Here is a 139,849-nt window from a genome sequence, read left to right as displayed (position 1 = left end):
TTGTACAGGTATGCTTTCAATAAAGCAAGTGGCTTGGCCATACCTGCCCTGCACAATATCAGTGCAGCCAGTGGTGGTGACAAAGATGTTGCCCTCTTTGCAGGCCTCCTCCATGGTTGTAACTTCATAACCTGAAAAGAGAAAATGTTACTTCTCTACACAACCACCAACATTTATTAACAAGTGGGACACAATACTAGAAGTAGAAAAGTACAGAGAAAGAATGAGTCAAATGTTTCTGCCAAAACCTGGCCTAGAAATGATGCAAGGTAGTGGGACACTGGTCTCGCTAAACAGCACCATGGCACAAAAACCACCCATCCCTCACCCTTTCCAAATCTGTGGATCTGTGCATTCAATCTGTGCAGTCTGGCACAGCACTCAAGACTGAATTCAGGGAGTCAAATTTGCAAAAGAAGTGTCCCCACAACACCTGCAGTTCATGGCAGGTATGAACAGAAATGGGATAAACTGGTACCAAAGGCACGGTTACATGAGGCAGCCAGCTCCAGAGCATGCCCTGGGCTCAGCTGGAAAGACAGAGAGCATGGCACTGCTCTTCAAAAAAATCTATAGAGGGTAAGGCCTGGTGTTTTTTAATGTTTTAATTCCAGTCAAGCCTTATCCCACACTGGAGATTAGAACTGCAAACCTCAGACAATCCCTCAGCCCATCACTACCACGGTCTCTGAATCCTTGATTCACAACACACCTTCAAGGCCTCAAGTAACAAACTCCTTCCCTAACTGCAAGGAGAGAATTCCTACAGTTAAATTGGATTCAACTGTACCTCAGCAGGGACAGGGCTGAAACCCACTGCATCTTTCTTGGCCAGCACTCATTTACTGCTCTCCACTGACACACAGACCCTGTCAGATGCCCCAGTTGCTGTTATGAGTAGAATTTTTTTAAAAGGTTGCAGAGTTCACAGGTTGGGCCAGTTGCTGCCACGGTGGAATTCTAACTGTTTGTTGTTGTAATCACCTGTTGTTAATAGTTTTTTGTTAACTACCTGTTGTTGATGGTTGGGAATTCCCCTTTTTGTAGAGTGGCACCCTGCTGCTTCCTGGAGAATGGTACCCGAGAAAGTGAAGAGGAGGGGACAACAAAATTGGCATGCAAATGAGGAAGCCCCTCACCAAACCTAGCAAAAACCCCTAAAAACAACGAGCCAACAGGGAATTGAGGGATCAAGGTGCAGGGAATTGAGGGATCAAGGTGCTGTCCAGACGTGAGGAACAGAATCCAGTGTCCGCTAAGACCCTTTTTACCCCTCACTCTAACCTGAAAGATGTTGGCTGGAAAGAGGAGCTCGAATGTCAGACTGAAAAACTGGGAATCTCCTGATGCTCAGGTGAGGACAGAACCCCCAGCTCTGCCTGCAGGCCAGTAGACAAAGCTGCATTTTTCCTCCCCCTCTGTGCCTTTCCTAGAAGCAGCGGTGCTGCAAGCGCGACCCGTTGGTTCTTCCTATCTGAGCTGATTTTTAATAAAGGCATTAAAAAGGAGAAAGGTCTCCTGCCCTGTTTATTTAAGTTGCTGCTCTGCTCAGCTCCCACCTTCCATGGCTGCCTGGAGCGCGTTGATGGGGTCGATTTCCGTGATGATGACTCTGGCTCCGAAGCTCCGCAGGGCCTGGGCGCAGCCCTTGCCCACGTCCCCATATCCTGCCACCACTGCCACCTTCCCAGCAATCATGACATCTGTGGCACGCTTGATGCCATCTATGAGGGACTCTCTGCAGCCATAAAGGTTGTCAAACTTGCTCTGAGGGAGAAAACAGAGCAGTTTCAGAACAGATGAATGCTACACAAGTGAAATTTCCTTAAAGAAAGAAAATGGACTTATGTGCAAGTACTAGGAGAGTAATTTAAATACTTTAACCACCACGAGGGACAGGAAGAAGACAACCTGGTTAGATGTTTTTATTCATCCAGTTTCAGTCTATGGAGTTATATCAAACACAAGCTTCAACATGGTGAGAAGCATTTCATAAATACCTTGTATCTACTGACCAGGGCTTGGACTTGCTAAAAACTTGTTAGAGGTAACCTGAGTGTCTTTCACACCAATGTAGGTCTAAGTTCCTAAACCAGATGTTCATCAGCTCCTTGCTGCTATTTATCAGACAATGAACTGAACCAAATGCCACAGGAAGGCAAAACACACCAGCAGCATATCATCTTATCTCTACAAGACACATCCAGCCTGCAGAGCAGCAAGCTGCCCACACCGACCAGGAGTAACTGGTTCTTGCAGCCCCAGAAGATACAAAATACATCTTTTCCCATGAAGAGTTACCCTAACACTGTCACTCACTATTGCTCAGATTTAGAAAGATTGAGCAAGCAGCCATTCACAATAATGGTCACTGCAACCAGGACCCTCTGGATTTCATCTCCTAATGCCCCATCACACAACATCCTCCTGCTGTAACACTGACATTGACAGCCAGACCCTCCAATCAAAAGTGCCCAGCTAAATCAGACATCAAATACTACCTCACCCCTTGAACACCTTCCTAAACTCAAACACACCTTGTTGTGCTAATCTTTGTAATGCTCCTTCTTCTTCTGAAGCCTTTTGTTCTGACCAGGAGGAGGGGCTGTACAAACAGATTTGATTCCTTGGGGAGTTACAGAGACCAAGAATTTTTAAAGAAGCTGGCTACTAATGTTGAGCTGTGCTTTACTATTGCAAGGAAGCAATACTAAAAAAATCCTGCATTCACAGCAAAATACTGGTCTCAAAGCCTGTCCTGGCTTTCTACAGCCTTAGGGCACCAACCCTTCTCGCTTTTACTTAACACAGCACTGTCTGCTACAGGCAATCCTAAGATTAAATTCCCAGAGGCAGCAACCTGGTCTAGTGGAAGGCACACCCACAACACCAGCAGTTCTTGTAAGTATGAACAGAAATGGGATAAACTGCTCATGGCCAAAATGTAACAAATTATACCTCAGATCCAGAAGTTCCTGACTCAGTGCCTACAATCATTACCAGAGGCATAGCTGCCATTAATGTATCAGAAAATTGTGTTACCAATTCTTCAAATTCTAGAGCTAGTACCAGTTGGTATCCCGCTTTCCTAGTCCTGCAGATTTTCCATGCAGCATAGAGGAAAAGAGCATGGTCAGTCAGATTTGATTCCTCATCACCAAATCCCCCAACTGCAGTCAAAGCCTTCCAGGTGTCTGTTCATTCCCATGCAGGGAATAGAGCAGAGTGTTGGATGCAGACATTTGCCCCACCCAAAACACATTTGAGTGGCAGAGGGGAAGAACAGAGCTGGCTGCTGTGCCTGCCTTCTCTCTCCAAATGTTAGCACAGGAACCTGGCACCAACTGGAAATAGCAAAGTGGGAGAGCAGTTTGTCATCTCAGTTGCACATTTTCCCAGAGATCTGTAATTGTGGCCAGTACAAATCTTATACTGTATAAATACCAAACAAGACTTGAAAACAAGCACTTGCTTGGCACTAGAATCCCAAATCCCTTTAAGAGGCTTTGTTAGAAACATCTGAATTTCCAAGTCTACTAAACAGTACTAATAATTATTATGCAAGTGGCACAAATCTGGCTGAAAAGGATGTGAAGAACTTCCTTCAAAATCAACTGGACTCCAGCCCACAACCTATGAAGTGTCAGGGGCATCTTAGTGAGCAGAAAGGAGACAGCAAACTGCAGAGAAGGCAGGCCAAACATGAGAACTGCCAACCCAATAGGATGATGTCTGTATGGAACTTGAAATAGAGTCAGTAACTAGATTTATAAAACATCAAGATGCATAAATCTTTAGTACACCTTTAATTGCCACTATAATTCATCTGCAGCCAAAAAGCACCATCACCCTTTAAAAACCATTCCACTTCATTCTCAATTCACCAGGCTTTATCTTGGAAGCAGTACTAAAGCTAAGCAAGGGATAAATATCTCCCTCCTGCCCTCTCTTCTGCATCTGCTGCTCACAGATCAGCCACAGGCTGAACAACCAACCAACCTTGACCAGCACAAGCTCAAGGAGGTCACACTCTCTTTTCCAGCTGGTATCTGACACTTGCCTGGGAGCCTTTAAGCTACTCAGAGTGAGGACAGGCTCCTTGCCACAAGTACTGACTGCCCAGGAGTCATGATCTCCAAAAGTGTGTTCACATTCTTAAACAGCAGAAGAATGGATGTCCTTACATACAAAAACCCCTTGATGTCCTGACAACAGGGCATTTACAATGACATCAAGGGCTCACTTTTAGGATATGCTGGAAATCTCTGCTCAGAACCAGATCAGGAGAAGCTCAGCAAGAGAAGGAATACTTTCATGGCAATGACAACATCCCAACATCAAGCTGGTCAGAGAGCAGAACACTGTAGAAGGGCTCTGTCTGTATTACCTTGGTGACAGAGTCATTCACATTGATAGCTGGCACTTTTAGGGTCCCATTGGCCTTCATCTTGTACAGGTTGTGAACCCCAGTGGTTGTCTCTTCTGAAATACCTCTAATTCCTGTGGGAAGAGTAAAAGTATTCACGATAGTTGGAGTCAATGCTGTGCAAATCAGGCCATCCAGGTGCTGGGAACATCCCACAGAGGCTTAAGTTCAACAGTCCCTTGGCAGAGAGCAGGGAAGAGATGAAAACCCTCAAACAACTGCAGGAACATCAGAGGACGTGTTTCAGAGCCATACACCTGCTCACCTGTGCTGTGCCTGCCCGGCTCCCGGGGCACGCAGGCGGGCGCAGGATCCGGGCCCGGGGAGGGAACGGGGACGGGCCCCGGGCCAGGATCGGCCTCAGCAACGGTCCCGGCCCGGCCGCGCTCCGCGGCGCCGCAGCGCCCTCTGCTGTCAGCCCGGGGCGCCGCTCAGCCCGGCCCGCAGGCAATGGCCTGGGCTGGGAGGGACCCCCAGGATCACCCATGGCTGCCCCAGCCCTGCCCAGACACCCCAACAGCCCCAGCCTGGGCATCCCTGGCAGCTCCTGGAGCTCTGGCAGCCTCGGGGCCGTGCCCATTCCCTGGGCAGCCTGGGCAGTGCCAGCACCCTCTGGGGAAGAGCCTTTCCCTGGTATCAGCCTGAGCCTCCCTGGCACAGCTCCAGCCATGCCCTGTGCCTGTCCCAGAGCAGAGATCAGAGCTGCCCTCGGGAGGAGCTGCAGCCCTGGTGGGATCTGACCTCAGGCTCCTCCAGCTGAACAGATCAAGTGCCCTCAGCTGCTCCTCATGGGCTTCTTCTCAAGGCCCTTCAGCCTCTTCCTGTCCCTCCTTTGGACACTCTCTAGCAGCTTTAGATCTTGTTTATATTGTGCTGCTCAAACCTGCCCCCAGGACTCGAGGTGGGGCCACCCCAGCGCAGAGCAGAGTGGACAGTCACCTCTCCCCCAGCCAGCCTGATGCACCCTGGAACACTCAGAAGCAAAGCAAGGATTGTGCTCCTCAAGGTCATGCCCAAGCTTTGATTTTCACCCTAAAGAGCATTTAAATCCTTGTTATTGTGCCTCCATTCTTTCCTCACTGTGTGTGTCACTGGGTTTCAGCATTTCCTCCTGCAGTGCCATTGTCAGGACTTTTTTTGCACTTCTTTCCCTCTCTGCTCATTTTCTTTTAAAATAATTTTTTCTGTGGACAAACCCATGCTCTCTTCTTCCATGCCTCCCCAAGACATTACCAACCCTCCCCAAACTGCAGTCCTGGTTAAGCTTGCAGAGTCTGCCTGGGGTCTGGGATGCAGCCAGGCTCATCCCTGGTCCCCCAGCTGCAGATGGGGAACCCTGGGCTGTCCTGTCCCAGCAGCTCCCCTGGGATGGACAAATGAACACAGGGCATCTGCAGATCCCCAATGATGGAAATTTGACCATGATGTCTCACCACTATTTTCCCAGCTCTGGGGCACCCTGGATGGATCCTGGGGCTGGTTCCTTGTCCAGGACCTACTGATGGCTCCTCTCTGCACCCTGAGGGACTGTAGCTTGCTAGTGAGAGCATGGTTGCACTGGGGCCACCCTTGGCTTCTGGCTTGTCCCCCTCCTGGGGGAGCCCCCTTCTTGCTGCTTTCTGATGCATCTTGTTGCAAAATCCTCATTTTGGAGTTCCAGTCAATTATTGCTGAATACCTCAGCCACTTCTCATATGGTTTCTCCTCAAGTTTTTTCACCATCCTTGTGTCCCTCCTTTGGACACTCACTCTCTAAGAGTTTGACATTTTTCTTACATTGTGGTGACCAAAACCACACAATGTTCAAGGGGAGGCTGCCCAAACCCAGAGCAGGGCAGGCCAACCCCCTCCCTTGACCAACTGGTGATGCTACCCATGACACAAATGGTCCTCCTGGCTCCAGGGCACTGCTCACTCAGAGATGCCAAGTCTGGTCCAAATCCATCCTTACTCCTCAAAAAATCCAGCTGTGAGCTGGTCCAAGCCCAGGCAGGAAACTCTGAGAGCAATTCAACATGGTTTTCACAACAAAATTGACAGATTCCCCAGTGGAGCCTGAGACTGAGCCATGAGACCCTCCCATTGCTCCCCACACCACTCTGTAGCACATGAAGGAAATGAGACCAACAGCACTAGAAGGGAAAAGGCTGATTAACTGGAGAAGGCTCCAGAGAGCTCACTGCAGCTTTTTAATACCTGAAGTGGGCTTACAAGATGTGGACACACTGTTTAGCATGGCCTGTTGCAAGAGGACAAGGGAGAATGGTTTTAAATTGAAAGAGGATGATTCAGACTAGATATAAGATACCATTTTTTTACAATGAGGGTGGAATAGGCTGCCCTGAGAAGTGCTCTAGGTCCCATCCCTTGGAATGTTCAAAGGGCTCTGAGCAACCTGAGTTGAAGATGTCCTGCCCATTGCAGGCAGGCTGGACTAGAGAGCCTTTAAAAGGTCCCTGCAACCCAAACCATTCTGTGGTTCTGTGATCAGGCTGACTGATCCCCTTCACTTTACCTCGCCACAGAGCCTTCGACAGCCCCACTGCCCTGATGGTCACCTGCTGAGGGAATGCATTCAGGCTTTGGCATATTTAGGGCTTGCTTGGAGGAGAAAGCAGAGTTTAAAGTTCAGTGCAGCCCTGTGCACAGTGAAATGGAGGATCTGTAGACATTCTCCCAAAAGCATCAGCTTCCAGAACAACTGCCTGGATCATGGACAATCACCCCCTTGAAGAAAAGCTTTTGGAGGTCACAGTAGGAACCTCCAGTTCAAACCTGCCCTCTCAGCTTTTGGAGGTCACAGCAGGAACCTCCAGTTCAAACCTGCCCTCTCTTCCTGTGTATCTGGCAAATAAGAGACACTCTCCTCATCCTTCATCTCTCTCCAGGTGAGAGTCCTGAGCTTAGCAGATTCTCTTTCCACAGCACTAAGCAGACCTCACAGCCCATATGCCAACAGCTTCCCCACCCTGGAGGCACCCCAGCACTGTCCCAGGTGCCATTCACAGCTGCTCTAAACCACTCTGCAGCTGCCCCAAGTGCTGCCTACACCACTCATGGTCAATGCCTGAGTGACTGGAGAGCAGAGAAGGGCCTGCAGCAAGAACAAGTTTGAATTAAATTGACACAACCTTGCTAAATGCTCAGACCTTTATTTGTCACCTGAGCAATGAGCAAGTCTGATCAATGACTCACAAATGAGCCAGTCTTCCCCACACAGGGCTTTTGCACAGATGACTTTCCCCACTGGCCAGTTCTCATTTCCCCCCCCTTTTCTTCCTTTATTTATCTTGGTATTAAGGGCATTTGGCTTAATGGAATAAGCCAACAGTACAAAGGCCATTCTGCCCTCTAACTGCAGGCACACTTCAGGAGAGAGGCAGCTTACTGAGCAGTTCCACATACACATTTAACTTGTCTCCTAGTTGAAGGAATACTACTTTCAACTGTTAGCTGCACACTAGGACCAAACTATTTAAATTAGAATGCAGCTGAAGCATGGAAGACAATTCCCTCTGAAATTAGCCCAGAAAACTTATCTGGCCTTTAAATGGCAAATGGCATTTTCAGCTGCCTCATGCCAAAATGCCTCCCATGTTCACAATCCACACACTGTGCATGCTCTGCCAAAGTCACTCTCATTCCACCTCCACAGTAGTCATATCTCCCCACAAGCCCTTAAGATATATTAGCCTGTTAGCTATAAGATACCAAAATTTGATGCTACACCTATTCATTTAAACAGACTTTGCAGCTAAAAGGCTAAACACAGATCTCAGGTTAAGGAGATCAAGACTCTACTCTGTGAGCCCCATTCTGGAAGTTTTTCTGTTTCCAAGGAACAATGGACTGGAAAGTAAAACAGATCAAGTTTGTCATCCTCTACAAAGGATGAGATCAGTCTTAATTTACTGAACTGCTGCAAGAAGCTTTTCAACTACAGCCAATGCAGACAGTCATACATTTTGGGAAGGGAAACACTGACAGATATTGCATCCTCCCTAGACTTTTTAAAACCCCAGAGGAAGAGTCATTTCTATGAATTTAGGAAGCAAACCCAGACAGGGATATTTTTTATCAGAGGCAGGCTACACATGTATGTCAAAACCTGAGACAGCTCAAGAGCCATTGTCCTTCTGCCCTGTATTATACTGGTGCCTTCTCCACCAGGAGCACAAGACTGGCAAGAGGATGAAAAGGGCTGGAGAGGAGAAAGAAGGACAACAGGAGGGCTGAAAGTGTGAAAGGAGCTCAGCTCAAGTACCTCTGGAAACAGACACCAACCAAAGTGTACATGGTAGGGAAACAACCCTGCAAAACAGAGAATGAACATGGGAAATACTTTCTTTGGCCTCTGACAACACCAGGAAGACAGAGAGGGATGACCAATTGTATTCCTGGGCATCAAACATGGGAAAAGCAAGAGGTCACGCACATCACAAAGAGGCAACCCAAGAAGCACCAGAGCTTTGATGGAAGAGAGGCTGAGCAGAGACCAATGAAAACTTTCCATCACAGTTTAAATAACACAAAGATGTTGAGTGTTGGTTTATAGGTGACATCAGGCTGAGGATGAAGGACAAAGTGAGGCTTGTCACAGAGAAAGTTTCCCTCTTTCTGGTGCCCCTACCTGCAGCAGCACATGGATGAGGAGCAAAGCCCCACACTCCCCACAAACAGCCCTATTCACAGCCTGCCACCTTCAGATTTTTTCCTATCTTATTACTAAAGCAGAGCATGAGTCAGAGGAGAGCTGATCCAGGCTTCTACAGCAACCTCCCCTCTACAAAAGCACCAACAGGCCCCACTGTATCACCACCACCCAATTTCCTTCACATCCCAGACCAAACGTGCCCCTTAACTACCCTGGGCACAAATCTTGCTGCAGCACAGCTGATGGACAGTGGCAGTGCTAAGGAGAGTCTGTCATACTCACCAGGCACAGATCAGCCTGCTCATGTCAAATTCCCTTCACAGAAACCTTTTACATAAGCACATGCTAGCAACATTACACTGATCAGTTTTACCAACTTGCACTGAAGGCAAATCAAAGCAAGAGTTCCTGACTTCATCAGCATCTTCACTGACAAACTGAATGAGCATTTAAGGTGGAACTGTTCATTTTCCACAGAAGGCTTCAGGTGGTCATGACTTCATTCAGAACTGCACTAAGACAATGGGTAAGAAATGCATTCATGTAAAACTGTTAATTGCAAACAGCTGTTCTAGAACACAGCCCTCTTCCAGGAAGCTTTTGGCATGACAGCAGAACTACCTAGAGGTCATTTTCAGGTAATGGGCTCAGTGAACTATGGCCAGGACAGGTCACTGCAGCTACAGAGCAGAAGTGGGAACAGATCCTGCAGGTAAGAGATTCTGGTCTTGAACTGTAAGGAATTTTCACAGCCTGTTTGTACACGCCTGTCCCTCTTCCCCCACCTCTTTTTACACACCCCCCACCCAAACAGCCTGCCAGGCAGAACTGTGCCTACCAAAACAAAACACAAGTCACCTTTCAACAGCTGTGGGTATTTGGTATGAACTAGGTTGGTAAGATCTCCACCATCATCCAGAATCATGTTGAGGGGCTGCCCATCCTTGAAGTACAGGGTCTGCTCGATGCACCACAAGTATTCCTCATCTGTCTCTCCTTTCCAGGCAAACACTGCATGGGAACAAGCACAAACCATTAGCCAGTTTCTTACTCAGCATGTAGTGAAGCAGCCAAAGGAAGATTTCATCAGCAGCTCCCAGTAGCAGCTGACAGACAGATGATTATCTGTGCCTGCAGGCCAGCAAGGACATTTGCACTGAAAAAACAGACCTCAGAATAATCACTGTTCCAAGGCCACAAACATGGTCAAAATTTTGAGACTTCATTGTTCTCCTTATTCCTCTTCCATGTTAAAAAGGAGAAGACAAAGCAAACTAAAGCAGACTCACATCCACAGCACCCCATTCATTAGAAATAACCACTGGACAGAATGATACAGATGAATGAATACATGACCACAGCATTTTCTAGCACAGCAGAAAAGAGGGACCAGATTTCAGCATGAGCTAAGCAGCAGAATATAAACTCTTCAACAGCTCTGAGTTTAAATTCTAGTCTCTCTAGCCCAGCACTAAAATCCATGCTGAGGTGCCTCATCTGCTCTAATCAGGGTGTACTTCTATGTCAGTACAGCCCTAGCAACAGGTTACCACCACTGGTATGCTGTATCCACTAGGATTTCTTTCTTTCCAGGCATCTGTACTGTCTTCCTGCTGTACTCAACCCTCAGAAGTACTCAGCCACTCAAACACGTATTGGGCGCATTATTTACACACCCCAACATTCAGCTAAATCATTGTGTTTTCACTGTTTACATAGAAAATTGCTTGAGCCATGAAGAGCTAATCATGCAATTGCCTATTCTGAATTAATGTGTGTCAGGATCTCATATTGAAGCCAAAGGACCAGCATTCCTTCAGGGTCTCACAAATTCAGTATGTGAGGCACAATATTAACAAAGAGAGCAGGTTCCAAAAATAAGGATACAAATGGCAATGGTCACACACTTTCACAAACACTCAACCTGTAAGTGGCTCTTCAGTTGAGTTTTGGGTGCTGAAAGCAGTGAGGAAGACAACCCAATATCTAAAGAATCCCATGTGGCCCTCTGACATCCCACACCAGAGGCAATGCCTGGAGCTGGTAGTGCCAAAGGAGCTGATGAAGGGATCACTTTGCTGCCCTAGAATGTGCCACAATTAGGGAAAGACCTGTGCCAATAATTATTTATAATAGAAATGAGAGACCACTCCCAAAGCAGACTGCCAGAAACCAAATTTAGCCTCTGCCAACAGCTGGGCTCAGTTCCCAGCACTGAGGATTACATTTCCTTCAGCTGACACCACAGACAGCTTCAGGTATTTTTACTGGTCCATGAGGAATTCCTCCTTATTGGAACCTGACAGTAACAAGACAGCAGCATCCTGATACAGCAACTAAGGGATATTAGGCAGGAACACAGCTGGGCTAATTCTAGCCTAAAAATATCTTGGGTATTGACCCTGCCACTGTGACAGGGTACATGCAGTTCCCTTACCTTTCCCAATGCCTATTTAGGACAGGGCTTGCTGGAAAGCACCAAACACATCCAGCTGCACACACCTACACACCACTCCATTTCATCACCCAGCCCATTCCATCATCTTAATGAGATCTATCAGAGCCCAACAGCAGCCTTTGCTGGGAGACCTGGGCACAGGCTGATGCAACACAGCCTGAATCAAATGTCCTGGTTTGTAAAAACCACTGCTTCTGATGGGCTGTTTCTATCCTCAAGCTTGCTCAGAAGATCTTGATGTGTACAGTTTGATTTAGCAAGAACAGGCAGTACAGCCCAACTCAGCCAAACCAGAACATGGAGAACTTACCAGGGATACCAGCTTTTGCAATAGCAGCTGCAGCATGGTCCTGAGTGGAGAAAATGTTGCAGCTTGACCATTGTACCTGGAAAACAACCAAGTTTTGTTTGCTGAACAAAGTTCTGAGATATCAGGGACTCTATCAAACACAGGACTTAAAAAGGGAGCAAGAGCAGAAGGAAATTAGTGCAGATTCCTGCCATTTTCAGTAGCTCTACAAAGATAAGGTGAGAACTGGGTGTCTGACTAAGTCAGGGAAAATGTCACATGGAGAGAATGTGAATGAGCTTTAGTTGTGCCATATTATATTCAGCCATCTCCTTGCTCACAAGCACTTCTTCCAGACAGCCAGAGCATACTCCAGATCTTCAGGGGGGCCCAACAGGCACAGGATGGGTTTGGGAAGTTTTGGTGAATAAAGGTCAGATTTTCAGAACAGCCCTACAGCAAGTCCACTGAGGGTATGGACATGCAGCAACACACCTGCTGGCACTCACAAGAGTCAGAAATGCAGTTGAAACATTACACTCAATCCAGGCATTCTCTAAGATTATGCTCACCCACCTCCCACTCTGTGCTCCAGTCATGGAAGCTTTTCCAGCTGAGCTAAGTGTTTTCCTCAGATTTCATAACTAGGCTCAGGCACCTAGAAAAGCAACAGCATGTTGCTGAGTTGCACTGAAAAGGATCTGCACACCTACTGCAGCTCACAGCACCACATCCCAGAGCCACATACCCTCTGCTCCCCACAGGACTGACTGGCAGCTATTCACATGTTCACTGGCTACAGAGCTTAAGTAGAGAGGGCAATAAGGCACAAACATCCAGCCTGTTTTCAGATACTCACCCCACCTGATCAAAAAGTGACATTTTGAAGTAAAGGGTGCAGTAGGAAGCCACCTATACTACCAACACTTGTCATGAAAACACACCTGGAAGGAGCACAGGAAAACAAAATCCATAACCTAAAGCTGCACCTCCTTACCTGGGTTTTTGCAAGTTCCCCCCATACCAGCAGGTGACACCATGGGGGCAACTTGCAAAAACCCAGGTGAGGAGGTGCAGCTTTAGGTTATGGGTGTCATGACATTCAAAAGTATACAGAATACCTATATACTGTTTACACTTCAGACTCAATATAGACTTGTGGTAGTGACATAGAGCCTAGAATAACTGGAACACCTGACAGGCTCAGACACTAGTAATTACAACACTGGGTATGGAAAGGATTATTTTTTGTTACAAATTATGAAGCACAGAATATTTATTCTATCTTTATTAACCCAGCCAAAAAATGGCCACCAAGGTTACTATGCTGCAGTGAGCTACATCCTCATTACATGGGCTATGATTTTATCAGTTTCATTCCTCCCTCCCTGGCACCAAAGTTCTGACAGAACAGGTGAACCAGGGCTGAATCCAAACTCAAATCAAAGCCTAAACTAATCCACAGGCATCAGGACAAGGAGTTCACACAGCAACACACACCTTTAAAGGTACAACCACATCTTAGAGAAACCAAGTCTCTGCAGGTACCTGCCTGAATGACTTGGATGAACCCCTTATATCACTGGTCTGGGGTTATGCTCAGCTTAAAGCAGCTTGGCAATGTTTAACTAAGCACACAGCTGCCTCCTAGGCCAGCCATACTGGGATGCAGCAACCAACAGGAGCAGCAAGGAGCTTTCCCAAATTTCAATGGCTACTGCTTCCTTTTAAATCCTGCAGAGGGACACGAGTTCCACATGGAGTGGCTGGAACAAAGCCAGTACTGTACCTCCACATCAAAGCTCTCCTTCAGCACTGCACCATTTGCAACCACAGGACAGCTCTGAACAGGCTGGGGAACACCTGCACGGCAGCATGTACCCTGCCCAGGCTGACCTGGCACAGTGTCCATACCTACCTCCTCCTCTTTTTGAGGAAACATCTTCACAGCTACGGAGGAAACTCCTCCTTCTCCCAGCACCTTTCAATCAGTACAACCCTGCTCAATTCTTAACTGTTTCCAGAGAAGGATGCCATATAGGGCACCTCTGGGCAGCCAAACTGCAGGAAGAAGGAACTTCAGATCATTTACATACTTAACAATCCATCGAAATTCCAGTCAGCTCCCTGCTCAGCACACAAGCAATGCAGATTGTGCTCAGATACCTGGCTCTCCTCATGCCCTGTACAGCAAACACTCAGCTGTGACGTCCAGACTTCATTCAGCAAGTCAGGCATGGGACACAAGGCAGTAAATGGCTTCTGAGTGGCTCAGGCTTTAATATGGATGAGAGTGACTGGTTCCTAGTTACACAAAAAATTCAGTGGAGATCCCAGCCCTTGGTCCCTGAAGCCACAGTGCACCTCTTTTCTTTTCCTGCACAGCTGAAGGGCCAGCACAAGCTCTCAGTAAACTTCATTAGATTTTGCTGACATTACCAGGGCAGAGTGGGGTTCTTAATACAGGCTAATCTGTGCTGGAGGCAGTCCCTAGAGCTGCAGCATGAGCAGCCACAGCACTGCAAGCCTGAGCACAGCATAGCTGCGTGGCAGCAGCTGTGGGCACTGCCCAGGGCACTGCACACAGGGCACAACAGGCATTCAAAGCTGCAACTTGACCACAGGAAACACACACACCCACACCCCAGAGGTGCTGAGGGCAAGCAACAAGCTTCTTGCTCGAGGAGAGAAGACAAGACAATCCAGCCACGTGGAGATTGCAGCCTCATCCAAAAAGCACAGATGTTTGCCAGGATTCCGTAAGGTGTTACATAAGCAGGAGCAGTGACCTGGCAGAGCGTTACCCAAGAGCTGAGGGAGAAACTCAGAGCCACATTACCTCAGCCCCCAGCACGATGAGGGTCTCTATGAGCACTGCTGTCTGCACAGTCATGTGGAGGCAGCCGGCGATGCGGGCGCCTTTCAGGGGCTTGGATGCAGAGTACATCTCCCTCATCTTCATCAGCCCTGGCATCTCATTCTCTGCAATCTCAATGGCCTTGCGACCCCAGTCTGCAAGGCTGATGTCAGCTGCAAGAGAAGCAGGACAGGTGTCAGAGTTTGAATAGCTGAGACCTTGGTATCTGTTCACACACTTGTGGGTAGGCACTGGTTGCAACAGCTGAACTGAACACCCAGCACCAGCTGGGAGACGGAGGTACAGAAAAACCAGACCCTATTCCAGTTACTTCCTGGTTCTTTGCTATGGTACACAAGTTTAGACCAAACCTAACAGCCCCTCATGCTACTGCAAGAGGGTATAAATCAACTGTGATCTAGTGCACATACATCCTGAGGCCCATGAATTCAGTAAGCCACAGCCTTAAGCACTTTTTACAGACATTCCCCAAAAGTCCCAAAACTTCCTACAGGGACTGACTTCCACAGTATTGACCTGCATGTGGGGACAGGTTGGCTGTAGGGCAGTGGCTTCCCTCGCTGAGAATGCTCCCTAAGAGTGCACCAGGAGCTGAACCCAGCTTAGCTCCCACTCCTCACAGCAAAGCTGCAGGTCCTTCCCCATTGGATCCACAAGAATTATTTTAAGTGACTGTAATTATCTTAGTTACCTGTCTACTTCTACTTTTGTAAAAAGTATCTACAGCAGAAAAGTCCAGCAAAAAATGAGCAAGACAGATTTCTGACAGGCTTACTGTATTCATCATGGATGCCCAACCCCAGCCTTAAAAACACAAGGGTCAAGCAGGTAATGCCCAGCTGCATCAACTCTGCAGCAGCAGCCAACACAGACTGTCCTTCTTAGTTGGTTTGAGATTCTTGGAGAGATTTCAGAAGTTCACCATTCCATTTAGACCATAGTCAGATGCTTTTTTGTCACCTACCTCGTGAACACAGATTGTTTAGAGCACTGGGGAACACCAGAACTCCGAGTCAGACTGCTGGGTTTAACACAGACACACTAATTGCATTCTGCTGCAGAACGAAGCCTGGGGCCACTGAAGCTATTGCACGTGCTAGAGCTGACTGGAGCACAGCCTGTACACCACTAGGACTGAAACCTGCCTGAAAACAGGCCAGGAAAGGACGATAGAAACAAACATATCAAGAGGAGGAGGTTTAATCTTACCCCTGTTAAGGGCTTGGTAGCTTAACCAGGGCTGCTTCAAAAATACCCTACAGTATTTTAGGTTCAGAGCCTCTAGGGTAAATTATTTATGAATCTGAGCCTTACATACCAATGTTCTTTGAATGAAGCCTCCAAGGAACACCCAACTCTTTATATAAACTGGGATTCTTTGTGAAGTTTCAGGTCTAGTGAAATACCCGCCAAAACCTTCATGGCACATGAATCAAAGGTCCCGGGATGGGAAATACTTTTACCTTCGGAGCTAAGCCTGTTCCCGCCAAGGGCTCTGAGCGGCGGGAGAGGGACTGGGCAGCCGGGCCGGGAGAGCGGCACAACCGCGAGTGGGAAGCCGGCAGTGCCGCTCCCCGAGCCCCCTTCCCCCGCGGTGGCTCCCCCAGCGCACAGGGGGCTCAGGCCCGGCTCCGCCGCGGGCAGGACCCGCCGTCCTCCCCCCCGCGGCCGCATCCAGCGCGGCGCCGCAGCCGCCGAGGCCGCGCTCCCCGCACCGCACCCGCCCCGGCCCGGGAAAGGTGCCGAGCACGGCGGAGTCGGCCCAGGGCTCACACTCACCCACTTTGTAGGGCAGCCGGTCCGACATGGTGGAGCTGCGTGGCCGGCGAGCAGGAGGAGGCAGGAGCAGCTCCGGGCGCGCTTTAAGTAGAGGCGGTGCCGCTTGCGTGAGGCGGGGCTGCGCTTGGGCGCTGGGCCGGCGCTTCCTCCGGGCCGGGCTGGCCGCGGGCCCGCCTCCTCTGCGAGCAGCAAGGGCGCGGGGTCCGTGGGCTGTTCCCAGAACCTGGCCGTCCCCAGAACCTGCTCCCCGCTCCCTAGAACCTGTTCCCTGGCTTCTGCCGCAGCTTCAGCCCCGTGCCCGAGCAGGCTCTGGCGGCCGCCGCACCCACCGCTACTGGTGCCAGCACGGGAGCCGGTGTATAAATATCTGCAGGGATGGCTCAGAGCACGGACCAGGTTCTGCTCCCTGGGACCCAGCGATGGGATAAGAGGCAATGGGCAGAAGCTGAAGAAAGTTCCACCAACATGAGAAAGATATTTATTTTGCACGTGACCACTCACTGGAACAGATTGCTAGAGAGGCTGTGGAGTCTCCTTCACTGTAGATATTCAAGGCCCGTGCTGTGGGATGGCTCTCTTTGACCTAGGATGTGGGACCTGAAGCCACACTGTGGTCCCTTCCAGCCTCACCCATTCTCGGATTCTGTACCATGAAGCCACAGCAGGTCCCAGGGCAGTGCCAGGAACAGCCCTGATTCCCGATGCCAGGCCTTACCACATGGACACTGAGCAGACAGCACTCCCTGTTTCACTTCCCAAAGAGGATCCCATGAGATGTTCAGTGTGAAGTGTTACCCTTGGGCACACAGACACTGCAGCAGGGCCTAAAGCAATGGGCAGGATACAACTGGTGAGATGCCAGGCAGAGCTGGGGCCAAGGTGTGAGCAGCTCTATCACCCTGGACCTTGGACTTGGCTGCAGGCAGTTCCCCTCCCCAGCCTGCAGCCCTCTGCCAGGTGCTGGGCAGGGCTGCCAGCCCCTAGGCACAGCCAATGCCTGCTGCGCACGCAAGAGGCACAGCCCCGCTTCGGCCTTGCCTGCAGGTCACACACACATCTGCTTCTGTTCTAACGTCTGAAATACGTTTTTCATAAGCCTCAGTCATGAACTGGGATGAACTTTCCAGCCACACTGTTATACATGTCTCCTTTAACCCGTGAAATACATAAGAGTGAGGATTTCCTTATAATTACACAGAAATTCTCATTGAATTCTTTTGAAAAGTTTGAAATAGATCTCAGTGCAGAGTTTATCCTGAGACCCCAGTTCCCACTCCACCCTGGAAAGGTAATTATGAGGGTAATTATTTTTTCAGGTGAGCAGCAACTGATCTTCAGTGACTGTCCTACAGTGAACAAACCACAGAAATCCCAGTGGAACACCTGGACAGAGACAAGCAGTACACGTGGAAATGGCAGGATTTCTGTAGAATACTCAGAGTGCTGCAGGTGCACTGGCACACCTGATACCATACAAAGGAGTTCTGTAAATCAAAAGTTCTGTAAATCAAAAGATTGATTTACAGAAATGTAAGCCTGAAGTACAGGCTTCATTCCTTTCATTTTATCCCTCAGCATCCAAGCGCGCTTAGTTCCTCTCTAGGGATAACACAAAATTCCCCACTGGGGCTACAGCTTCATGGGAAATTCCCCATGAAGCTGCAGCCCCTCCGGGGCTCAGCCCTGCCCCAGCTCTGGGTTCTGAGCATGGGAAGCACCTGGAGCTGTTGGAGGGAGTGCAGAGGAGGCCCCAGAGATGCTGCAGGGGCTGGAGCCCCTCTGCTCTGAGGAAAGGCTGAGAGAGTTGGGGTTGCTGAGCCAGGAGGAGAGAAGGCTTGGGGCAGTCCTCACTGCGGCCAAGCAGGACTTGGTGGGCCCTGGGGAAGGACGGGGACAGAGTGTTCAGCAGGGCCTGTGGTTAGAGGAGAAGGGAGCATGGATGGAAACTGGAGGAGCTCGATTTAGCTTTGATCTGAGGAAGATGTTTTTCTCCCACGAGGGTGGTGAGGCCCTGGAACAGGCTGTGCAGAGAGGCTGTGAAGCCCTATCCATGGGAATATTCAAGACCATGCTGGAAGGGGCCCTAAGCAACCTGGACTGGTGGGAGGTTGATCAGGTTGGAACAAGATGATCTTCAGAGACCCACCCAAGCCAAACCATTCAGGGATTCAATCATTTTACAACAAAAAGCACCCAATCTGAAGGGGCCCTGGAACTTCTGTCATGTCACATATTCATTGTGTCACAGCCAGTGTTCCAGGTGCAACTTCCAGCATCTCTTCATGAGCACAACACAACCATTGCCCTTGTAGTCAGCAGAGCCTTCAGTCTGCTTGGAGACCACCTTTCACTCTGGTTGCATCAGACTGTTCTGAGCTGCTCCTTGCTCTTGGCATCAGTCCTGAACTTTTCATGCTGCCTGGATCTCAGCACCAATCCCAGCATGATGTGCACTCCTCTCCCAGTGAAAGTACACTGCCATTCCAGGGAGGGGGTCACCCCCTGACTGCCCAGGCAGGCTGGAGCCCTGCATAGACATACAGGAATAACAGAGATGATGAACACGGTCAATTCTGTATTTAGATATCTAAATTGTTAAGTTCTTCTGTAAATATGTTTATTAGATTCCAGGTGTTCTTTAGGTCCCCTATACTGTAAACACATTTCTAAGGTTGTTGTTTTTATTGATGTCCTTTAGTCTGTTAATATGTTTGCTATGTTACTGTTTTAGACAGATCTTCTAAACTGTAAATATTTTTTATAGATTGCTGTTGTTATAAGAATTCTTATATTGTACATGTTCCATAGTTTTTTGTTGTTTCTGCTTTCTGTAAATACATTGTCCTTGTTTGCCACAGCCCAGGTCTCTTTGCATTTTCTTTGGGCACAAGCAGCATTCGCAGAGTTGTGGTTTCCACTTTCTCTGGGTTCCTGGGGCTGGAGGTCCCTGGGGGTACTGGCATGGACACCTGGGGCTGGGGGTCCCTGTGTACAGGGGGTCCCACTGATGCCACTCCTGCAACTGGGCACTGCTCATGTTCCTGGGCTGCTGCAGAGTGGTGTCCCCAAGAGCAAAGCTGTCACCAGCAGAGAGGGGCCTCTGACAGCAGCGGCACCTACAGCAATGCCACCAAAGCAGGGAGGAAACATTTGGCCACCCTTCCCCTTGGAGCCACGGGGACTTCTGGGCCGAGCCAGCATCAGGCCACAGGGATACAAAATCCACATTCACGCTCTAAAGGTCATCACAGCCTTGAGAATTGCTGGAGCCAGGATCTGGGGAGCAGCTTTTGCAGCTGCAGGGGCCAATGCTAAAGGCTTGGAGGAGCCCCCACACAGCACACTCGTTCCTTGCTGACCCGGAGCTTTCCTGAGGCGTTACTCCTGCAGGTGACCTCGTGGCCAGACCACAGGACTTGGTGACCTCTGGCCTTGCCGAGGCTTCTCTTCTGCAGGTGCCCTTGAGGGCAGACCATGGCATTCACTGAGCATGGTCCTTGACGAGGAGTCTCCTGTCCTTGTTGCTGGAGCCCTTGAGACCAGAGTGCAGGACTTGCTGTCCTGTAGCCTTGCCAAGACTTCACTCTTGCAGGTGCCTTCAAGGCACAACTGCAGCACTTGCTGACTCCAATCTTTTCCCAGACATCTTCTCCTGCAAGTAGCCATGAATCCAGGCAGTGACCTAGAGCAGAGACCTGCGAGCGTGCCCAAGCTGGTCTGGGTGAAGGAGGAGAAAGAAGGCCCTGGAACTGCTCCAGCACAGCAGCCTGAAGAGGTGGAGCAGTTCCAGCTACTGCAGAAGGGTGAGTGGCAGAGGCGGGCCACAGGGCTAGTGCCTGAAGCCAGCTTGGCCCCATCCCATCCCATCCCATCCCATCCCATCCCATCCCATCCCATCCCATCCCATCCCATCCCATCCCGTCCCGTCCCATCCCCTGGGGACATGCCCATGGACAGGACAGAGCAGGGGCTGGGGCAGACACCCCACAGCCGTGCTCCATGCCCTGGGGCATGGCAGGGCTGTCCCTGCCTGGGGAGCGCAGGGCTGGCCTTGTGTTCTCCGGCCTCTCCCGCAGCCCCTCAGCTCAGGCTGCGCTCGCTCTTTGCCAGGTGCAGCCGTGCAGCGTGCAGAAGGGCAGGAACGCACCCGTGGCCTCTTCCGCACAACAGCGCAGGTACCTGCAGCCATCCCCAGCTGCACTGGGCCTGTTGTCACTGTTCAGCCCAGCACCGTGCTCGGAGCACTGCATGCAACATCCCCGGCTTCTTGCCCTTCTGCTACAGATGGTTGGCAAATTCATGAAGAGGATGCAGGAGGAAGAGACCAGCGGCACGGGCACCGTGCTCAGAGCATACCCTCCCATCTTCAAAACCAAGACCAGCGCTGCCCTGCTGTATATGCTTGTGGAGGAGGGTCCTTCCAGTCCAAAGCAAGTAAGCAGCCTGTGGCCTGGTTTCCATCCTCCCAGCAATTGCTTGGCCTCCCAAGCCACGCCTGCTGCTCACAGGAAGCCTTGAGGCCATGGCAGTGGGGTGGCAAGGGAAGTACTTTTCTGGGGCAGCTGGGCACATTACTCCCTCTGGCAGCTTTCCAAGTCTCCCCTGCCTTCTCCAGGTGCCCGCCATGGTCAGGTACATCCAGCAGTGGCTCGCGGCCAATGAGTTTCCTGAGTACAACCTCTACAGGCCCATTCTGGATCTGACAGAGGCACTGCCCGCTGATGTGGTGATGGCTCTCCTGCGTGTGGCCCCATCATGTAACAGGTATGGGGCCCACGTGCCCACAAGGCTCAGGGCTCAGCAGCCCATCACCCTGTACAGCCTGTCCCAGGAGTCTGACACACAGAGAATTCCAGGGCCCTCTGGCTCCTCCCTTTGCCCACCCCGGCATGTCAGCCCCCAGCGTGCTGCCATGCTCTCTCCCTGCTCCTCAGGGGCCAGTGCCCACAGGGCTGGGCTGCCTGTGTGCTGAGGGACAGGGGGCAGAGGCAGGGCTGGCAGCCAGCTCAGCTCCCTGCTGCATCCCAGGCCGCAGTGCTGTGTCCCAAACCCACCTGAGACAGAGCTCTGACCCCACAGAGCTGCTACCACCATGTGGAAGACCATCATGTGCTCGTGCAGGACTGCAGAGCTGGCCATGCTCATACTCCTTGACGTGCTGGCCAACTGGCCAGAGCACAGCACATTCACCTCTGATGGGGACCACACGGCTGTCCTTGCCCTGGCTGTGAGTTTCTGCAACTGGCCTTTGCTCAGCCCAAGCTCACATCTCCATCAGCTCTCCATCCTCCCTCCCCCACAGTGTCTCCCTGCCTCAGGCACTGGGCGGAAACCTGGCCTAGGGGCAGCTTCAGAGCCACCAGGCCCGGTGCTCCCCCCCGCGTCTCTGCTGGCCTCTCCTTGCCACGCTCGGGCTCAGCCACACGGACACCTTGGGATGCTCTGTCCTTTGCAGGCAACTGTGGTGATGTGGAAGATCCTCCAGATGCCCTGTGTCCCACATGTAGTGACTGTGCATTTCCCCTGCCTCTTTATGCACCTGCTCTTCCAAGTGCTCTTCAGCACCTTGGATATGACAGAGGTGGCTGATACTTTCTGGAAGGGATGCCAGCAGCAACACGGCCTTGCCACCAACCCCAACAGGTGCTCCATGCAAGTCCTCGTGTCCCTGCCACGTGCCCAGGGCAGGTGCCAGTGCCCCCAGCGTGACCTGGGCTTTGTTCTGCACACAGCTTTGCAGAGCAGACCCTGAAGGCCCTGCTCTGCCAACTGCACTATGAGGATGTGGCGGTGGCAATGGAAGACCAGCGTGGCTGGGATACGCTGCTCTGTGCTGACACCCACCGCTGTGCTGTGGGCATGCTGGCGAGGTGAGACCCCTTGCTCCCCAACTGCCCCTGGCATTTGTGCCCTGTGCCCGGGGTGCCCCACACAGTGGGGCCCCGTGGTCGTGGGCCACAAGGCCTTGTCACCAAGGGACGGCCAAGGAGACTGCAAAAGGCTGGGAGAGGAGCGTGCCCAAGAGCAGCCACCTGCACAAGGGCCCGGCTCCCCCTTGCAGGGTGCTGGAGAAAGGCCTGACCTGTCACTCAGTCCTGGGAGAGGTTTACCCCTGCCACCTCAGGGTTTTGCTTCCGATTTCCTCCTATCAGAGAAATGCACCACGCATCCGAAGCCTTGTGTTCTGCGATTGCATTCCACCTGCTGGGGCTGCTCAGCAAAGACATGCCATCCCGGTATTTGGCTGCCATGGCGTTCCTTGTGGAGGTGAGCCTGAAGGCCAGCACTGCCTGGCTGAGCTGCCTCCCGGCTCTCTGCCCTCTCGTGGCCGCAGCTGCCTGGGATGGTGCCCGCGCCCTGTGCTGCTGCCTGGGCCCGGCCCTGTGGGGCTCCCCCGTCACCGGCCTTGTGCCTTTCAGATCCTGGACTGCCTGGACTTGAGTGAATGCCGTGACAGCGTCCTGGAGGTCATGTCCAAGAACCTGCAGAGCCAGTGCAGGGAGATGCGTGGCTTGGCCCTCAGAGGCCTCCTCGTGCTCAGCACCAGTCTCTCGGTGAGAAGAGGGCAGCAACTGAAGCCATGCTGCCAGCGTGGGGCTGGGGAAGGCAGTCGCTTGGCCTTGGCTGGCCTTTGGGCGCTGAGGCAGCTGCTCCCAGCTCTCCTGCCTCCCGCTCCAGCTGCCCCAGTGCTTTGGCACAGCCCTTTGGCCTCTGGCCCCTGTGGCAGCTCTGAAGCTGCCCGTAGGCCATAAGAAGGTGGAGCCGGCATGAAAGGCTGGTGGAGCTCCTGCAGGAAAATGACAGCGACATGCTTAGGATGACCATGGTTCTCCTCAGCAGTTTGTTCCTGTGCAATGGCGCCCCCATAGCCAGCCCCCTCGCCCTGCAGCTGGCTGGGGCGCTCCTGCCGCTCTTTGACAATGTAAGGCTCTGCGCCTCCAGCCACGGCCACCGGCTGCTGCCCACAAACTTTGTGCCCCATGCATTTTCAGGCCTGTGCCCAGGTGGGTGTCAAGCAGCCGATGCCGAGGTCTCTTTTCCTTTCTTTCATACAGGATGACAGCCAAGTGCAGTTGTGCTCCATGTTCATCTTCCGGGAGATGCTGAATTTTTTACCGGAAGGGGACAAAAAGGCCATGAAGTCATACATGCACCAGAGCCTGCTCCCACTCTTCTTCCACTGCCATGACAAGAACCAGCGCGTGGCAGAGGTGAGGACTCAGCGGCTCCCGCTGGCCCCTGGCAGGGGGCTCGGCTGCCTCCCGCTCTGGTGCCTCGTGGGCTGCAGCCTCCTCCTGGCCTTGGTACAGGCACCTGTGTGGGTCCCGTGCCCTGGGCTGTGGTGCCATTTTGGGGTCTCTGCTGCTCTCCAGGCCTCCCGGGAAACGCTGCATTGTTCAGCCACATTCCTGCACAGGAAGGATCTCCAACACATGCTGCGGCTGGATCAGACCTGGAGGTTTGGCGAGGGCCTGGTAAGGACGGCCTGCAAGCCCCAGCCTCGGGCTGCAGAAGCCCCCTGGCCGCGCTGCTCAGTGAGTGCGGCTGGCAGCTGCGCCCCTGCCCAGCGCTGCAGCCAGGGCCGCCAGCCTGCACCCCACACGCCGCTGCCTTCCCTGGGCCCCCCGGGCTCTGCTCCAGGCTCCTGTGGCCCCGAGGCGGGCGCCGATGGAGCCCCAGCCCAGTCTGCTGCTCCCTCCAGAGCCTGGCTCCAGGGCTGTGTGGCAAGGAGAGGCCAGTGCTGGCTGCATGGAGCGCCTGGCCAAGGGGCTGAGCCTGCACCCACTGCACCTGTGGAGACCTCTGGGTATGCCAGGTGACTTCCTGAAACTATGCCCTGGAAGAATGTCCTCTAGATTTTAACCCCTCCCATGGGCTTATGTGACATGCTGTCAATCAACCCTAGTGCCACTCCACCTGTTGGTCCATTGACTATTCAACCGCCTGTTAAACATATATGGTCAAGCTTGTAGCAGTTTCTTTGTACCCTCATTGGCCTGTACCCTTGTCTGTTTATCCTTGTGTTTCCCTTTTGGTCACTGTAATCCTTTTCCCGCTCACACTTTCAGGTGATTGCTTGTTGCTGTTGCCTCTGCCCTTTTGTACCAGTATATAATCCTGGCTCCTCTACCTCTCCCTGTCTTTGTCCCTGGACCCTTTCAGAGTGGAGCTATCTGGAGCCCCAAACCTGGACCCATTCTGCAGTGTCCCTAAAAAGCCTCTCCAAGAGGCCATGGCCCTGGGATTTTCACAGTCCTTTCAGTGCTCCTGATCCCCAAAGAAGATTTCCAATTTTCTGTGGACTTTTCGGAGGGGGTGACCGACATTCCTGTAAGTTCCTGAGGAAGCAGAAGACCGGTTCCTTCCTCAGGAGCCTCTAGGAGATTTTTTCCTTTGACCCACCAATGTGGTGAGTGTTGGTTTGGTTGGGGTCAATTTTTCTTTTTTCCTTTTAATATCTTAGGGGGCAGAGTGTGTGAGATGGGTTCCAGTCTTTCCTTCTTATAGCAGGGAGTTTATATACAAGTTAAAAAGACCATGATAGATAACAATGTTAAATTTTCAAAGGCAAATTTAAGGCCTTTTATTTGTTGAGTCTTCAAACATTTTAATGATGCAACACAGAATTCTGTTCTTTCACTTAGTTTGTGGAATATAAATAATGGGGAGGAAATTGTATCTCTTACAATCAGAGGGGAATTTTCAAGTTGGGAAGTTTTACCCTATTTTTCGTTTAATTTACAACACGATTGCAGGCTTGGGGAAAAGTTTGGGAGTTGTTAATAGTCCTACACGCCGGTTACAGCCCCAGTTGTTGTATCCCTCTCCCCATGTACCATCACCCTTGTCCCCTCAGGAGAGGCCAGGAGTTGGAACCCGCCCAAAGGCGCAGGAGTGCCACCAGTGCCACCAGTGCCACCTTCTGCCATCTCCTGCCCTCCTCTGTCCCCTTCTCAGGATGGGCCCGTACAACCCGTCCTGGGTTCTAACCTAAACCTCCTTCCTCTGCCCATTTACCCTTTCTCTCCATCGATTCTTATGTGTCAAAATGGATACCGGCCCGTGAGGGGACCCGCCCTTCTGACTGAATTCCACCAAATCCTGCTGCCCAAAAGGGCACTGATCTCATGAGGGGATCTGCCATTTGGAGCCCTTCTTCACCAACATTTCTCACCTTGTCACATCAAAATAGCGTACATGACCCTCCTCCTGTTCCTGCTCCCACTCTTCCGTTGGGCTCCTCCCTTTCCTATGCGGGCCCTGTCTCCCTTCCCTCCTCCAGCTCCACCCTTAGCAACAATGACACTTCTGGCTCCCATGTCCCTGGGACTGGAAGTAGATATGATGGTGAGTGGAAGGAAGCCATCTTTGTTACTGGCACCCCGTGGCATTGAGCCTTAGCGGTCAACTGCAGGCCCTGCACCCCTCTTATTCAAACACGCCCCTCTACAGAGGAGTCCAGTGATTCCTCAAGCTCTGATACCGAGCCTGTGGATAACTGGACAGAGGTGCGGAAGTTTGCTGCTTGGGATGGAAATTGGGAGATAGCTGGGAAATTAGCCGCACCAGTTATGTTCAAACAGGGAAGGAGCCCAAAATGGGAAGCAATGCCTTACAAGGAATTAAAAGAGCTTTGCAAGGCTTGCAAAGACTATGGATGGAGGTCAAAATTTACTTAATGTGACTTTCTCAGCCCATGCTCTTGTGCCGCATGACATCCAGCACATGATGTCTCTCCTCCTCTTGCCTACTGTACTCCTTTTGTGGGAGTCATTGTGGAAATAACAATTAAAGGTCCAAATGTAACAGTGATTTTGTTCAGCAGCACCCCTCCTCAAACTGTCCATCTGCATCTTGTTCAGATTGTAGAGAACATTATAAATACTGTCCCCACTTTCAAAGCCACCAACAGCTCTATCATCAGCCAGCTTACCAACCAAATCATCAACGGCGTCTGGGAAACTTTCAGCTGAGTGCTGGGTGGGCCTGTGCAACAATAGCAAATGCCAAGCCATTTCACGCCTCTCTCCTGACCACCTTAGAGAGCCAACATGCAGGGAAGTAATTTATGATGACACCTACTATAAAAAGGAATTCAAACTCCAGGAATCCTATCCAAAAGTTCAACCAGGGACCTGAAGCATACTGGTAAGCACATTTGCAATCCATTTCTCTAATGAAATCATTTACCACCTTCCAACTGGTAAATCCGGCCATTTCACAACACCAAGGGACGTTTTAGTTATTGGGGACTCTAGTTTCTGACTTGATTATTTACAAGTGTTTCTAGAGGTTCAAACTGTATGATGGAATGATGAAATTACAGTGACTGTTGCATGCACTAGTCCCCCTTGGTTTTTGCCTCAACATACACCTATTGCTCAGGCTTTTTTATTACCGGATTCTACAGATATTGTCCCTGAAAATCCTACTGCTTTCTGGGCAGAGACTGTGGGCCATGACAGACCCATCACAGAATGTGGCCTATTTAGCAAAGGGGATAAAGTCTTTCTCTTAGGAGTGGTGGACACTGGAGCAGATGCCACCATCATTGCCCGCTCTGTGTGACCAGAAGAATGGGAGCTTGTCCCCACAAATAGTGTCATCTCAGGAACTGGAGGAGCAGCCACTTCTATGAGAAGTAAAAGAACAGTCTTCAGGGAAGGAGCTGACGGCCAAATTGGTATGGTTAGACCGTTTCTAGTGAGGGCAACTGTCACGCTGTGGGGCAGAGACATACTATCACAATGGGGTACCAGGCTAGAAATCTCTTCTCCACCACAGGATTTCTAGCTGGGGACAGTGCAGAGCACACCACTCCTCTGCTCACATGGAAAACAGATGATCCAGTTTGGGTGGTTCAGTGGCCCCTCACTGAAACCAAGCTAAAGGTGCTCAAAACCAGTTACTAAAAAGGCATATTGTTCCATCAAATAGCACTTGGAATACTCCAGTCTTTGTTATCAAAAAACCTGGAAAAAATAAATGGCAGCTCCTACAGAACCTTCGTAAAGTCAATGCCATCATCGAGGACATGGGCCCCCTCCAGCCTGGCCTGCCCTCAGCCTCAGTGTTGCCCCGGGATTGGAAATTAGCCATTATTGACATCAAGGACTGTTTCTTTAATATTCCATTCCATCCCTGACATGTGCTAAGATTTGCTTTTTCAGGACCATCTTGAAATAGACAAGCTCCCCTCAAACATTCCCATTGGTTAGCTCTTCCATAAGGAATGAAGAATTCACCAGCCATTTGCCAAATGCATGTGGCCCACATCCTTTCACCTATTCAAAAAACATTTCCAGATGCAATAATTTTACATTATATGGATGATATCCTAATCTGTGCCGAGACTAACTCCTAACTCTTATGTTGAGCTTGTGCTCAAAAGGACTACTCAAACTACCGAAGAAGCAGGGATTCCTGAGCCAAGGGAAAAATCCAGCGTACCCGCCCATGGACCTACCTGTGACTTCAAATCGGCGAGCAGACCATGGCCCCCCAGCAACTCTCCATCAAGGACGACACAAGAACCCTAAGGGACCTACATCAACTGTGCAGAGCAGAAGTTTGGTTTGTCCACTGCTGGGAATCACAATGGAGGACCTTGCACCGCTCTTTAATATCCTGCGAGGTTGTGAGGACCCATCACGCCAGAGGCCTGGGAATCTATCCAAAAGGTATCTCATGCCCCATCCATGAGGCAGGCTCATTGGGTGGATCCTGCTTTACCATTTCAATTTGTAGTTCTGGGTACGTCACCCAGATTTCATGGATTGACTTTTCAATGGGATCCCACCCTAAAAGATCAACTCTTAATCCCTGATTGGATGTTGAGGTCCCATCAGCCAAACAAAAGTATAACAACAGCACAAGAAGTGATGGCTCAACCCATTATAAGAGCTAGAGCTCATCTCCGGACCCTAGCGGGATGTGACTTTACATGCATCTACATCCCATTGGCTACTTGTCTTGGTTTCGAAAGACAGGTGCCTGCTAAGGAAGGCAGGAGCCTCCCCTGAAATGGAGAATGGAAATCTTCTTCATCTCTCTGAATTGCTATGAATTTTAAATTAAGGGGCTCTCAGGCAAAAAATATGGGAGCAGGAAATGGCAGTTCTTTAATAGAGAAGAAAACATAAAAGGATAATATAAAACAATGCAATACACTAGAACAACACTGACAGAGTCAGAACTCGACACCCTGTTGGTCAGGGTGTTGGTAGCAGTCTAATTGGAAATGTGGCTGCAGACTTCTTGAAGTGTCAGGTGTGGTTCTGTTGGAGCAGGAGATCTTGTAGAAAAGGGTGTATGCTTTTTCTGAAGATCTAGTGGAAAAAGAGGCAGCTGCTGTTCTTCTGGGAAATTTAGTGGAGAAGCTGTGCTGGTGTTTCAGAACTTCTGGATTATATCTGTGTAGCAATGCTTGGCTCCTCCCTCTGGGTGGAGCATCTCACAATGGGATGCTATAGTTTTTATCAGTCATGCAGTGGCATTCAATAGCCTGTTATCAGCAGATGTCTCCTCCCAAGGGAGTAGTGGTTGTCATCACTCAGAGAGAGAGATAAGACAAACTGCCCACTTGACAAAAGACAACTCCCATACAGATAGTAATAGAATACATCTTGCCTTGCAACTTAGAATGCTACTTTAAGTAGTCTGGACACTTTGCTCCAGACCAACGAACACCTCCAGTTGCAATTTAAGCATATCACTACCAGGTGCTGTCAATTTGTTCATTAATACTTCAGAATCCATTGTATTTAGAAGCCCTAGTCCCGTTCCAAATAATCCAGTAAGGTCTTTCTTCTCTCTGGACATATAAAACATACGCTTCTGCAGCCACATAGTCCAGTCCATAAAATCAGTTCTTAAAAATGGAGCACACTCAGGCCAAATGGCAGAGGCATTTACTTGCATTGCCATCTCTACCTGATTTTAATCAGCAATTTTTGAATTCTGGCCTTCTTAACAGTATACGGTCCAGTTTTGGTCATTATGGGAACCATGGGATCTAGGGTGATTTGAGTAGTCATGGTTTCTCTCAGTGTTGGTACTGGTTGAGTAATTTTAACCCTATGCATTTGGGAAGCAGTACAAAACTGAGTTATAATATAATCAATCTTAAAATCCTTGATTGCACAACCTTCTATTTTGAGTCTAAATTTTGCGCAATTGGTTAAGCATTTGTCACAGCATCCAGGGCCAATCTGAATAAGTTTCATGGATTTTTGATGAAATTCATGGAACCCATCCTGGACAAACACATATTCCCATCCCCAAATATTTCTCCTTTCCCACACACTTGTATTTGTAACTTTTAGCATCTGATACAGAGACTTACAGGAGTCAGAGCCATAGGCTTTCACGTGGCACTTATTTATACCAGTCACGTTATATAAAAGTGATACTGCATTAGCTGTGGCTATAATGATAATCACATATGCCCCAACTCTCCAGGCTACACTCCCCTGATTATCCATTATAACTACAAACTTTTATTCTTAAACTATGCTTATCATATTACTCACACCTTATTTATTCTCCCGAGAAAGTTTTCATTTCAGTTTGCTGTCACCCGGTATAACTTTCCAGAGTCCCTCGGGAACCTTCTTCCCTTGGGAATGATGGATCCAGGCACTTTGTTCCTTATACTTGATTGCAGTAAAGATGGCGAGGAGCACTTGGAATAGTCCTTCCCACTGCACTTCCAGAGTCTTCTCTGCAAAAGACTTAACATATACATAATCCCCAGGCTGTACATCATGTACTGGTCCATCTAATTCTCTGCTTCGAGCCCCAGCCACATGTTTCTCAATTTCTCTAAGTTGTTTGTTTAGGGACACCACATATTTGTGTAGGGTTTCTTCCCCTGCTTGAGTGGGTGTTGTCCCTTCTTGAATTCCATATGGCCTTCCATATAGTATTTCAAAGGCACTCAGTTTCTCCTTTACTCTTGCTTTGGTCTGGATTCATAATAATGCTAATGGAATGTCAGAACCCAGGATATTCCTCTGACTCCCCTGAAGGACTCCAGACCCTGGCAGAGGGCTCAGAGACCTTGGCATGAAGTCAAAGACACCCATGCCTTCGATTTTAACCCATGGAAACAATTACCAACTTTGTGCAAAGATGTACAAGCCACAAGAGTTTGAATAGAATGATAGTGAATTTAGCACCAGGTAAAAATGTAGAATTTTGGGGTTTTTAGAATGGGGGTTCAAGAAGCAAGATGGAGGAATCTGGGCGTGTTCTGTCTTTCTCCTTCTTCTTCTTCTTAGCTTCCATCTTCTTCTGTGATGGTGGCACTTTTGCATTGGTTTATTAGAGTAGAGACAAACTGTCTAACATAGGTGACAGGTATTGGAAAATTATTGTAAATAAAGTACACCTAGTTTTTAGTATAAAAAGATAGCACCACCCTGAGGGCAGTCAGTGTGCCTGAACCCGACCCGCTAGACAGACCTCAGCGGGTCAGAGAAAGAGTGTTAGAGATAAGAAAAAATGAACAACCTTGAGAACGAGAGCCAAGGAATCCCTTCTTCTTCTTCGGTCTTGGGGCTGGGAAAAAGAGACATTCTAACACCTCGGGGTCATCTCGACCTCAGAGACCCCATCAATGGAAGAACCTGAGGCCAAGGTAACTGCACCTCTTGTCTCAGTATTATTATTTGCTGCTTTATCAAGTGATTCATTTTTTCCACTTGACCGCTTGACTGAGCATGATATGGAGTATGAAGTTCCCAGTCTATGCCTAAATGGTGGCTAGTTTGCTGCACAATTTTTGAAATACAATGTGGCCCTCTAGCTGAAGACATTGTGGCTGGGACTCCAAAATGTGGTATTATTTCTTGTAACAATGCTTTGGTTACCTCCCGCGCTTTGGCAGTTCTCGTAGGGAAACCTTCTGGCCACCCTAAGAAGGTATCTGTTAACACCAATGGGTATCGGTACCCCCCTTTCCTGGGCACTTCTGAAAAATCAATTTGCCATTGCTGCCCTCAGGTCCATAGCCTTTCCCAATTTGCCCAAGTTTTGGTTCAGGAATATTTCTGGGATTAGTTTGGAGGCAAAGGGTACATTGACGAGTCATCTGAATCAGTGTACTTTGCAAGTTTCTGGCTAGGATTCTGTCTTTCCAGTAATTATACAAGGCATCTATTCCCCAGTGTATTTTCTCATGTTCGTCTTTCGCTAATGACCAAAGCATGGAAGAGGGGATCACGAGCCTTCTTTTCCCTTCATCTGTAACAGCCCATCCCTCTTGATTATAACTTCCATTCTCTTTCTCAATCAGCCTTTTTTCTTTTTTACTCTACCTTGGCTTACCTTCAATAGAATTTTGTCCATCTATGATTAAGGCTGCCTCACGTGTCTCAACAACCTCATCTTTAGCTGCTTCTTTTGCCTCTCTGTTGGCCAGCTCATTTCCTTCCCTGATTCAGAGCTCACTTTTTGGTGTGCCTTGATGGGCATGATGGCTACCTTTTCAGGTAACTGGACTGTCTCTAACAGTTTTATTATCTCTTGTGCATGTTTAATGCTCTTTCCTTGTGAGTTCAAGTCCTCTTTCCTTCCAGATGGCTCCATGCGCATGGACTACCCCAAACGCATACCTCGAGTCTGTGTAAATATTGATTTTCTTTCCTTTTGCCACCTCTAAAGCCCAGGTTAAGGCAATTATTTCAGCCTTCTGTGCCACGGTGTTGGTTGGTAAGGATCCAGACTCTATTACCTCTTGGCTTGTGGTAACTGCATACCCAGCGTGCCTTTTTCCACTGACGACGTAGCTGCTTCCATCAGAAAACCAGGTCTCAGTGTCCTTGAGAGGGGTGTCCATCAGATCTGGGTGACTGGAGTTGGTAGCTTCCATAGCCTCCAGGCAATCATGGATCACTGGTTCTCCCATACTACCACTGAGGAAAGAAGCTGGGTATTATAATGTTAGATCCCACAGTTTCTACATCATCTTGTTCTACCATTATGGCTTGGTATTTCAAGAATCTCTGTGGCGAGACCCAATGTCCCCCGTTTACTTCCAGCATTGCAGACACTGTGTGGGACACTGTTACCATAAATTCCGTCCCCCATAACTAAAACGCAGACACACGCACAGTCACAGTGGGGAGGGGATTTTATTAAGGATCATGCACCCCACTCACTTTGTTTTTCCCCACCTGTTTCAGTCGCCCAAAAAGGGAACCGTGGGTCCAAACTTGCATCATGCTAACAGCACGTCTCAACAAATGCTCTCACAATCGTTCTCACTGTCAGGACACATTAGCAACAACAGAACCACTTTAGACCAGGATTTGCCCTTATGACTGGTAGCCCCAATTGCTACCCAACTGAGCCCTCTACGATGAAACAAATGGCAAAATCCCCTTCTTTCAGCAACAAAAGCCCAAGCTCAGTACAATGGTTCAACAACTCTTTCTGCTGACAACCAGATTTCAACTGCAACTTCAGCCTGCAAGCACACTACAGAGGCACAAGTTGCGCATGGAACATCTCCCACAGCTTACCAAATGGCCTTTCCTGACCACATGTACGCCTTACAGATCACTACTCAAAACTGTTTAAATTTTTAAACATACCATTTTGTCCAGAGTTTTAGTAGTCAGGGGTCCTTGTCTCCTGCTGGATGAACAGGCTGGGCAGCAGAGGCTGCTCTTCCAGGAATATCCCTGGGCTTACCCCGAGGACGTCCATGTCCTGAGCTGCTCTCACAGCCGAGCAGTGTCTCCTCCTGCCTTGGCTCGCCAATTGAATCGTTAAAAGGAAAAATCACAGACAAAGACTCTCTAACTCATCAAAGTTAGAAAGTGTTATGTTTATTACGCCGGTGGGCGGCATCGTGGGGATCATCCCTGAAATGTGTGACCGCGCTGCACAAGGATTTTTGCCTTCCATTTATTTCCCAAAATAATACATATGCATATCCCCAGCACCTCCAATCCCCGCTCTGTATTAAAATGAGTTTATTAGTCCTTCATGCCTGCACAATTCTTCCCTTGAATTGGGTGGGTGATCTCAAACTGGGTCAGTGGTCCCAGGGATTAAGTCAGGAAAGTCTTTGTCAGGTCTCTGGGACCGTCTGACATGATCCAAGCCCCCCTGCTTCATGATGGATTGACACAGAGTCCAAGTGATGGGCATTGTCCTCCTGGTTTCAATAATGGCTCCTATAATGGTTCACTTGCTCCACTTTCTTTTACAAATGAGCTCATAATATAACAATTAGCTTTAGCTTAAGCATCTAATAATCATTAACCTATCGCTGGTGTATCTAACTTCAATATGAATTGGCTCTAACCCTCAGCTGAAATCTTAACCATTTAAAATGATGATTCAATTGGTTGTTGCTGTTGGCTCTGCCCCTTTATAGCAGTATATAACACTGGACCTCTATATCTCACTGTCTTTGTTCCTGGACCCTTTCAGAGCCTTCCCTACCTTCAGGTAGGTGAAATAAACTACCACTGGAAACCTATACAATGACTCTTCCTGCCTCTGCCATCGTCGATATTAAGCTGCTGTGTGTGAGTGTGGTATTTGCTGTGTGCTTGGTGGTGCGCTCTCCTTGTAGGGACACTTTAGGAAGACTGCAGCAACCAACCATCAGCCCACACTGCAACATGCACCCTCCTGGAGCTCTCTCTCACCCTGGCAGAGGAGAGGAGCCGAAGGGCTGAGCACTTGCTCCAAGCCCTGCCATACTTGGACAGCCCACAGGAGATCGTGCGACAGGAAGGCATCAGGTTCATCAGGAAACCACAAGCCAAAGATCCCCTTCATGCTCCGCCCCACCCAGCCCTGCCCTCCTGTGCCCTGCCCCAAACTTCTTCCCCAACCCAACCCCATCTAAGCCTGCCCTATCCTGCCCTGCCCTGTTCTGCCCTGTCCTACTCCACGCAACCAAACCCCACCTTGCCCCTCCCCGCTCTGCCCTGCAATCCCTGCCCCGGTGCCGAGGGCTCTGCTCCCTGTGCGCAGCAGGGCTGCCGTGGCCACAGCACACACTTTGATTTCAGGCCCACGTGGAGCAATAGTGTCCGCTAGCTTCGGGCTCATCCCTTGCTCCCTGCTCCCTCCTGGCCATGGCCAGAGCCGGCTGGCATGGCCCTGCCTCGGGGGTCTCCTCGGCTCCCCAAAGATCCACGATCTGACTGTGCCTCTGTTCCTCTCTCTCACAGCCCTTGAAGACAAGGAAAAGGACATCAGCCCTGCCACCAGAAGCCTGGCTCTCGAAACAGCCTTTGTCCTCTGGGCTGTGGAGAGAGCTCCGGGCTCCATCTTGCAGAAGCTGCAAGATCAGTTTCACAGGGCCCACAAGAAACGGCCTTGTCCCTGGGGCCACAGCTGGCTGTGCTGCTGGAGCTCTGAGGAGAGCTGATTTGAGAGGCTCTCTGTCTGCTGGGGCCATCTGAGCCCCAGGGGGGATTTTTCTTTTCTTTTCTTTAAGATTGTTTTATCCCTTCTTTTTCGTTGTTCTTTAGGATATAAATATAGAATGTGTTCTAATACCCAGACTCCCAGGAGCTCTCTTTGGTGCCCAGGGTCCGCAGGGCATGGGGGAAGAGGGGAAAAGGGGTCCTTGTGCCAAGCGAGCAGCCCTGGTGTGTGGAGTGGGGAAGGAGAAATGGCCAGAAGCCCCTTGGCCTTGGGTGGTTCTGCTGAAGCCTTTGTGCTGGCGACAGAGCGGCCGGGCAGGGGCCGGAGCTGCAGGGATCCCTGCTGGACTGGTGCCTGGAGATGGCCACAAGCCCTCCTGCCCAGCCAGGAAGGGCCATGTGTGTCCTCCTGCCCGTGTCTTGCTGGCTGCATTGCTGAGGCCTCTGAGGTGCCTCTCGATGTGGCTCCTCTGGAGCTCCCTCGGGCCTGCGCCACTGCCGGGCAGCTTGGCCGGGCTGGGGGAGATCCTGAGGGGACGATGGGGCGGTGGGAGGCCGTGAAGGGATGAGGTGCTGCGGAGGCCCTGATGGGACAAGGAGCTGGGAAGGCACGAGGGCCCTGTGGGAGGGAGTGGCTGGCAGGAGGCTCCAAAGGGACAGGAGGCCCCTGAGGGGCCGGGCTGCTGGGAAGCCCTGAGGAATTGGGTGTCAGCCTTGTTCCTGACAGCCGGGCGCTTCCCCAGAGAGGCTCCCACGCCTGGGGCAGAAGCCCTGCTGGCTGGACCTCAGCAGGAGGGTGGGGACCCCCCGAGGTGCCCAGACTGGCCTGACTGGGGACAAGGAGGGCAAGGGGGCCCTGCCGGGGCACAGTCACTGCTTGCTGCCAGGGCAGTGGGCAGAGCAGGGCTGGCGGCCAGCCTGGACCCCCGCAGCTGCCCAGGCCATGGTACTGAGGATGAGGCCCTGCTGACACAGAGCTCTGGGCCCACAGAGCTTCTGCCTCTGTGGCCAGGGCGGCGATGTCTCCTCAAGCAGGGCTGCTGAGTCGCTGCTGCCAAAGCGGCTCTGGAGGCCACAGAAACAGCACCAGAGCGCGCACAGGAACATCAGCACCCCCAACGCCGGCACCTGCTCCAGGAGGCGTCTGCACCAGCCGCCATTCCAAAGGGGCCATACTCTGGGAACTATTGCGTGTGATTTAGCAAAAGGCTTCAGCGCACTCGGCCACAATGGCTTTCTCTTGGCTTGCCAGCCTCACGGCAATGCTTGGCAGCTGCCACTGCAGCCTGTGCCCCTGACTGACTACAGTGACTGTGCTTGAGGGCAGACTCGCCTTCCACTGGCAGGCGTCCCAAGGCAGCGGCATTGATGCCATCATGAGAGGCAGCACGAGCCCTGCGCTGCAGCTGCCGTCCCTCTCCTCTGTGCAGGAACCTTAAAAACACGTGCATGAGCTTCCAACCTAAATCCTGGATGGGCTTGGAACAAAGGAAGCAGTAGCAGGCTGAAGAAAGGCAGGCACTTGTGGCCAACATTCAGGGCTGGAGGGAAGCACTTTGGTGTCTGCTGAGGACATGGCTCGCTTCACAAGCTCAGGCTTTGCTGCTGGAAGATCCTGCTTTGCTCTTGCTGGAGCCCATTCCCTACCAATGCAGGGGCTTCCATTTTTTCCTGGATCAAGTCTGGTGGACCTGTGGGCAACAAGTCTGTCCCGTGTGCATCTGACAGCAGAAAAGAGCAGGACATGGCTGCTTCCAGCACTTGTCTTGGCCGTGCCTTCAGGGGGCTGGCAGCATCATCAGAGACACAGAACAGCTTCTCCTCCCAGAGTTATCCCTATCCTCTGCACTTCCCCAGGTGTCTGTCTTGATGTTCACCAGGGACCTCCCTGTTTGTGGCCGTCCTTTGCCATGCTCAGCAGGCAGCCAGTTGTGTTTGCACGTGAGCTGCCACAGGAAGACACACAGGAAGTGGAGCATTGAATAGCAGAGGCTGGGCCAATTCTTTCTCTTTCCGAGTGCAAGAAAGACAGAAGAGCACAAGGAAACATGACAGTGTTTTGGTGGAGTCTCTTTCTCCTGTAGCTACTGGTCTTTCTGTGCTACTGCTAATCCCTTCCTTGAAAAGATCATTCCAGGAAGCAGCAACATCATCTGACACATACCAAGTGTTGCCACCAGTTGCTCCAGGTGCTCCTACCAAGAGCCCCTGTAGGATGGAGCCCAGGCCCCAGTGCACAAAGTCGGCTTTGGCTGCCCTCTGGTAGAGAAGCCCTCTGGAGGCACAGGTCCCTGGGGCAGGAGATGGGCACCAGCGCTGCCAGGGGCTTGGGGGACTCTGCTTTGGCGGGGACTCTGCCAAACCTGCTGATATCAGGGCTCCCTGGGCCCCAGGGCTCAGAGCAGCATTTGTGCCCTGGAACACACGCTCCTTGTCTCTGTCACACGGTCACACTTAGCACCAGTGTCACTGAGTCCTGTTCAGACGATGTCTTTGCCTTTCAGAGTCACTTTGCATTGGCATGTGGGGCACTGATATGTAATACATTGTTTCCAAAATTTCTGCAGGACCCCTGTGGAACCAACCCCCACTCCTCTGTTCACCTATCAGGGGTGCAGATATGGGTGCTGTTGGGGAAAGTATTGTTATAAATACATATTACAATATTGGCTTTTTGCAAATATTAAGATGGATTCTATATGTATATTAGAGTAACTTTGCTATAAAAATATAGGGTTTTTTCTGTAGTTAACTAAACCTAGACAGAGTAGTTAAATAGCTGATATAGCATGTTTGTGTTAAACTGCCTGCTTGGTTGGGATAACATTCAATGAACATATGATGGAGACCCCTGCTGCTGACATGCCAATTATCAGCGCCCACCATCTCTAGAAAAAATGGACCAAAGCCCAAACAGGAGGTGATAACAAGGGCGAACTCAAATCACCGCCACGAAATGCACACGCTCTGAAAAGGTGGGCACAAGGAGGAGCCATGCTAAACAATTCTTAGAACATGTAAAGTAATTTGGGGAAAAGTTTAAATATTCATAATTGTTTATGACTATGCAGTAGGCTGATGCAATAGAAAGGGTATGTAAAGGACATCTCTGAAATAGCAGATGTGCTCTTGGCTGAATGCCAAGCACCTGGCCACAAAAACATTGCTTTATTCTCTTTGTCTCTTATTGTCCTTTATTCAACTTTTAAATTTTTACCGGAGAGTGAACCTTGTTTTTCACAATGAGGATGTGTAAAATGTGGCTTGGGGTGCTCAAATGCTTCAAGAAAGCACCAAAAACACCCAAGCACCACATTCCCCTCATGGCTGGGCTGGCGGTCCAGCAGCTCAATTAGAAGAGTCCTCCAGGAGCTCAGGGGAGCAGCAGCCCTCGTGCTGAGGCACAGCCTGTGGAGAAAGGGGTCAGTGGCCCAAATGTGTGCTCTGGAAATCAGAGCTGGGTTCCTAAATCCCGTTGCAAGTGTCTGTAATAGACCTGTGGTGGCTGAGGGATGTACGTGGGAAGGGTTTGGCAGCCTGAAGTGGACTTGTTGAGCTCTGAGCTCTGTTGTGTCTGGGAGCCTGTTCCTTTGCCCTTGCCCAAGGGCAGAGTGTTGATGAGGGCTGGAGTTGGAGGCTGTGTCTGCCCCGAGAGCCGGTACCGTGGGGCTGCAGGTGCTCCTGCCAGCGTGGGCTTGTCTGAGCCAGGCCTTGTGCCTCTTTCAGGTGTCCCTGCTGCAGTCACAGCTGGCCCGAGACCAACAGCAGCGGCAGAACTCCACTGAGAGCTGTGCAAGGACCAGGCAGGAGCTGTCAGACCTTCACCAGGAGCTGTGCTGCTCCTTTGCAGCTGTGCAAGGAGCCCAAAGATGCTCTTGTGGAAGCAGAGATTTGAAGCTGCATCACTCTCTTAACTTTAACTTGGCAGTGACATCCCTGGGCCGTCCCTCTCTGGAGAGAGAGGCCTTACAGAAGGCAGCTGCAGCTCTGCTCTTCCACACAGGATTTGTGCCCTGCTCAGAAGCCAATTCCTGTCAACGGGGGCACAAAAATCCTCCCTAGGACACAGATGAATGCAATCGAAAATGAGGGCAAAAATACCTGCCAAAGTTTCTGCAAGCAGACCCATTTGGTTCTTGAAGATCTGTTCCTAGTGAGGAATCTTTGATGGAAGCAGCAAGACTTTTCTTCTGCCTACAAGACCTAGTGATATATTGCCAAACAGAGAGCAGAGAAAAAAATGTACTCGTGGTTGTCTCATTTTATGAGCCTTAAAGACTGCAGCTCTTGGCATTTCTCTGTAGAAATTTGAAAAGCCCCTGAAACACCATTCTTCCTCCTCATATGGCTGTTCTAAAGGCAAAGCTTTATTTTCCATGAATATTTGTAGGCACCAAGAACCTTTTTAGGCTTTTTCTTTCATGTGGCCTTTGTCAGGGAAGACAGAAGAATTCCTGTGACTCAAGAATGAAGCGCATCCTTAAAGAGCCTGCAAGTCTTGAGAATGCTGAGCCTTAAAACTGACTTCTGAGCCAGGTCCCTGCCCAGCTGCCCAGGAGGGCTCTGGGGACCCAAGGGAAGCAGGGCCAGTGCCAGGACCAGCAGGGAGCAGGGATGGGGGGAGAGCCAGGGAGGGCCTCCCAACAGCCCCTGGAATGCTGGGCTTTGGGTCCTGGCAGCCATCACAAAGGCCGTGGAACGTTGGGGGTATGACCCTGGCAAGTGTCACAAAGGCCATGGAATGCTGGGGGTTGGATCCTGGCAACAATCAACAGCTCCTGGCTATTGGGGTTTGGACCCTGGAGCTGTCAACAGCTCGTGAATTTGGGGCTTGGACCTTGCAAAGGCCAACGGCACTTTGATTGTGTGCTATTGACCCTGCAAAGGCCAAGAACCTTTGAATATTGGTGTTTACACCCTGCAAAGGCCAAGGGCCTTTGGATATTGGTGTTTACACCCTGAAAAGGCCAAGGGCCTTTGGGTTTTTGGGGTTTAGACCCTGCAAAGGCCAAGGGCCTCTGGATATTTGGGGTTTAGACCCTGCAAAGACCAAGGGCCTTTGGGCACTGGGGTTTCGACCCTGCAAAGACCAAGGGCCTTTGGTCACTGGGGTTTCAACCCTGCAAAGACCAAGGGCCTTTGGTCACTGATATTATCTGTCTCTTCGTGCGAGGGGCGGATGGAGACCCGGAGGGTGAGTGACAAAGCCGCTGCTCTCCTTGTGCCAAGCCCAGCAGCGACCTGGGTAGGCCTGGGCTGTGCCTCGGGGAACAGTTCCCTTTGGGATCTGCAAGGGATTAACAGTTGGCTGTTCCAGAGCTGGCAGCAGCTGTGGTGCTTGCCCTGGGGACAGGCCTGGGAGGGAATGGGGGGCTCCTGGCTATCCCAGAGCACAGCCACATCTCCTCCACTGTCCTTGTCCCACTGGAGGCCATGGGCACAAACAAGGGAGCAGCTTTTCAATGCCTTCCCCTCACCCAAATTACAGTGCAGCCTCAGTGCTTCCCAGAGTCAAGAATGAGTTTCTCCCTGACATCTCCAAAATCATCCCCAGTGGCCCAGAGGAGGTCACAAGGATGATAGGAAGATGCTGCAAGGGCTGGAGCACCTGTACCAAGGGAAAAGGATGCAAGAGTTGGGGTTGTCCTGACTAGAGAAGGTTCCAGGGTGACCTTAGAGTCCCTTCCAATGCATGAAAGGGCTGCAAGAGAGCTGGAGAGGGACTTAAGCCAGGGGCCTGCAGGGACAGGACAAGGCTTCCCAGCCAGACATGGCAAGGATGGATGGGATATTGGGAGGGGATTCTGCCCTCTGAGGGTGCTGAGGCCCTGGCACAGGTTGCCCAGAGAAGCTGTGGCTGCCCCTGGATCCCTGGGAGTGTTCATGGCCAGGTTGGACTGGGCTCTGGGCAGCTCCCCTTCTGGTGTTCTTAGAAGTGATCAGACACCTTGCAGCATGTTGGTTTGTGCTGCTGTCAAACTCGTGCACTGAAAATATTGCCAAGGAAGGGAGGAGGAGCTCAGCTGGAAGTGCTGTGCTCTGGGACAGGCTGGGAAGCACTTAGAGGCAACTGCCTGAGGGGCAGCCATGCAGTCTGAGTGTGCTCTTCCCTGTGCACTTGCAGGGAGCTCGAGGGCTTTCTCACCAGGGACGTTCCTCCAGAGCCCCTCAGGTGAGTAAACTGTGCTGAGCTGGCTGGTCTTTTGAAACTGGTTCTCCATGAATGGACACTGGTTCTTGTGGGATCAGAAGAGGCATCTCAGTGCTACTTTGGAACAGGAACAGAATACCTCACTAACAGCTGGATGTGGCCTTTCAGGTGCTGGTAGACGGCGGTGACAGCATGGCCAATTCCATCATCTGCACCAACAATCCTGGGAACATCCTCTCAACTCTGACATCCACTGACGAACAGCATCCCTTTGAATTGGCTCGGGAAGCTACAGAGAATTGTGAGCGCATGTGGCAACAGTTTGATCAAGTAGAGGAGAGAACCCAGAGGATCAGAAGCCAATACCAGCTCATAGACTCTCTGCTAGAAGAAATCTGTAGGTGAGCATTTCCTCCTCCTCCTGCATTCCAGAGGCAATCTGCTTTCAGGTCTGGGAGGTCAGAGGTGTCCTGGATGAAGAAATCACCTGCCTACCATGTGTAGGCCTCAGTGTGGCTCTCGAGCATTGTCCTGTCTGGGTTTTGGATGCTCTACTGGGACTCCCAAGGCTGTCTGGGAGATGCAGAGCCACGTTGGAATAGAAGACTCCTTCTTCTTGCCATGCTGCTTCTGAATTCTGTTCCTTGCATGCCCCTGCCCAGCCACTGCTTGTCACTGAAGGAAGGCAAAATCCTGCCTTCCTTTCCCTTTGCCTCTGGAGGTTTCCTTGGGAGGGAAAGAGCAAGGTCTTCCTTAGCCCACTGCCCCCAGCTCCATCCTGGAGTGCTGAAAATGGCATTGCTGACTCTTCAGGCCTCTTGCTTCTTCTGACTGGGCCTTGTCTCCGCAGTGACTGTGCAAAGTTTGAGAAGTCCAAGGAAATGCTGCTGCAATGCACTGGAATCCCGGAGACAGCAGCCTTTTGTCTGCAGCAGCAGAACACCAAGCAGCAGAAGGAAGCGTCAGTCCAGGCAGAAGAGGCAGAGCAGCAGGACTGGATGGAGGTTGGTTTTGGAAATGAGACTGGTTTTCCCTTGAAAACTCGTCTTGCCCCTTCTTGTACAGTGGAGGACTTGGCTGCACTCGAGGGAGAAGGGCCATCCTTGCAGAGGCAGCTGGAAGTCAAGAGGCAGACTTTGGAGGAATTGCAGCTTCAGAGGGATGTGCTGGAGCAAGGGAGGGATGATGGTAGCAGGGCTCTGAACACCTTATTGCTAGGCAGGACCTGTGGCAGTGGGAGTTGTGACAGCCAGATCAGCCAGATGCTCTTTCTGGCACTAGAAGACAGGCACAGTGCTGTGCACACCTGGCTCAAGAGGGCACACGCATTTCTTAGCCAGGGATATGCATGTTCATCAGCAAAGTGTGGCATGCTTGTGCAAAATGTGTTGCTTTGGGCAGCCACAGAGCCTCTAAAAGAGGGAACGGAGCTGGGGAAGGGTCTGGAGCACAGGTGTGACTGGGAGTGCCTGAGGGAGCTGGGGGGGCTCAGCCTGGAGAAAAGGAGGCTCAGGGGGCACCTTCTTGCTCTCTCCAAGTCCCTGTGACAGGAAGCTGCAGCCAGGTGAGGGTCAGGCTCTGCTCCCAGGGCACAAGGGACAGGAGAAGAAGAAACAGCCCCAAGCTGTGTCAGGGGAGGTTTGGATTGGGTGTTACAGGATAGCTGCAAGAGAAGGCTGTGTTTCAGAGGGTCTCTGTCAGACACTCTCAGGTCTGGGCAATGTGGTAGGTTTGGCAAATGCACAGCAGAGGTTTTGCTTTGGCCATATCAGCCAGACATCCATCAGTCACTAAATATCTGCTTGGCACAAGAGCCGTTTCCCAGTCAAGCATCCTCTCCTTGCAGAGAATTGCTTGGAGTATGTGAGGAGGTGACACTGTGATGTGGATTTTGTTCTATTAGGGGGAAGTCCTGTATATTTTCCCTTGATTCAGCTGAATTTCCCTTGATTCACTGAAATAGATCCAAAGAGAAATTTTGTTAGCCCAGTGGCAGTTGTGGAAGGTGCAGTGGTTTTGGGTGACAACACAGAGTTTGGAGTAGGGATGTTTGTTGGGAAGGAGCTGTCTGGGCCCAGGCAAGGCAGCAGGGCCTGCCACAGCACTTCCAAGGGAACAGTGCCAGAGGCTTTTGGCAGGCCAGGCTATCAGAGCTGCATGGGGCAGATGCTGTGAATCTTTGAGACCAGAGCACAGGTGCTCCTTGTCCTCTGGCTGCCTGAGAGGTGGCACTGGCTGGCTCTGCACAGGGCTCCCGAGGAAGGGCTCCAGCTGTACCTTGTCCCACTTGCAGGTTTCCCAGGAGGAAGAGTCATCGAGCTGGTCTCTGGAGCTGCTGAGCCAGGAATCCTCTGACCAAGGACATGAAGTGGCCCAGGTGTGGCAAGAGGAGGAGCTGCTGGCCCAGAAGGCTGACCTTGAGGGCCGACTGGCAGCCACCGAGTGGCTCCGACAAGACCTTGCCAGGCAGCTGGAGGAGACCAGGTAAAGGCAGGGAGTTGAAACTTTTCAGATGGTTTTACATTACGTGGACACAATATGGAAGAGTCTCAAGGAAAAAATATAAATGCCACAATGTGAGCGTTATTTTTCTGTCATGTGAAGCCAGCAAAGCTCTCGTGAGCCTTGGGCTCCTGTTTGTGCCGCCGAGCACACTCCTGTGGGATGTCAAAAGCAATCCAGACAGCCCTGAACTGAGGAGTAGTTGAACCATGCAGATGCTGAGTGAAACCTCAAGTTTCTCCTGGGTTTGGTTCCTCGTTCTGGGCATTGAACATCCCTCGTTCCTTTCCGAGTCGCTTGACATGATCCTGATCTTCAGACCAGGAGGCTTCATCTTCAGCATTCCAGGCTCTTACCTTGGCACGTTGGGAGTAGCACGCTGCCATTCAGGGTGAAGCCAGAGGCTCCTGCTGACCATCTTGAGGCATTTCTGCTTCCAAGCACACTCTTGAGAAGTGTGGGACAGGATGTAGAGCTGGTTAGAGAGCAGCAGGGAAAGCTCCTTGGAATTCTCAACAGCCTCTGGGCATTCTTGCTGATTGTTGGTGGGCACCCAGCTGCCAAACCTGCCAAGGTGCCTTTGCATGGTCCCTCTCACTGTGTAAAGAAGGACAAGTCCCTTGGGCTACTGCCTGCTTGTTCAGCAACACTCAAATAAAGGCAGCAAGTCTACTCCTGGACCTTGCAAGAGTTGAAACTGCAGTCTCTGCATCGAGGTAGTTGTTGTTCAGACAAAAGGGTGATCTGATTTTTCACAGGTGCTGCCATGACCATGAGATTTTACTGTATCTGCAAAGTAGTTCTGAAGCCTCGTTAAATAGCGGGTGTCTGGAAGATGATGTACCTTTATGTCCATTATCAAGAGCATTAAAAAGTCAGGAGTCAGCCAGGACAAGTCTGTTCTGTCCCCCTGCAGAGCAGCTTGGAAGTGCTGATGAGAGAAGGGCTGTGAGCAGGGGCTGGGCTTTTGCTTGTTGCTCCAGCCTGTTTGGGCACAGCTACCCAGAGTCATAGGTCAGAAGCAGCAAGTGAAGGTTTGGCTGTTGAGGCCAAGTTGGGCTGGGCTGTCTGTGCTATGGCAGGCCATAAGGAAGGCCTGGGCAGTCCCTCAGAGGCCCTGCTCTGCTCTGGAAATGGCCCAGATGTGCCTTCTCTGGACGAGTTTCCAGCTGAGCCATTTTGCATCCTCAGGCGTGGGGATCTTGAGCCACGTCGTCCTGGAATAACCGGCTGTGGGTGTCTGGAGCAAGCAACTCATGTCTGTCCATATTTGCCACTTGTAGGTCAGCAAAGGAGAGGCTGCAATCCAGGCTTTTTGCTGCTCAGCAGCAGATATCACAGCTGGAGATGACCTGGAAGCGTGTGGAGGCAGAGCTGCAAGGGGAGCTGCAGGGAGCTCGCAGAGAAGCCCAGGCAGAGCAGAGGAGGCACGAGGAAGAGCTACAAGGCCTCAAAGATGAAAGGAATCTCCTCTGTGAGCAGAGGGAGGCTCTAGAAAAGCAGGTGAGTGAAAGAGCAGTGGCTCTGCAGTCATGCAGCGAGGGGTCTGTGGCCTTCTTGCTTTTCCATGGCAGAGCAGCAGCTGCTGGGGTGAGCCCTGGGGCTGTCTCGTGCTCTGGGGGCCCCATGGCAGCTGCTCTGAAGGCCACTCAGTGCTCTGCTGAATGTCAGCTGCTGCTCTGGACAGCTGGGCTAGTCCTCTGTGCTGCTGGCCAGCAAGCAGCAGCATGGATTCCTGCTGGCCTCTTCTTGCTAGCCTTGCTTTGGCAGGTGCTTTCTCAGGTGCCCTTGCTGGTGGGCCACTTAGAGACTCAAACAAGTTGTCCATGTCCTTTGTGCATCTGGTGCTCTCAGGACAGGGAGGAGTGGAAAGTTGTCCTTTACCTTTGCTCGCAGCCTGTGCTGTGGCTGAGTGTGAGCAGCTGTGGCTGTAGCCTCTGACTGCTTTGTTCTGTTTGACTGGAGGTGGCCGAGTTGACATCTCAGCTGGCAGCCTCCCGAGAGTGCCAGGAAAGGACTGCGCAGAGAGCCCAGCAAGATGTGAGAGAGGGCCAGGAAGAGTCCAGGCAGAAACTGTTGGAGCTTGAGGAGATCCAGAACATGCTGGAGGAGGCAGAACATCAGAACAAGGAGCTGCAAGTGCATCTGGAGTACTTGGAGAGGGAATGGATTCAATGGGAAGAAGTGGCACAGCAAAATTCAGAATTGCAGGCTTCTGTCAATGCCCTAGAGAAGGAAAAGGCCAGGTAAATGAAAGCCTGTGGGACTCTGCATTGTGGTGAATGGATTCCGTCTTTGCCATCTTTGCATCTGCCAGGGGCTCTGGCAGCATTTCCTACATGGCAAGTTCTGCACTCCCCATGCAGACACGTCTTATTATCTGAATGCTGAGTTTCATTTTCTTTTCTTTCAAGCCTTCAGATAGAGTTCTTCTGAAGACAAGGGCTTTTGGGGAAGCCCTTTCCCTCTAGGGGTTATTGTGTTGTTAGGTGGTTGTGTTGACACTGCCCAAGATGCACTGTAAGGAGCTGCATACATCCATCAGCTCCACCTTGGGGCCTGTAACTTGAAGCCTTTGGGGTCTGGATCAGCCTGGCATCTGATGCTTTTTCTGGGCAGAACCATCTTAAGGCCCTGATTGCTGCTCTAGGCCAGCTTGGCCTTGGAGGCAGCCCAGAAACCAGAATGCCTCTGTTGCATGGTTCCTCATCAAATGTCCCCCGCTGCCTGCAGGGGGTCAAGCAGGGTCCCTGCCACCCTGCACAGTCACAGGCATTTCTGACTGTGCAAAGAATGCAAGAAACAGGACCAAGCTATGGGGGGCTCATGTAGCTGATCAAATCCTGCCAGGTTTAAGTGCCACAGGATTCTTCCTCCAAGAAGAAGACAAAGCAAAGGCAGGGCACTCCTGCTTGCCTGGAGCCTTCTGCATCTTCCATGAGATTGTGTTCCAAGCCTCAGTTGCCACTTTGGCCTTTGTTTCTCCAGCTGAAAGTAGGATGGGTGCTGGTAAATCTTCGGGAACTTGCCAGAGATGCCCTGGCTCTAGGGTGCTGCTCCTCCTACCTGGATGTGTAAGATGGGGAAAGGAAATGTCTCTTCCATGCTGACCAAGCCTCCCTGCTTTGGAGCCTGGTTAGTCAGAAGAAAATTGTTCCTCTCCCCTAATGTCTTCATTGCAAGACTTTGTTAGGTTTGTATTCACATTCCCATCTCAGAAAGAACGTATGGCATGGAGGCAGGAGCTCACTGTTCTTTCAGGGACAAAGGCAGAGTAGGCACATGCTGGGCTGGGACTGCAGGGGGAACAAACAGCCAAGTTGTTGAGAGAAACCTCATCAGGCAGAGCAGTTTCCCCCTGAGGTGGTGCGAGTCCTAAGAGTTGATAAAATGTGATATCATTTAGTAATGAGTTGCTTGCTTTCCTTCTAGGCTGATTCTGTCTCTTGAAGAAAAGAATGTGTGCCTCATGACACTGGAAGAGCAGAACTCGGCACTGAACAATCAGGTGTCTCAGTGTCAATCTGCTCTTCAGGAGACAGAGCAGCTCTATTCTGAGCATAGAAGAGAACTGCTGGGGCTCAACACACAGGTAAGCTGTGCAGTGGCATCCTCTTCTCCAGGGACACACAACAGCACCTTTGCCTTGGAGGCCCCAGCCTCTTTCCCCTGCCAGCAGCATCCACAGCTGCCGTGTTCTGCCCAGGGCTGCTGCTGCACCCTGAGGCTGAGCCTGGATCTGGTGTCTGCTGCAGAAGTTTTCCCCCATTTTCTCCGGGGTCCCAGCAGGAAATGTGGGAGGAGAAGCAGCAGCAGACTCCTCTGGAGCTTCTCTGTCCCTCTGTTGGCACTGTTGTCCCAGACAGAGTCGGTGCCTGTGCCAGGCACTGAGCAATGTGGGGACACAGAGGTGGCTGTGGCAGGCTGGGCAGGGCACTTCCAGCACAGCCAATTCAGCCGCTGTTCAGAGCTGCAGCCCAAGGATGCCCATTGCCTCCCTTTCCCTGTTTTCTCTCCATTTGCCTCCATTGCAATCCCTGCTTCTCTCCCTTCTGCGTTTGGCTTGAAGTCATTTCTCCTTTGTTGCCCTCCCTGCGGCCCGCTGTGCTGCCTCAGGAGCAGCCCTGTCCCTGAGGCTCTGTGCATCCATCTTCCAGGCCTGGGCCCTGCTGGAGGCAGTGAAGGAGAAGGCAGCTTTCTTGGAAACTCGACAGAAGCAGCTGGAAACTGAGGAGTCTGAGCTGCGTGTGAGGCTCCAGAGCTCTGAGGAAATCTCAGTGGACATTGCCACACAGTGTAAGGCCATGGAGCTGGAGCTGAGGAAGAGACAGGCTCAGAGAGACAATCTCAGAGCTCGCAATAGGGAGCTGCTGAAACAGCTGGAGCAAAGTGAGAAAGGTACAGCTTCTCCTCTCCCATCCACTGCCCCATGCTGTCTGACCTGTGGGGACCTCACTGATGCCTCGCAGAGGAAAAGTGCCCAGAGATGGCAGAGGAGAAAAACAGCCAGCAGGAGATTTCTCCATCCACGTGCCAGTGAAAGCTCTGTCTTGAGAAAGATGCTGTGGCTGGCTGTGCCATCTGGCTGTGCTAGGGCTGATCCTGTGCACAGCTGGTGCCTCTCAGGCTCCGTGTCTGTGCTGAGGAGCTGTAGGTGGATGCCTCATTTCCATTCCCCCCAAACTCCAGGCCCTGCCAGAGCCTCCAGGCTCTGCCAGAGGCTATTGGCCTCTCTGGAGCAGGGCTGCACAGGCATCCCCTGTGCTTTGTCTCTCTTAGATTGCTCACTCTGCACAAGGCCAAGAGCAAACACACTTTTCTGTCCCTCTGAATCCTGCCCCTTTCATTCCTGCCTTTTTCTGTGCCTGGAAGTTTCCTTCATTTCTGTCAGCTTTGGAGCCTTTGTGGGCTTAGGGCCTGGCAAACACAGGCAGGTAGAGAAGGCAGTGCTGTTGTCTCTGCAGGATGCACATCAGTTTAACTTGACTTTTCTTTTCCCCTCCTCCTTCCCCTTCCATCCCCCAGCAATGTTGAGGGCAGAACACCAGAAAATCTCTCATGAAAATTCCCAGAAGAAAGACGCCATTGCCCTGAAGGAAGATGATGTGACTCTTTGTCACTCTTTGCAAAGGAATTTAGAGGACCTGGAGAAGCAAAGGAAGGATGTGCTGGTGAGATTGGCAGATGCCACAAAGGGCCATTTCCTAGCTATGTTTGGACCTTGTGTTCATAGTTCTAAAGAGCACCTTTTCCCAGTTAAACTTTTCTAATTGCATTCTTCTGAATAAGGAGGAGAAGATGTTGTAGTCATGGCAAAGCCAGTTAATGCTGAGGCTGCTGATTTTCCTCCCTGCTGGGCTTCTGTGCCCTAGAACCTTTAGTTCTCAATGTCCTCAGTGTCCCTACTGACATTGCATGGTTTGGGGAATTCCTGGTGTCCAATGCCGTGTTCAGATTTCTAACTATCTGGATGTGGAAGGAGGGGGGAGAGTCCCAAGTTTGCTGTTAATAGAAAGGTGTTTGGCCTTGGCCATGGGAGAGCAGCCAGTGGGGAGAGAGGAGAGGAAAGCCAAGGTCTGATCCCCAGCAGGACGTGTGCCTGCAAGGGGAGAACTGGTCCTGAGTGGCAGCAGAGAATGACAGACTGATCTGGCCATTGCTGCTGCCAGAGAGGGCAGTGGGGCTCTGGGGCATGGAGCCATGGGAACTCTACACAGGAGAGGAGGAAAAGCACTGCTGTCAGCCCAGCCCCAGGGAATGAAAGGCTGCGGCTGTTTGCTCTTCCCTTCCTCCCTGATGGAGAGCACATCCTCGTGGCACTGCCTGAATCCTGCTTAGCGGGCACTTGAAATCCTGGCTGCAGTTCTGGCAGCTCCTCCCCAAAGGAGGCCTGGAGTGGAGCTGCAGGAGGTCAGGCAAGGGCAGAAGGGAAGCTGGGAAGGGCTGAGTGAGCTGGGAAAGATGCAGCATCAAGGGGAGGGGGGCCCAGCAAAGCTCTGCAGCATCCTGAAAGGCTGACAGAGAGGGGCAGCCTGTGCCTGCCCCTGCAGCAGGAGTGCAGATCTGGTATGAAAAGCAAAGTGAGAGAGGGAATGAGTGACCCTTTTTCTCCCTGTTTTGGCAGCATGAAAGGGAATTGTACCAGCAGCAGATGAGATATCTGGAAAAGAAGAATGAAATGCATGCACCTGAGATGAGCAATCATAAGGGAAATAATCAAGAATTACAAGTGGAGAGGGAAGAGTTGCAAGAAGATTTGGAGCATGAGGCTGCTGCTTTGAAGAAATTGAGGGACAACAATCAAGTACTGAGTGCTGCACTGAACAAGAGTGAACTTGCCAAAGGGGTTCTGAAGCAACACTTGGACATCCTGAAGGAAAAGATCCCAGCAGACACTGGCATTGTCCTTCAGTCTACTCCAGTACCCCTGAAATATTTCATTGATGTTTCCCATGAAGAGGTGTGTATCTATCCCTGTCAGTGCAGGCCAGCTTGGGTAAAGAGCCTTGTCTGTCTGCCTGGCTCCAGCCAGAGGCCACTGACTGCCAGATTGATTCCTGGCACACCCAGAATGACTGATCCAGCTCTGGAGCTTGCTGTTCAAAGCAGCTCCAGGCCAAAAGCTGGGCATGGGGAGCTGCTTCTCCTGTGCCCACAAAAGGGAAGACAAGACATGGAGGTTTGGATTGGGTGTGGGAAGGAATGGAGCCGGTGAGCAGAGTGATGGACTAATGCTGGTTGAGTTTTGGATTAATGGCTGAAAATGTTTAGCACAGCTGGTGCTTAGAGTAAATTGTATTGGCACTTGTGGAAGGTGCAGTGGTTTTGGGTGGCAACTCAGTTTGGAGTAGGGATGTTTGTTGGGAAGGAGCTGTCTGGGCCCAGGCAAGGCAGCAGGGCCTGCCACAGCACTTCCAAGGGAACAGTGCCAGAAGCTTTTGGCAGGCCAGGCTATCAGAGATGCATGGGGCAGATGCTGTGAAACTTTGAGACCAGAGCACAGGTGCTCCTTGTCCTCTGGCTGCCTGAGAGGTGGCACTGGCTGGCTCTGCACAGGGCTCCCGAGGAAGGGCTCCAGCTGTACCTTGTCCCACTTGCAGGTTTCCCAGGAGGAAGAGTCATCGAGCTGGTGTCTGGAGCTGCTGAGCCAGGAATCCTCTGACCAAGGACATGAAGTGGCCCAGGTGTGGCAAGAGGAGGAGCTGCTGGCCCAGAAGGCTGACCTTGAGGGCCGACTGGCAGCCACCGAGTGGCTCCGACAAGACCTTGCCAGGCAGCTGGAGGAGACCAGGTAAAGGCAGGGAGTTGAAACTTTTCAGATGGTTTTACATTACGTGGACACAATATGGAAGAGTCTCAAGGAAAAAATATAAATGCCACAATGTGAGCGTTATTTTTCTGTCATGTGAAGCCAGCAAAGCTCTCGTGAGCCTTGGGCTCCTGTTTGTGCCGCCGAGCACACTCCTGTGGGATGTCAAAAGCAATCCAGACAGCCCTGAACTGAGGAGTAGTTGAACCATGCAGATGCTGAGTGAAACCTCAAGTTTCTCCTGGGTTTGGTTCCTCGTTCTGGGCATTGAACATCCCTCGTTCCTTTCCGAGTCGCTTGACATGATCCTGATCTTCAGACCAGGAGGCTTCATCTTCAGCATTCCAGGCTCTTACCTTGGCACGTTGGGAGTAGCACGCTGCCATTCAGGGTGAAGCCAGAGGCTCCTGCTGACCATCTTGAGGCATTTCTGCTTCCAAGCACACTCTTGAGAAGTGTGGGACAGGATGTAGAGCTGGTTAGAGAGCAGCAGGGAAAGCTCCTTGGAATTCTCAACAGCCTCTGGGCATTCTTGCTGATTGTTGGTGGGCACCCAGCTGCCAAACCTGCCAAGGTGCCTTTGCATGGTCCCTCTCACTGTGTAAAGAAGGACAAGTCCCTTGGGCTACTGCCTGCTTGTTCAGCAACACTCAAATAAAGGCAGCAAGTCTACTCCTGGACCTTGCAAGAGTTGAAACTGCAGTCTCTGCATCGAGGTAGTTGTTGTTCAGACAAAAGGGTGATCTGATTTTTCACAGGTGCTGCCATGACCATGAGATTTTACTGTATCTGCAAAGTAGTTCTGAAGCCTCGTTAAATAGCGGGTGTCTGGAAGATGATGTACCTTTATGTCCATTATCAAGAGCATTAAAAAGTCAGGAGTCAGCCAGGACAAGTCTGTTCTGTCCCCCTGCAGAGCAGCTTGGAAGTGCTGATGAGAGAAGGGCTGTGAGCAGGGGCTGGGCTTTTGCTTGTTGCTCCAGCCTGTTTGGGCACAGCTACCCAGAGTCATAGGTCAGGAGCAGCAAGTGAAGGTTTGGCTGTTGAGGCCAAGTTGGGCTGGGCTGTCTGTGCTATGGCAGGCCATAAGGAAGGCCTGGGCAGTCCCTCAGAGGCCCTGCTCTGCTCTGGAAATGGCCCAGATGTGCCTTCTCTGGACGAGTTTCCAGCTGAGCCATTTTGCATCCTCAGGCGTGGGGATCTTGAGCCACGTCGTCCTGGAATAACCGGCTGTGGGTGTCTGGAGCAAGCAACTCATGTCTGTCCATATTTGCCACTTGTAGGTCAGCAAAGGAGAGGCTGCAATCCAGGCTTTTTGCTGCTCAGCAGCAGATATCACAGCTGGAGATGACCTGGAAGCGTGTGGAGGCAGAGCTGCAAGGGGAGCTGCAGGGAGCTCGCAGAGAAGCCCAGGCAGAGCAGAGGAGGCACGAGGAAGAGCTACAAGGCCTCAAAGATGAAAGGAATCTCCTCTGTGAGCAGAGGGAGGCTCTAGAAAAGCAGGTGAGTGAAAGAGCAGTGGCTCTGCAGTCATGCAGCGAGGGGTCTGTGGCCTTCTTGCTTTTCCATGGCAGAGCAGCAGCTGCTGGGGTGAGCCCTGGGGCTGTCTCATGCTCTGGGGGCCCCATGGCAGCTGCTCTGAAGGCCACTCAGTGCTCTGCTGAATGTCAGCTGCTGCTCTGGACAGCTGGGCTAGTCCTCTGTGCTGCTGGCCAGCAAGCAGCAGCATGGATTCCTGCTGGCCTCTTCTTGCTAGCCTTGCTTTGGCAGGTGCTTTCTCAGGTGCCCTTGCTGGTGGGCCACTTAGAGACTCAAACAAGTTGTCCATGTCCTTTGTGCATCTGGTGCTCTCAGGACAGGGAGGAGTGGAAAGTTGTCCTTTACCTTTGCTCGCAGCCTGTGCTGTGGCTGAGTGTGAGAAGCTGTGGCTGTAGCCTCTGACTGCTTTGTTCTGTTTGACTGGAGGTGGCAGAGTTGACATCTCAGCTGGCAGCCTCCCGAGAGTGCCAGGAAAGTACTGCGCAGAGAACCCAGCAAGAGGGGATGGAGGCCCAGGAAGAGTCCAGGCAGAAACTGTTGGAGCTTGAGGAGTTCCAGAACATGCTGGAGGAGGCAGAACATCAGAACAAGGAGCTGCAAGTGCATCTGGAGTACTTGGAGAGGGAATGGATTCAATGGGAAGAAGTGGCACAGCAAAATTCAGAATTGCAGGCTTCTGTCAATGCCCTAGAGAAGGAAAAGGCCAGGTAAATGAAAGCCTGTGGGACTCTGCATTGTGGTGAATGGATTCCGTCTTTGCCATCTTTGCATCTGCCAGGGGCTCTGGCAGCATTTCCTACATGGCAAGTTCTGCACTCCCCATGCAGACACGTCTTATTATCTGAATGCTGAGTTTCATTTTCTTTTCTTTCAAGCCTTCAGATAGAGTTCTTCTGAAGACAAGGGCTTTTGGGGAAGCCCTTTCCCTCTAGGGGTTATTGTGTTGTTAGGTGGTTGTGTTGACACTGCCCAAGATGCACTGTAAGGAGCTGCATACATCCATCAGCTCCACCTTGGGGCCTGTAACTTGAAGCCTTTGGGGTCTGGATCAGCCTGGCATCTGATGCTTTTTCTGGGCAGAACCATCTTAAGGCCCTGATTGCTGCTCTAGGCCAGCTTGGCCTTGGAGGCAGCCCAGAAACCAGAATGCCTCTGTTGCATGGTTCCTCATCAAATGTCCCCCGCTGCCTGCAGGGGGTCAAGCAGGGTCCCTGCCACCCTGCACAGTCACAGGCATTTCTGACTGTGCAAAGAATGCAAGAAACAGGACCAAGCTATGGGGGGCTCATGTAGCTGATCAAATCCTGCCAGGTTTAAGTGCCACAGGATTCTTCCTCCAAGAAGAAGACAAAGCAAAGGCAGGGCACTCCTGCTTGCCTGGAGCCTTCTGCATCTTCCATGAGATTGTGTTCCAAGCCTCAGTTGCCACTTTGGCCTTTGTTTCTCCAGCTGAAAGTAGGATGGGTGCTGGTAAATCTTCGGGAACTTGCCAGAGATGCCCTGGCTCTAGGGTGCTGCTCCTCCTACCTGGATGTGTAAGATGGGGGAAGGAAATGTCTCTTCCATGCTGACCAAGCCTCCCTGCTTTGGAGCCTGGTTAGTCAGAAGAAAATTGTTCCTCTCCCCTAATGTCTTCATTGCAAGACTTTGTTAGGTTTGTATTCACATTCCCATCTCAGAAAGAACGTATGGCATGGAGGCAGGAGCTCACTGTTCTTTCAGGGACAAAGGCAGAGTAGGCACATGCTGGGCTGGGACTGCAGGGGGAACAAACAGCCAAGTTGTTGAGAGAAACCTCATCAGGCAGAGCAGTTTCCCCCTGAGGTGGTGCGAGTCCTAAGAGTTGATAAAATGTGATATCATTTAGTAATGAGTTGCTTGCTTTCCTTCTAGGCTGATTCTGTCTCTTGAAGAAAAGAATGTGTGCCTCATGACACTGGAAGAGCAGAACTCGGCACTGAACAATCAGGTGTCTCAGTGTCAATCTGCTCTTCAGGAGACAGAGCAGCTCTATTCTGAGCATAGAAGAGAACTGCTGGGGCTCAACACACAGGTAAGCTGTGCAGTGGCATCCTCTTCTCCAGGGACACACAACAGCACCTTTGCCTTGGAGGCCCCAGCCTCTTTCCCCTGCCAGCAGCATCCACAGCTGCCGTGTTCTGCCCAGGGCTGCTGCTGCACCCTGAGGCTGAGCCTGGATCTGGTGTCTGCTGCAGAAGTTTTCCCCCATTTTCTCCGGGGTCCCAGCAGGAAATGTGGGAGGAGAAGCAGCAGCAGACTCCTCTGGAGCTTCTCTGTCCCTCTGTTGGCACTGTTGTCCCAGACAGAGTCGGTGCCTGTGCCAGGCACTGAGCAATGTGGGGACACAGAGGTGGCTGTGGCAGGCTGGGCAGGGCACTTCCAGCACAGCCAATTCAGCCGCTGTTCAGAGCTGCAGCCCAAGGATGCCCATTGCCTCCCTTTCCCTGTTTTCTCTCCATTTGCCTCCATTGCAATCCCTGCTTCTCTCCCTTCTGCGTTTGGCTTGAAGTCATTTCTCCTTTGTTGCCCTCCCTGCGGCCCGCTGTGCTGCCTCAGGAGCAGCCCTGTCCCTGAGGCTCTGTGCATCCATCTTCCAGGCCTGGGCCCTGCTGGAGGCAGTGAAGGAGAAGGCAGCTTTCTTGGAAACTCGACAGAAGCAGCTGGAAACTGAGGAGTCTGAGCTGCGTGTGAGGCTCCAGAGCTCTGAGGAAATCTCAGTGGACATTGCCACACAGTGTAAGGCCATGGAGCTGGAGCTGAGGAAGAGACAGGCTCAGAGAGACAATCTCAGAGCTCGCAATAGGGAGCTGCTGAAACAGCTGGAGCAAAGTGAGAAAGGTACAGCTTCTCCTCTCCCATCCACTGCCCCATGCTGTCTGACCTGTGGGGACCTCACTGATGCCTCGCAGAGGAAAAGTGCCCAGAGATGGCAGAGGAGAAAAACAGCCAGCAGGAGATTTCTCCATCCACGTGCCAGTGAAAGCTCTGTCTTGAGAAAGATGCTGTGGCTGGCTGTGCCATCTGGCTGTGCTAGGGCTGATCCTGTGCACAGCTGGTGCCTCTCAGGCTCCGTGTCTGTGCTGAGGAGCTGTAGGTGGATGCCTCATTTCCATTCCCCCCAAACTCCAGGCCCTGCCAGAGCCTCCAGGCTCTGCCAGAGGCTATTGGCCTCTCTGGAGCAGGGCTGCACAGGCATCCCCTGTGCTTTGTCTCTCTTAGATTGCTCACTCTGCACAAGGCCAAGAGCAAACACACTTTTCTGTCCCTCTGAATCCTGCCCCTTTCATTCCTGCCTTTTTCTGTGCCTGGAAGTTTCCTTCATTTCTGTCAGCTTTGGAGCCTTTGTGGGCTTAGGGCCTGGCAAACACAGGCAGGTAGAGAAGGCAGTGCTGTTGTCTCTGCAGGATGCACATCAGTTTAACTTGACTTTTCTTTTCCCCTCCTCCTTCCCCTTCCATCCCCCAGCAATGTTGAGGGCAGAACACCAGAAAATCTCTCATGAAAATTCCCAGAAGAAAGACGCCATTGCCCTGAAGGAAGATGATGTGACTCTTTGTCACTCTTTGCAAAGGAATTTAGAGGACCTGGAGAAGCAAAGGAAGGATGTGCTGGTGAGATTGGCAGATGCCACAAAGGGCCATTTCCTAGCTATGTTTGGACCTTGTGTTCATAGTTCTAAAGAGCACCTTTTCCCAGTTAAACTTTTCTAATTGCATTCTTCTGAATAAGGAGGAGAAGATGTTGTAGTCATGGCAAAGCCAGTTAATGCTGAGGCTGCTGATTTTCCTCCCTGCTGGGCTTCTGTGCCCTAGAACCTTTAGTTCTCAATGTCCTCAGTGTCCCTACTGACATTGCATGGTTTGGGGAATTCCTGGTGTCCAATGCCGTGTTCAGATTTCTAACTATCTGGATGTGGAAGGAGGGGGGAGAGTCCCAAGTTTGCTGTTAATAGAAAGGTGTTTGGCCTTGGCCATGGGAGAGCAGCCAGTGGGGAGAGAGGAGAGGAAAGCCAAGGTCTGATCCCCAGCAGGACGTGTGCCTGCAAGGGGAGAACTGGTCCTGAGTGGCAGCAGAGAATGACAGACTGATCTGGCCATTGCTGCTGCCAGAGAGGGCAGTGGGGCTCTGGGGCATGGAGCCATGGGAACTCTACACAGGAGAGGTGGAAAAGCACTGCTGTCAGCCCAGCCCCAGGGAATGAAAGGCTGCGGCTGTTTGCTCTTCCCTTCCTCCCTGATGGAGAGCACATCCTCGTGGCACTGCCTGAATCCTGCTTAGCGGGCACTTGAAATCCTGGCTGCAGTTCTGGCAGCTCCTCCCCAAAGGAGGCCTGGAGTGGAGCTGCAGGAGGTCAGGCAAGGGCAGAAGGGAAGCTGGGAAGGGCTGAGTGAGCTGGGAAAGATGCAGCATCAAGGGGAGGGGGGCCCAGCAAAGCTCTGCAGCATCCTGAAAGGCTGACAGAGAGGGGCAGCCTGTGCCTGCCCCTGCAGCAGGAGTGCAGATCTGGTATGAAAAGCAAAGTGAGAGAGGGAATGAGTGACCCTTTTTCTCCCTGTTTTGGCAGCATGAAAGGGAATTGTACCAGCAGCAGATGAGATATCTGGAAAAGAAGAATGAAATGCATGCACCTGAGATGAGCAATCATAAGGGAAATAATCAAGAATTACAAGTGGAGAGGGAAGAGTTGCAAGAAGATTTGGAGCATGAGGCTGCTGCTTTGAAGAAATTGAGGGACAACAATCAAGTACTGAGTGCTGCACTGAACAAGAGTGAACTTGCCAAAGGGGTTCTGAAGCAACACTTGGACATCCTGAAGGAAAAGATCCCAGCAGACACTGGCATTGTCCTTCAGTCTACTCCAGTACCCCTGAAATATTTCATTGATGTTTCCCATGAAGAGGTGTGTATCTATCCCTGTCAGTGCAGGCCAGCTTGGGTAAAGAGCCTTGTCTGTCTGCCTGGCTCCAGCCAGAGGCCACTGACTGCCAGATTGATTCCTGGCACACCCAGAATGACTGATCCAGCTCTGGAGCTTGCTGTTCAAAGCAGCTCCAGGCCAAAAGCTGGGCATGGGGAGCTGCTTCTCCTGTGCCCACAAAAGGGAAGACAAGACATGGAGGTTTGGATTGGGTGTGGGAAGGAATGGAGCCGGTGAGCAGAGTGATGGACTAATGCTGGTTGAGTTTTGGATTAATGGCTGAAAATGTTTAGCACAGCTGGTGCTTAGAGTAAATTGTATTGGCACTTGTGGAAGGTGCAGTGGTTTTGGGTGGCAACTCAGTTTGGAGTAGGGATGTTTGTTGGGAAGGAGCTGTCTGGGCCCAGGCAAGGCAGCAGGGCCTGCCACAGCACTTCCAAGGGAACAGTGCCAGAGGCTTTTGGCAGGCCAGGCTATCAGAGATGCATGGGGCAGATGCTGTGAAACTTTGAGACCAGAGCACAGGTGCTCCTTGTCCTCTGGCTGCCTGAGAGGTGGCACTGGCTGGCTCTGCACAGGGCTCCCGAGGAAGGGCTCCAGCTGTACCTTGTCCCACTTGCAGGTTTCCCAGGAGGAAGAGTCATCGAGCTGGTCTCTGGAGCTGCTGAGCCAGGAATCCTCTGACCAAGGACATGAAGTGGCCCAGGTGTGGCAAGAGGAGGAGCTGCTGGCCCAGAAGGCTGACCTTGAGGGCCGACTGGCAGCCACCGAGTGGCTCCGACAAGACCTTGCCAGGCAGCTGGAGGAGACCAGGTAAAGGCAGGGAGTTGAAACTTTTCAGATGGTTTTACATTACGTGGACACAATATGGAAGAGTCTCAAGGAAAAAATATAAATGCCACAATGTGAGCGTTATTTTTCTGTCATGTGAAGCCAGCAAAGCTCTCGTGAGCCTTGGGCTCCTGTTTGTGCCGCCGAGCACACTCCTGTGGGATGTCAAAAGCAATCCAGACAGCCCTGAACTGAGGAGTAGTTGAACCATGCAGATGCTGAGTGAAACCTCAAGTTTCTCCTGGGTTTGGTTCCTCGTTCTGGGCATTGAACATCCCTCGTTCCTTTCCGAGTCGCTTGACATGATCCTGATCTTCAGACCAGGAGGCTTCATCTTCAGCATTCCAGGCTCTTACCTTGGCACGTTGGGAGTAGCACGCTGCCATTCAGGGTGAAGCCAGAGGCTCCTGCTGACCATCTTGAGGCATTTCTGCTTCCAAGCACACTCTTGAGAAGTGTGGGACAGGATGTAGAGCTGGTTAGAGAGCAGCAGGGAAAGCTCCTTGGAATTCTCAACAGCCTCTGGGCATTCTTGCTGATTGTTGGTGGGCACCCAGCTGCCAAACCTGCCAAGGTGCCTTTGCATGGTCCCTCTCACTGTGTAAAGAAGGACAAGTCCCTTGGGCTACTGCCTGCTTGTTCAGCAACACTCAAATAAAGGCAGCAAGTCTACTCCTGGACCTTGCAAGAGTTGAAACTGCAGTCTCTGCATTGAGGTAGTTGTTGTTCAGACAAAAGGGTGATCTGATTTTTCACAGGTGCTGCCATGACCATGAGATTTTACTGTATCTGCAAAGTAGTTCTGAAGCCTCGTTAAATAGCGGGTGTCTGGAAGATGATGTACCTTTATGTCCATTATCAAGAGCATTAAAAAGTCAGGAGTCAGCCAGGACAAGTCTGTTCTGTCCCCCTGCAGAGCAGCTTGGAAGTGCTGATGAGAGAAGGGCTGTGAGCAGGGGCTGGGCTTTTGCTTGTTGCTCCAGCCTGTTTGGGCACAGCTACCCAGAGTCATAGGTCAGAAGCAGCAAGTGAAGGTTTGGCTGTTGAGGCCAAGTTGGGCTTGGCTGTCTGTGCTATGGCAGGCCATAAGGAAGGCCTGGGCAGTCCCTCAGAGGCCCTGCTCTGCTCTGGAAATGGCCCAGATGTGCCTTCTCTGGACGAGTTTCCAGCTGAGCCATTTTGCATCCTCAGGCGTGGGGATCTTGAGCCACGTCGTCCTGGAATAACCGGCTGTGGGTGTCTGGAGCAAGCAACTCATGTCTGTCCATATTTGCCACTTGTAGGTCAGCAAAGGAGAGGCTGCAATCCAGGCTTTTTGCTGCTCAGCAGCAGATATCACAGCTGGAGATGACCTGGAAGCGTGTGGAGGCAGAGCTGCAAGGGGAGCTGCAGGGAGCTCGCAGAGAAGCCCAGGCAGCGCAGAGGAGGCACGAGGAAGAGCTACAAGGCCTCAAAGATGAAAGGAATCTCCTCTGTGAGCAGAGGGAGGCTCTAGAAAAGCAGGTGAGTGAAAGAGCAGTGGCACTGCAGTCATGCAGCGAGGGGTCTGTGGCCTTCTTGCTTTTCCATGGCAGAGCAGCAGCTGCTGGGGTGAGCCCTGGGGCTGTCTCGTGCTCTGGGGGCCCCATGGCAGCTGCTCTGAAGGCCACTCAGTGCTCTGCTGAATGTCAGCTGCTGCTCTGGACAGCTGGGCTAGTCCTCTGTGCTGCTGGCCAGCAAGCAGCAGCATGGATTCCTGCTGGCCTCTTCTTGCTAGCCTTGCTTTGGCAGGTGCTTTCTCAGGTGCCCTTGCTGGTGGGCCACTTAGAGACTCAAACAAGTTGTCCATGTCCTTTGTGCATCTGGTGCTCTCAGGACAGGGAGGAGTGGAAAGTTGTCCTTTACCTTTGCTCACAGCCTGTGCTGTGGCTGAGTGTGAGCAGCTGTGGCTGTAGCCTCTGACTGCTTTGTTCTGTTTGACTGGAGGTGGCCGAGTTGACATCTCAGCTGGCAGCCTCCCGAGAGTGCCAGGAAAGTACTGCGCAGAGAACCCAGCAAGATGTGAGAGAGGGCCAGGAAGAGTCCAGGCAGAAACTGTTGGAGCTTGAGGAGATCCAGAACATGCTGGAGGAGGCAGAACATCAGAACAAGGAGCTGCAAGTGCATCTGGAGTACTTGGAGAGGGAATGGATTCAATGGGAAGAAGTGGCACAGCAAAATTCAGAATTGCAGGCTTCTGTCAATGCCCTAGAGAAGGAAAAGGCCAGGTAAATGAAAGCCTGTGGGACTCTGCATTGTGGTGAATGGATTCCGTCTTTGCCATCTTTGCATCTGCCAGGGGCTCTGGCAGCATTTCCTACATGGCAAGTTCTGCACTCCCCATGCAGACACGTCTTATTATCTGAATGCTGAGTTTCATTTTCTTTTCTTTCAAGCCTTCAGATAGAGTTCTTCTGAAGACAAAAGCTTTGGGGGCAGCCCTTTCCCTCTAGGGGTCATTGTGTTGTTAGGTGGGTGTGTTGACACTGCCCAAGATGCACTGTAAGGAGCTGCATACATCCATCAGCTCCACCTTGGGGCCTGTAACTTGAAGCCTTTGGGATCTTGATCAGCCTGGCATCTGATGCTTTTTCTGGGCAGAACCATCTTAAGGCCCTGATTGCTGCTCTAGGCCAGCTTGGCCTTGGAGGCAGCCCAGAAACCAGAATGTCTCTGTTGCATGGTTCCTCATCAAATGTCCCCCGCTGCCTGCAGGGGGTCAAGCAGGGTCCCTGCCACCCTGCACAGTCACAGGCATTTCTGACTGTGCAAAGAATGCAAGAAACAGGACAAAGCTATGGGGGGTTCATGTAGCTGATCAAATCCTGCCAGGTTTAAGTGCCACAGGATTCTTCCTCCAAGAAGAAGACAAAGCAAAGGCAGGGCACTCCTGCTTGCCTGGAGCCTTCTGCATCTTCCATGAGATTGTGTTCCAAGCCTCAGTTGCCACTTTGGCCTTTGTTTCTCCAGCTGAAAGTAGGATGGGTGCTGGTAAATCTTCGGGAACTTGCCAGAGATGCCCTGGCTCTAGGGTGCTGCTCCTCCTACCTGGATGTGTAAGATGGGGGAAGGAAATGTCTCTTCCATGCTGACCAAGCCTCCCTGCTTTGGAGCCTGGTTAGTCAGAAGAAAATTGTTCCTCTCCCCTAATGTCTTCATTGCAAGACTTTGTTAGGTTTGTATTCACATTCCCATCTCAGAAAGAACGTATGGCATGGAGGCAGGAGCTCGCTGTTCTTTCAGGGACAAAGGCAGAGTAGGCACATGCTGGGCTGGGACTGCAGGGGGAACAGTCAAGTCTAAACAGCCAAGTTGTTGAGAGAAACCTCATCAGGCAGAGCAGTTTCCCCCTGAGGTGGTGCGAGTCCTAAGAGTTGATAAAATGTGGTATCATTTAGTAATGAGTTGCTTGCTTTCCTTCTAGGCTGATTCTGTCTCTTGAAGAAAAGAATGTGTGCCTCATGACACTGGAAGAGCAGAACTCGGCACTGAACAATCAGGTGTCTCAGTGTCAATCTGCTCTTCAGGAGACAGAGCAGCTCTATTCTGAGCATAGAAGAGAACTGCTGGGGCTCAACACACAGGTAAGCTGTGCAGTGGCATCCTCTTCTCCAGGGACACACAACAGCACCTTTGCCTTGGAGGCCCCAGCCTCTTTCCCCTGCCAGCAGCATCCACAGCTGCCGTGTTCTGCCCAGGGCTGCTGCTGCACCCTGAGGCTGAGCCTGGATCTGGTGTCTGCTGCAGAAGTCTTCCCCCCCCATTTTCTCCCGGGTCCCAGCAGGAAATGTGGGAGGAGAAGCAGCAGCAGACTCCTCTGGAGCTTCTCTGTCCCTCTGTTGGCAGTGTTGTCCCAGACAGAGTTGGTGCCTGTGCCAGGCATGGAGCAATGTGGGGACACAGAGGTGGCTGTGGCAGGCTGGGCAGGGCACTTCCAGCACAGCCAGTTCAGCCGCTGTTCAGAGCTGCAGCCCAAGGATGCCCATTGCCTCCCTTTCCCTGTTTTCTCTCCATTTGCCTCCATTGCAATCCCTGCTTCTCTCCCTTCTGCGTTTGGCTTGAAGTCATTTCTCCTTTGTTGCCCTCCCTGCGGCCCGCTGTGCTGCCTCAGGAGCAGCCCTGTCCCTGAGGCTCTGTGCATCCATCTTCCAGGCCTGGGCCCTGCTGGAGGCAGTGAAGGAGAAGGCAGCTTTCTTGGAAACTCGACAGAAGCAGCTGGAAACTGAGGAGTCTGAGCTGCGTGTGAGGCTCCAGAGCTCTGAGGAAATCTCAGTGGACATTGCCACACAGTGTAAGGCCATGGAGCTGGAGCTGAGGAAGAGACAGGCTCAGAGAGACAATCTCAGAGCTCGCAATAGGGAGCTGCTGAAACAGCTGGAGCAAAGTGAGAAAGGTACAGCTTCTCCTCTCCCATCCACTGCCCCATGCTGTCTGACCTGTGGGGACCTCACTGATGCCTCGCAGAGGAAAAGTGCCCAGAGATGGCAGAGGAGAAAAACAGCCAGCAGGAGATTTCTCCATCCACGTGCCAGTGAAAGCTCTGTCTTGAGAAAGATGCTGTGGCTGGCTGTGCCATCTGGCTGTGCTAGGGCTGATCCTGTGCACAGCTGGTGCCTCTCAGGCTCTGTGTCTGTGCTGAGGAGCTGTAGGTGGATGCCTCAGCTCCATTCCCCCCAAACTCCAGGCCCTGCCAGAGCCTCCAGGCTATTGGCCTCTCTGGAGCAGGGCTGCACAGGCATCCCCTGTGCTTTGTCTCTCTTAGATTGCTCACTCTGCACAAGGCCAAGAGCAAACACACTTTTCTGTCCCTCTGAATCCTGCCCCTTTCATTCCTGCCTTTTTCTGTGCCTGGAAGTTTCCTTCATTTCTGTCAGCTTTGGAGCCTTTGTGGGCTTAGGGCCTGGCAAACACAGGCAGGTAGAGAAGGCAGTGCTGTTGTCTCTGCAGGATGCACATCAGTTTAACTTGACTTTTCTTTTCCCCTCCTCCTTCCCCTTCCATCCCCCAGCAATGTTGAGGGCAGAACACCAGAAAATCTCTCATGAAAATTCCCAGAAGAAAGACGCCATTGCCCTGAAGGAAGATGATGTGACTCTTTGTCACTCTTTGCAAAGGAATTTAGAGGACCTGGAGAAGCAAAGGAAGGATGTGCTGGTGAGATTGGCAGATGCCACAAAGGGCCATTTCCTAGCTATGTTTGGACCTTGTGTTCATAGTTCTAAAGAGCACCTTTTCCCAGTTAAACTTTTCTAATTGCATTCTTCTGAATAAGGAGGAGAAGATGTTGTAGTCATGGCAAAGCCAGTTAATGCTGAGGCTGCTGATTTTCCTCCCTGCTGGGCTTCTGTGCCCTAGAACCTTTAGTTCTCAATGTCCTCAGTGTCCCTACTGACATTGCATGGTTTGGGGAATTCCTGGTGTCCAATGCCGTGTTCAGATTTCTAACTATCTGGATGTGGAAGGAGGGGGGAGAGTCCCAAGTTTGCTGTTAATAGAAAGGTGTTTGGCCTTGGCCATGGGAGAGCAGCCAGTGGGGAGAGAGGAGAGGAAAGCCAAGGTCTGATCCCCAGCAGGACGTGTGCCTGCAAGGGGAGAACTGGTCCTGAGTGGCAGCAGAGAATGACAGACTGATCTGGCCATTGCTGCTGCCAGAGAGGGCAGTGGGGCTCTGGGGCATGGAGCCATGGGAACTCTACACAGGAGAGGTGGAAAAGCACTGCTGTCAGCCCAGCCCCAGGGAATGAAAGGCTGCGGCTGTTTGCTCTTCCCTTCCTCCCTGATGGAGAGCACATCCTCGTGGCACTGCCTGAATCCTGCTTAGCGGGCACTTGAAATCCTGGCTGCAGTTCTGGCAGCTCCTCCCCAAAGGAGGCCTGGAGTGGAGCTGCAGGAGGTCAGGCAAGGGCAGAAGGGAAGCTGGGATGGGCTGAGTGAGCTGGGAAAGATGCAGCATCAAGGGGAGGGGGGCCCAGCAAAGCTCTGCAGCATCCTGAAAGGCTGACAGAGAGGGGCAGCCTGTGCCTGCCCCTGCAGCAGGAGTACAGATCTGGTATGAAAAGCAAAGTGAGAGAGGGAATGAGTGACCCTTTTTCTCCCTGTTTTGGCAGCATGAAAGGGAATTGTACCAGCAGCAGATGAGATATCTGGAAAAGAAGAATGAAATGCATGCACCTGAGATGAGCAATCATAAGGGAAATAATCAAGAATTACAAGTGGAGAGGGAAGAGTTGCAAGAAGATTTGGAGCGTGAGGCTGCTGCTTTGAAGAAATTGAGGGACAACAATCAAGTACTGAGTGCTGCACTGAACAAGAGTGAACTTGCCAAAGGGGTTCTGAAGAAACACTTGGACATCCTGAAGGAAAAGATCCCAGCAGACACTGGCATTGTCCTTCAGTCTACTCCAGTACCCCTGAAATATTTCATTGATGTTTCCCATGAAGAGGTGTGTATCTATCCCTGTCAGTGCAGGCCAGCTTGGGTAAAGAGCCTTGTCTGTCTGCCTGGCTCCAGCCAGAGGCCACTGACTGCCAGATTGATTCCTGGCACACCCAGAATGACTGATCCAGCTCTGGAGCTTGCTGTTCAAAGCAGCTCCAGGCCAAAAGCTGGGCATGGGGAGCTGCTTCTCCTGTGCCCACAAAAGGGAAGACAAGACATGGAGGTTTGGATTGGGTGTGGGAAGGAATGGAGCCGGTGAGCGGAGTGATGGACTAATGCCAGTTGAGTTTTGGATTAATGGCTGAAAATGTTCAGCACAGCTGGTGCTTAGAGTAAATTGTATTGGCACTTGTGGAAGGTGCAGTGGTTTTGGGTGGCAACTCAGTTTGGAGTAGGGATGTTTGTTGGGAAGGAGCTGTCTGGGCCCAGGCAAGGCAGCAGGGCCTGCCACAGCACTTCCAAGGGAACAGTGCCAGAAGCTTTTGGCAGGCCAGGCTATCAGAGATGCATGGGGCAGATGCTGTGAAACTTTGAGGCCAGAGAACAGGTGCTCCTTGTCCTCTGGCTGCCTGAGAGGTGGCACTGGCTGGCTCTGCACAGGGCTCCCGAGGAAGGGCTCCAGCTGTACCTTGTCCCACTTGCAGGTTTCCCAGGAGGAAGAGTCATCGAGCTGGTGTCTGGAGCAGCTAAGCCAGGAATCCTCTGACCAAGGACATGAAGTGGCTCAGGTGTGGCGAGAGGAGGAGCTGCTGGCCCAGAAGGCTGACCTTGAGGGCCGACTGGCAGCCACCGAGTGGCTCCGACAAGACCTTGCCAGGCAGCTGGAGGAGACCAGGTAAAGGCAGGGAGTTGAAACTTTTCAGATGGTTTTACATTACGTGGACACAATATGGAAGAGTCTCAAGGAAAAAATATAAATGCCACAATGTGAAGGTTGTTTTCTGTCATGTGGAGCCAGCAAAGCTCTCATCAGCCTTGGGCTCCTGTTTGTGCCGCCGAGCACACTCCTGTGGGATGTCAAAAGCAATCCAGCCAGCCCTGAACTGAGGAGTAGTTAAACCATGCAGATGCTGAGTGAAACCTCAAGTTTCTCTTGGGTTTTTTCCTTGTTCTGGGCATTGAACATCCCTCGTTCCTTTCCGAGTCGCTTGACATGATCCTGATCTTCAGACCAGGAGGCTTCATCTTCAGCATTCCAGGCTCTTACCTTGGCACGTTGGGAGTAGCACGCTGCCATTCAGGGTGAAGCCAGAGGCTCCTGCTGACCATCTTGAGGCATTTCTGCTTCCAAGCACACTCTTGAGAAGTGTGGGACAGGATGTAGAGCTGGTTAGAGAGCAGCAGGGAAAGCTCCTTGGAATTCTCAACAGCCTCTGGGCATTCTTGCTGATTGTTGGTGGGCACCCAGCTGCCAAACCTGCCAAGGTGCCTTTGCATGGTCCCTCTCACTGTGTAAAGAAGGACAAGTCCCTTGGGCTACTGCCTGCTTGTTCAGCAACACTCAAATAAAGGCAGCAAGTCTACTCCTGGACCTTGCAAGAGTTGAAACTGCAGTCTCTGCATTCAGGTAGTTGCAATTTGGACAAAAGGCTGTTCTGATTATTTACAAGTGCTGCCATGACCATGAGATTTTACTGTATCTGCAAAGTAGTTCTGAAGCCTCGTTAAATACCAGGTGTTGGGAAGATGATGTACCTTTATGTCCATTATCAAGAGCATTAAAAAGTCAGGAGTCAGCCAGGACAAGAGTCTGTTCTGTCTCCCTGAGGAGCAGCTTGGAAGTGCTGATGAGAGAAGGGCTGTGAGCAGGGGCTGGGCTTTTGCTTGTTGCTCCAGCCTGTTTGGGCACAGCTACCCAGAGTCATAGGTCAGAAGCAGCAAGTGAAGGTTTGGCTGTTGAGGGCACGTTGGGCTGGGCTGTCTGTGCTATGGCAGGCCATAAGGAAGGCCTGGGCAGTCCCTCAGAGGCCCTGCTCTGCTCTGGAAATGGCCCAGATGTGCCTTCTCTGGACGAGTTTCCAGCTGAGCCATTTTGCATCCTCAGGCGTGGGGATCTTGAGCCACGTCGTCCTGGAATAACCGGCTGTGGGTGTCTGGAGCAAGCAACTCATGTCTGTCCATATTTGCCACTTGTAGGTCAGCAAAGGAGAGGCTGCAATCCAGGCTTTTTGCTGCTCAGCAGCAGATATCACAGCTGGAGATGACCTGGAAGCGTGTGGAGGCAGAGCTGCAAGGGGAGCTGCAGGGAGCTCGCAGAGAAGCCCAGGCAGAGCAGAGGAGGCACGAGGAAGAGCTACAAGGCCTCAAAGATGAAAGGAATCTCCTCTGTGAGCAGAGGGAGGCTCTAGAAAAGCAGGTGAGTGAAAGAGCAGTGGCTCTGCAGTCATGCAGCGAGGGGTCTGTGGCCTTCTTGCTTTTCCATGGCAGAGCAGCAGCTGCTGGGGTGAGCCCTGGGGCTGTCTCGTGCTCTGGGGGCCCCATGGCAGCTGCTCTGAAGGCCACTCAGTGCTCTGCTGAATGTCAGCTGCTGCTCTGGACAGCTGGGCTAGTCCTCTGTGCTGCTGGCCAGCAAGCAGCAGCATGGATTCCTGCTGGCCTCTTCTTGCTAGCCTTGCTTTGGCAGGTGCTTTCTCAGGTGCCCTTGCTGGTGGGCCACTTAGAGACTCAAACAAGTTGTCCATGTCCTTTGTGCATCTGGTGCTCTCAGGACAGGGAGGAGTGGAAAGTTGTCCTTTACCTTTGCTCGCAGCCTGTGCTGTGGCTGAGTGTGAGCAGCTGTGGCTGTAGCCTCTGACTGCTTTGTTCTGTTTGACTGGAGGTGGCCGAGTTGACATCTCAGCTGGCAGCCTCCCGAGAGTGCCAGGAAAGGACTGCGCAGAGAGCCCAGCAAGATGTGAGAGAGGGCCAGGAAGAGTCCAGGCAGAAACTGTTGGAGCTTGAGGAGATCCAGAACATGCTGGAGGAGGCAGAACATCAGAACAAGGAGCTGCAAGTGCATCTGGAGTACTTGGAGAGGGAATGGATCCAATGGGAAGAAGTGGCACAGCAAAATTCAGAATTGCAGGCTTCTGTCAATGCCCTAGAGAAGGAAAAGGCCAGGTAAATGAAAGCCTGTGGGACTCTGCATTGTGGTGAATGGATTCCCCCTTTGCCATCTTTGCATCTACCAGGGGCTCTGGCAGCATTTCCTACATGGCAAGTTCTGCACTCCCCATGCAGACACGTCTTATTATCTGAATGCTGAGTTTCATTTTCTTTTCTTTCAAGCCTTCAGATAGAGTTCTTCTGAAGACAAGGGCTTTTGGGGAAGCCCTTTCCCTCTAGGGGTTATTGTGTTGTTAGGTGGTTGTGTTGACACTGCCCAAGATGCACTGTAAGGAGCTGCATACATCCATCAGCTCCACCTTGGGGCCTGTAACTTGAAGCCTTTGGGATCTTGATCAGCCTGGCATCTGATGCTTTTTCTGGGCAGAACCATCTTAAGGCCCTGATTGCTGCTCTAGGCCAGCTTGGCCTTGGAGGCAGCCCAGAAACCAGAATGCCTCTGTTGCATGGTTCCTCATCAAATGTCCCCCGCTGCCTGCAGGGGGTCAAGCAGGGTCCCTGCCACCCTGCACAGTCACAGGCATTTCTGACTGTGCAAAGAATGCAAGAAACAGGACCAAGCTATGGGGGGCTCATGTAGCTGATCAAATCCTGCCAGGTTTAAGTGCCACAGGATTCTTCCTCCAAGAAGAAGACAAAGCAAAGGCAGGGCACTCCTGCTTGCCTGGAGCCTTCTGCATCTTCCATGAGATTGTGTTCCAAGCCTCAGTTGCCACTTTGGCCTTTGTTTCTCCAGCTGAAAGTAGGATGGGTGCTGGTAAATCTTCGGGAACTTGCCAGAGATGCCCTGGCTCTAGGGTGCTGCTCCTCCTACCTGGATGTGTAAGATGGGGGAAGGAAATGTCTCTTCCATGCTGACCAAGCCTCCCTGCTTTGGAGCCTGGTTAGTCAGAAGAAAATTGTTCCTCTCCCCTAATGTCTTCATTGCAAGACTTTGTTAGGTTTGTATTCACATTCCCATCTCAGAAAGAACGTATGGCATGGAGGCAGGAGCTCACTGTTCTTTCAGGGACAAAGGCAGAGTAGGCACATGCTGGGCTGGGACTGCAGGGGGAACAAACAGCCAAGTTGTTGAGAGAAACCTCATCAGGCAGAGCAGTTTCCCCCTGAGGTGGTGCGAGTCCTAAGAGTTGATAAAATGTGATATCATTTAGTAATGAGTTGCTTGCTTTCCTTCTAGGCTGATTCTGTCTCTTGAAGAAAAGAATGTGTGCCTCATGACACTGGAAGAGCAGAACTCGGCACTGAACAATCAGGTGTCTCAGTGTCAATCTGCTCTTCAGGAGACAGAGCAGCTCTATTCTGAGCATAGAAGAGAACTGCTGGGGCTCAACACACAGGTAAGCTGTGCAGTGGCATCCTCTTCTCCAGGGACACACAACAGCACCTTTGCCTTGGAGGCCCCAGCCTCTTTCCCCTGCCAGCAGCATCCACAGCTGCTGTGTTCTGCCCAGGGCTGCTGCTGCACCCTGAGGCTGAGCCTGGATCTGGTGTCTGCTGCAGAAGTCTTCCCCCCCCATTTTCTCCCGGGTCCCAGCAGGAAATGTGGGAGGAGAAGCAGCAGCAGACTCCTCTGGAGCTTCTCTGTCCCTCTGTTGGCACTGTTGTCCCAGACAGAGTCGGTGCCTGTGCCAGGCACTGAGCAATGTGGGGACACAGAGGTGGCTGTGGCAGGCTGGGCAGGGCACTTCCAGCACAGCCAATTCAGCCGCTGTTCAGAGCTGCAGCCCAAGGATGCCCATTGCCTCCCTTTCCCTGTTTTCTCTCCATTTGCCTCCATTGCAATCCCTGCTTCTCTCCCTTCTGCGTTTGGCTTGAAGTCATTTCTCCTTTGTTGCTCTCCCTGCGGCCCGCTGTGCTGCCTCAGGAGCAGCCCTGTCCCTGAGGCTCTGTGCATCCATCTTCCAGGCCTGGGCCCTGCTGGAGGCAGTGAAGGAGAAGGCAGCTTTCTTGGAAACTCGACAGAAGCAGCTGGAAACTGAGGAGTCTGAGCTGCGTGTGAGGCTCCAGAGCTCTGAGGAAAGAGCAGAGGCCATGGCCACACAGTGTAAGGCCATGGAGCTGGAGCTGAGGAAGACACAGGCTCAGAGAGACAATCTCAGAGCTCGCAATAGGGAGCTGCTGAAACAGCTGGAGCAAAGTGAGAAAGGTACAGCTTCTCCTCTCCCATCCACTGCCCCATGCTGTCTGACCTGTGGGGATCTCAGTGATGCCTCGCAGAGAAAAAGTGCCCAGAGATGGCAGAGGAGAAAAACAGCCAGCAGGAGATTTCTCCATCCACGTGCCAGTGTAAGCTCTGTCTTGAGAAAGATGCTGTGGCTGGCTGTGCCATCTGGCTGTGCTAGGGCTGATCCCATGCACAGCTGGTGCCTCTCAGGCTCTGTGTCTGTGCTGAGGAGCTGTAGGTGGATGCCTCATTTCCATTCCCCCCAAACTCCAGGCCCTGCCAGAGCCTCCAGGCTATTGGCCTCTCTGGAGCAGGGCTGCACAGGCATCCCCTGTGCTTTGTCTCTCTTGGCTTGCTCACTCTGCACAAGGCCAAGAGCAAACACACTTTTCTGTCCCTCTGAATCCTGCCCCTTTCATTCCTGCCTTTTTCTGTGCCTGGAAGTTTCCTTCATTTCTGTCAGCTTTGGAGCCTTTGTGGGCTTAGGGCCTGGCAAACACAGGCAGGTAGAGAAGGCAGTGCTGTTGTCTCTGCAGGATGCACATCAGTTTAACTTGACTTTTCCCCTCCTCCTTCCCCTTCCGTCCCCCAGCAATGTTGAGGGCAGAACACCAGAAAATCTCTCATGAAAATTCCCAGAAGAAAGACGCCATTGCCCTGAAGGAAGAGGATGTGGTTCTTCGTCATTCTCTGGAGAAGGAATTGCAGAGCCTGCAGGAGGAAAGCAAAGATGTGCTGGTGAGATTGGCAGATGCCACAGAAGGCCATTTTGTACCTATGTTTGGGCCTTGTGTCCATATTTCTAAGAAGCATCCTTTTCCATTTTAACTTTTCCAATTTCATTTTTCTGAATAAAGAGGAGAAGATGTTGTAGTCATGGCAAAGCCAGTTAATGCTGAGGCTGCTGATTTTCCTCCCTGCTGGGCTTCTGTGCTCTAGAACCTTTAGTTCTCAATGTCCTCAGTGTCCCTACTGACATTGCATGGTTTGGGGAATTCCTGGTGTCCAATGCCGTGTTCAGATTTCTAACTATCTGGATGTGGAAGGAGGGGGGAGAGTCCCAAGTTTGCTGTTAATAGAAAGGTGTTTGGCCTTGGCCATGGGAGAGCAGCCAGTGGGGAGAGAGGAGAGGAAAGCCAAGGTCTGATCCCCAGCAGGACGTGTGCCTGCAAGGGGAGAACTGGTCCTGAGTGGCAGCAGAGAATGACAGACTGATCTGGCCATTGCTGCTGCCAGAGAGGGCAGTGGGGCTCTGGGGCATGGAGCCATGGGAACTCTACACAGGAGAGGAGGAAAAGCACTGCTGTCAGCCCAGCCCCAGGGAATGAAAGGCTGCGGCTGTTTGCTCTTCCCTTCCTCCCTGATGGAGAGCACATCCTCGTGGCACTGCCTGAATCCTGCTTAGCGGGCACTTGAAATCCTGGCTGCAGTTCTGGCAGCTCCTCCCCAAAGGAGGCCTGGAGTGGAGCTGCAGGAGGTCAGGCAAGGGCAGAAGGGAAGCTGGGAAGGGCTGAGTGAGCTGGGAAAGATGCAGCATCAAGGGGAGCCCAGCAAAGCTCTGCAGCATCCTGAAAGGCTGACAGAGAGGGGCAGCCTGTGCCTGCCCCTGCAGCAGGAGTGCAGATCTGGTATGAAAAGCAAAGTGAGGGAGGGAATGAGTGACCCTTTTTCTCCCTGTTTTGGCAGCATGAAAGGGAATTGTACCAGCAGCAGATGAGATATCTGGAAAAGAAGAATGAAATGCATGCACCTGAGATGAGCAATCATAAGGGAAATAATCAAGAATTACAAGTGGAGAGGGAAGAGTTGCAAGAAGATTTGGAGCATGAGGCTGCTGCTTTGAAGAAATTGAGGGACAACAATCAAGTACTGAGTGCTGCACCCACCCAGAGTGAAATTACCAGAGGGGCTCTGAAGAAACACTTGGACATCCTGAAGGGAAAGATTGGTATCCAGGCAGGCAGAGACATTGACCTTCAGTCCACTCCAGTGTCCCTGAATTATTCAAGTGATATTTCCCATGAAGAGGTGGGTCTCTATCCCTGTCAGTGCAGGCCAGCTTGGGTAAAGAGCCTTGTCTGTCTGCCTGGCTCCAGCCAGAGGCCACTGACTGCCAGATTGATTCCTGGCACACCCAGAATGACTGATCCAGCTCTGGAGCTTGCTGTTCAAAGCAGGTCCAGGCCAAAAGCTGGGCATGGGGAGCTGCTTCTCCTGTGCCCACAAAAGGGGAGGCACCACATGGGGGTTTGGATTGGGTGTGGGAAGGAATGGAGCCGGTGAGCAGAGTGATGGACTAATGCCGGTTGAGTTTTGGATTAATGGCTGAAAATGTTCAGCACAGCTGGTGCTTAGAGTAAATTGTCTTGGCACTTGTGGAAGGTGCAGTGGTTTTGGGTGGCAACTCAGTTTGGAGTAGGGATGTTTGTTGGGAAGGAGCTGTCTGGGCCTAGGCAAGGCAGCAGGGCCTGCCACAGCACTTCCAAGGGAACAGTGCCAGAGGCTTTTGGCAGGCCAGGCTATCAGAGCTGCATGGGGCAGATGCTGTGAAACTTTGAGACCAGAGCACAGGTGCTCCTTGTCCTCTGGCTGCCTGTGAGGTGGCACTGGCTGGCTCTGCACAGGGCTCCTGAGGAAGGGCTCCAGCTGTACCTTGTCCCACTTGCAGGTTTCCCAGGAGGAAGAGTCATCGAGCTGGTCTCTGGAGCTGCTGAGCCAGGAATCCTCTGACCAAGGACATGAAGTGGCCCAGGCGTGGCGAGAGGAGGAGCTGCTGGCCCAGAAGGCTGACCTTGAGGGCCGACTGGCAGCCACCGAGTGGCTCCGACAAGACCTTGCCAGGCAGCTGGAGGAGACCAGGTAAAGGCAGGGAGTTGAAACTTTTCAGATGGTTTTACATTACGTGGACACAATATGGAAGAGTCTCAAGGAAAAAATATAAATGCCACAATGTGAAGGTTGTTTTCTGTCATGTGGAGCCAGCAAAGCTCTCATCAGCCTTGGGCTCCTGTTTGTGCCGCCGAGCACACTCCTGTGGGATGTCAAAAGCAATCCAGCCAGCCCTGAACTGAGGAGTAGTTAAACCATGCAGATGCTGAGTGAAACCTCAAGTTTCTCTTGGGTTTTTTCCTTGTTCTGGGCATTGAACATCCCTCGTTCCTTTCCGAGTCGCTTGACATGATCCTGATCTTCAGACCAGGAGGCTTCATCTTCAGCATTCCAGGCTCTTACCTTGGCACGTTGGGAGTAGCACGCTGCCATTCAGGGTGAAGCCAGAGGCTCCTGCTGACCATCTTGAGGCATTTCTGCTTCCAAGCACACTCTTGAGAAGTGTGGGACAGGATGTAGAGCTGGTTAGAGAGCAGCAGGGAAAGCTCCTTGGAATTCTCAACAGCCTCTGGGCATTCTTGCTGATTGTTGATGGGCACCCAGCTGCCAAACCTGCCAAGGTGCCTTTGCATGGTCCCTCTCACTGTGTAAAGAAGGACAAGTCCCTTGGGCTACTGCCTGCTTGTTCAGCAACACTCAAATAAAGGCAGCAAGTCTACTCCTGGACCTTGCAAGAGTTGAAACTGCAGTCTCTGCATCGAGGTAGTTGTTGTTCAGACAAAAGGGTGTTCTGATTATTTACAAGTGCTGCCATGACCATGAGATTTTACTGTATCTGCAAAGTAGTTCCGAAGCCTCGTTAAATAGCGGGTGTTGGGAAGATGATGTACCTTTATGTCCATTATCAAGAGCATTAAAAAGTCAGGAGTCAGCCAGGACAAGAGTCTGTTCTGTCTCCCTGAGGAGCAGCTTGGAAGTGCTGATGAGAGAAGGGCTGTGAGCAGGGGCTGAGCTTTTGCTTGTTGCTCCAGCCTGTTTGGGCACAGCTACCCAGAGTCATAGGTCAGGAGCAGCAAGTGAAGGTTTGGCTGTTGAGGCCAAGTTGGGCTGGGCTGTCTGTGCTATGGCAGGCCATAAGGAAGGCCTGGGCAGTCCCTCAGAGGCCCTGCTCTGCTCTGGAAATGGCCCAGATGTGCCTTCTCTGGACGAGTTTCCAGCTGAGCCATTTTGCATCCTCAGGCGTGGGGATCTTGAGCCACGTCGTCCTGGAATAACCGGCTGTGGGTGTCTGGAGCAAGCAACTCATGTCTGTCCATATTTGCCACTTGTAGGTCAGCAAAGGAGAGGCTGCAATCCAGGCTTTTTGCTGCTCAGCAGCAGATATCACAGCTGGAGATGACCTGGAAGCGTGTGGAGGCAGAGCTGCAAGGGGAGCTGCAGGGAGCTCGCAGAGAAGCCCAGGCAGAGCAGAGGAGGCACGAGGAAGAGCTACAAGGCCTCAAAGATGAAAGGAATCTCCTCTGTGAGCAGAGGGAGGCTCTAGAAAAGCAGGTGAGTGAAAGAGCAGTGGCTCTGCAGTCATGCAGCGAGGGGTCTGTGGCCTTCTTGCTTTTCCATGGCAGAGCAGCAGCTGCTGGGGTGAGCCCTGGGGCTGTCTCGTGCTCTGGGGGCCCCATGGCAGCTGCTCTGAAGGCCACTCAGTGCTCTGCTGAATGTCAGCTGCTGCTCTGGACAGCTGGGCTAGTCCTCTGTGCTGCTGGCCAGCAAGCAGCAGCATGGATTCCTGCTGGCCTCTTCTTGCTAGCCTTGCTTTGGCAGGTGCTTTCTCAGGTGCCCTTGCTGGTGGGCCACTTAGAGACTCAAACAAGTTGTCCATGTCCTTTGTGCATCTGGTGCTCTCAGGACAGGGAGGAGTGGAAAGTTGTCCTTTACCTTTGCTCGCAGCCTGTGCTGTGGCTGAGTGTGAGCAGCTGTGGCTGTAGCCTCTGACTGCTTTGTTCTGTTTGACTGGAGGTGGCCGAGTTGACATCTCAGCTGGCAGCCTCCCGAGAGTGCCAGGAAAGGACTGCGCAGAGAGCCCAGCAAGATGTGAGGGAGGCCCAGGAAGAGTCCAGGCAGAAGCTGTTGGAGCTTGAGGAGATCCAGAACATGCTGGAGGAGGCAAAACATCAGAACAAGGAGCTGCAAGTGCATCTGGAGTACTTGGAGAGGGAATGGATCCAATGGGAAGAAGTGGCACAGCAAAATTCAGAATTGCAGGCTTCTGTCAATGCCCTAGAGAAGGAAAAGGCCAGGTAAATGAAAGCCTGTGGGACTCTGCATTGTGGTGAATGGATTCCGTCTTTGCCATCTTTGCATCTGCCAGGGGCTCTGGCAGCATTTCCTACATGGCAAGTTCTGCACTCCCCATGCAGACACGTCTTATTATCTGAATGCTGAGTTTCATTTTCTTTTCTTTCAAGCCTTCAGATAGAGTTCTTCTGAAGACAAAGGCTTTTGGGGGCAGCCCTTTCCCTCTAGGGGTTATTGTGTTAGGTGGTTGTGTTGACACTGCCCAAGATGCACTGTAAGGAGCTGCATACATCCATCAGCTCCACCTTGGAGCCTGTAACTTGAAGCCTTTTGGGTCTGGATCAGCCTGGCATCTGATGCTTTTTCTGGGCAGAACCATCTTAAGGCCCTGATTGCTGCTCTAGGCCAGCTTGGCCTTGGAGGCAGCCCAGAAACCAGAATGCCTCTGTTGCATGGTTCCTCATCAAATGTCCCCCGCTGCCTGCAGGGGGTCAAGCAGGGTCCCTGCCACCCTGCACAGTCACAGGCATTTCTGACTGTGCAAAGAATGCAAGAAACAGGACCAAGGTATGGGGGGTTCATGTAGCCGATCAAGTCCTGCCAGGTTTAAGTGCCACAGGATTCTTCCTCCAAGAAGAAGACAAAGCAAAGGCAGGGCACTCCTGCTTGCCTGGAGCCTTCTGCATCTTCCATGAGATTGTGTTCCAAGCCTCAGTTGCCACTTTGGCCTTTGTTTCTCCAGCTGAAAGTAGGATGGGTGCTGGTAAATCTTATGGAACTTGCCAGAGATGCCCTGGCTCTAGGGTGCTGCTCCTCCTACCTGGATGTGTAAGATGGGGGAAGGAAATGTCTCTTCCATGCTGACCAAGCCTCCCTGCTTTGGAGCCTGGTTAGTCAGAAGAAAATTGTTCCTCTCCCCTAATGTCTTCATTGCAAGACTTTGTTAGGTTTGTATTCACATTCCCATCTCAGAAAGAACGTATGGCATGGAGGCAGGAGCTCACTGTTCTTTCAGGGACAAAGGCAGAGTAGGCACATGCTGGGCTGGGACTGCAGGGGGAACAAACAGCCAAGTTGTTGAGAGAAACCTCATCAGGCAGAGCAGTTTCCCCCTGAGGTGGTGCGAGTCCTAAGAGTTGATAAAATGTGATATCATTTAGTAATGAGTTGCTTGCTTTCCTTCTAGGCTGATTCTGTCTCTTGAAGAAAAGAATGTGTGCCTCATGACACTGGAAGAGCAGAACTCGGCACTGAACAATCAGGTGTCTCAGTGTCAATCTGCTCTTCAGGAGACAGAGCAGCTCTATTCTGAGCATAGAAGAGAACTGCTGGGGCTCAACACACAGGTAAGCTGTGCAGTGGCATCCTCTTCTCCAGGGACACACAACAGCACCTTTGCCTTGGAGGCCCCAGCCTCTTTCCCCTGCCAGCAGCATCCACAGCTGCCGTGTTCTGCCCAGGGCTGCTGCTGCACCCTGAGGCTGAGCCTGAATCTGGTGTCTGCTGCAGAAGTCTTCCCCCCCCATTTTCTCCCGGGTCCCAGCAGGAAATGTGGGAGGAGAAGCAGCAGCAGACTCCTCTGGAGCTTCTCTGTCCCTCTGTTGGCACTGTTGTCCCAGACAGAGTCGGTGCCTGTGCCAGGCATGGAGCAATGTGGGGACACAGAGGTGGCTGTGGCAGGCTGGGCAGGGCACTTCCAGCACAGCCAGTTCAGCCGCTGTTCAGAGCTGCAGCCCAAGGATGCCCATTGCCTCCCTTTCCCTGTTTTCTCTCCATTTGCCTCCATTGCAATCCCTGCTTCTCTCCCTTCTGCGTTTGGCTTGAAGTCATTTCTCCTTTGTTGCTCTCCCTGCGGCCCGCTGTGCAGCCTCAGGAGCAGCCCTGTCCCTGAGGCTCTGTGCATCCATCTTCCAGGCCTGGGCCCTGCTGGAGGCAGTGAAGGAGAAGGCAGCTTTCTTGGAAACTCGACAGAAGCAGCTAGAATCTGAGGAATCTGAGGTGTGTGTGAGGCTCCAGAGCTCTGAGGAAAGAGCAGAGGCCATGGCCACACAGTGTAAGGCCATGGAGCTGGAGCTGAGGAAGACACAGGCTCAGAGAGACAATCTCAGAGCTCGCAATAGGGAGCTGCTGAAACAGCTGGAGCAAAGTGAGAAAGGTACAGCTTCTCCTCTCCCATCCACTGCCCCATGCTGTCTGACCTGTGGGGATCTCAGTGATGCCTCGCAGAGAAAAAGTGCCCAGAGATGGCAGAGGAGAAAAACAGCCAGCAGGAGATTTCTCCATCCACGTGCCAGTGAAAGCTCTGTCTTGAGAAAGATGCTGTGGCTGGCTGTGCCATCTGGCTGTGCTAGGGCTGATCCTGTGCACAGCTGGTGCCTCTCAGGCTCCGTGTCTGTGCTGAGGAGCTGTAGGTGGATGCCTCATTTCCATTCCCCCCAAACTCCAGGCCCTGCCAGAGCCTCCAGGCTCTGCCAGAGGCTATTGGCCTCTCTGGAGCAGGGCTGCACAGGCATCCCCTGTGCTTTGTCTCTCTTAGATTGCTCACTCTGCACAAGGCCAAGAGCAAACACACTTTTCTGTCCCTCTGAATCCTGCCCCTTTCATTCCTGCCTTTTTCTGTGCCTGGAAGTTTCCTTCATTTCTGTCAGCTTTGGAGCCTTTGTGGGCTTAGGGCCTGGCAAACACAGGCAGGTAGAGAAGGCAGTGCTGTTGTCTCTGCAGGATGCACATCAGTTTAACTTGACTTTTCCCCTCCTCCTTCCCCTTCCGTCCCCCAGCAATGTTGAGGGCAGAACACCAGAAAATCTCTCATGAAAATTCCCAGAAGAAAGACGCCATTGCCCTGAAGGAAGAGGATGTGGTTCTTCGTCATTCTCTGGAGAAGGAATTGCAGAGCCTGCAGGAGGAAAGCAAAGATGTGCTGGTGAGATTGGCAGATGCCACAGAAGGCCATTTTGTACCTATGTTTGGGCCTTGTGTCCCTATTTCTAAGAAGCATCCTTTTCCATTTTAACTTTTCCAATTTCATTTTTCTGAATAAAGAGGAGAAGATGTTGTAGTCATGGCAAAGCCAGTTAATGCTGAGGCTGCTGATTTTCCTCCCTGCTGGGTTTCTGTGCTCTAGAACCTTTAGTTCTCAGTGTCCTCAGTGTCCCTATTGACATTGCATGGTTTGGGGAATTCCTGGTGTCCAATGCCGTGTTCAGATTTCTAACTATCTGGATGTGGAAGGAGGGGGGAGAGTCCCAAGTTTGCTGTTAATAGAAAGGTGTTTGGCCTTGGCCATGGGAGAGCAGCCAGTGGGGAGAGAGGAGAGGAAAGCCAAGGTCTGATCCCCAGCAGGACGTGTGCCTGCAAGGGGAGAACTGGTCCTGAGTGGCAGCAGAGAATGACAGACTGATCTGGCCATTGCTGCTGCCAGAGAGGGCAGTGGGGCTCTGGGGCATGGAGCCATGGGAACTCTACACAGGAGAGGAGGAAAAGCACTGCTGTCAGCCCAGCCCCAGGGAATGAAAGGCTGCGGCTGTTTGCTCTTCCCTTCCTCCCTGATGGAGAGCACATCCTCGTGGCACTGCCTGAATCCTGCTTAGCGGGCACTTGAAATCCTGGCTGCAGTTCTGGCAGCTCCTCCCCAAAGGAGGCCTGGAGTGGAGCTGCAGGAGGTCAGGCAAGGGCAGAAGGGAAGCTGGGAAGGGCTGAGTGAGCTGGGAAAGATGCAGCATCAAGGGGAGCCCAGCAAAGCTCTGCAGCATCCTGAAAGGCTGACAGAGAGGGGCAGCCTGTGCCTGCCCCTGCAGCAGGAGTGCAGATCTGGTATGAAAAGCAAAGTGAGAGAGGGAATGAGTGACCCTTTTTCTCCCTGTTTTGGCAGCATGAAAGGGAATTGTACCAGCAGCAGATGAGATATCTGGAAAAGAAGAATGAAATGCATACACCTGAGATGAGCAATCATAAGGGAAATAATCAAGAATTACAAGTGGAGAGGGAAGAGTTGCAAGAAGATTTGGAGCATGAGGCTGCTGCTTTGAAGAAATTGAGGGACAACAATCAAGTACTGAGTGCTGCACTGAACAAGAGTGAACTTGCCAAAGGGGTTCTGAAGAAACACTTGGACATCCTGAAGGAAAAGATCCCAGCAGACACTGGCATTGTCCTTCAGTCTACTCCAGTACCCCTGAAATATTTCATTGATGTTTCCCATGAAGAGGTGTGTATCTATCCCTGTCAGTGCAGGCCAGCTTGGGTAAAGAGCCTTGTCTGTCTGCGTGGCTCCAGCCAGAGGCCACTGACTGCCAGATTGATTCCTGGCACACCCAGAATGACTGATCCAGCTCTGGAGCTTGCTGTTCAAAGCAGCTCCAGGCCAAAAGCTGGGCATGGGGAGCTGCTTCTCCTGTGCCCACAAAAGGGGAGGCAACACATGGGAGTTTAGATTGGGTGTGGGAAGGAATGGAGCCGGTGAGCAGAGTGATGGACTAATGCCGGTTGAGTTTTGGATTAATGGCTGAAAATGTTCAGCACAGCTGGTGCTTAGAGTAAATTGTCTTGGCACTTGTGGAAGGTGCAGTGGTTTTGGGTGGCAACTCAGTTTGGAGTAGGGATGTTTGTTGGGAAGGAGCTGTCTGGGCCTAGGCAAGGCAGCAGGGCCTGCCACAGCACTTCCAAGGGAACAGTGCCAGAGGCTTTTGGCAGGCCAGGCTGTCAGAGCTGCATGGGGCAGATGCTGTGAAACTTTGAGGCCAGAGCACAGGTGCTCCTTGTCCTCTGGCTGCCTGAGAGGTGGCACTGGCTGGCTCTGCACAGGGCTCCCGAGGAAGGGCTCCAGCTGTACCTTGTCCCACTTGCAGGTTTCCCAGGAGGAAGAGTCATCGAGCTGGTCTCTGGAGCTGCTGAGCCAGGAATCCTCTGACCAAGGACATGAAGTGGCCCAGGTGTGGCAAGAGGAGGAGCTGCTGGCCCAGAAGGCTGACCTTGAGGGCCGACTGGCAGCCACCGAGTGGCTCCGACAAGACCTTGCCAGGCAGCTGGAGGAGACCAGGTAAAGGCAGGGAGTTGAAACTTTTCAGATGGTTTTACATTACGTGGACACAATATGGAAGAGTCTCAAGGAAAAAATATAAATGCCACAATGTGAAGGTTATTTTTCTGTCATGTGGAGCCAGCAAAGCTCTCATCAGCCTTGGGCTCCTGTTTGTGCTGCCGAGCACACTCCTGTGGGATGTCAAAAGCAATCCAGCCAGCCCTGAACTGAGGAGTAGTTAAACCATGCAGATGCTGAGTGAAACCTCAAGTTTCTCTTGGGTTTTTTCCTTGTTCTGGGCATTGAACATCCCTCGTTCCTTTCCGAGTCGCTTGACATGATCCTGATCTTCAGACCAGGAGGCTTCATCTTCAGCATTCCAGGCTCTTACCTTGGCACGTTGGGAGTAGCACGCTGCCATTCAGGGTGAAGCCAGAGGCTCCTGCTGACAATCTTGAGGCATTTCTGCTTCCAAGCAGACTCTCAAGAAGTGTGGGACAGGACCTAGAGCTGGTTAGAGAGCAGCAGGGAAAGCTCTCTGGAATTCTCAACAGCCTCTGGGCATTCTTGCTGATTGTTGGTGGGCACCCAGCTGCCAAACCTGCCAAGGTGCCTTTGCATGGTCCCTCTCACTGTGCAAGGAAGGACAAGTCCCTTGGGCTACTGCCTGCTTGTTCAGCAACACTCAAATAAAGGCAGCAAGTCTACTCCTGGACCTTGCAAGAGTTGAAACTGCAGTCTCTGCATTCAGGTAGTTGCAATTTGGACAAAAGGCTGTTCTGATTATTTACAAGTGCTGCCATGACCATGAGATTTTACTGTATCTGCAAAGTAGTTCTGAAGCCTCGTTAAATACCAGGTGTTGGGAAGATGATGTACCTTTATGTCCATTATCAAGAGCATTAAAAAGTCAGGAGTCAGCCAGGACAAGAGTCTGTTCTGTCTCCCTGAGGAGCAGCTTGGAAGTGCTGATGAGAGAAGGGCTGTGAGCAGGGGCTGGGCTTTTGCTTGTTGCTCCAGCCTGTTTGGGCACAGCTACCCAGAGTCATAGGTCAGAAGCAGCAAGTGAAGGTTTGGCTGTTGAGGCCAAGTTGGGCTTGGCTGTCTGTGCTATGGCAGGCCATAAGGAAGGCCTGGGCAGTCCCTCAGAGGCCCTGCTCTGCTCTGGAAATGGCCCAGATGTGCCTTCTCTGGACGAGTTTCCAGCTGAGCCATTTTGCATCCTCAGGCGTGGGGATCTTGAGCCACGTCGTCCTGGAATAACCGGCTGTGGGTGTCTGGAGCAAGCAACTCATGTCTGTCCATATTTGCCACTTGTAGGTCAGCAAAGGAGAGGCTGCAATCCAGGCTGTTTGCTGCTCAGCAGCAGATATCACAGCTGGAGATCACCAGGAACCATCTGGAAGCTCAAGTGCTCACAGTCACACAGGACAAAGAGGTGATAGAAGGTGAGAACCTCGTGTGCTTTGTTTGTGGTGCTGCCCCTGACTAGAGAAGCTGAGCACCCTGTAAAGGTGTCTCTGTCCACAGAACTTCTGAGGAGTGGTGGGGCTGGAGGCACTGAAAGGGCCTGAGGTGAGTAAAGTCAGTCAGGACCCTCACTGTTGCTGTTGGTCGTGTTTGCAGGAGAAGTGAAGTGCCTGCAAGGTGAGCTGGAAGCAGAGAGAGCTCTCAGGAGGCAAGAACAGGAAGACACAGCTCAACAGCCCTTGCAGGCAGAGCAGCAGCATCAGGAAAGCCTCAGGCTTCAGGGAACTGCTCAGCAACTGGAAATAAAGAAGCTCCTGCAAGACCTGGTAGGGGACAATATGCTTCTGAATTGTCCAAGCCAGCCCTGTGGGTTGGTGCAGCACAAGCAGAGGCTGAGGGTGTGAAAGGGCAGCAATCCTCTGCCAGAGGCCTCCCGCTGCTGGGCCGGGCAGCAGAGCCAGCAGCTGAGACTTGGAGGAGTGTGAAGGCCCCCAGGATGGTGCTGGGACAGTGAATGCAGCCATGGCTTCAGTGAGGGTGTAAGAGGAGTTCCAGAGCAGGTTGGGCAGTGCCCACCCAAAGCGTGGCAGCCCAGGGCAGGATCATCCCCGAGTGCCACCTGCCATAGAGCAGATGCCAGCGTGGAGCAGATGCCAGCGTGGAGCAGATGCCAACAGTGCTGCTGGCTGCAGGCGTGGGAACTCGTTTCCTTTCTCGCTGTGCTTCCATGGTGGACAGAGGGATTAGCTTTGGGCTGGAAGCAAATGGAACAGGCCCCTTGTCACTGGTCCTTCAGTCCTTGTGACTGGGGCATCAGAGAGGGGAAGGTGACACCTCCTCCTCTGAGTGCTTGGACTCAGTGCTTGGGAAGGTCTTTGCCAGCAGAAGAGATTCCACAAGTCTGTGATTCTTGCACCTGCTGAGCCTCCTTTTGAATTCCCTGACAGGACACAGTTTCTGGAGTGCAGAAAGCCAGTGCTGTTGTCTTTTCCAGTTGGGGGTTGTGGGAGGGATGGAGCTTCACATCTTTCAGCCAGGAGCTTGCCTGGGGCTTCATCTTGCAAATTTTTCCTCCCCTCCTCAGGCAAGTGAGCGTGAAAGGCACCGTGCAGAGATGGAGGAGACGCTGGAGCAATGGGAAAAAGAGAAGGCAGAGAGAGGGCAGGAGCACAAGAAGGTGCTGTTTGAGATGAGGCAGAAAGTTGCCACCCTGCTGGCCCAACAAGAAGAACTAAAGAGATTTGAAAATGCCAAGCAAGAGGTAATGATTGTGAGAGGAGAGCTGGTGTGATTTTTTGCAAGGCTGGAGCTGTGGGAGATGGCAGGATATGGGGCTGTGTGGAGCATGCCCTCCGTGTCTCCTGCATTGAATTAGGGGAGGTGAAAGCTGAACGGGGCTGTCTTTGGCCCCAGGAATGAGCCCTCTCATAGGAAGCCAGGCAGAAACATCAGCTGTCAGCTGAGATTTTTGTGCTGCTCTTGTGCTCTGTTGTTCTAAGATGCACCTCAGGGTATCTTCACTGTTCTCCTTCTGCTCCCCTTTTGGTGTGTACTGGTAGATGTTCATGGCCAAGGTGAGTTTGTAGGACTTTTCTTTTGTGGGCATGGGAAGGGTGCAGCAGGAACGCTGACAAGAGAAAAATCTTGTAAAAGGCTTGCCTGGAGTATTTCTGAACAGTAACGCAGAGATGTCTTCTGGGCTGTGTTTTAAGTCACTTCCTGGGATGCTGTGTCTCCCCCAGGGCAGGCAGTGGCCCAGGGGAGCAGCAGCCAAGTGCTCTGAGAGCACGTGAGCCCATCAGTCTTTGCCCCTTGCCACACGGATGCTGCAGGAGGAGCGTGAAGCCCTCTGCTCTTTCCTCCTGTGCAGGTCCTGCTGGAAGAGCAGAAGGAGAAGAGTGCTTTATCAGAGGCACTGCTCCAAACTCAGGGAGAGCTCAGCCGAGCCCGCCAGCAGGTGCAGCAGCTCAGGCAGGAGGTGACAGAGCAGCAGGAGAAGGGGCAGGTAAGTGTGAGTAGGCAGGCAACAGAGGGCAGGGCAGTGACAAGGGCACAAAAGGCAGCTCCTGGGACTGAGGAAGCAAGGGCTGCTTCAGGCCCTGGGAGCACAGAGCCTGGTAAGCTCCAGAGCTCAGCCCCAGGAAGGAAGGCTTGCAGTGGAAGGAGAGCTGGCTAGAGCAGCCAAAAGAAGCAGCTGAGGGAATGGGATTTCGAGGCAGCAAGTGGAAAAGCTGAGCCTGAGGGCAGGTCCCAGGAAGTTGCTCTGCATTTTGTTGCCAGACCATCAAGGCAAATCTGCAAGATGAGCTGCAGGAAGCTCACAGTGAAGCCCAGGCAGCGCAGAGGAGGCATGAGGAAGAGCTACAAGGCCTCAAAGAGGAAAGGAATCTCCTCCTTGAGCAGAGGGAGGCTCTAGAAAAGCAGGTGAGTGAAAGAGCAGTGGCACTGCAGTCATGCAGCGAGGGGTCTGTGGCCTTCTTGCTTTTCCATGGCAGAGCAGCAGCTGCTGGGGTGAGCCCTGGGGCTGTCTCGTGCTCTGGGGGCCCCATGGCAGCTGCTCTGAAGGCCACTCAGTGCTCTGCTGAATGTCAGCTGCTGCTCTGGACAGCTGGGCTAGTCCTCTGTGCTGCTGGCCAGCAAGCAGCAGCATGGATTCCTGCTGGCCTCTTCTTGCTAGCCTTGCTTTGGCAGGTGCTTTCTCAGGTGCCCTTGCTGGTGGGCCACTTAGAGACTCAAACAAGTTGTCCATGTCCTTTGTGCATCTGGTGCTCTCAGGACAGGGAGGAGTGGAAAGTTGTCCTTTACCTTTGCTCGCAGCCTGTGCTGTGGCTGAGTGTGAGCAGCTGTGGCTGTAGCCTCTGACTGCTTTGTTCTGTTTGACTGGAGGTGGCCGAGTTGACATCTCAGCTGGCAGCCTCCCGAGAGTGCCAGGAAAGGACTGCACAGAGAGCCCAGCAAGAGGGGATGGAGGCCCAGGAAGAGTCCAGACAGAAACTGTTGGAGATTGAGCAGACCCAGAAGATGCTGGAGGAGGCAGAACATCAGAACAAGGAGCTGCAAGTGCATCTGGAGTACTTGGAGAGGGAAAGGAGTCAATGGGAAGAAGTGGCACCGCAAAATTCAGAATTGCAGGCTTCCATCAATGCCCTAGAGAAGGAAAAGGCCAGGTAAATGAAAGCCTGTGGGACTCTGCAATGTGGTGAATGGATTCCCTCTTTGCCATCTTTGCACCTGCCAGGGGCTCTGGCATCATTTTTTAAGTGGCTGATTTTAACTCTCCGTGCAGACACTTCTCATTGTCTGGATGTTGAGTTTCATTTTCTTTTCTTTCAAGCCTTCAGATAGAGTTCTTCTGAAGACAAAGGCTTTTGGGGTAGCCCTTTCCCTCTAGGGGTTATTGTGTTGTTAGGTGGTTGTGTTGACACTGCCCAAGATGCACTGTAAGGAGCTGCATACATCCATCAGCTCCACCTTGGGGCCTGTAACTTGAAGCCCTTGGGGTCTGGATCAGCCTGGCATCTGATGCTTTTTCTGGGCAGAACCATCTTAAGGCCCTGATTGCTGCTCTAGGCCAGCTTGGCCTTGGAGGCAGCCCAGAAACCAGAATGTCTCTGTTGCATGGTTCCTCATCAAATGTCCCCCGCTGCCTGCAGGGGGTCAAGCAGGGTCCCTGCCACCCTGCACAGTCACAGGCATTTCTGACTGTGCAAAGAATGCAAGAAACAGGACCAAGCTATGGGGGGCTCATGTAGCTGATCAAATCCTGCCAGGTTTAAGTGCCACAGGATTCTTCCTCCAAGAAGAAGACAAAGCAAAGGCAGGGCACTCCTGCTTGCCTGGAGCCTTCTGCATCTTCCATCAGGTTGTGCTCCAAGTCTCAGTTGCCCCTTTGGCCTTTGTTTCTCCAGCTGAAAGTAGGATGGGTGCTGGTAAATCTTCGGGAACTTGCCAGAGATGCCCTGGCTCTAGGGTGCTGCTCCTCCTACCTGGATGTGTAAGATGGGGAAAGGAAATGTCTCTTCCATGCTGACCAAGCCTCCCTGCTTTGGAGCCTGGTTAGTCAGAGGAAAATTGTTCCTCTCCCCTAATGTCTTCATTGCAAGACTTCGTTAGGTTTGTATTCACATTCCCATCTCAGAAAGAACGTATGGCATGGAGGCAGGAGCTCGCTGTTCTTTCAGGGACAAAAGAGTGTAGGCACATGCTGGGCTGGGACTGCAGGGGGAACAGTCAAGTCTAAACAGCCAAGTTGTTGAGAGAAACCTCATCAGGCAGAGCAGTTTCCCCCTGAGGTGGTGCGAGTCCTAAGAGTTGATAAAATGTGATATCATTTAGTAATGAGTTGCTTGCTTCCCTTCTAGGCTGATTCTGTCTCTGGAGGAAAAGAATGTGTGCCTCAGAACCCTGGAAGAACAGAACCTGGCACTGAACAATCAGGTGTCTCAGTGTCAATCTGCTCTCCAGCAGGCCAAACAGCTCTCCTCAAACCGCGCTGGACAACTGCGGGAGCTCAACACACAGGTAAGCTGTGCAGTGGCATCCTCTTCTCCAGGGACACACAACAGCACCTTTGCCTTGGAGGCCCCAGCCTCTTTCCCCTGCCAGCAGCATCCACAGCTGCCGTGTTCTGCCCAGGGCTGCTGCTGCACCCTGAGGCTGAGCCTGGATCTGGTGTCTGCTGCAGAAGTTTTCCCCCATCCTCTCCCGGGTCCCAGCAGGAAATGTGGGAGGAGAAGCAGCAGCAGACTCCTCTGGAACTTCTCTGTCCCTCTGTTGGCAGTGTTGTCCCAGACAGAGTTGGTGCCTGTGCCAGGCACGGAGCAATGTGGGGACACAGAGGTGGCTGTGGCAGGCTGGGCAGGGCACTTCCAGCACAGCCAGTTCAGCCGCTGTTCAGGGCTGCAGCCCAAGGATGCCCATTGCCTCCCTTTCCCTGTTTTCTCTCCATTTGCCTCCATTGCAATCCTTGCTTCTGTGCCTTCTGCGTTTGGCTTGAAGTCATTTCTCCTTTGTTGCTCTCCCTGCGGCCCACTCTGCTGCCTCAGGAGCAGCCCTGTCCCTGAGGCTCTGTGCATCCATCTTCCAGATCCGGGCCCTGCAGGACGCAGTGCTGCAGATGGAGGCTTCCCAGGCAACTCAACAGAAGCAGCTGCTGAAGGAGCTGGAGGAGTCTCGAGCAGGAGAACGCTCTTTGAGGGACTCTGTGCACGTGCTGCAGGCTGAGGTGTCTGAGCTGCGTGTGAAGCTCCAGAGCTCTGATGACAAAGCTCTTGCCTTGGCCATACAGTGTGAGGCTGTGGAGCTGGAGCTGAGGAAGACACAAGCTCAGAGAGACAACCTCAGAGCCCGCAACCGGGAGCTGCAGAAGGAGTTGGATGAAAGTGAGCAAGGTACAGCTTCTCCTCTCCCACTCACTGCCCCATGCTGCCTCACCAGCTGAGGAGCTGTAGCTGGATGCCTCAGCTCCATTCCCCCAAACTCCAGGCCCTGCCTGAGCCTCCAGGCTATTGGCCTCTCTGGAGCAGGGCTGCACAGGCATCCCCTCTCCTTTGTCTCTCTTGAGTTGCTCACTCTGCACAAGGCCAAGAGCAAACACACTCTCCTATCCCTCTGAACCTTGCCCCTTCCATTCCTGCCTTTTTTTCTGCCTGGAAGTTTCCTTCATTTCTGTCAGCTTATGAGCCTTTGTGGGCTTAGGGCCTGGCAACCACAGGCAGGTAGAGAAGACAGTGCTCTTGTCTCTGCAGGATGCACATCAGTTTGCCTTTGCTTTGCTTGCCTCTTTATCCTTCTCCTTTCCTCTTTCCTGCTGCAGATTGGTGGAAGGAGGAAGTCCAGCACATTTCTCGAGAATCTGCTCTGGAGAAAGAGGCCACTGAAAGGCAGGAAGAGGCTGTGGCTCTTCGTCAGGAGGTGGCATCTCTGAAGAAGAAATTAGAAATCCTGGAGAAACAAAGGAAGGATGTGCTGGTGAGATTGGCAGATGCCACAAAGGGCCATTTCCTAGCTATGTTTGGACCTTGTGTTCATAGTTCTAAAGAACACCTTTTCCCAGTTTAACTTTTCTAATTGCATTCTTCTGAATAAGGAGGAGAAGATGTTGTAGTCATGGCAAAGCCAGTTAATGCTGAGGCTGCTGATTTTCCTCCATGCTGGGTTTCTGTGCCCTAGAACCTTTAGTTCTCAATGTCCTCAGTGTCCCTACCGACATTGCATGGTTTGGGGAATTCCTGGTGTCCAAACCCTTGTTCAGATTTCTAACTATCTGGATCTGGAATGAAGGGGAGAGTCCCAAGTTTGCTGTTAATAGAAAGGTGTTTGGCCTTGGCCATGGGAGAGCAGCCAGTGGGGAGAGAGGAGAGGAAAGCCAAGGTCTGATCCCCAGCAGGACGTGTGCCTGCAAGGGGAGAACTGGTCCTGAGTGGCAGCAGAGAATGACAGACTGATCTGGCCATTGCTGCTGCCAGAGAGGGCAGTGGGGCTCTGGGGCATGGAGCCATGGGAACTCTACACAGGAGAGGAGGAAAAGCACTGCTGTCAGCCCAGCCCCAGGGAATGAAAGGCTGCGGCTGTTTGCTCTTCCCTTCCTCCCTGATGGAGAGCACATCCTCGTGGCACTGCCTGAATCCTGCTTAGCGGGCACTTGAAATCCTGGCTGCAGTTCTGGCAGCTCCTCCCCAAAGGAGGCCTGGAGTGGAGCTGCAGGAGGTCAGGCAAGGGCAGAAGGGAAGCTGGGAAGGGCTGAGTGAGCTGGGAAAGATGCAGCATCAAGGGGAGGGGGGCCCAGCAAAGCTTTGCAGCATCCTGAAAGGCTGACAGAGAGGGGCAGCCTGTGCCTGCCCCTGCAGCAGGAGTGCAGATCTGGTATGAAAAGCAAAGTGAGAGAGGGAATGAGTGACCCTTTTTCTCCCTGTTTTGGCAGCATGAAAGGGAATTGTACCAGCAGCAGATGAGATATCTGGAAAAGAAGAATGAAATGCATGCACCTGAGATGAGCAATCATAAGGGAAATAATCAAGAATTACAAGTGGAGAGGGAAGAGTTGCAAGAAGATTTGGAGCATGAGGCTGCTGCTTTGAAGAAATCGAGGGACAAGACTCAAGTACTGAGTGCTGCACCCACCCAGAGTGAAATTACCAGAGGGGCTCTGAAGAAACACTTGGACATCCTGAAGGGAAAGATTGGTATCCAGGCAGGCAGAGACATTGACCTTCAGTCCACTCCAGTGTCCCTGAATTATTCAAGTGATATTTCCCATGAAGAGGTGGGTCTCTATCCCTGTCAGTGCAGGCCTGCTTGGGTAAAGAGCCTTGTCTGTCTGCGTGGCTGCAGCCAGAGGCCACTGACTGCCAGATTGATTCCTGGCACACCCAGAATGACTGATCCAGCTCTGGAGCTTGCTGTTCAAAGCAGCTCCAGGCCAAAAGCTGGGCACGGGGAGCTGCTTCTCCTGTGCCCACAAAAGGGGAGGCACCACATGGGGGTTTGGAATTAGTGTGCAAAGGAATGGAGCCGGTGAGCAGAGTGATGAACTAAACCCAGCTGAGTTTTGTACTGAGAGGGCTGAACAGCAGCTGCACTGCTGGTGCTTCGAGGATGCTGCCTGAGACTGAGATTTCTGAGGGACAGCTTCTGTGGTGTTTGAAATATGGACATCATTTCCTCTCTGAACACCCAGCAGGCTGTTGGAGCACAAGAGGAGCAGCTTTTAGGTGGCTCAAGGACCAGTCTGGAATCTAAGACACCACTTGCATCAGCAGAGAAGGAGAAGAGAGAGAGGCCTGAATTATCCACCGTGCCCAGGAGAAGTGGCCAGCAGGTAAACTGGGCTTTGGCTGCCTCTGCAGAGCCTCAGGCTCCTCTGGAGCAGAAGCCTGTGGTGTCAGGAAAGAAGAGTTAGAGGAGTTTCAAGGCCTCGGCATTGCTTGAAGGCTCATTCTTCCCCTGGGCTTGGTTTCCCACATTGTGCTCTGATCCATGTGCAATGCTATCATGTTTGGGAGAGGGAGAATTTGCTCCCTGACCCTGGGCTGCCTGTGCAGGAACATGCTGATCAAACATCTCCAGGCCAAAAGCTGGGCATGGGGAGCTGCTTCTCCTGTGCCCACAAAAGGGGAGGCAACACGTGGGGGTTCGGATTCTGTGTGCAAAGGAATGGAGCAGCTGAGCAGAGTGATGAACTAAACCCTGCTGAGTTTTGTACTGAGAGGGCTGAAGAGCAGCTGCACTGCTGGTGCTTTGAGGATGCTTCCTGAGATGGAGATTTCTGAGGGACAGCTTCTGTGGTGTTTGAAATATGGGCATCATTTCCTCTCTGAACACCCAGCAGGCTGTTGGAGCACAAGAGGAGCAGCTGTTAGGTGGCTCAAGGACCAGTCTGGAATCTAAGACACCACTTGCATCAGCAGAGAAGGAGAAGGGAGAGAGGCCTGAATTATCCACTGTGCCCAGAAGTGGTGAGCAGGTAAATTGGGCTTTGGCTGCCTCTGCAGAGCCTCAGGCTCCTCTGGAACTTGGCACCTTAGCCCAGGCAGTGCTTTGGAGACCTCTGCTTGTTGCCTTGCCTCTCCCTGTCCCTGCTCTGGCACACCCCTTTGTTTGTTCTCTCTCTTGTGGCAGCCCATGGCTTTCACAAGGGCACCTTCACTGCGCTGCCTCCCTCCCTGGCCCCGTGTCCCCGCACACACACACTGGCCTCTCTTGCACAGCCTCCAGCGAGAGCTTTTTGCCCCCACTGTTGTCTGGTGCACTTCAGGGTCTCAGAGCAGGGCTCTCCTTGCCTTGATGTCCAGAGGTCCTTTTGCTCCATGTTTGCTGACAGGTTTCTGTGACCCTCTCTCCCATCCAATGTGCAGGTGGACCCTGAAAGGAGAAGAATCAGAACTTTTAGGAGAGTGTTCCCCCCAGACTACTTTACCTTGCCTGTCCATGAGTCTGAAATAGAAGCGTCCTCCAGAAGCTCAGAGGAGCAGCAGCCCTCGTACTGAGGCACAGCCTGTGGAGAAAGGGGTCAGTGGCCCAAATGTGTGCTCTGGAAATCAGAGCTGGGTTCCTAAATCCCATTGGAAGTGTCTGTAATAGACCTGTGGTGGCTGAGGGATGTACGTGGGAAGGGTTTGGCAGCCTGGAAGTGGACTTGTTGATGCTCTGAGCTCTGTTGTGTCTGGGAGCCTGTTCCTTTGCCCTTGCCCAAGGGCAGAGTGTTGGTGAGGGCTGGAGTTGGAGGCTGTGTCTGCCCCGAGAGCCGGTACCATGGGGCTGCGGGTGCTCCTGCCAGCGTGGGCTTGTCTGAGCCGGGCCTTGTGCCTCTTTCAGGTGTCCCTGCTGCAGTCACAGCTGGCCCAGGAGCGACAGCACCACCTGGAGAGCTGTGCAGGGAGCAGGCAGGAGACACAAGGTGCAGAAGGGACCTCCTTGCTTCCTGAACGTCTCAGAGAGGAGCCAGGCTGCAGCTGGATGTAGTTTTAGACTTAGTCAGTAGTTTATGTTTAAAGGATAGTATAGGTGTAATTGAACCTTTTTACAACTGTGTTCCATAGGATGAAAGATATATTTATAGAAAAATAAAGTGTTTATTATGATTGCCATTAAACTAATAAATCTGTATCAGGCTTATTTACTACCCAGTGCAGAGACCTCTAACTTCCAGTATAGTGCATTATATTTTGAAGCAACATTGAAGCAATTCCTGTCAAGCCAGCAATAACCAATTCTTAAAGATTGATGCTACTCACCCAAACCAATGATAATGGGCAAACATTTCTCTCAGCCTCAAGGCATGACCTTGAGGAGCATCCTGACTCCAGGGAGGAATCTGCAGAAGGGAGACATGTGCCATGAACCACTTTGGTGAGGGCAGGAGAAACCTGCCATGTGTGGAGCTTTTTCATTTGTCCTCAGGAAGCTGCAGCCTGTTTGTTCTCAGAGTCACAGAATCTCAGGCTGGGGGAGGCTGGCGGCACCTCTGGAGGTCACCTGGCCCAGCCCCTGCTCCATCAGGGCCACCCAGAGCCGGCTGCCCAGGATGTGTCCAGGTGGCTTTTGAGTCTCTGCAGGGACGGAGACTCCCCCAGCTCCCCGGGCACCTGCAGCAGTGCTCGGCCACCCTCCCAGTGCAGAAGTGTCTCCTGAGCTCGCAGGGCCCCTCCTGTGGGTCACTTTGTGCCCGAGGCCCCCGGGGCTGTCCCTGGCTCTGTCCCCTCTTCAGCCTCCCCCTGGCTTTTCATCCACAGGGATGAGATGCCCTGAGCCTGCTCTGCTCCAGGCTGGGCAGTGCCAGCTCTCTCAGCCTCTGCTCATGGCAGAGACGCCCCAGTCCCTCCATCAGCTTCATGGCCCTGTGCTGGACTCTGTCCAGTCTGTCCCTGTGTCCTGTCCTGGGCAGCCCAGCTCTGGGCCCAGCACTCCAGGGCTGGCCTCACTGGTGTGGAGCAGAGGGAAAGGATCCCCTCCCTCTGCCAGCTGTGACACAGCTCCCAGTGCAGCCCAGGACGCTGTTCTGCATTGCTGCAGGAGCACATTGCTGGCCCATGGGCATCCTGGTGTCCAGCAGAACCCGGACAAACTTCAGTTTTCCAACTGGGTGGCCCCCAGCAGTCACCGCTGCCTGTGGTTGTTCCCTGCCAAGGACAGGACTCAGCACTTGTCATTGGACTGTCCCCCTTGCTGAACTGTCCCTCTGCATGGCAGCACTTGTCTCTGGCAGATCAGCCACTGCTCCTGGTTTGTGGGAGGGCACAGCCTGGCCCCCTCACCCAGTTTACTGACAAAGCACTCAGGAAGGACTGGGCTCAGCATTGTCCTTCCAGGGTCCACCGCTAGACTCTGTGCCACTGATCACCAGGGATCCAAGAAGGTAGAGTCTGCACAAGGCATCTTGGCTTGTATGTACTTATTCAGAAAGATTTGGCAGGATTTACAACAGAGACTTCTGATCCATATCTTATGTGGGAAAAAATGGAATGATCCATGCTCCCTCTCACTGGTGGTGGGTAAAGTGGTCCTGTTGTTGGTGGCAGTGGATGTCACCTGCACGGGAACTGTGCCAGACTGGTGTGACATACTGTGGGAAGGAGCATGCTGAGGCAGGTAAAAGCTGGGCTGTAGAGATCATTCAAAGACCATTCTTCAAGCCATAGAAGCCCCTGTTTTGTGAAGATCAGGAACAATTCCTAGGCAAGGGCTGAAGCCTAATATCTGTGAGTTCCTTTACCTCCTAGGTCAATTTCTCCATTAATGATAGCAGATTGTCCTGGTTGAAAAGACAGATGTCTTCCAAGGAAGCTGGGAATCTTTCTGGAATGGAGAGATAGCCCCCTCCCTCCAAATCATTATAACTTGAAATTGCAGGGCTTCCAGGCAAAGATATGGGAAGAGAAATATCACTTCTTCACTAGAATATACATATATATATATATATATAGGTGAGGAAGAGAGAAGAAGCAGCAGCGCCCCCAAAGCAATGCCAGACTCTTCCCACCCGTTGAGCAGTTCTGCCTTTGCTGTAGTTCTGACCTCAGCCGGCAGAGGGCGCTGTGAGCTGAGGCCAGGCAGAGTGGCTGCAGTGACTCTGCCCTGGCTCCAGGGGGCGCTGTCGGCCCAGGCGGCTTCAGGGGCCACGGCTGCGAGCCCTGAGCCAGCCCAGGGGTTAACGGCAGCCTCGGGGACACAGGGAAGCTGGGGCTCTGCTTTTCCCAGCTTCTCACCTGGCTCTTGCAGTATCCTGGCCATGGCAGCTCTGCTCTGGTTCCAGCCAAGCAGCCCCTGGGGCTCCCTCTCTCCAGAGAGAGAGAGAATAGGTGGGGTGGTCCCGTTTCCCCTCAAGCACCCACGCAGATGGTAAGGATCTTCCTTGGTGATGGCGAGTGTGGAAAAGTCCCCGTCAACCAGCAGCTGCAGCAACCAATGGGCTCACCTATGGATGGCAAGGAGAATTCTGAAGCAGTGCCAGGTCCATCACCAAAAACTGCCCAAACTGCTCCTAGCATGGCCCGCTGGTTCTGCCCTTGGCAGGCCAGTGCCCAACACTGCCCTCCCTCCCTGGAAGTTTCCAGTGGAATGGGAGAGTCATTGGCCAGTTCTTTTGCATCTCAGTTGCCCCACAGGCAATTCATTCCCCACAGGCATCAACTGCCCTCTCCTCGCCACATCCCCCTTTTCAGGTAACAAATGAGAGAAAATTCACCAAAAAACCACCCCAAACACACAACATTTTCCACCCTGAATTTTTCCCATACCAACATGTTACATCAAACTCTGACTTTTAAACTATATACATCCATACATTATCCTAATTGTATACATACATAGATACACAGATGCAGATATGGATACAGGCACAGTGTCTTGGGCAATTCACCCCAGAAACAAGGTCCCCTGGAGATGTCCATTGTGTTGATCCATCTTTCTGCATCACCCACCAAGTCCAATCCAGTCCCTGAGCAAAGACAGGTGGGTTTGTCTTTGCTCGAGGCAGAATTAATCCCAACAGTCTTTCCTAGCACACCTCTCATGTGCACCACCAGAACTTTGTCTCCACCCGCTGTGCACAGGGCTTCGCATTGGGCATGGCCAGCTTGGTTGGTGGAATCTCTGCTATTAACTAACCATGCAGCCTTTGCTAAATGCAGCTCCCACTGCTTGAGGGTCCCATCCCCCCGTTGCCTTCAATGTGTTTGTGAAGAGTTCATTGCACTGCTGACCTTTCCTGGCTGCTGGTGCACGGTAGGGAATGTGATATACCCACTCAGTGCCAGGTTCTCTAGTCCAGGTGATGATAAGGCTGTCCTTGAGATGAGTCCTTTGTTGGACTCAATTCTCTCACAGGTACCGTGCCTCCAAAGGACCTGCTTTTCAAGGCCCAGCATGGTGTTCTGGGCAGTGCCATGAGGCACAGGGTAGGTCTCCAACCATCCAGTGGTGGCTTCTACCATTGGGAGCATGTAGCACTTGCCTTGGTGGGCTTGAGGCAGCGTGATGTAGTCAATCTGCCAGGCCTCGCCATATTCTGTTTGAACCATGGCCCCCATACCAGAGGGGCTGCACCCGCTTAGCTTGCTTGATGGCAGCTCACGTCTCACAATCATGGATAACCCGGGAGATGCTGCCCATGGTTACATCCAGCCCTGGCTCTCGTGCCCACCTAGAGGTGGCATCTCAGCCCCGATGGCGTCAGGCACCATGGGCCCATCGAGCTGGGAACAACTGTCCCTTGTGTTGCCAACACCTTGATTTTTGCAGACAGGACAGAGTGGTGCTGTGAGGAGTCCCTGCAAGCACACTTGTTTCTTGCTGAGAAGAAATGAGTTTAACTCACACCCCCAGGAAGGTTTAACCAGACCTCTGTAGTTCTATCATATTGAAAAAAAAAGATTAGTTCAGCTTTGTAGTGCATTTGAGTCACAGTAAGGATTCTCAGAAGCATCTGATAGCTCCATGTCAGCTGGCATAGACTGTGTTGTTGAGAGCATAGGGTTGTCCCTGCAGAGAAATACAATGAAGTTTACAGAGCAGAATTGTAGGAGCTCAGGGAGAGTGGGAGGAAGGAGTTCTCTGCCCAAAGTCCTGGCAGGGGCTGATGATCAGAGGGGACAGAGGAACAGACTGCTGCCTGCCTCCGTCCTCACAGCCCCTCTGGTTACACAGTATGCCCCAAATGGAACGTGGGTTTGTCATTCCTATTCCAGGACAGGGCATGAAAAAAAGAAAACTCAGAACAGAACCAAGAGTGATCTTGCTGGGCTGAAGCAGCAGAGGGAAGTTCTTCTGGCTGCTGGTACTTTTCAGTGCTAACCTGGCTGAGAAGAGGCTCCAAGGTGCCAAGCTGCTCAGGGGCAGAACTGGGTGCCTGCAGCAAGCAATACCCTCCCTGCAAGCCGACCGAATTGCGGGGGAACAGGAGGGAGCTATGATTTGGCCTGGCAGGACAGAAGGGCTCTTGTAGCCTATGAGAGATGGGGCTGGTTGTGCAGGTGTCAGGGGGAGTCCTGCTGATCCTGATGTGCTGGAAGTGTCTTGGGAAATGGGGTGCAATTGGAAGGAGAGAGACTGGTGAAGTTCGTGGCTTGATCCGCCGCCCGCTACCTCTGGTACATAGCAGTTCATCTGGGAAGGCCTTCCACAAGCTAGAGCTAGTAAATATCTGCACGACACAGCCCTCATTCCCTGAGGAATGTCCCTGCTGACTGCCCCTCCAGCTGTCCTGCTGTCGGCTACCCGCAGCTGGTATCACATTCTCTCCGGAGATGGTCACACCGAATAACAGCCTTTCTTAAGAAAACTTTGCATATTCGTTGCAACACGCCGGCTGGTCACGGCGACCCGCGGCCGCACTCCCCGGGGGGCAGCCCCGGGCCGACCGGCAGAGGAAGCAGCGGATTCCGCTGCCCGCCTTCCCTTTCCCTTTCCTCTTTCGCCGTCCCCCTTCCCCCTTCTCCTTCCGGGCAGCCGCGCAGCCGCAGCCGCGGCGCCGGGGCCGGAGCGCTCCGAGCCCCGCTGGTGCCGACCCGGGCCGGGCCCCGCCGGGGCCATGGCGCGCTGCCCGCGCCGGGCGCTGGGCGCGGCGGGGCCGCTGCTGCCGCTGCTCTGTGCGCTGCTCCGCGCCGCCGCCGACACCAGCACCGGCCGGGTAGGTCCGCGAGCGGGGCCGGGCGGGGCCGCCGCTGCCACCGGCGTCCCGGGGCCGCGATGTGCGCTGGGTGTCTCGGGGTGGGCCGGAAAGCTGAGCGGGCAGCGGTTCCTCCGCCTCCTCCGCCACAAACCTTCCATCACCTCCCGCAGGGCCGGGCTGAGCTCGGGTGTGCGAGCACAGCTCCTCCGGCCGCGCCTCGGCAGGTTGGGACCGGCCGGAGAAGCAGCCGTGCTTCTCCTGTGTGATCATAAGCTTCAGTCTCCGGGAGCAGCTTCTCGGGGTGACCGGGTGGCCATCGTGTGGTGCCCCGTTCCCGCTCCGAGTGCGGCCGGGAGCAAAGGGGGTATACGCGAGGGCAGCCCCACTCCGAGCTGTTTTGGTACTGTGCTCTCGCTGATCGAGGGGAGCTAATGTTGGTTATAATGGAATGTCCCAGCATTGTTGTGCTTGTCAGAGGCCAAGGCAGGGATAGCAGATGGTCTTGGAGCAGTTTTGCAGCTTGGCTTTGTCTGAAGCCATTGGTGATTGTCTGTGTTTAGCAGCGTTGTATGTGCCCTTGGTGAACTTTGGCATGCCCGTCCATGCCCCACCTGGAGCACTGCCTGCGGCTCTGGGGCTCCTAACACAAGACCATTAAGGAGCTGCTGGTGCAAGGCCAGAGGAGGCCATGGAGATGTTCCGAGAGCTGGAGCTCCACTGCTCTGAGCCAGGCCGGGAGAGCTGAGGATGTTCACCTGGAGATGAAAAGGCTCCGAGGAGACAGTACAGCCCCTTCCAGTGCCCAAAGGGGCTCCAAGAGAGCTGGAGAGGGACTTTGGAGGGTCTGGAGGGACAGACACGGTGACTGGCTTCCTACTGCTAGCAGGCAGGGTTAGATGGGATATTGGGAAGGAACGTGAGGGTGGGGAGGTACAGAGTGCCCAGAGCAGCTGTGGCTGCCCCATCCCGGGAAATGTCCAAGGCCAGGTTGGACAGCGCTTGGAGCAGCCAAGACCGTAGTGGCAGATGTCCCTGCCTATAGCAGGGGAGTGGAATGAGACGGGCTTCTAGCCCTTCTATGATTCTTTCTCCTGCTTTGGAAACAGGGCCCTTCCCTCTCCCTAATGGCTTCTGGCATCTTCTTATTGCCACAAAGAAACAGGGATTGTTCTCCCACTTTTGCTTCTCCTGACTTGAGCCCCTTTCCTGCTGCTATGTTATGTTAAGGGAGAGCAAGCATCTTCCCTCCCCCTTCCCTGAGTGATCATGCTGTCAGTGGGAGAGCAGGTCATGCAGATGATTTATCAGTGCTGATGTGGTGAGGACTGTCCTGTGGGTCAGATTGATTGGGGAAAAGCTTATAGGATATATGCTGGTCTCATAATAATCCTGGTCTAAGAATTGAATCAACCAGAAGAATGAAGCACTGGGGAGTGTGCATGAAAAGTTATGGGGAAAAGTTCATAAAAACAAGTTTTTATTCTGCTACTGCTATTGTTGTTGCTGTTGTTGTTATTGTTACTTAATATTCTGATTTCTACTCATATCAAATGTGATATGAGGAAATAGTGAGGGAGGGGAAGACAGGAGAGGAAAAAATTCTGAATAATTTTTTGTTTTTGAAAATGCTGTCCGTAGCATTTTGACAAGTTTGATATGCGGTTTTATCTAAGGCTGCATTTTAGGGTGGAGGCAGGGAAAAGGGACAGAACTCCTTGAGGAGAGTTGGCTATTTTCCAGTTCTGACAGTTGGCTGGTATTAGCTATTAGTCGAGGAAACACCCACCTAAACAGGTTGTTCGATTTTTTGTTTGTGTTTTAGGTTTTTTGGGGATTTTGTTGCTATTGTTTGTTTGTTAGTTTGTTTGGGTTCATTTGGGTTTTTTTAGAATTACTCCTGTGTTCGTTGCAAATGCAAAGGTGAACTTGTTTTTCCAGGGATTTCTCAGAACTGTTAAGCTGTTTTCTTGGAACGATGATCCAGAGACAGCAGTGTGTAGTGGGCTCTTGGGAGCGTGCTGCTGTGGGGACTGGGAGTCTCATGATGGCAAGAGGACAGGGTGCACAGGAAGTCCCTGGAACAACAACAAAGCTTCTTGGGCATTTCTGGTGCTCCAAAGACTTAAGTCTGCCCCAGTTGCTCAGTAGAGATGATGCTCATTTTTAAGTGGCAGGTCTGCCTGTCCTGTCAGGACAGGTGATATTAAGCTGGGTCTTCAGCCCTTCCTAGGAATCATCTGATATTACCAAACCTAACCAAAAAAAGAGAGATGGCTGAATATTTTGGGCTAGTTTGTCACTTTTTCTTTTGAGGAAATGTTCTGAACTGTTATGTTGAAAACTTACTGTGGCATCTTACCATCTGTTTCTTTCTTTTTCAGGGTTGGTTAAAAACTTATGGCTACTTACTTCCATCTGACAGCCAAATGTCTCCCTTGCAGTCAGGAAAAGCTGTGCAGTCTGCAGTTGCCACTATGCAACAGTTTTATGGAATCCCAGTAACAGGAGTTTTGGACCAGACAACTATTGAGTAAGATTAATATAGGCTACTTTTGTCTTTCTCTTTCTTAATGCACTGTCATATTTCAGTATGAAACATGTATTTCATACTGACAGTATTTTTTGTGAGTGTGAGGAGAAGCTCTTGTTACTGTTGTTCTTTGAGCACAGATCCCCATTGCTGGTGCACAGTCAAAGCGTGAATCCTGTGAGCTTTTCAAAGTGGAAGACATCAAGGGTTTAATTTACTTCCATCTCTGTCTGAATTTAGGTTGAATTTCTGGCTCCAGAAATGGCTTCTAATCTATTTCCTAATTAATGGATTTGTGCATCTCTATAGATGTTATTTGTGGAGATCCATAGTTTGAACTGAAGTGAGTTATTGTAGTCTGATGATGGTAGTCAAGGCTACTTAGCTGCCCATAGTTGCCATTGGTTGGACATTAGATGTTCTCTGCTGTATGTTGGCCATGTGTTGTTGTTTGTGATCAGGGTTTTGATAGCTCAGATGCATTGGTGTAAATTGCCTGGGACTGGCAGGGACTTTGTTTTTTCATCTTCTCTTCAATGTGGGCTCCAAAGGGTGGTGTGGAAGTAGCTCCTTGTCTGCTGCCGGGTGTCGTGTAGTGGCTGGATCCATCTGCTGTTGGTCTGGGGAGCATCTGCTAACTACAGCAGAATGCAGAGAAGGTCTTACTAAGGCTTTCTGAGGAAAAAAGCATCTCATGCTGAGCAAAAAGAGAAAGCCCGATGGAACTTGCTTGGGCCCTGCCTTGCTACATTAGGAGACCCTTTCAGAGCATGCTCTGCCTGGTTCTTCATCTCCCCTCAGAGGGCACACTACTGGCAAAAGGGACGTGGTAGCCCAAAAGGAAGGGCCATGAAGTAACCAAATAATGTAAAGAACAAAGTGGCTTGGTTTTATGCCTTCCAGACTGCAAGAAGAGGGAGAAATAGAAGAAATTAGTGAATTGGACAGGAGATCATCCTGGGCTGGGACTATCTCTCCAGTGAATGGAGCATTCCCTTCTTTGGCTCACAGGAAAAGCCCCTTGTTCTCCATTGAGGGACAGAGAGAATCCTGTATGATTTTCAAATGACTTGAAAACAAAGTGCTTTTTAAAGGTGGGGATTTTCCATCTGAGATCTGTTTGCCATTAATAACATGGTTTGTAGGTGAATGCTGAAGCAGAGCCATCGAGCAATGCTCTGTGTGTGCAGTTGGTGTGTAGAAGCTTGGATTTGGGATGCTGATGATTTGGAAAGGGATGGGGAAAGAAGCAGCTGTGATACTGGGGTCTAGTTTGGAAAGTTAAGGAGCTGCTTCTGCTGCCTTGTGGCTGACAGGGGAAGGGTGCAAACTGCAAATGGGAGTCCCTGCTTTAATAAGTAAAAGTTTTTCTGAAAGAAAGGAAGGTATTGCCTACATTTTATGACTTTGTATTTGTGGGCAGGGCTTGATCAGTGCATGAACACCCAAAGGCTGATGATTGGAAAACCCAAATAGTTACCTCTTCTGAAACTCAAGTCTCGAAAGCTTGAGACCTCAGCTCCAACCAAACACTGGTGTGCTTTGGAGGCATGTTGGGTTGCTCTGCCTCCATCTGTCCTGAGTCAGTGGGTCCATATGTTGTATGGCAGGGTGGAATTTGCCTAGAATTTGGATGAAGGGAAAAAGAGGTTCAGATTGCTGTTAGCAGTGAGCCTGTCGTTTGAGCTGGAGGGGCATCTGCCTGGGCTGTGTTGGGCTGTCACTTCCTCAGACCTGGTTGTGGAAGCTGAGCAGAAGGAAGAGAGCTGGCAAGGCAGCCTGCCTCCGAGGGCTCTGAATTACTCAAGCATTTACTAAGCCATTGTTTCAGTCTATGTTAGGAGTTTTGAGATTGCAATTAGGAATTTTTCTGTCACTTCTGTCAGTATCATAAGTTCTGTCTCTTTAAAGTGACTTTAAGAATCAGAGTTATTTACACTTACTATGGAAGCCTAAAGTTTCCCATCTCCTTTCCCACATGCCCTCAAATCTGGAGCTTTTTTTTCCTCCAAGATTGGTACCCAAGCATGTGGAAGGCACCGTGCAGGTGCTGCTCGTGGGAGATGAAAAGAAGCATCATCACAGGTGATGCTTTTTAGTACCCAAAAGGAAGTTTGGGTAGGGGTCCATTCAGTAGAAGATACGTAATTTCCTGTAAAGAGAGCAAGGAGAATACATAAAACAGCCTCCGCAGACCCTGCAACTGATGGTGCCTCAGCAAATTTTGTGTCTGCCTTTAGCTGGTGGGCTGAACTGTGGTTTTGTGAGCAACTGGGCAAGGATATAATCCTGGAGCATGCTGGAGAGAAGGCACAATAGTGCTGAACAAAAGTGGTGATTTGTCTCTGTCATGGTCAATCACATGGCCTTGGAAGGAACCAAGAAATGATCTTACTTCTGTTGGAAGCATCTTGTGCTTTGTCTTGAGCCTGTTGTGCAGGTCTCTCACCTTGGGGTGCACCACAGCTGTTTAAAGATACCACTCCCACCAGCTCGAGAGTAGGGGGTTGAGAGTGACAGCTCCCTCTCTTTAGGAGAGTCTTGTGAAGGGCTTGGAGCCTGAGCTGGGGAGAGCAGCTGTATCTGGACAAGAACTGGATGTCACTGCTTTTGGAAATTGCTTGTTTCTTGATGCCAAGCAGCTGGAGGAATGCAATAGTCTGTGCCTCAAGAGTGCCAAGTATAAATTTTGATGATCCAGTGTTACTAGTGTTCCCATTAAAAAAAATAAGGAGGGGGGAATCAACCATAAGTATCTGAATCTTGCTTCAAGTAATTGTCTTTTGTTGTTTCTGATGTGATGATTTCCCCTGGAAATAGAGTGGGGTATCCAAACTGCTCAGTAGAGAATGACTATGATAAAGCTCAGCTACAGATGATTAGCAGCAGCAAGCTACAGCTTTGTGGATATTTTGCCACAGACCTGCTCTGCTGAGAGGAGGGGAGATGGCTGGATTTGTACCATGTGATTAGAGCAGGGCCCATATGTCTGGGAAGTAAGTTGAAGCAGGGAACTGATCCAGATAAACATTCTCAGCTTGACATTAGCTCAGGCTGACGACAGCTCGAGTGCTGCTGAGCTCCAACCAGGTAGCTGAGCTCTGTTCCTTGGCTTCAGACAGGCAGTATCTGAGCTCTGGAACAAGCTGTGGAGGGTTCAGACAGGCCTAAGTTAAATGGGGTATTTATATAGTTTAAATGAGGAGTTAGGGGCCATGGGCAGCATGAGTCTCAGCAGCTCTGCCTTGGAAGCTTTGGCTCAAGAAGTCCTTGAAGGCCCAGGGGTTGGTATTGCAGCTTCCTCTGGAACAGCCCCATGCTCCTGTGCCTGTACCTGGAGCTGGCAAACCGGCAGGGAATTTGGCTGTTGGAGGGAATTCACTTTCTGTGGGGTCTCTGTGCAGTTCTGGCTTTGATAACAATGGGCTGAGCTGAGTGTGGGTGAATTCATGTGGCCAGCTGGGCATAGGGCAAGTGTTGCGAACTTGGCAAGGTGTTCTTACAGGAAACAGATGCTGAGGTGTGAGGTCCTGCTGGTGTGTCAGCACTACTGCTCTGTTAATTCTTTATCTTCTAGATGATAATGGTAAGGATAAAACAGAAGGTCATTTTCTGACTATAGTCAGGGCCTGATGATGCTGATGTTCAGGCTACTGGAGTTCCCATGAAGCTCAAGAGGTGAAAACCTGATTCAGACTATGGCTTGTGTAAGGTTATGATGAAAACATTATATCATAACATATGAGTGGAACTGAAAAAAACCCTGACAACTCAGGAAATAATCTGGGAGAATACAAGTGACAGTAAGCTTGAGGTCTCTTTCGGAAAGTGCTAGAAGCAATGCAAAAGAGCACAAATAAAGGACACTTGGAAAAACACAGTGTGTTCAGGTTGAATTGATATTTCTGAAAGCAAATCTCAGATGTACTGATTTTATTTGAAGGTGGCAGCAGTTGTGTGGGCAAGACAGATCCAATTTCCACAGGTTGCCTGGATTTCTGAAAGATGTACAGTGCTGATAAATGTGAGGTGATGTAAGTGGGGAAGATCTGTGCTGCCTTTATATACACAGCTTGGGTTCTTGTCAGGTACAGTGCAATGTGTATAACAGCTCTCATTTGCTCTGTTCTTGGTGGGGAGACGATAACAGATGACTGCATTGAAATTTATAAGCAACCAGAATTACATACAGGAAGCGGAATCAGGAAAGGGCTGCATGGCTGCCTGAATAGGGAGCAGGTGTGTGTGTTCTGAAAGAATTTTCTGCTGAGGCACAGTGTCTGTGTGTCTGGTTGGTTTTAATTTAAAAGGTGTCCAAAAGTCCTGTAAACCATCTACTGGTGATGGGAGACTCTCCCTTCCTGAAGGTCTGGGGTTAATATTTTTTGGTGAATAAGATGTACATTGTTTAGGCACAAGTGTGGACTACTTGCCATTGGCTGGCTGCAGTTGACGGAGGAATGTCTGCATTTGGAGGCCAAAAGTTGTCCTCTGGATAGCCAAGGATGTGAGAGAAACCTTACTGAGGAGGGGGGAGAGAATTTGGTGTCCTATGAGAAATGGGCCAGCACTGGCTAGAATGCTCTTCAGTGGCATGTCCTGCAAAGTGTTCTTAAGGGCTTTGTGTCACTTGCCTTTGCCATCAGAGTGAGTGGATCAAATGCATGAAATGTCTGAAGAAGTCCAGTGGCTGAGGCAGTGCCAGTCTGCTTAGGGGGAGGCTGTGGCCAGAGATTGCTTGTGTTATTCCTGGGCTCTGCTCTCCTGGGATGCACTGCAAAGTCTCAAAGGATGTGACTGGGCACCTGTGGAGACTAGTACCTGTAGTTCCTCAGCCTCTGCCCTGGTCTCCTTTTTCCCCAGCTGCCACATGCAGTGATGGGCAGATTTGTTCCTCCATAAGCCACTTCTGGCTTCTCTGGAGTGTGTCCACATGAGCAAGTGTAATTTGAGGAACAGTCTATTTCTCCTTGATTCTGTCAGAGAATCATTGAAGGAGCATCTTGAGTTCATCTACTCTGACCCTCTGCTAAAACAGGGACCTTTAGAGCAGGCTGCCCAGGACTATTTCCAGTTGGGTTTTTAATATCTTCAAGGATGGAGATTCTGCCACTTCTCTGGGCAACCTCTGCGAGTGTTTGACCACCCCGAAGCTGCGGTAAGAAAGAAACAAAAGATCTGTCAAGGCTGGAGGTAAAGGGGGTAGGGAAGGAGAGTGAAGTTCTGTGATAATATTGCCTAGATCCCTGTGCAAAGGACTTTGCTCTTGCAGTTCACTTGGCAGTAGAGACTAGAGTTTCCTACATCATGAGTGACATCAAGAGTCAGGGGTTATGGGGCGAACCTAATGGAATTTGGTGTGTGTGACCCAGAGACTGGAGGGATCTGTTCTGGTCACTCCAGATGAAAGCCTTAGTTATTATCTGGGAGGGCTGTGTTTGCACTTGTTCAGTTTTGCCTAGTGAGGTATGAACTGGATTTTTTTCAGTGACACAGGACCACTTTACCAAATGGAGAGTGGATCCAGTAGGTGATAGGTGAGTTTGATCCCAGGGGACACCCACCTGCAATTTTGATTTGGGTCTCTTGTGGCATTATCGTGATTAAGCTCTTGTTGAGCATAGGGACTACCGGATCTGGACTCTGTGTTTCTACACGGAAAAGTGAAATGGTTTTGGTGTGTGGATTGCCAGCAGAGGTGGGTAGCAGAACCCAGAGGATAAACCTGACAAAGGGAGGACTGAACCCTTCTTGATGTCAGCACTGGCCATCTCTCAGAGGTCTTCCAGTCACCCCCTGAGCTGTTTGGAATCTCTTTTCCAAACTCTTAGTGTAGCTTGTTGCTTTTTTCCCTTTACTTGCAGGTGGATGAAGAAGCCTCGGTGTGGAGTTCCGGATCATCCCCACCTGCGTCGCAGCCGGAGGAAAAAGCGGTATGCACTCACTGGGCAGAAGTGGAGACAGAAGCACATAACCTACAGGTACAGCCCCCTCCCTCCCCCTTTTTGATGGGGAAAAAATGGTCTGTACTGGTTTGGCATGCATAATTTGTAAGTACTTTTAAATTGAAACTGGATCCTCCCTGTAATATCTAGTCTGGGCTTTCGTTCTCAGAATATGATGGGGGGGGAATACTGTCAGAGCACTGGAGTAACTGAAGAGTGTTATCAAGTCTGTTATTATTTATTAGAAAATAACTGATCAGTAAAGGCACCTGAATTGCACCCATCAGTTGTGCAATTTTGGTAGAAAAATCTTAGTAAAAGGCCTTTTTTCTTCTGTTAGAAATCTAAGGCTCTAGTCTTTAGATCATGTGTCACCTTTAACAAACCATTAAAGCAAAAGGACCATCACTGTTTGGGGATGAGATGCTTTCTCCTTCTACTGATTTGCAACATTTATTTTTGCAGAGGTTTTACTTTTGCCCCTGTAGTAGAACTCTTGCTTTTATTCAGACTTAGGCCAGCTGGGGTGAGCTACAGGTGTCAAGGGCATGTTGCAGAGGGGCAGTTGTTTCCCAGAGAGGTGTTCTGAGTCAGTCAGGCTGAAAGCTTTTGGAAGGCAGTTTCTGAAAGATGGTCAGTGGATGTTCCTGGCAATAGGAATGTCACTTCAAATTAAAATTAACCCACCCTGTAGTTGAAATTGCAGCCTTTTAAATTTTTTGGAGGGGGAAAGGAGATTGCAAAGGAGTGAAAATTAGGGATGTAGTCATTAAGGAGAAGAGTTGGGTAAGACTAAGACAGAAAGAAGTTGTGTGGTGAAGAGGTAGAAATGCTAGTGACCAGCATGGGAAAAGTACCAGAATGTGTAGGAAAGAACATGATGGTGTGAAGGGAAAGAGGATCAGGGACTGGGGCCCTCTGTCTTTTCTGCCAAGAATTCTGAGAAAGGAGCAGGATGCTTCAAGTTACAGTGAGGGGCTACAGAGACGGGGAGGAGGGACTAGTTCTGGGCACTAGTTCAAAGCTTCCACCAATAATAATTGTTTTAACTCAAATTGTAAAGGGACACCTTCTGTATGCAAAGGTCTGAGAATCAGATCCTTCTTCTAACCTTTTTCTGGGCCATAGGGGAAAGTGGTATGGAGTCATATAAATAAAATAAGTCTTGAGCATATCCGTGAGCAAGAGAAGGAGCTTTGCAGAGGACTGCACTGCTGCCCTTGTCAAACCAGTAGTTGTTTAGCTTTCCAATTTCAGTATTTGTTGTGTACATTCAAATGATGGGTGCCTTGATTCACCACTGAATGTGTTACAGTGCGTTTATATTACATTGAGCCAGCTTCATTAAAAGACTGAAAATTGTTCCCATGACATAGATACTTTATATTCCCCAAGTCAAGTTTAATAGGTCATGAGGCTATTATGTGCACATGCACAAAACATCTCATGAACAGTATTTTTAACATAAGGTTTAGAACTATGGGACATTTAGGTACAGTTAAATGCCTCTTACTCTCCCCAAACTCTGTATCTTTAGCTCTCATGGACTGGGCTGCACAAAACTGGCAGATCCATCACCCTTATGACCTCTAGAATATTTTAAGTAGTTTGGAGAATGAAGCAGGTCATATAAGTAAGGTTGTGTAGTTTACTGCAAGTTTGTTTCTCAAAATGAATTTTAGTGATCCGTTTTTTTTTCATATAGTAGATTCCATCTTAGCATAACTTCAGACAAAATCTGAAGTAATTTACATTTTAAAATCAAGTTACTCAGCTGTCTACACCCAGATTTGAAAGGTTTTTAGGAAATGATCCAAAATCAACCAAAGCATTATGAAGGTTCTTGTTAATAAATGTAGAATTCAGATCAGGGTGGTAGTTCTGTTGGTAACTTTCTTTGTAACAGCCAAACTTTGCATGCACAGAGTAGCGTCTGCAAAAAACTTCCTGTTGGAAGTTGAAACTGAGTGGTTATGTATTGATAAGTCTCAGATGTATTCTGCAAATTGAAACATCCCTTCTTTCTCATTCCCACAGTGTACACAACTACACCCCCAAGGTTGGCGAGATTGATACAAGGAGAGCCATTCGTCAGGCCTTTGATGTTTGGCAGAGAGTGACACCACTTACCTTTGAAGAGGTCCCTTACCATGAAATTAAAAATGACAGAAAGGAGGCAGATATTATGATCTTTTTTGCTTCTGGTTTCCATGGAGACAGTTCTCCGTTTGATGGAGAAGGTGGATTCCTGGCTCATGCTTACTTTCCTGGACCAGGAATTGGAGGAGACACTCACTTTGACTCAGATGAGCCATGGACCCTGGGAAATTCTAATCATGATGGTAAGAGTGCAGGTCATTTTTCCCAGCAAGGATAAGTTGGATGCAGACACACTGACAGGCTTTCAACTAGAAAGTATTTGCTTGGTGGAGCTTTCACCTCCCATACAGTGGTTCAGATGCTTTCTAAATACATATTCTATCTTAAATGGGAAAATAATAGTATTTATTTGTTTGTGGCTGTGCATGGTGTGAATTTTAGGAGTGAAGAGAAGAGTGTGTCTGCTGGCTTCTTACATCTATCAAGATTTGGGCCTTAATTGCTACAAAAACCAGAACTCTGGGAGGGAAAAGATGAATAAAATAGTGTTGAAATTGTATCAAATGGAATACTTTCCAAGGGCAAATAAAGTTAGTTGTAAAGGTGAATAGAACGTTGAGAGTGAAGACATTTGAGTTGCCCATTTGTTTTGATCCATATTTGTTTTCTCACACTCTGGAATTCCTTATTCTGTCAGAGTTTGGGGCTGGCTGATTAGTTAAGGGAGACTGATGATTGGGACAACTCTTTTTATCTTATTAAGCATGAAGAGTTTCTGCATCTTTCTAGCTTTATCTTACTCTCTAAAGGCAATGAGCTCTTTCTGTTCTATTTTCAAACCTTTGATTGAGGATAGTGATGTCTTGTAAAAAGTTTAGGCTGATAATCAGAATTTCACAGTGGCCTCACAAAATATCTCTCCAATTTCCACAGTCCTACTGGTTTGGGAAGAACGAGGTGTCTTTAGGCCTTTAGGGATTCAAAATCATGTTTTAAATTTTGATAAGGACTAAAAGTTTACTTGGACTGTAAATATGTCTTGATTTTTAAACTATATAAGAGCAGCAGTATCGTTGTGCCCATGATGCCTAAGGACATATGGTCTTTCATTAGACCAAAGAGCGTTGTTTTAAAAGAAAAAGCTTTCAGGCACACAAGCCACCTTCAGGCCTGGCTTAAAGGTGACAGCTTGCTTTCAGACTGGATTGCAAATGGGGAAAATCCCTCAGAGCTGTGAGTTGGTATCAGATCATCTCTGACAGGAAATGGAGCTGTCAGGTTCAGTGAGGGAGTGCTGATTTGTAGGAAAGCAGAAATGAGACAATACTTGTCTTTGCAGGGAAAGAGGAGCAATGTTTCCTGGCATGTGCAAATGATTACAGGAGGTGTAGGCTGAGAAAGGGAGGTGGGGTGTGGTGAGGGGGAGAGTGTGGAGACTGTGGGAAATTATAATGTGACTGAGAAGCAGTGTTTTGCTGTCTTGAAATGTTAGCAAGTTTTATTCCTAGGTTTGTGGCTGGAGGGCTCCCTCCAGGATCAGGAGTGAGAGACAGTCAGAGACTGAGTGGTTACCACGTGAGAGCTGCAGCAGTGAGGTGTGTTTGTGTGTGTCAGTGCTCTGTGCCACTTCAGTCTGGTCTCAGCAGTTATTTGAGCTCAGCTGTGGGAATGTGGGAGGCCCAGGTATTGAATATGACTTCCCAGGAAAGCTCATGTATGAGACCTGGGGGTGCTGGTGTCTGGGGTAGAAGGTCCTTGCAGGAAGGTGGAAGGGAAGGTTTTGACAAGTTGTACTTGCTTTTTTCTATTCTCATTTTCTGCACAAAATGCTTCCTTCTGAGATAAGCTTAGCAAGGTTGGGAGTCAGCTTAAAGGCTGGCAGGGATGGCTCTGCAGAAAATAGTCCATCCCTTGGTAGAATGTTCCACCATAGGTGGACACTTCTTTGAGGATTTTTTTTGGTGCAGTTTTTAGGATGGTGTTTGAGTTCAATGCATACAATGAGTAGAGTGTCTCTCTTTCTATAAAAGCTTTTTAATGCTATTCTTATCCATGTGGCTCTTTCAAAAACATGATGTATTTCTCTGCTGTTCTGAATGACTGTCATGAGTGGTGTCCTCAAAGTTCATGAATTGGTATTTGAGGGGCTGGTGTGCTCTTTGTGTAAGAATTGATAGAGGAATTGAGATTTTCTTTTCAGAGGATGTCACCTGTGCATTTGCTTTCAGATTACTGTGCTGCACAGACTGGGCTGCACAGGCTCTTTTCAAAAGTCACCAGTGAGGAAGTTGAGAATGGTGGGGTTGTATTTGACCCTTCCATGTGGGGGAAGTGTTGGTGGTAGAAGGAGAGTTTGATGTTTTGAGGGTGACAGGGGTAAGGCTGTAGTCAGAGCATTATAGACATGTTGTGTGAGGAATTTGGTTTTGCCGGCATCCTTATCTTTGGTGTGCAATTGTGAAGGTGTCCTGCTTCCTCCCTGGGTGATCCAGGCCTCTTTAGGGAGGAGTTTCCTTCTGTTTCACTATTCCTTGTTGCTGGAGTACTCACTAGCTTCAGGTTCTCACCTCTGATGTGTTCTATTTGAAATGCTTTTAGGAGGGCTTTGAAGAGTTTCTTCTTGGTCAAAGGTTTCCTGCTCAGTTCACTGCCAATTTTCATTGAAAATAAGTTATTAGAGGGGACAATATAATCTGTTTAACAGGAAGTGTTTCTTCAAATATGATCTTACTTGTCCTTAAGATATGTATTTTCTGGCAACAGGGTTGATCAGTCTGGAATTGAAGAAACCTCAGTAAAAGAACAAAAAAAGCCCTATGAAAAATCATTAGCAAAGCTCTCATTTATTCACATGCAAAAAAGGAACTGGTTTTGCCATTCAGTATCTGTTCAATGATTATAAGAGTCTTGAAATAAGATTGAAGTAATAATGGTATCTTTTCATCAACCCACAAAATACCACAGTGTAAAATGTTCCACTCCTGACAAGAATGCATCTTAGTTGAAGGGAAAAGTTGAGCCCTCTACCTTAGAGCTCTCTTAGCCTTGCAGTTACGAAGGTAAATCTCCTGTCAGCAGAGCAGAATGCTGAAACTGGTGCCATAGATCCTTAGAACATTTTGCTGACCTCTCTCACCCATACAGTTTTATTACAGTTATTCCAGTCTGAATCCTTGCTTTTGTGAGCCTGCATCTGTTTCACTGTATTGTGGCACCTGCAGAGGTCCAGAGTATCTGTGTTTGGGAGCAGCTATCACCCCACAGAAGAGCTGCTTTGCAGTCTTCACTAGCAGTACAAATTATATGGATAGAAGTGAAATGTTTCACATGAAATTTCATCCACTCAGGAAAAATAAGAATTATTTGAGCAGATCTTTCTATGCAAACAGCCATCTCCAATTTGTACGTGGAGAATGTGATATATCCTGTTGATGAAAGCTTCTGTCTTGTAAAGAGGCCTTGTGGTAATCCACTGGGGTTATTGACAACTTTATCATCCCAGCTAGGATATAGTTAGTTGGGATTTATGTACTCATTATCATTTTGCATTGTTATTATCATGCTGATTTTGCCCTTGTGGACAGCATGTCCACTACCACATCCCTTAAAATTATTGGTGTAATCATAATAGCTGTGATGCTGTTGCTTGTCCTCTTGAGCCCTTGGTAACAGGGGCACATGCACCAACCCTTCTGTTTTCTTCTGTTGTGAAGAATGACTCCTGCATAGGCTTTCAAAGTGGATGCAAAGTTTCCTTCCCCCTGGATATTAGTTACAGTTCCACTCAGACATTCAGTTTCTTTAGCCAAGTAAGACTGTACTTCCAATTTATGGTTGCTGATTTATCTTCATAATTGTACTGCCTTCTCTGGCATTCTCATAAGTAAGCTCTGGAAGCTTAATTTATATAATCTTATGATGAAGATGGGCAAAACCAGGTAGGAAGGAGGTTGAACTCCTGGAGCGGCTCTTATTAACTGGGACCATGGGATAAAGAATTTGTTTGTTTTCCCGTGAAAATGTTGATGAGAGCAGCTGGAAGCATGAAGCAGAACGTTGGAATTTGGAGGAAACAAGGGAAATCAGAGAAGTGATGCAGCAAACAAGATGCAACTGAAAAAGAGAGGGCACATTTAGAGATAAATCATCTACACAACCCCACGTGAGGAGCAGCTGGCATGGTCACAGTGGTGGGGGCTGACCTCGTGGTTTTCCTGGAATGTGCTCTTCAATAGGGATGAAAGCAGCTGTTGGCTGCTTAGCTAGTCCCAGCCCTGTTAGGCTTTGGTGCCTGGCAGGTGGTGGCAGGTGAAGCTGTGTTTGAAGTCCCTGTCCTTCAGCAGGACCTGGGGTGTAGCTGCCATGGGGCCCCTCTTGGCTGCTCAGATGCAGCATTTGGTCACCTGCACATGTCAGCACAGGCTCAGTTCCCAAGTACTGGTTTTATCAGAAGGAACACCAGACTTTCCTCTCCTTTCTTGAGATTTTGGGCATTTTTTTACTTGAAATGTGCTGTAGAAACAGCCAAGCAGTCTTTGAATTGCCCACCTCAAGACTCACAACACTGACATGTTGCTCAGGCAGCAAAAGCCTGAAAGGGGATGAACAGACTTGGCAGTGCTGGGGTCTGTCTCCCTTGGCTCCTAACTTGGCTCAAGCACAGAGGAGATGCATGAAATACATTATTAACTGGCCAAATTGAATACTTGCTAGCCTTTATATGGAAATAATAATTATAGATGTATGTAAGTCCAGAGTTGAAAAGGAATCCTGAGTGACTGAAAGTTAGTTCTGTCAGTTTAAATATCCACATGACACATAGAGCTCTTACACACCTCTGACAACTCAAACATTATTTTAATCTAGATTAACTACAGAAAGTAAATTTTTATCTCCAGTTTAACATTACAAATAGTATTAATAATAATCCCAGGTAAATCTCCCTCCTGGTGTCTTAAAAACACAAAAATACATTGCTGTTCTGCATGTCACTAACACCGTACCACTAAATCTGTGGTGTCTGTCAACCCCCTGCAGGTAGATTAGAGAATCTTTTTAATATTAAGGTGAGGTAAGACCTGGGGTATCTATACTCTGCCAGGGATCACCAGATTTTATTTCTTTCCCCATGCCCAGAGTTGGCCTCTAAGAGCCTCCCTGTCATCTGTTGTCATGTGGGTGGGAGTGTGCCCAGGGCAGCCACTTTAGCTCCTTCAGGAAACACCTGCAGCACCAACTCTAGTGTGGCTCAGCTTCACATCGTGTGGTCACTGTACAGACCACAGGGTTCATCTTTCAGTGCCCCTCTTCCACATGTGTACCAAGTTTTCTCTGTAAATGTTGGATGACCACTGTGGCAGCTTTTTAGATGTTGGCAAGAAATGCTGAGCTTTGCTAACAGCAAGTAAACAAATCTTATAATTGTTCCAACTGATTGTGTCCCCCACAGATCCCAGTGGGTTCCTGCAGAGACTTCTTTGGAAAGCTTCCTGTTCTTGGCTTCTGAGAGAAAGCCAACCAAAAATACTGCCAGAGTTTGCAAGGCACTGGCAGAAGCAGTACAGGAGATGAGATTTCACAGGTCACCTTCAGTTAATTCAGCGCTAGTTCAGCACAGGAGCTTCTGCAGAAGCTCTGGAGGAAAAGGGCCTGAAGCACCTTTGGGAAGGTTCTGTCAGCCACAGAGCAGAGGAACTGGACAGCTTTTTCCCTGTGATTCTGCCACAAGGAGTAGCATTGTTTCAGTGGACACGGCAGAGCAAGCACTCCTGGAGTCACCATCTGGACGTGGCATATGTTCAGGAACCTGACCAGGTTTTTCAGGACAGCCAAATATTGTCTAGGCTGACGAATGTGAATATTCAGCAAGGATCTGAAGGAGAAAATTTTGATTAGGGTAGCTAATTTTGGAGCTTACTGACAGCCAGTGATTATGACATGCCTGTTTGGGGGAATGCAGAGCTTTAAGCCAACATTTGCTGATCAGTGTGTTCAAAGCACTGTCTTCACTAGAGGTTTACTGTTTTCTGTCCTGGCAGTATTAACATCACAGACCTCCTTGATTCTTTGGACACTTGTATTCCTGTAAGCAAGATGAAACCAGGGGAGCTGGGCTTGGTCAGCCTAGTGAGGAGAAGGAGGATGGGGAGGAAGCATCTAATAAAAGTCTTCCACCTGAGGAGATATTAGGGAGAGGAGGGAGGCACACTCTTGGAGGTGGAGGAATAGAAAAAGGAACAAAAGGCAAGGGGCACAAGCTGCAACAAGAAAATCTCCACCTGGGGTGTAAGGTAAAAACTTCTTCAGGTGCAGAGTGGTAGAACTCCTCAGAGGCTGCACCTGAAGAGGTTGTGGGGACTCCATCCTTTGAGACTTTTGGAGCATGGCTGGATGATGTCCTGAGCAACCTGATGTAGTTTTGAGATTAGTCCTGCTTGAAGCAGAAAGATAAACTTGGTGGCTTCCAGCCATGCCTTTCAATCTACATTTTCCATAATTCTTTAGCACTGCCATAGACAGAATTTGAGTTCCTAGAACTTGAAAGCAAATTGTAGTTACTTCTCATGGCAGCTCTGAGCCATAACAAGGTATTGAGCTCATAAAATTCTCTATCAGCTAGTTCCCTTCTAAAAACAGGACTGTTTAACATTGAAATTGTTCATGAGGGAGGACTGGTGATGCTCACAGGTGCATGAAAAGGTAGCTGGCAATATTTTTTGCCAGCTGCTTGATCCTTTTAAAGAAACACCTCTGACTGTTCCTTTTTCTTTTTTTTTTCCATGCCTGAATGTACAAGGTTTCTGGAGCGTTGACTAGACTAATCCTATAAACATAGAATGTATGTTAGAATATCCAACAGATTCCCTGGTATTAAGGGGAGATGTATCAGTAGGTTTGGCTTTTTCTAGGTAAAAACTAGTCATATAATTTTTCTTTATCAAAGACTTCCAGGTATTTCCAGTCACTTTGGAAACACTGCTGGCTAAACATGATTTATCCTCTTTGTTTAGTTTGATTACAGTTGTGATATTTTATGTGGTGGGAGGGAACTAAGAGGAATGCAGAGTATCCAGCTGTAGCTTTGTTGTTGTGTTTGAGATTTGTACTGGCATCCATTTTCCTAGATTGACTCTCTACTCTCTGCTTACTCCCCACTTACCTGACCTGTGCAAGTGCAGTGCCTGCTAGAAAAAGAAAATGCACCTTAACCCCTGTACCTGCACCCAGCAAATTGACAGAACTTGGCAGTCTTTTCTCCTTGATTAATTCCTGTTTCCTCTGCGTCTTGCCTTGCTTTGTCTCATTTCTTACTTATTTTACCACTTTTTCTCATGTTCATTTTCTACGGAGGTACTGAGGTTGGCAATCTACAGAGTGTGAGCACAATGAGTAACTCACAACAGAGAACATGTGTAATTTTTGTGCTGTTTGGCTGCTAAGTAGACTTTTAATTTTCTTTCTTTGATTTCTCAGATACAGAGCATGTTCACATCTAAAGAGTTTTGTTCTAACAAATGGCATTTTGAATCCATCATTATTTTTCAGGCTTTTGACACTGTTGTTGAAAATGAGCATCAGCGTTTTCCAGAGCAAAAACCAGAGCTGCTTTGAAGTTACTCATGTGTCCCTTAACACAGAAGACCTGGAAGACTTTCATGTACACGTTGGAAGTCAAGTGGGGCATAAATTGTATTAAAATTTCAGTTTATTCTCTCAGGCCTTTTGATGATACATCACCAGGTCATGCTGTTGCTTGGTATTTTGTTCACTGAAGACCAGTTCAGTGTTTAATCTCCAGGACATACCTATTTAACACTGGTTTCATCCTGTAGCTACTTGGAGAGAGACTCCTTCCCATAAGCCAGAGCTCTCTCACATCCTATGCTAATGTTGAACAGATTTGAGCAAGGATATAGACACATGATTTCAAGACAGCCAGCCACAGTAAAAAGAAATTAAATCAGGCAGCTTAAATCAGCAGCAGTTTGAGATTACACCCCTGTCCTGTCACCCTGAAGGAGAAGAGAGGAAGCCCATCAGCACATGGGGAAGATTTCTGTCTTCAGATTCTCCTCTCCACCCCTGGACAGCTTCTCTGTAAGTAATGCTTTCTTTTGGTGTGTTTGCTGTCATTTAACGAACATGGCAGTGGCTTCACAATGCAGGCTGGATTTTAAAGCTTGGCAGTGCTAGTTATTGATTACAGCTGAGATTCATTAATAAGGGTCACCTCCAAATTCCAAATTTTCAAAACACTCTACTTGTAAATATACCTGATGGTACTTGTCAATACCTGAAGTTCACAGTGTTCTTTAAAGAAAAATGTTAGCCCGTTGCATTTGTCTTTCAATACACAGAGTATGAATATAGTTATGTACCAATTAATTTATATACCTATAATCAAAATTAAGTACTTTACTTCTTTTCACAGATAACAAAATACTCTGGGATTCACAGGAAAGAGCCAGTAAGGACCAAAATGGTGTGTCTTCCCTTAAAAAGGAAGAAGAAAATAAAAACTGAAAAAAAAACAGGTCACAAGAATCAAGGTGAGCCAAAAATTCTCTTTTTATCACTTTCCTTTTGTAAAGCAGAAACTGATGATGTGAAATGAGCCAAAACAGAGCTGTATCTTTAATAAAGTTGTGTCATTCCACTTGCTGAAGGGCAGAGGAGAAAAACAACAGGCCATCAGGAAGAAAAGAAAATAAAAATAGAGGAATTCTTGAAAAGAGTTTGCAAGTCATCACAGGCAGATTGTAGCATCAGCAGGGAAATGACACCCAGTACTCTGGATTTTGACATCACACGTAAGCAGCAAACTTGGGAAGTGCTTAAATTACTTTTTTTCTTTGCTGTTTCTGAAGGAGAGCTCACAGTTTGAAAACAGTTTGACTAGTATTGCCTTCTCTACCCAAATCCACCAAGAATATGACTCTGAGAGTGGAGATCTCTTCCATCCCAGCTCTTGTGTCTCAGTCCTACTCAGTCTCACAGCCCCATCAGGAATTTCTGTGTTAGGGGAGGACAAAGACAGAAAGTCTCCTGCTCTAGAGGACACCCTGGCTGTGGCACAGAGCTGCTCTTACAGCTTCCAGAGCAACACTTGCTCTGTTGCCAGCATAGGAATTAAATATCATTTCAACCTGATGGGCAAAAAAGGATTCCAGATGTCACAGACTGGATTGTCCACACTGCCTATGCCAAGGCCTGGGGTTTTTTAGCTACTTTCCAGTGTTTCCACAGCTGGGTCAGAACTAAATTCAGTCAGTAGACTCTGCTATTTAAATACTTCTAAAATAACAACAATAGCTCATTTTCAAGACTGATGGAATGAAGGTCATACCTACATTTTTTTGTGTTTCTATGATTTTTTTTTTCTTTACTGCTTTACCTTCTGTTCTACCAAATTCTCTGCTGGTATAGGCAAATAGGAATTTTCATTTTGGGATTAGTAATTCTTTGATACTGAATTGTACATGATGGGTTTAATTTTTCAGCAGAACACGCTTGCTCCACTGAACTGTCAGACTGCTGAGCAGCAGAACTGGCACAACTGCCCCTCCCTCTGGCTGCTCCCTCTGTCAGTTTTGGTCTCACCATTCCAGACCATTAGTTTGTATTTTTCCTCTTGAGTTTCTACAGGAGGTTGTTCTCATAGTCCCCTCTGTGCATGTCAAATCAAGCACAGCTTGCACCATTAGTAAGGTGTATAGCACAGCTAGCAGCCCTGATTTGCACCCTGCCTTTTGGGCAATAAAGGCAAATTACCTTTCACGTTGGTAACATGATGTGGTTCTTGTCCTTCTGCAGTCCCTTGGTCTCCTGGGGATCAGTTTAATATGGCTGTGGTGCAATTGCTGTTAAAACTGCACATCATTCCTTCTTTCTGCAGGGAAGCTGTTCTGACACTTTTCAGAGTTTTCAGTAATTCCTTAAGAAGCAACACATAACAATAATTGCTTATGAACAGAGGAACACCTGTATTTCTTTTTAATATGTATTTTCTTCCTTTCTAGATAGAAAAGCTGTTTTCCATAGAATTCCACAGAGCAGTATCACCCCTTCTTCAGGGTTTCAGAAGATTGGAAAGCTTTCCTTGAGCAGAGCGTGTTGTGGAGGTGAATGGAGGAGCACAGCCAAATCACATATTCTTCTGTTGGACAGGTCAGACCTGCCAGGTCTGAAGATGCAAGAACCAAGGCATAGCTTAGAGTAGCCCTAAAGCTTCTTTAAGTTGTGCTTGGGAAACAGTTGTCTCTACGTGGCTGTTGGGGTGGAAGGAACATAAGCATGTTTAGTTCACTCCATCTCTTCTGTAATTACCTGAGGCATGCTATTGTCACACACGATCAATCATCTGACTTCTTAAGTATCATTCTTACTTTAATAAAATTTCAAAATATCACCCTCATATGTCTTTTTGTGTCTGAGTACACTGCAATATGTAGATTTGTTGGCAGAGTGATACAGTTCATAAAGTATAAAACTAACATGACAAAGAGCAGAGATTCAGTCTCTTTTCTGCTGTTAATCAGACATGCAATATTATTTGTACTTCTGTTGTCTTAGAAGCTGTGTCCTGGATTTACAGTCCCCAGTGCTGTGTGCTCTCCAGAGCCTACCCAGGTACACAGCTGTGCTGAGGGATAAACACTGATGGCAGTGACTGATAGCACTGCCCTAGTGGAGTCTGTGACCTGCTGCTGTGTGCTGACAGGCATTTCAGCAGCCTACAGGAATTTTTCAGTGAGTTACGTAGCCAAATGAATTGTTTTGGTGTGGATTTCCATAGTTTAAAGGAATGACACTGTACAGGAAGGCATGTGCTGGCAACTTCACGAAGAAAAGCTGTCTCAAGGTGTCTGTTACCTATTGAATGGTTTTTCCAGAGGAAGATTAAAATCAAAGAATCAGGAGGGGTGGAGTTTGAGAGTTGCAGGAAGTTCATACATAAATAGTTTATCTATGATTCCAGTGTTCTCTGTTGTAATAAAACCATGTCTTTATTCTGCAGGGAAAAGTAGAATGTTACAAACAATTTGAGAGGCCTTTCACCAAAGATCTGGGTTTAATGTGGGATTATATTGCAGTTTATGTAAAGTAAGGTAGCTCATCTGGGAGCACACCAGCTAATGAGGTTTATCCTGAACACATACTGTTTTTAATTAAGAAAATTAAACCTATGTTTCAAGTTGTATAGAACCATTGAGCTGGATGTAAGGTAAGCAGTGTATTCACCTATGCGTCATCCCAGGATGCTTTTATAGTGCTATAGGTGTGTCCTCAGTTGTCATTTTCTGTGGTGATAATGTGCTGGAAAGGAAAACGCATCAGCAACTTCAAAACTAAATTAACTGTGTTTCTTTGTGTTTAGTATAGCAGGTCAAACTATTTCATTCAATGAGCCAACTTACTCCCTCCAGTTTTACAGGGTCATCCTCTCTCTGGTGCTCTGGACTTTTGGCTGCCTCCTGAGAACTGGGAAGGAGGAAGCTCAGGCAGGTCTCTGACCAGACCTGTTCGTTTTGTACAGATGGTGCAAATGAGCAAAAGTTGTTGTATTCCTCTTGGGACTGTTTCCTCCAAGTACAGATCCTTCCTAACCCTACTGTTTTACCCAGGTCCTGAGATACTCTGAGTGCAAGTTTTTCTTGTTACTTGAGTGGGTTGAGCAGGAAATTAGGGAGCTGTATCCCATTGCTTGACCATGTTTCCATGGCAAAGCATCAAGCTAGGCTGATGCTAGCCTAGCATCCATCTGAATCTTTCTTCAAGAAGATGGACACTATGCTTTTGGATAAGAAATGTGGAGAACTGGGAGGTCAGAGACCTTCCTGTATGTTCAGGAACCAACAGAAACAATGTGGGAGGTACAAGCTCCTTTCCAGACTTCTCCAGCTCAGCAGTGGGTGAGAGCACAGAGTCCTCAGAGCCCCAGGCCGAGTTCTGTGGAAGGAGAGAACCACACTGGTGGTTTTACACCTCAGTATTTTCTTTTCAGAGCAAATCCTAGCCTATCCCTTCAAAAGGAACAATGTGTTCTCTTCCATGCTATGGAATTTACTCCCATTAGCAAATCAAAGGGAACTTGTTGCTTAACAATATTATTGATTGAGTTACCCTTCAAGAGAAAACAGAATGATGAATCCAGAGCTGGATTTTTGAGAACTCTGGGCTTCTGAAATGGTCTTAAGACTTCTTTCTCCCATCTCCTCCTCCCATGAAATGCTGTTTCACATGTTCTCTGAGAATGATGTAGTTGTTTCAGACCTGGGACCTCCTTAGAGTATGCAGCATGATGGAGAAAGGAGACAACAGGGGCATGCTGGAAGGAAAAGATCAACAGATGTGTCTGGGAGGAGGCCAGAATAGAAATATGAGGGGATTAAACAGAGGTGAGAAATTTTTGGCCAGGGCAGGGAGCAGAAGGAGAGGGAGCTGTGTGTGCTTCTGCCATGGATGCCTTTCAGCAAAAGTAGATGAGAAGCAACCACAGCAGTGAGAATCAGGGCACTTGGAGAGAACTAAGAGGAGCTTCTTGTCCTGCTTTCTGTGGAGATCAGTTCACTTCCTAGGAATTCTCTTGAGCTCTACTTCGTCTGCTCCAGCCATTGCCCATGGTTTATCCCTGCTTTGGTTTGAGTGGTCTCCTGGCCATGGAGGAGCAGAACTTTTCCACTTCACTGCTGACCTGCCTGCTGTGGCTGTGCTGGAACTGGGACAGTTCATTTCTTTGAGTTTCTTATCTCTAGTTGCTACAAAACTTCCCAGCCAACATTTTCTGTGCTCTGTGACATCCTCACACACAACTGCCAGCCAGAATGGTGGTTTAAAACTGGACAGCAGCAGCTGTTCTCCACAGCTGTTTTTCCAGGAACAAGTATTTCCTAAGCATAGCTGGGAAAAGGTGTGTATCTGTTCCATAGGGGAAGAGCTGGCTGGCCTGACCACCATGGTGGTTGAGGTACTTCTTCAGGAATGAGCCTTCATCTTGCTGATCATCACAGAACTCTTACTGGTTATCTCACTGGTGATCAAAAACAAACAACGATGATCTGCTGGACCTGACAGCTGAAGCAATGTGGGTAGTGTGAAGATCAGTTGCATCCTGGGCTGCGGTAACTGCGAGATGGACGAGTTCAGGATTTTTGTCAGAGGAGTTGCATGAGATCAGTGCTGACTAATACCTTGATGAAATGACATCAGTGATGCAACAGAGTGCACATTCAGTGAGTTTGAAGATTGTCACTGTCATATTTTCAGAAAAATCCCTTCGCTGGTATTTCTTCTCATGGGAAGCTGAGAAGCCTCAGAGAAAAAGAAAAGCAATGTTAACTCATTTGCTTCTCGTGTGTTTGCTGTTTGGAATGTGGTTTGGAGATTGTTTATCCCACAAGTGAATTGTTTTGACTTAATGAGTAATCATGGTCCAGCTGTGTTGGACTCTGTAGAGTCGTGGTTTTTTCATTAGTATCTTCTTAAACCTTCTGTAAGTATCCTTTCTCTATTCTTTAGTACAGTTTAGTATAGCATTCTTTAATATAATATCATAAAATAATAAATTAGCCTTCTAAGAACATGGAGTCATTCATCACTCCCTTCCTGCGACGGAGGACCCCAGGAACTACCACAGAAGATGACAGGAAATTTGGAGGAGTGTTTGATAACACTGCCCAGTGATGCTGTTCAGAGACCTCAAGAGGCTGGAGGAACAGCCTGACAGGAGCCATGGGAAGGTGAGGAAGGGGAAATGCACAGCCCTACCCCTGGACTGTTGGTGGCCCAGGGACTGGAAGCAGCTTTGCAGAGAAGGACCTGGGGCTCCTGGTTGGCAGCAAGTTGAACATGAGTCATGAGCAAGGAGATGATCCTTCCTTTCCACCTGGAGCGCCCTGTGCACGGCTCCACAGTATGAGAAACTTGACATTCAAACCTGACCAGACAATTGACTTTACCTGAGTTTGTTTGAGCTGGGCATTGGACCAGACAATCTCCAGAGGTGCCTTCCAGCCTCAACCATCCTGTGAGTCTGTGGGATTCATTTTCCACCTGTAAAGGGGCTGGCATTTACTTTGGGCAGAAACAAATGATTGAAAGCTATTTTAAACTAATTTAACTTAAGATAGTGTCTGATCTTATGCTCCTGGTGAAGGATTAGCACATAGAGTCAAGTCACTTCCATAGATTTATATGTAGAGTTACACAGAGACAAGTTCTAGATCTGCTGGCAGCACCCATACTGCGGGTACTTTAGCAAGGAGGAAATGCCACCAAGGGAAGGTGAGGGAAGATGTCCCTGAGCACAGGCACAGACTGTGAGCCTGTGCTGAGCAGAGTCTCATGAGGTCAGCTCTGTACTGAGTGACCTTTACTGTGGACTTCCACGTGTGAGTAGTTGTGGTAGCAGTGAAAATTATGCTTTCATTGGCATTTAGCTGATACAGGAGACTAAGTCCATTCAATTTTGCAAAAGGACATTGATTCTCTGAATCCCATTTGGAATCTGGGTCATCTTCTAAGTCTGAGTGTTTTTGAAAACCTGTGAAGAATGATCAGTCCTCCGAACTTTACCATAAAACTACTTCATGGATTTTGTACTGTGCTGTTGGGCATTGTATTAAACTGTTCTGCACACACCAGAGTTTTCAGCAACAGATGAGAAAAAATTACTAAGTAGGTATTTATTTGAATTTCCCAAATACAGAAATTCTAAAATTTTCCATAAATATGTGGCTAAATTTTAGGCTTTATATGTTTTTGGACAATTGTATTTGAAAATTTATTTGAAATGCATTTGTATATTTTAACATGTCTTGCATATTCAGATGCTTTCATCATCCAACTCAAATGTTTAGAGCATTTAACCATTTTGGGGTGGTTTGTGTGGCTGGGGGAGCACTGTTTGGTACTGACTTCAGGTATCTTCAGATGCTGGCAAAGCTCCCTGCTGAGGAGGCTCACAGACTCACTGTTACCCATAAAAAAATGCTTTGTCATGTTTTTATGGGTAACAGTGAAGCAGTAGCTATTTAAAAAGTGGGGATGGTTCTGTGTGAGTCACTGTTGCAACTCCTGTCTCAGGTAGAGCTCAGCACAGAACTGAGCTTCGTTCAGCTGGAGGCGTGAGGAAGCCCTTTGGAGACACTGACAACTGATTGCAAATGTCTGATTGCAAGTGCTCTTGGTTTCTGCCTTGCCATAAAAACCCAAAACCAGAGGATCCCAAATTCAGGCAGAATTGACAGCTCAGACATTTTACTGCCGTGAGGAGACCCTTACATCCGTCCTTGTTGGCTGTGTCTTCATCCCTACATAGCACTGCCTGGGCCACTTTCCAGTGCCCTTATGGAGTAGGACCTCCAGGGACCACTCTAGATCAAAGGGATGAGGGTCCCAGGCCCGTGGGACTGAAGAGGAATGTGTGCCTGTAGAGTTGAAGGTACCCCTACTTGGCACTGCTCCCAGCTTCTGCCCCAGACAGGGCTCCTCAGCCCTTCTTCCTCCTGCCAGGAAGAGTCCTGACCCTTCTTTCCTCCTTCTTCCTTCTGTCTTCTGCCACTGGGATCCAACCCAACCTTTTCCCTGTGTGGGAGTGGGGCAGGATGGAGCTGCCTGTGCTCAGCTCCTGCACACATGGCAGTGCCAGGGGTCTAGCAGAGTAAAAGCCCTTGCTGGAGGAGATGGAGCTGCCCATGAGGGACAGTGGGTGTTACCCTGGTCTTCTCTGTCCTTCCTCCTGCCTTGCCAGGTGCCTGCAGACCTCCCCTACCATTTGTTGGTCCAGAGCTGGTCAGAGAATGGCACCAGAGGACCCAGAAGGGGCACAAAGCACTCACCCCTCCACTGATTAGCAGACTGTCCGTGCTCTCACCTCTCCTGGCAGCACTCTGATAAGGTGCCAGTGGTGTCAGTGACCATTTTGTTGGCCATTTTCTGTAAACTCTCTACAAAGGAGTCTACAGTCACTATCCTTTCACTCCAGGCACTGCCTGTTTTACCTGCTCTGGGTCTGGCAGCCTCTGGCCCATTCTTTGACAATGGCTAAAGGCTGTGCAGGCTTTTGGGACTAAACCCATCTCCAGGAGCTGACCCTGCCACTGTGACCTGCTGTGCAGTAGGAGAGCAAAGCATTTGCTTCTGGCTTTATGGGCAAGAGGGGCTTGGGATGGGCTGAGGCCATGGCTGTGTGGTGCTGACCTGGCTGTGCCTTCCCCCCACAGGGAATGATCTTTTCCTGGTTGCTGTCCACGAGCTGGGGCACGCGCTGGGGCTGGAGCACTCCAATGATCCCAGTGCTATCATGGCTCCTTTCTACCAGTACATGGAGACACACAACTTCAAACTGCCCCAGGATGACCTCCAAGGAATTCAGAAAATCTATGGTGAGCAACCCTACCTACTTCTTTACTTACACCAGCTTTGAGCCTAGGGAGTGCTTTGCAATTCCCCTCCGCGTGCTGCAGATGGGGCTGCATTTCCTGCCAGAGCTGAGTGGGGAACTGCTTAAAGCCCTTCATCCAGGACTAAGTGCCAGGTGACTGCACAAGCCAGGATAACCAAACCTCTGTGATCCCTCTGCTGCTCCCTCCCTCACTGTGTCCCCAAATCAAAGAGTACTGCAGAGGCTTTGCTGTACCCAAGGTTTGTCCAATAGGAACAACCAGTGCAAATACAGGAAAAGAATGCAAAGAGCCTGGAACATCAAGGAAAGGTAAAAAGTATTTTTACTCTTCTTTTTTTCTCATTATTTATCAGGTAAGGGAAGGAAAGTTTGGATCTGCTTAGGGAACACTTTGCTTCTTTTAATCTCCAGCTGAACATGTTGTACAGCATGTGCCACAAAGATAATGGGCTCAAGGGAAATAGAAAAGGGGCAGAGAGATAATGGGAGAAGACCTAGAGGCTGCATGTGATGTGGTGCCATGTGATGGGATCGTGGATACTAGGGTGTGAGGACAGGAATTCACAGAATTATTAGCTGAAGGAGACTCTGAGAGCAAAGAGAAATCCAGGTTTTAGGAACACAAGGGGTGACTGAGACTAATGGCCACAGTCTGTGGCAACCTGTGATAAATAGGTTTCATCAAACAACCCTGATTTCATTCTTAGTGGAAAGTACAACTTTGACAGAGAGGTTACCTAATAAATGCAGCACAGAGCAGTTGTGCTGTGTAACTGTGCAGCTGGAGTCAAACATTAGCTCCCAGAAGCAGCAGAGCAGATATGGTATGAATTAAAGGTGAGAAAAAATACTTGTAAGATGGTGGTCACTGGGAAAGCTGGTGTTTCTCAGGGCTTGCTGCAGAGATTGGTGGCAGGCCTGACACTCAATGTTTCTGTCCATGGTCTGCCTGTGAATTTGAAATTGCTGCTAATAAAATGTGTGCCAAGACCTGTGAGACTCTAAAGCAGCGTAGCAAGAATTTCGACGTCTAAATTGCATCTCAGCTGTTTGAGTCAGATTTGGCGTTTGTTTTTTGTGACTGGATTGAGATTCATTGTTTAAGTGCAGATGCCTGGAAAAGTCTTTTTCTGGGCTAATTTCTCTGACTTGTGAGGGCAATGGGGAAAACCAGGCATTTGTAGAGAGCAGTCCAGCCTCACTGTGAGGCACATATCCAAGAAAGGTCCTACATCCAAAATAAGATGACTTAAAATACACCCAGGGGAACTATCTCATCTCATTGCTGCATCTTCTTATTGATCATTACCAGGTGAAGTTGCATGTTAATTGTCCCGTGGTATTGTTTAATTATGAATACTTTAACACAGTTTAACGCAGTTACATGTTCTGGTGCTCAGGGTAGCAGAGACTCTGGAGGGTTTTGAAATAAAGTGCTGGGGTAGTCAGTGTTAAACTTTCATTATGTAATAGATCGATAAGTGTTAATTTTTGAAAGCTGCCAAAATGCCATTATGCTGTTTCTATTTTGAAATGTTGATTTAGTTCCTGTGAACTTTGATTAATCAGAAAGAAAAAAACCTGTAATTTATTGCAGACAGTGGAAGTACAATCAAGAAAAAAATGACTGGTTTCTCTGTTTTCAGACATGCTTTTGGAAAGGGAGCAGATAAGGAGCTGACAGCCTTCCTGCTTCACTTCTGGGATTCAAACCAAGATCAGCAGGGGCTGAGCTGGGACCAGCACTCCCCAGAATGGGGCTCTGAGGCCCTTGAGCTGGAATGGGCTGGGGGTGGTGTTAGGGGTTGTAGAGGTAACTCATCCTCTGGGGAGAAGAAGGAGCAGCTTCTGCAGCAGGAGCTTTCCTTCCCCAGGTAGAGATTTCAGCCCTTGGTACAGAGTTACAGTCCAAAAAACAAAGTTGAATTTAAAATTAGGTTTTACACTTATGGTTCACAAACAAATTATGGAAAATGTGATGTTTCTCCCTGTAACTAATGGTGAAAGAACAGAACCCTTCATCTGATTTCAAAACTGAGAAATATTCTTCTTGTAGCCTGCTGAAGTATCCTTCTTGTAGCTTTAGCAGGAACATTCAACTAATGTATTTTATTTCCACAGTGCCACTCTGCTTTGTTGTGCCTTGGGAATACCAAAAGCCCATCTACCAGAGGACCTCTCCAAAAACCAAAATCTCCTGCTTTCCTGCTGCTTTGACATTCTCTACAACAGCAGCATGTGCTCAATATGTATTATTTAGTAACCTACTCTGCAAAGTCAAACACAGAGCCACTGTCTTGCCTGTAGGGTCCTTTTTAAAAAATAGTCATAATCAAAACTTCCAATTTTTAATTCCACTGAAGTTGCTAGAACAAAGAACAGAGGCTCTACTAAAGCTGAAGTCCATTTTGTTGCCTTTTGAGAATGATGCATTTCAAATGTGGTTTATATTGTGTGTGTGTTTATCCATTAGAAAAGAAACATGTCCAGATCTGTCATATAATGACTTGTTGAATTTTTAATTTATTTTCTGCTGAATTTATTTCAAAACTCACCCTCAGAGACAGTAGGTGATGTGAACTCTTATTTGTGCTTCATGCTGATAAGTATAAGGTCAATGTTTAAAACATTACTTCCATTTTGAGTTACTGAGGGCAAGGCCAGCTGTAACACCAGTCAGCAACATTCCCATCTCCTGAGAGCTGCTTCCTGCAGCACATTCCTTGATAAAACAAGGAAATAGCAGGGCTCTACTTTATGTGTGTTTTTCAGAAGGGTTTCCCCCTCTGTATTTATGTGCCTGTGTCACAAGTGACATGCCCAGGAAGGAGTTAAACTGGAAGTGACACCAGTTTGCAGGTCCCCTGGATGTCCTGCTGAGCTGCCTCTTACCTCTGCTGGCGCTGGGGCTGCAGGTGGAGAGGGGAGAGCTGCTCAGCTGTGGCTGTGTCACAGAGCTGGTCACTCTGACAGGAGGGGCTCAGGCTTCTCCCAGGTAACAGCTGACAGGACAAAAGGAAACAGCCTCAGGTTGTGTCAGGGGAGTTTTAGGCTGGGTATTAGGGAGAATTTCTTCACTAGGAGGGTGGTCAGGTGTGGTATTCACAAGCCCTCTGAACAGAGGGAAGCTGTGAGACAAGCAGAGAAGAAGGAAAACACAATTCTTACCATTTGCTGTGCCTGTGTTGTGCTAAAGTAGAATGCAATATGGAGATTGTTTACCCAGAGTGAGGATGTTTTGTTCCCTTGGCCTGTCAGGGCCAGGTGTGTTTGTGTGTGGGACTGTCATGGGACAGCACCAGAGAATCAGAGATGAGTGCAGTTCTGTGCAGGTGTAAGCAAGAGTGAGTGCAGGGCAGATTCAGTTTAGATACAATGTACATAGTATAGTATAATAAAGTAATTCTTTAGCCTTCTGATCATGGAGTCAGATGCATCATTCTCTCTCCCCTTTGTCGGAGTCGCCTTTGATTTACCATAGTCAGGCATGGGAACAGCTGCCCAGGCCAGTGGTGGAGTCACATCCCATTCAGAAAATGTGTGGATGTGGCACTTGGTGACATGGTTTGGTGGTGGGCTTGGCAGTGCCGGGTTAAGGGTTGGACTTGATCACCTCAGAGGGCTTTTCCAACCTGAATGATCCTGTGATTCCATGATTCTTCACATCCTGCTCTCTGTACTGGTCTGCAGTGGGTGATGAGGAGTGGCTCCTGTGGCCCTGTCTGAGGGCTTGACTGAGGTACAGGGAAAGCTCATGTGCACAGGGCTGGTTGGCCAGGCCAGCCTTCCAGGGCCTGTCAGAGCCTGAGGTCACAAAGGGGAGGTCTCCTAATCACTCAGAGGTAGACCTGGCCATTAACCCTGGAGACAGCCTCAAAGATCTGGGACATCCCAAAGCTCACTGAGGAACTCTCAGCCTCACACATCTTCAGGAGAAGAGATCCCAATCATGGCACATGCTGCACCCCTGAGGGCTGAGGTCCAGAGTGGGCATGAAACCACTCCAGGCCCTGGCTGAGGAACTGGACAGCACCAGCTCTGACATCCAGGAACAGGAGATCAGCAGGGCACAGTGTCCGTGAGCAGCCAGGGCCTTCTGCTGGCCTCACCCCCTCCGTGCAGCACTTCCATCACCTCCCCCCCTTTTCCAGTGGCAGCCATGGAGATTCTTGTAACCTACAGACACTTGTGACCATCCCAGGGCGCTTGTGAGCTGCACCCATGTGTGAGATGGCTTGTGAGGGAACAGCAGAAAGACCTGGTGGAGAATTTCCATGTGGTGACACTGCACTGTGAGTGGGACCATCAGAGCAAGCTTTGCTGTCATGTGGGACCTGGAAATGTTCTCTGAAAATGTCCTCTTGGACATGGGGAGGAAACAGCGTAACATCCAAGACCTCATCTGTAGAAGCTGCAGGATCTGGGACTTGTGGATCTGTGCCCCTGGTCCTGTGTTTGTAGGAGGAGAGAAGAAGGAAAATGCTTGGCAGTCAGGAATCTGGAGGGATGTGCCCTGGTGCCACATCTCTGGCACATTGCAGAGATACCAGACACCCTCTCTGTGTTGCATCACTTCATTTGCTCCTTTCCTCCTGTCCACAGACTCTGTTGGACCCAGCAGGAAACACCAGACTCCACCTCTGGTGCGTCCACAGAGCCTCACCTGCTGAATGCCAGATCTTCGTTCCCACTCCTCTGAAACACAGGGAGCAACTGCCTGGTTCCCAGTGCTGTCCTTGGGCTCCACCTGGATGACTCTGCCAAAGGGGAGGCTGAGAGGGAGCCCATCTCTCTTGGGAGGTTTCTCAGCTGATGGAAAAACACTGGTGTGTGTTATGGCTGGGCAGAAAATACTTTTCTCATCCTACAGATTCTTCTGAGTATAGAAAAATGTTCTGTTTTTCTGTGGAGCAGATGTCAGGCTTCTGAAAGCTTTTCCAGAAGGAAACTGGAGCATCTTGCAGAGCCCTAAGCTCTCATCATTTGCCTGCCTAAGCCTGGGAATTTCTGACCCAGTTTTCTGGCACCCAAAGCAGAGAACCCAAGTGCAAGGTGAATCACCTCGTTCCAGAGCCCAGGAAAGCATTCCTTTGGCTTAGAGCAAGGATGTCTGCTCTGGACTCTTGTCTCCCAGGTGCATGTTCTGTCACCTGGGTGCCAGCCGTCATTGAGAGGAGAATGTCTGTGTGAGAAGGGCTTGAGAAACCCTTCCTGCCACCCAGTGATGTTCATGGGGGCCTTGACTGTCCACTCCTTGTTCTGTGGGTGCTGGGGCTTGTTCTGCACTGTGGCATGGTCCCAGGCTAACTGGCACCTCTTAACTCACTTCAGCCCTGAAGGCTGAACCCAGAAGTGCAAAGTGCTCTGTGGGTGAATTTGTCAAGTGACAAGGAGTCCTTCCTGCACTTGGAGTTCTGTGGACAATCTCTGGCCCCTGAGGTAGCTTGTTGGCAGCTACATCATGTAGTGTGAACAGGGGCCTCTCTGCACTGCCCTGGAGCCTGCAGAGCAGCTCCAGGTGGTTTCTCTTGCTCTCCCTGGCTCCCTTGGATCATAGGCTTTGTTTGGAAGAAGGCTGAGGAGCCTTGCCTGTGTCCCTGGACAGCTGCGGAAACACACTGGCAGCTCAGCTTTTTCAAACCAAAACCTCCCTTGAGTTATTCAAACCATAACAGTACTTTGGAGGATAGTTTTCTTCTCAGAGTGAAGATTAATAAGACAAGGACAGGCCTTTGTTTGCAAGTGGTTCTCTCCCTTGAGCTGACCCAAAGCCTCCTCTGTGCTGGCAGGCTTGGGGAGCTGCTGGCTGGGACTGGCTGAGCCAGGCAGGTGCTGAGCCTCCAGGCAGGTGCTGTGCAGTTGAGGGAACACTCTGTCAATAGCCAGGAGGACAGTACAATTATATTTTGTCCTCAACTATCGACACAGTGGCTCCTAAATGCCTCCTCTCTCTGTGTTATCTTCACAGGTCACCTTGGTATTCAGATGGGCTGCAACAGAGGAAGCATGAAGGGAGGAGGCTAAGTGCCAGTGGTGGAAGTCACACTCTAAAGGTGATCTGCTGTGACCCAAAAGCTTTCTGACATTCTTTGCCTTGCTTCTGATAGAGAGGAAGAAACTCTTCTTCTCCACACAGTGTCTGTAGAGTCCCAGCAAGCTGCTTCCCTCCAGAACGGAGGTTTCCAGCTCCAGGAGATTTCTTACCTGCTTCCCTTGGGGAAGTGGCTGCAGGATCAGTCCCAGGGATGGACTTGGCTCTGGTGCTGGGATCACATATGATAACTAGGTGACTGTGTTCAGGCCCATTTGCAGACCCATGCAATAACCACTCTCAGATTTTTCTAATTAGATACTTCTCCTCTATTTGATTCTTTAAAGCTGCTCAGAAGTGTGGTGGCAGAGGATGTGGTTTGTGTGCTCTGCTGCCTGCTCAGGCTGGTGGATGTGATCAGTCTCTGCATTAATTACCACAGTGCCAGCCCATCTTAAGTGGCTCTTTGTTCACACACTCAGGTGAACCTGTTCCATCCAGCCTTGAGCTGTTTTGGAGGCAGGTTACTGTGATGGAGTCTGGAAATAGGAATGACCAGTGGCCTTTCCCAATGGATGGGGTATGCTCATTCTGCTTTTGTGCCAGGTTGGACTCTGCAGTGCCTCCCTTATGAGGGAGCACCTTCTCTACCAATGGACAGGCTGTGCTTCTGCCTCCCATCCCCATAGCTGTGCACCAAATTCTGCCTGAGTAGCACTTGGATCTGAGGATTTCCATGTTTTCAGTGTACTCCTCTGCTCTTTGCATGTGCACAGCTGCAGGATCACCTCCCACCCTAAGCCTCAGGGACTAAGTGGAGGCAGCAGCTAAAAATGAAAAGGCAGTCTAGAGAGACAAATCTTCAATCAGAATAAATTAGAAGGCCTAGGTTATGAAAACAAAAATGAGTGAAAGGTAGCAAGGAAACATTCGTGGCTAGCAGAGAAGGACAGTAAGAGGAATATTTGAAGTGAAATGGCAAAGTCTGCATCCAAGCAGGTTGCAGACCACCTGCAGCATGTGTGGGAAGCCTTGCCAGGGCTGGTTTGGCCATGGCCAGCAGTGAGTACATACAGGGCCAGCTTCCCTTGTTGGACCTGACTTGAGATCTCTCTCCACTGATCTAGCAAACATTTACCTTAAAGCAAATCCCTGGTTCATCTGAATCTTTGCTGCTTGGCATCATCCTGACCACGGTGTATACAACTGCTTCTGCCATGCCAGTTCTTCAGTGGCATTTTAGGGCTAAGTAAAACCTTTACCTTGGTGCCCTGGGTTGCAGGTGCTGTGACTCTTCCAGGCTGTGAGGATGAGCCTTGTCCAGGGCCAGTGTTCACCTCCAGCTGGGGTGCAGCACCTTGGCCCCAGTCTGTGACACTGAAACAGCACCCATGACAGCAGCCCCCACAGGTGGGGGTTTATCCTACAGGCTCAAAGTGAAATTGAAACCATGATCCTTGCAAATAAACCATCTTCACATCTCAAGCCCACTCAAATCCCTTGCTCTGGTGGCCTTCTGTTTATTGCCATCTTAACTCATGGCCTTCTCTGAGAAGCAACAAGAATTGTGACTCTCTGAGTGAGATTTGATCCAGATTTACCACTAACAGTTCATGAAAACATCCTATGGCAAGAGGCTGTTTAAGACCTCTGCTCCAGTCTATCTCACCTGTATTTTTATTTGTCTGGCCTTGTCAGATCCCAGAGCTGAGTTTGGGAAGGATGGAAAGGGAGAGCTGTGCTGGAGTTGAGTGGGGTGAGGTCCCTTGTCACAGCTGCTCGCCAGGGACAGCACAGGTTGGTCACTGCTGTATAATGAAGTGTTCCCTGCAGTTCTCCTTACAATGTAGCATTGGTTTTCACACCCTCCCTTTTTTTTTTCCTAGTTTTGCTTTGGTTTCTAGGCTTTTTTGTTGCCTTTTTTTATGGTCTACTAAACAGTTCTATTCAAGGATTACCACCTTTCATTTCACTTGGGAACATGACTGGTGTGGCTCTTTCTTCCTTTTAGCTCCAGCCTCCTTGGGAAGACCTACAAAAACATTCTGGCTCTTCTTCAGTTCTTATCACTTGTGGGTTTTGGGATAGTTTTCACATGTGGGTGCATCTTGTTCTGCTCCCCATTTCTAAGGAATGAGCTCTGCATCAGGAGTACATAAATCCCTGGCAGTGCTGTCCATCCAGCCTGGAGCCTTTTAAAGCTTACAGAAAAAACAAGCTTGTCCACTTTGCTAAATATATTCCTTTTCACTTCTAGGTCCTCCTATAGAGCCCCTGGAGCCAACCAGGCCTTTACCAACTCTTCCTGTTCGCAGAATTCACTCCACTTCAGAAAGAAAACACGAGAGGCAACCACGACCCCCCAGTCCTCCCCTGGGTGACAGGCCAGCCCTCCCTGGCTCCAAACCAAACATCTGTGATGGCAACTTTAACACTGTGGCTCTCTTTAGAGGAGAAATGTTTGTTTTCAAGGTACTGAGAATTCCCACTTACCCCTGAGTCTTCACTTCATTTTATTGCTGGAAAAGGTTACAGAAGTATTTGGTAGTGAGATTTGAAATGTCTGTGAAAATAGCTCTGTTCCTCTGAGGGTGATGACTGAGAAATATTGGAAGGAAGTGTGAGCAGATTGGTTCTGTAATATTTGGAAACAATGCCTGGTGGAATTTACAGAATGCCCAGGCATCCTGTGCTCCAAAATGTGAACTGGGTGCGTTGGCAGAGAATTCAGATGCCACCAAGCCTGAAAGGAGCCCTCTGTAAAGCCAGGAAGCAATACCAGTACCATGGGTAACCATTAGAGTGGGTTGGGTTGGGAGGGACATTAAAGATCACCTTGTCCCACCCCCTGCCATGGACAGGGACACCAGACCAAGCCCTGTCCAAGCTGGCCTGAAACACTTTCAGGGATGGAGCAGCCACAGCTTCTCTGGGAGCAGGCCTCGTTGTCTCAGAGTGACCTCCATGGAACTGAGGCTCCGGGAGCACTCAGCCTACCTGAGGAGTTGGAGTCAACCTTTCTTGTAAACTACAGCCCTTGCTCAATAACCCATTAGAGTACCAACAGAATATGGACATCCATGATCCCATTCCCAAAATACCAGCAGTTTTATTTCTGCCCAATGGGTGTGAAGTGTGGAAAGGGACATATTGAAGGTTATTAAATGGACAAACCACATCAGTTGCAGAAGATTCCTGAAATGAAACTAGTTGAAGGTTGGGATGGTATCTCGGAGAAGTGTCAAAGCTTCTGTCCTGCTCATGCTCATCCCTGAGCATCCCCTGCAGCTTTAAGTAATGATAGAATATCTAAAGGGATATTTCATTCCTCCTTTGTGCCTTTAAACCTTGTGTGTTTCACACAGTCACCAGGTGATGTTCAGGCTGTCTGGCTCTCCTGGGCTCCAGGAGCTAAGCTTCAGCTGAACCAGGACAAGCATGGCACCTCAGTGACAAGACTTGGAGAGGTCACAATGCTTACAGCTGTGGACTTGCTCCCCCCTGCTCCTTTCCCCTCTCCTTCTTTCCACCCTTTTTCACAGCCCCATCAATCAACATCTCCCCCTTTGTGCTGCCATCTTCCCCCCACAGCACTTCCCACACTGGAGACAGTGTTGGGCTGGGTTGGAGCTGTCACCTGAAGCAGGAATTGTATCTGTAATGGTTGTGGGGCCTAGGCAAGGATTAGCAGTGCTGGATGCTGGACCCAGCCAAGTCTGACTGCAGGACAAGAGTGCTCAGTCTCAAGAGGCTTCTGGTTTCCTCAGGATCGCTGGTTCTGGCGTCTGCGCAACAACCGCGTGCAGGAGGGGTACCCCATGCAGATTGAGCAGTTCTGGAAGGGCCTCCCTGCCAAGATCGACGCCGCCTATGAGCGCTCTGATGGCAAATTCGTTTTCTTCAAAGGTACAGTACAGTTCAGCACGAGCCAGACACTCCTGCCTCAGCTCAGGCTGCTTCTGTGGCATGAAAATGGGGAAAACAGATATGCTGCACCCTTGCCCTTTTCTGAGGGGGCACTTCAAGCAGCCGCTGATCTTTAAAATACAGTTCAGTGTGGGCTGGCCTTGCCAGGACCATCTCTGTATAGAGTTAATATCAACTAGGGGAAGTTGGCTTTCATGTGACAAGAAACAGCTCCTATTTCCCAGCGAGTGCCAGTGCTCTGCTTATCTCCTTGAACACCTTTTGCCAGGGCATTGAGCCCTCTCCAGGTGCAGGGCACTCCCAAACCTCATTTCTGGACAATTGTCTCCTAAAGAGACAAAATGACCAACCTTGTGCTGGGGCCCACTTTAGCTCCTTGTATGGTGGCAGTGCCTGAACAGGATCCTGTAACTTGAGAGCAAGTGGTGAGCAAGGAAGGGTGGCTGGAAAGCATGGCTGGTACAAAACCACAGTACCTGGGCTTCTGCATTTGTGTCTGCAGCTCCAGTACCTCACCTTTCTAAACTGTGCTAAAACTTGAGAGGCTCAGGGAAAGGCAACAGAAATGTGTGAAAAGCTTGGGCTGATCAACAGCTCAGCCTGAGCAAAGGATGGCAGACAGGGGATGAGACAAGTCTGAAATCATGACTGGCATGAGAAGGTAAATGAGAAAGAGCTGTTCAAGAGCTCTTCCAAAACAAGAGCTGAGAAGCAGCAGTTGAAATGAGGTTTCAGATTCAAAATGAAGTGGAGGAGCAGCTTTTTCACAGATTGCAGTTAAGCCTGGAAGCCCTCACGATGCTGCAGTCCACTGGTTGGTTTCGGTTCATATCAATCTGACTCCTAACAGGCCAATGTGTTTGTTGTTGTATCCCCACTCACCTCTAGGAGATAAGTACTGGGTTTTTAAGGAGGTGACTGCAGAGCCAGGCTACCCTCACAGCCTGGTGGAGCTGGGGAGCTGCCTGCCCCGGGAGGGCATCGACACCGCGCTGCGCTGGGAGCCCGTGGGCAAAACCTACTTCTTCAAAGGGGACAGGTACTGGAGGTACAACGAGGACAAGAGAGCAACGGACCCAGGCTACCCCAAGCCCATCACCGTGTGGAGAGGAATCCCTCAGGCTCCTCAGGGGGCTTTCATCAGCAAGGAAGGCTGTATGTGTCTGCAGGCATTGCACCTGTTAGATTGGGAAGAGCTGGTCTGTGCTGGGAGCTGGGCGGTTGGATGTGGAGTGTTTTGAGTGTATCTGATCCAGGAATCAAGTCTCAGAAGCCCTGGGGTCACGTGGGCTTTGTGAGCAGCGGCAGTCTGAGATTCTTCCTGACCCTCATCCCAACCCACACACCTCCTCAGCTGCTAAACCACATTGTGACAATCCACTCTGTGGGAATGGGACTTTTTCTGCCACAACAGACTCTACCCAACTTTTCCTGGGCCCTGGTTCTGGGGGTGCTGGAACTTACATTTCCTCCTAATCTAACTGTAGTGATTTCTGGCTCTCTGCTAAAGGCTCCAGCCTGTCTGATGCCAGTAGTTAGCCTTGAAGTTATGCTCTGAGTAGGGGCTTGGAGCTCCAGAGGCTCCTTCCAACACATTTCTTTCTCTGATTTGAAGATTTCCTCCTCCAGTAAGGGAAAGAGCCAACAGAAGGGGTTTGTGCCATTGAGGCTGTGTTCAAATTTGGAGCTGTGGTGTGAGAGGAGGGCTGTGGGGCTGGGCCAGGCTGGAGGGATGGCAGTGAGAGTCAGCTAAGTTGGGGAACAGTGCAGGAGACCAACATTTTCAGCACAGCTCCCTTCTCCTGTTTACTTTTTTTTCTAATAACTTGAGAGTCATTAGAAAATGGGTCATCTGGGGAGAGGGAGGTGCTTCAAACAACATGTAGCATAAAGCATCACCCTTTTATTAGCAGCAGAACACTGCTCCTTAACACAGGCCAAATCTTTGGGATTCTGTGGCAAAAGGATTCATCTTACTCAGCATTTGCTCCCTCAGGCTGAATGAACAGAAACAGGATGTTCTTCCAAACACTGTCATACCCAGGCACATGCTGGCACCCTGCAGAAGATATTAATCACTTAGCAATGATGAGCACATATTTACAAATGCCTTAGTTAAAAAATACCTCACTGCAGAACCCTTCCTTTAAAGATAGTAGGTTTTCTTTTTTAATTCCCAGCTTGTCTTGGCCAAGGGGAATGGTGTTCCATAGGCAATGTTGAACATGCTAGCCAGGGTTACAGCTTCTCCTTTAAATCCCACCTCCAAAACCACTTTCACTTTCCAATAGCTTGGGAATGTTGTGGATAAATGTGTTTTATTGACTTAGGTAGTGTCCATCTTCAGGCTCTCTTAATGTCCTCCCACAAGCACAGCTCACCAATGGGAAATAGTGAGAAATACTCTCTGTTTTGTCTCCTAGTTTACACCTACTTTTACAAAGGGAAGGAGTACTGGAAGTTCGATAACCAGAGGCTGAGTGTGGAGCCAGGCTACCCCAGGTCGATCCTCAAGGACTGGATGGGTTGTAACCAGAAGGAAGTTGAGCGGAGCAAGGACCGGCGCCTCCCGCACGACGACGTGGATATCATGGTGACAATAAATGACATGCCCAGCACTGTCAATGCCATCGCAGTGGTGATCCCCTGCATCCTGTCTCTGTGTATCCTTGTCCTGGTATACACAATCTTCCAGTTTAAAAACAAAGAGGTGCAGCAAAATGTTGTGTACTACAAAAGACCTGTCCAGGAATGGGTATGACACAGCCTGCTGCACATTTCAACTCATTGAGCTGATGAGGACTATGGACACACACAAAAAAGTGGAAAAAAATGCATTGAAAAGCCTACCAAACAAAACTACTTCAGTGACCTACAAGTTTTGGACACCTTGGGATGGAAATAAGCAGGAAAACTGGAAAAAAACCAGGCAGGCAGCCTTGCAGTGTGGAGCCTCTTTCCTTTGTACTGCTTTGGTCACCTGCCAGCCGCGGTGCCATCCACTGGCTCGCTCTGCCAGCACCAGAGTCTTCGAGACAGGTTTCAACTGATCTGGGAAACTTCCTTCAGTTCCCTGCACCAGTGCTCCCTGTTAAACCCAGCATTCTCCAGTGTAGCTAAACCACCTCTGAACAGAACCATTTTTTTAATAGCTGTCTCATAAACGAATTAAGATCATGAAATCTATGAACAAGAACAATTTCAGTGTCATAAGCAGAAGACATTCTGATGCTGAATCATTCTAAAAAATCTTCTTAGTTTATTAAAAAATCCAGGGATCTACCTGGATACGATTTTCCAATACCTGCTGGTCAGATGTTTTGTACATTCATAACTAATCAATGCTGCCACTCAGCACAGTGCACGAGGAACCACCAAGCACTCAAAGAGGTACCGGAGTGCAGAGCAGAAGCTCAAGAAGCACCAAACCAGACACCTGGCAACATCAAGCCCTAGACTGGGACAATCTGAAGACAAAGTAATTGGGTCTTAAAAACCAACCAAACCAATCATGGTTTTTGTTTTGGGAGCCACTCATGAAAGAAATATTTAAATGTCATGTAAGTTGGTTTAAGCTCCCGCCAGCAAGAACCCAGGAACCAATCGTTACCAAAATATGGGGAATGGGTATAGACAGACTGCACTCTGCCCGTTCAGACACTGGGAAAAGATGAGTTGTTGTTCCGTGGCATGTGTAACTAGATTGTGGAATTTGTATGTTGGGTTTCAGAAGAATGGAAATGTTTGTTTGGAGTGAGGTTGTCATTATATTTTGGTGAAATAATCAAGGTTCGGTAAGAATTAGGCCTGTTTATAAAACTAAATCTACCCCCTGTAGATGTTACAAATATTGTATGCCTTCAGAATTTGGGGGTTTGTTTTGCCCACTTCTTCACAGGCAAATATTTGGCAAGGACCAAAGGAAGCATGCCACACAGTAGAATGAGTTTACCATGTTTGACAGAGCCATAAAAATCAGGTAAAGGCAAGAAAAATACCTTAACTTTCAGCTAGTGACTTTCCACAGATCTCTTCCTACAACAGTAGCTTCTGCTTGTCCCTCTTAGAGTTGTGAATGGTTCAGGACATTGTGCCCTAGCCACAAACTTTTGATTTTCATGTTGATGCTGATATTTTTACCATGTTGAATAAGAGTGGAAGAGCCTTTTGCAGTGCAGTGTAATGGTGAAGCCCAGCACTGTACAGAAGTGCCATCCATGTCAGCACAGGAATTGCTTTGCCCGCTCACCATGGGGAACAGGTGATTAACCTAAACCCCCTGCCTATAACTGAATTTTATTGAGTGCAATGAAGTGCAATGCACAGAATGTCCACTTAGTATAGAAAATTACAGCTTTGTAATGTCAGCTCTGAAAAAAAACCCCAAGGACAACAAACACGCTAAAACTATTCCTAATTACAATGAGGAACAAAGCAGCAGAGAGATCGTTAGCATTTGGATTGCTGATTAGTGCTCAAATATTGCTCTGGTGAAGCAGGATAGACACTTAGATTCGTCTGGTGAAGCCCACTAGGACTGCATTAACATGTGGTCTCAAACTGTATTTTGTCCTTCATAACTGATTTCCATAGCCAAGCTGTTTATTGTGTTTAAACATAAACTATTACCAACATATTACAAAGTAAGTGAGAAGCTCGTAGATGCAAAACTTTGAACTGTAGTGACAAAACGTGCTAACGTCTCATGGTGAGTGAAGGAGTGCGAAGGACCAAAGGAAACCAGAGCTCCTGATCAGACAGCCCCACGCTACTCCGCGTTGCTCTGTGCACCAGAGGTGTGGTGGGACACACCACGGCCACCTGGCACCTCGGTCTCATCTGTACGCTGCCATCTCGCCGGGACTGCGACAGCCCAAACCTTTGAGCAACTTCCAACAGCCATCATTAAAAAAAAAATTATTAAAAAAAAAAAAATTTACAACGGAGAGCAGTGTCTGGGTTTGTTTGTATTTTCTCCCTCACCCCAGTTAGGGTTTTGGCCTGCCCAAGGAAGGAGCTGATCAGGCAGCACAGTGCCCTGTGCCTGGGGTGGCTGCAGCAAGGTGAGCTGCTGCCCTGGGCTGCCAAAACCCAGCCTCAGCTGCTGCTCCAGGGCCACAGAAATACCCCAGGGCCTTTTCTAACTGCCCTGTGGCCCCTCCTGGGGCAGGTGTTACATATGGGAGTTTCCAGGGGGTGAGGTATTCCAGGGGGTGAGAACAGCCCTCTGCAGCCACGGGGGGCTGCAGGAGGGGAGGCAGCTTTCCTCCAGCACAATCTCATTCATTATCACCTCTGTTTTGCTAAGATCAGCCCATGGGCAGTCCTGGGGTAACTTGGATCTGGGCACAAACAGGGGTTTTTTGTGTAAGGGACAGTTCCCACCCCTGAGCTCTTTGCTGGGATCCTACAGGAGCACTGGGCTCACTGCCCATCAGCCTGGCCAAAGCTCTCTGTGGGCAGGGGCTGCATTCCAGCTCCTGTCCAGAAATGCAGGACACATTGTTCCCACACGGGAGCAGGGATCAGCACTGCTAATTCGACTCTAACAAGCAAAAGGCTGTTTTGTGTTCCTGTGATCCTGCTCTGCAGCATGGGGATTTGGACAGCCCAGGGACCTTGGAACACCCTGGACAAGCTGCCAGCCACACTCACTATACTGCACTCCATATTCTATTTGGGTTTTTTTCCAGTTTTTGACTACTTTGAATAATTTCATCACCCTTCAGGCTCATTTTTACAGGCTCATTTTTTACATTTTACATCCTCTGTAAAGGATCCTAACAAGTTTTTGGCCATCAAAGCACACACAGCTATGCAGCCCAAGACTTTCCCACTCAACCCAGTTATGAGACTTTCATTTCTCCCTCCTGTCACATTCACCCCAAGGCTAGATTCCAGCCCTTCTCATAGCATCACCTATTTGTCCAGCACTCCTTTAGTTCCTCTGATCATTCCTGCAACCCTTCCCAGCACCTGAAGTCACACGTTGCCTTTGCCTGATGGCAAAGGTGCCAGGTGGCTTTAGTCATGCTATGTAACTCACACCTTTGTAGCTCAATATTTAAGAATCCCAAGAACCCATAGGAACCCAGCTCTGGGAACATTTGATTTGATTGACTATTGAACATACAATTTGATTTTATTGACTATTCCTTAACACCTGTTGGCATCATCAGCACACATGCTTTGCTGCCTTGGGAGATGAAAGCCCATGGAAAAGGGGCAGTCAGGGGCTGCACTGTGCTTGTGCTGTCACCTGGAATCCTGCCATTCTAGAGCCCTTCAGCTGGGCTCTCATGTCACCCTTGCTGTGACTCAGTGCTGCACTCAGCCTCCTCCTCAGCACCCTGCTCCTGCCAGTTCTGGCACTGCAGAGCAATCTCAGGGCAAGCAATGGACAGCAGCACGAGAATTCCACCCCTTCTTTCCCCAGCCTCTTTTGGAGTTTGAGACCCAAAATTTAATGTAGATGAGCGTTACTCCAGAATATCTATTTGCAGAAACACTTGGCAACCACTGTGCAACACTTGCATCTCATCTACACACAGAGCTTAGGATAAAGATGCATCATGGATTTCCAGCTAATGCTGCTTTGGGCTCTTTGGGTTTTGTTTTCCTCATTAACTCCAGACATTGTTTGCTTTCTTGACCATTACTGAACCTAGACCATGTCTGTTCCAATGTGGAGCTTCAGTCAGGAGTGTGCTCTTGCACTGCTCAGAGTTCACCACTACTGGGTGAAATTTGGATTCTTAACCACAACGTGCTTCACTTCACACTCAGCTACAGTTTCCCTTTCTATCCAGTCCT

The 139,849-nt window shown here is 50.1% G+C and overlaps 3 protein-coding genes across 3 annotated transcripts in view; 2 read left to right on the top strand and 1 right to left on the bottom strand.

Moving 5' to 3' along the window:
* Positions 1-16,585, bottom strand: part of AHCY (adenosylhomocysteinase) — a 26,537-nt gene extending 9,952 nt beyond the window's left edge. The window contains exons 1-7 of the mRNA XM_066561711.1: positions 16,485-16,585; positions 14,667-14,857; positions 11,849-11,924; positions 9,939-10,091; positions 4,388-4,500; positions 1,560-1,767; positions 44-131 (exon numbers count right to left, since the gene is read on the bottom strand). Of these exons, the coding sequence (XP_066417808.1) occupies positions 44-131; positions 1,560-1,767; positions 4,388-4,500; positions 9,939-10,091; positions 11,849-11,924; positions 14,667-14,857; positions 16,485-16,512 (857 nt within the window). The 5' untranslated portion in view covers positions 16,513-16,585. The remainder of the gene's footprint in view (positions 1-43; positions 132-1,559; positions 1,768-4,387; positions 4,501-9,938; positions 10,092-11,848; positions 11,925-14,666; positions 14,858-16,484) is intronic.
* Positions 16,586-20,148: 3,563 nt separating this feature from the next.
* On the top strand, positions 20,149-90,477 carry LOC136564081 (centrosome-associated protein CEP250-like). The gene is made up of 60 exons (XM_066561850.1): positions 20,149-20,287; positions 20,595-20,659; positions 20,769-20,918; positions 21,100-21,248; positions 21,564-21,711; positions 21,940-22,127; positions 22,217-22,354; positions 22,637-22,751; positions 22,904-23,038; positions 23,230-23,406; positions 23,540-23,788; positions 41,199-41,431; positions 41,881-42,034; positions 43,324-43,514; positions 44,816-45,035; positions 45,498-45,778; positions 46,965-47,124; positions 47,690-47,930; positions 48,558-48,703; positions 49,657-49,992; positions 50,633-50,823; positions 52,125-52,344; positions 52,807-53,087; positions 54,274-54,433; positions 54,999-55,239; positions 55,867-56,012; positions 56,966-57,301; positions 57,942-58,132; positions 59,434-59,653; positions 60,116-60,396; positions 61,593-61,752; positions 62,321-62,561; positions 63,177-63,322; positions 64,276-64,611; positions 65,252-65,442; positions 66,744-66,963; positions 67,426-67,706; positions 68,893-69,052; positions 69,621-69,861; positions 70,472-70,617; positions 72,548-72,738; positions 74,040-74,259; positions 74,722-75,002; positions 76,187-76,346; positions 76,915-77,155; positions 77,778-77,923; positions 78,872-79,207; positions 79,848-80,038; positions 81,341-81,468; positions 81,647-81,816; positions 82,575-82,751; positions 83,050-83,064; positions 83,361-83,495; positions 83,771-83,914; positions 84,377-84,657; positions 85,852-86,011; positions 86,577-86,880; positions 87,306-87,460; positions 88,413-88,592; positions 90,346-90,477. Exons 1-60 carry the CDS (start codon positions 20,149-20,151, stop codon positions 90,475-90,477), a joined length of 11,751 nt encoding a protein of 3,916 aa, XP_066417947.1.
* A 5,540-nt stretch (positions 90,478-96,017) lies between these two features.
* Positions 96,018-137,977, top strand: MMP24 (matrix metallopeptidase 24). The gene is made up of 9 exons (XM_066561812.1): positions 96,018-96,116; positions 98,480-98,628; positions 104,493-104,609; positions 106,611-106,915; positions 122,897-123,058; positions 131,367-131,581; positions 132,877-133,015; positions 133,925-134,191; positions 135,460-137,977. The coding sequence occupies exons 1-9, from the start codon at positions 96,018-96,020 to the stop codon at positions 135,795-135,797; spliced, it is 1,791 nt and encodes a 596-aa protein (XP_066417909.1). The 3' UTR covers positions 135,798-137,977.
* The last annotated feature ends 1,872 nt before the right edge of the window (positions 137,978-139,849 follow it).

The sequence above is a fragment of the Molothrus aeneus genome, chromosome 17 (assembly GCF_037042795.1).
Source record: "Molothrus aeneus isolate 106 chromosome 17, BPBGC_Maene_1.0, whole genome shotgun sequence".
NCBI lineage: Eukaryota > Metazoa > Chordata > Aves > Passeriformes > Icteridae > Molothrus > Molothrus aeneus.
The sequence above is the reverse complement of the archived record's forward strand: the minus strand, read 5'-3'. Positions and strand labels throughout refer to the sequence as shown.

What these genes read in the sequence shown, in the direction of transcription:
- LOC136564081 (XM_066561850.1), top strand. Translation starts at nt 20,149, where the DNA reads ATGAATCCAGGCAGTGACCTAGAGCAGAGACCTGCGAGCGTGCCCAAG. An exon ending in GGGAGGCTCTAGAAAAGCAG is followed by an intron (nt 45,036 to 45,497) that starts GTGAGTGAAAGA and finishes GTTTGACTGGAG; the next exon opens with GTGGCCGAGTTGACATCTCA. An exon ending in GGGAGGCTCTAGAAAAGCAG is followed by an intron (nt 66,964 to 67,425) that starts GTGAGTGAAAGA and finishes GTTTGACTGGAG; the next exon opens with GTGGCCGAGTTGACATCTCA.
- MMP24 (XM_066561812.1), top strand. Translation starts at nt 96,018, where the DNA reads ATGGCGCGCTGCCCGCGCCGGGCGCTGGGCGCGGCGGGGCCGCTGCTG. An exon ending in TTGGACCAGACAACTATTGA is followed by an intron (nt 98,629 to 104,492) that starts GTAAGATTAATA and finishes CTTTACTTGCAG; the next exon opens with GTGGATGAAGAAGCCTCGGT. An exon ending in GGGAAATTCTAATCATGATG is followed by an intron (nt 106,916 to 122,896) that starts GTAAGAGTGCAG and finishes TTCCCCCCACAG; the next exon opens with GGAATGATCTTTTCCTGGTT.